Here is a 121,896-nt window from a genome sequence, read left to right as displayed (position 1 = left end):
CAGTGTGCAGGCTCCCTTGCTGCACCATGCTGCAGGCTCCTTCAGTACCATGGACTGTGCCATGTTGGGCCATGCCATGTTGACCCTTGAGGCAGGTGCAGGAAGCCAAAGTCAGAAGGAAAGCCTAGAGAACCCACCTGCTGCTGCAACTGGAGCAACCGGGGGAGCAACAGAGTAACCCCTCACAGGCTGCATTAAACCCAAAGGCTGCCAGTTGGACAGCCCTACTTTATTATTTTTCACAGGATTTCAAGCCTAGGCAACTCACCTGAGAAACCCTCTTGCACCTGACTGGCACCAGCCCTTGGAGAGACAGGAAGTAACTCCCAGAATAGATTCTGCTCTTGACAACAGATTGATAACTTTATCTAAGCCAGGCAAGTCCTCAGCCCTTATAAGAAGAAAATACCAAGAGGATATTCCTACGGAAAGTTGAATTCACCAGGAATAAATGTCCCCAAAACCTAAATATGCACCTTATTGCTCTCTGACCTGATTCATTGCTCAAGTAGTATGTTGCCAGACCTCTCCTGTGCAGAGCATGAGCCAACCCCTTGCTTCGTTCACTGCTGCTTGTGTGTTCTGTGAGCTCAGTAGAGGGCTGGGATCTGAGTCCTGTTGCTTGCACATTGATCTGTTGAGTCTCTAGCTGATTATACCTACTCTTTAGATCAAACCCCTCTATTACTCTCCTTGTTCAGTCCAACCATTTGTTTTCTGTCTCTCTCAACATCCAAACCACATTTCCCAAAGTACAACCACTTGTTTTCCACCCTGTCTCCTGGGGCCAGCTCCTGGTCTAGCATCTCCTATATGACTGCCAGTCAATGTCTCCTTTTGTTTTTGAAGGAAAAGCTGCTGCTTACAATGAAGTTTAAGTTAACAGGAAATCTACCTGAAGTCTTTGTTTAGGAGTGCCACTTCTCCCCAGTAGAAATCTGTTGGCCAGCCTCCTGTGGCTGTGCTGGCAGTGCTGAGAGGACCTCTGGAAGGTGGCGACTTCTCATTTCTAGCTGATTACAGTTCTTGAGAACCATTCTGTGCCATTCACAGGGTCACTATGGGAAAGGCCAAAAGACCAATATGAAGAGGGTTTCCACAAAGATGAGTCAGTCCTGTCCTCTCCACTGCCCATTTCCCCTTTCTTTTTTTCTCTTTCCCTCTCTGTCTCCTCTTTCCTGTCCTGTCATGATCTGACATGACCTACCTTTTCCATTCCTTTCATGATCTATCCTTCTCTGACCTTCCCTCCTCTCTTTTCTCTGTGGTTAAGGAGATTAGGAAAATAGGCCAGCCAACAAGAACCTTTACTGCAGAAAATGCCATGTCTGGGGAGACGGGGGCAGTGTATGGGGAAAGGGTCTCTGTAAGGGAGAGCACAGAAGGAATCCTCACCTGTAGGAGCTAGAGAAAATGTGGGAAATATAAGTACAATTGAGTAGAGAAGCACTGCAAGTCCAGCATTTGAAAGGAAAAGCCAGCAAAGCCTGTTAGCATTATCCATGCCTATATAAATGGAAGTAATAAAAGAACCTTGTGTAACCTAGCACCTGTTGCTAGGAAGATGGTGACATGCAGAGAATGTTACTGGAGGAGGTGATTCTGTTGTTGATTGTGACCCATCCCAGGTGATGAAGCTGTCATGTGCTTATCACAAGAGGGAGCATAGTTGAATCATGGTCATTGCTGGTTAAGTTCTAGTTGCCTTTGTTTATAGTTGCAAATGATCTCCTATTGAAATATCTGACTGTGCCACAGCATAATGTGCAGTAAATTTCAGTCATGAATTTACTGGAAAGAAGAAAATCAAGTGCAACTTCCACAATTGGAAAAGTAGCAGCTCACATCCCTGATCTCATTGTGTATGGCGATTTCTCCCAGGATGTGCCCTTCATTGAGAATTTTGATGGAGTACTGCTGTTTGCAGACATATCAGGTGGGTAGATTTGGTGCTACCAGTAGATTTTCAAAAGAAGTCAAGGGAATTAGGTGCCTGGTTCCCTCTGAATGGGATTTATGTGCCTGAGTCCTTTATTATGCATTTTAGAAAATACCACCCTTAATACATGAAGCTATTAGAAGAGAGGTTTTCTACCATGAAGCTTTACCTCGGGAAACTGGGGATTAAGTGGAGCTGAGATCACAGCTGAAATGGCTTCATCCTTACTGCTACACTTCAGAATGTTTTGTAGAAATGATTTTCTTCATGTTCAGAAGAACTTGAAGTGAACCAGAAGAGCTTGAAGTGGGAGTAGCAGAGAATGCTGTACAGGTCAGGAATAAGGAGCTTAGGTGAGATATTCTGGGTTCAAGCAGTGAGTTCTTGGAAGACAGGATTGAGAACTTGAATATGACTGGCTGTCTATAAGAGGGGAATGCTTGAATGTGTCTGCGGCTGCTTGCATGCTGAGGAGATACATAGCTGTATTTTTATTTGTTTCCCCGAGAATGGTTGCCTTTGTGCCTTGCTATATTACACTGGTGTGGTTCAATGGAGAGGTGTGTAAAGATATATAACAGAGGTGGATCATTATCCCCTTTGGAAGGATGGACTCTTCCAGTTGGCTGGAGTTAGTGGTAACATTCTCTGCTATGTGAGAGCTTCACATCATCCAGAATTCTTAAATGAATGGATTGAACTGACCAGTGGTGGGTGCATACTTTCAACCAATGAAGACTGAAGGGTCATTGTAAAGTCCTCTGGTCATTAGTATCACCTCTGTCTTGCTTGGGTTCAGAATTAATCAACTATTCTTCATCCATGAGCTAATTTTGCCCAAGTAATGGGCCATCTTGGTTGTAGTGATGTGATATTTTGTGGTGGAGGAGAAGCAGAACTATGTGTCATCTGCATATTGTTGGCACCCTCACTGCATGTCACCAGATCAATTCCTCTGATAGTTGTTTGTTGAATAGGACCAGAGAGAGAATTGATCTCATTGGAACTGTGCAGGTGAGGATTTTAGAGCATTCCCCTGGATGTCTGCCCCCTCTTTCAGGAGGCATACATCATCTTGTAGCCAGCCTCCCTGAATGGAATGGAAAAAGGATCAGAACTGGAAATCAGGGAGGTTTCAAAAGGAGAAGCAAAGAGCACTGAAAGAAGTGAGGGACAGAAAAGTAGGGAGCACTGGAAGTCAAGACGGGATGAGCAGTGCATCAAGAGTAGTAACAGGAGCAAGCAAGCAAACATTACAGCGACAATTGACTTAAACTGAATGATTGAGTGTAAGATACGCAGGCCTGGAAAGCAAGGCCAAGTACTGTACAATAGGTCTGAGGATTGTTTGACCAATGCTATACACTCCTCTTTTTTTCCTCAAACACAGCATTCATCATTAGTGAGTGAAGGGACAATGTATGATGGAAATACCAGGGGTCTGCTGCCATTTCTTTGGCCCATTCAGATGTTGCCTGATTGCTTTGTGTGTGTGCATGCCCATGTTACAGGTTTCACTGCCCTGACAGAGAAATTTAGCATGGATACCAGCATGGAACATGGTGCTGACCAGCTAACACAGACTCTCAATCATTACGTAGGTGACATTGTGGAGGGTAAGTATCATACTTCATGATCCTTTGGTCTGCACACTTTCTTGGGTCAGGTCTGGGGAACTGAAGCACTGGAAGTGTTCTGTTAAACCAGTGGTCACCAACCAGTGGATCTTGGAGCCTCTTGGACTCAATCCAAGGCTGGGATGGGGGGCTGAGTGCCCATGTGCAGCCCAGCAGCTCAGTCCATGGGGGGAAGGAAGGGGAGGGGGCTAGATCAAGGCCCCTACAGTGAGGGGCAGTGTCACAGAGGCAGGAGCAGGGGTAAGTTGAGTGGGGCCCTGGCTGGGAGGGACTTACCTGCTGGGGAGGTGTGCCCCAAATAATTTTTTCTGCCAAAGGTGATCGCCTACTTAAAAAGATTGGAGACCACTGTGTTAAACAGTCACATTCTTCTTTTTTTTGAGGATGGAGACCTTCTGTGTCAACTAGGGGAATGGTGAGGATTCTTAAAGGGCAGCTGCAAATCTTCTGACAGATTGGGAGTGCTACCTTAAATTACCAATTGTTCAAATCACGAGCGAGACCTTATAAAGGGGGATAAGGCAAAATGCCACGTTTATTGATTACATGAAGCAGATACATAAGCTTGGACACACCGGTCATATAGACAGACAGATACAAGCATACAGACAAAATGACTCCAGTAAGATTATAGTTACCACCAGAAGTTACTCAATGTTAGCACTGGATGGCCAGTCCAGGCTCATTCAGGATGATGAGCTGGGGGTGAACAGATACGCTTGTGCTCGAGGAGGTTGCAGAGAGTGGATTCCCCATCTTGGCTTTGGATTCTGCATCTCACCTTTATAGGGATTTCAAGTCTTTGTTCAGCATTGGGGTTTTTCCATGCTCAGTTTTTAATTAGAGGTGGTTTATTCCGGTTATCTAAATTTGAGGTCATTCCAGTAAAGTTGGTATCTCCGAGTTGAGGTCATTCATGGGTTCTTCAGAGGCAGGTCCTGTCAGACCAACCTGGTGGACTTCTATGACAAGGTCACAAAATCCTTGGATGCAGGTGTCACAGTGGACTTAGTCTTCCTGGACTTTAGGAAGGCCTTCGACACTGTCTCTCACCCTGTTCTGATTTAAAAATTAGGCGACTGTGGTGTCAATGCCTACACAGTCAGATGGGCCGCAAATTGGCTGGAGGGTCACACCCAGAGAGTGGTGGTGGATGGGTCATTTTCAACCTGGAGAGATGTGGGCAGTGGGGTCCCCCAGGGCTTGGTCCTCGGGCCTGCACTATTCAACATCTTCATCAGTGACTTGGACAAGGGGGTGAAAAGCAACTTGTTCAAATTTGTGGATGACGCTAAGATGTGGGGAAAAGTGGGCATGTTAGAGGAGAGGGACAGGCTACATCTAGATCTAGACAGCTTACAGGGGTGGGCAGATGAGAATAGGATGGGATTCAACACTGACAAGTGCAAGGTACTGCACCTGGGGGGGAAGAACCAGCAGTATACCTACAGACTGGGGAAATCCCTTCGCGTCAGCACAGAGGCAGAAAAGGATCTTGGAGTCACTATTGATTACAAGATGAACATGGGCCACCAATGTGGGGACGTGGTCAGAAGGGCTAACCGCACCTTGTCATGCATCCACAGATACATCACGAGCAGGTCCAAGGAGGTGATCCTCCCCCTCTATGCGACACTGGTCAGGCTGCAGAGTACTGTGTCCAGTTCTGGGCACTGCACTTCAGGAGGGATGTGGCCAGGATCAAGAGGGTCCAGAAGAGGGCCACTTGCATGATCAAGGGGCAGCAGGGCAGGCCCTGAGGAGAGGCTACGGGACCTGAACCTGTTCAGCCTCCACGAGAAGGCTGAGAGGGGATCTGGTGGCCATCTATAAACTGGTCAAGGGAGACCAGCAGGCGCTGGGAGAGTCCCTGTTTTCCCAAGCACTACTGGGACTAACAAGGAACAACAGCCATAAGTTGACTGAGAGTAGATTCAGGCTAGACATCAGGAAGCACTACTTCACAGTCAGGGTGGCTAGGATCTGGAACCAACTTCCAAGGGAAGTAGTGCTCACTCCTACCTTGGGGTTTTTCAAAAGGAGGCTAGACAATCACCTAGCTGGGGTCATCTGACCCCAGCATCCTTTCCTGCCCATGGCAGGTGGTTGGACTTGATGACCTGCTCAGGTCCCTCTCAATCCTACCAACTATGAAACTATTCCATTAAAGTCGGTATCTCTGCCTTGAAGCATTGTGTAGTTCAAATGGCAGGATATGCAAAATTCCTTCTTCTCAATATCTTCTTTGCACATGATCACAGATGAGTTCTTCTGCCATCCATTAATTAGCTTAATTAGGTTACTGTCTGGTAACTCATACATTGGCACCTTGTTGCTTACACAGTCAGTTATATCTTTTTCTGTTTTCATGCAAATAGTTACTATCCTTTCACCATTCACCCTCTCACACAGACACTCACGTACACAGGGCATACAAAGTTAATTTACTCATGTCAAGCAGGGAACAAGCACAAAATGGAGTTTTAATTGTTCATAAAATTGTTCATAAAAGACAAAAAATAAAGCTAATACAATCATAGAGGTTTATCAATTCAATAATATTATCGTCCTAACTAATATGCAAAAAATCATAGTACAGGAGGACTGTGTGGAACTAGTCATTGCTGTTCCTGGCTGGGATGGAGAAACATCCAGCTCTGAAGAAGCCACAGTCCTTGTGGATCTCTCCTTGGCTAGGGACGGACATTATACATAAACTAGTTTAAGTGATAAGAAACTGGCTTAAACCTGTAGGAGAACAGATGTTCAGTGCACATAAACCAGTCTGGAAATGGCTGAACCCAGTTTGAGATAATCCTGGTTGAATGTAGCAACAGACTTAACTGATTTGGGTCAAACTGATTTATTCAATGTCTGCCCCAGACCCCTTGCTGGTTTAAGATAAATCAGACTATCCCAGCATGCTCTCTGGGCTGGGCAGGGCAGGGAACTCTGGTCCACAGCAGGGTTGGCCCCTTCCCTCTGCTCCCTGGCTGTAGCTCTGGCAGAGACTTGCAGGCTGCTTTCCCTCCCCACCCCCTTCCCCCAGCACTCTGTGCTAAGCAGGAATTTCCCCTCCCCTCTGCTTTGTTGAGGTGTCTGTGTATTAGCCAGCAGACCACATACTGTCTACGGTCTGTGCTGTGACAAAGGCAGAATCAACCCATAGCTGGTATTGTCCTGCTGTTGTTTTCTTAATGGAGTGATAAATACCGAGTTGGGAGTGATAAACACTGTTATCAGTTCCCTGCTGGGAGCACCCTGTGGGGCAGGGGTCTGTCCATACCCCCCACCCCCAGCTCAGTACTATAGAAGGGAAGGGAGGGCTGCTCTAGTGCCCCCCAGCTTCTAGCCTGAGCCACTGCAGACATATGCCTGCATGTCTGGGATGTCTTATCAGTTACAAAGTGATTTAGCCTAGTCAGGTTAGACTAACTTACACAGATTAAATCAATTCAGGCTCAGGCTTTTTGAATGTCTGTCCTTAGCCCTTACGTACTTCTCAGCCTCATTTCACTGTAAAGCCAACATCTCACTGTTCTTAGCACCAAGAAATAGGGTACCCTATGACACCAGAATGCTGGTGATTTGGAATGGTGCTCTGACAAAAGTTATCAGTCCAACATGGAAAGTGCTGCTCCCATCCAAGGGCACACATTCATTTTTATCTTAGATACTTGTGGTCTTCATTACTACAGAATCCTCAAAGCCCTGCTGTGAAGCAGGGGTGAGCTAGTCTTTATTTGATGGATGGGGACCTAAGAAACAAAGTGACTTGTCCAAGATGACAGGCATAGTTATAGTAGAATAGGGATTTGAACCAGAATCAACAGAGCCCTAGGCTGGTGTCCAAACCAGCAGGCTTCCCTTACTTTATCCTGTTAGTACTTTTGAACATTTGTTTCAGAACTGTCCTTGGAGGCATGCTCTTAAACTGTGCTCCATGGACATTTCTGTTGGTCTTCAGAGAAATGAGTAGTACAGGATTTGAAAAGTGGGGAGAAGAAGCAAGTCTAAGGATGGTATCTTTCTCGTTCTTATGGGAAATGCTGCACTCTGCTCAAGTGGTGAGTTTGGAGAAAGAATTTAACTGCTTGGTTTTTGTTTCTGAGCCATCAGCATCTAGGAGTTTTGTAGAGAAGACATGATCCAATGTATGTCTTTCTGTCCACTCAAGGGATGTCTGCACTGCATGAAAACTCAAAACTAGTTTTAGCTTTGCTAGTTTGAGTACTGTTAGTACTATAGCCAGGGTAGCATGGAGCTCAGGATGGGATGTAAAACCTGCCCAAGAAACAGCATAGGTGCTCTGTCAGCTAGCTCACTCTGAGCACTATGGTGCTGTGGCTACGTTTCTGTTGGTAACCCAGCTAGCTGGTTTAAAGTTTAATTATGTCTACAGTGAACCACAGTCAGAGCTGTACTCAATCAAAAATATGATCCCAAAGCCTGCACGCTTGCATACACCCATGTACAGTGCTCTTCTGCCCCTCCCTAACATCACTTTTTTTCTTTATTTTTTTTTTTACAAAGGTCTACATGTAACTTTTTTTTCTTTTTCTCTTGCTTTCAGAAGTGCTGATACATGGAGGGGATATCTTGAACTTTGCAGGTACTTGTGAATTTGTAGTCTATAATGGGGAAGCCCTGGGTTGGAGAAAAGTAGCTTGCTCTCCTGTTTGATTCTCCTGTTTGATTTACAAGGCACTGGGGCCTGTTAGTCAAGCCTCTTGGCCAGGCAAGTGCTGGGTAATCAAGGATCTTCCTCTGTTCGTTTATACTCCTGATTCCAACAGGGTTTGCTTACGTCACTACAAAAACTCATGCTATATCCTTCAGTGAGAAAAAAGCCCTGGTTCTCTTTCCTTTGTGTCTGGCTGAGGAGTCCTAGTTGGCACTTCCTTTTGGATGGAGTGGTTGTGGTATCAGACACCTATAGAAGGTGAAAACAGGGTTGCCGTAGTTACCAGAAATCAGCCAGAAGTGTGTATAGGAGTGTGTGGAAGGAACATGGAGCATGCTACTTCAGGGAAGGGGGGTGGGGGGGAGGAGAGGGGGAGTCATTGAAAGAAACAGGGAGCATGCAGTTAGTGGCTGCCTTTAAAGGATTACTAAGAAAAAGGGTTTACTTGTAAGAAGCAGCTGTAAGGAGTTGCTGAGGGGAAAAGGGCAGTCTTAACACCTGTGAGGCCATGGTCCGCTCACAGTCAGAAGCAGTGAAAGGGTAGGGTATCTGTGGCCAGCACTTACAGGAATGCCTTGCTGTTCTGTGGTAGCACATAAAAAAGCTGAATGGATTTGTTAATGCTTTTGAAACAAAGAGAAAAGACCATCCCTAAGTTTCAATCTCTGTCATACTGCCTTCCTAGGGGATGCATTGCTGGCACTGTGGAGGGTGGAACGATCCCATCTGAGTCATATCATCACGTTGGCACTGCAGTGTAGTCTGAGTATCCAGGAGGCGTACGGGGTTCGTGAGACAGAAGTGGGCCAGGAGCTCCGAGTGAAGATAGGTACTGTGATTGCTAGTGGAATAATGGTACTTTGCATAGTTACAGTGTGCTTCCCAAAACACTTTGTACAGGTGAGTAGGTATGATTCTCCCTGTAGTCCAGGTGGAGAAATAGAGGCATGGGGACATACCCATGGTCACCCAGTGAGTAAACACTTTTCAATCCCAAAATGTGCCAATGAGAAGTAGTGCCCAGTCTTTTCTTTCTTTAGCAGGCCATGAGTTGGTAGAGAATGTGAACAGTTCACTGCTCTGACCTTGCATCCTTTTTTGGCAGAATCTCATGATAAAGTTGCTTCTGCAATTGAGGAAAATGTAATTTCCATCAGAAGAGAGCTTCTCTTCTGTGACTTGAATACAGAGTATTTCGCCTTTAAGTTGATGACTATGAAATGTTCCCTTATGATGGCTGCTTGGTGACTTTTGAAAAATGTGCTGCTGATATCACTTGCATTCCCAGCAGACAGATGTCTGTAATACATTAACCATCACTGCATTCATTAACAGCCTCTTTAGAGAGGCCAAGGTCTGAATTGACTGAATTGGGATTGAAACACATTAGCATGGAAGGTTGAAGGAGGCTGAATTGCAGCTATATATCCTGCGTATAAGTACCTACATTTTCCATGATGCCAGTTTCACTTCATTCATCAAGCTAACTGTACCACTGTCTCCTGACTAGGACTGCTGGAGGAAAAAAATATTCAAAAGTGTTTTTTTGATGGAAGATTGAGTTTTTGATTATATTTTTTTGTGTGCTAAATGTCTGCTTTCCATGAAAATTTGAATTAAACCAAGGTACTAAAAACAAAGCAGCCAAAAATAGAAATATTTAAATTGAGAAATGCTGCTGCCTGTGCTTCCTGGGAACTGTAGCCTGACTATTGCATGTCTCCATTTTCTTCTACAGTATAGGTTCCCTGGTCAGGCCTGATCTCCCTAAAGCAGTGGTTCTTGACCTCTTTAGCCTCAAAGCACTCATCTGGAAATGTTCAGAAGTTAGTGGCGCCACATTTAAAAAAATAATATATATTGTGAATATTACTATATAAATACTCCATTAATTAATGTACTGTTAATTACATGTCATAGTATATAAAATACTAGATCACAGTATAATATAAAATGTAATTCAGTATAACATTCACTTGTTCAGGCTGCTTCCCTGACGCCCTTGTTTCCTCCCAGTGAGGTACTTGGGCTCCTTACACACGGACCCAGGTGATATGGGTCTGGGCTTGGTTATCCCAGGATGATCCCCCAATAACTCTAGCCCTGGGGCCAAACAGGCAGAGTCCAGGGACACTCAGCCAGTGGGTCAAGGTGCTGTGCTGCACATGTAACCTGGGTGGGGCCGTCCTCAGTTGGAAGGGATAGACGAGGCAGGTGAAAGTGTTGTGAGAGGGACACCGGCGATTTAAGCGCAGGTCCTTCTTTCTTCTATAGAGTCAACTCCATGCCAGTATTCTTAACTATTTACAGTTTATTGAATTATAATATACATATTATTTCTTATTTAAAAAAAATAAAATATATATCTATATCTATCTATCTATATATATCTCATATGTAAATATTCTAATAAGTAACAAAAGAAAACTTTCCAAAAATATTTTTAGAAATATCTTTTAACATCACCAAAGGTATACAGATAAATATTTACAATATTTACAATATGATAAGCCTTAAGGCTTATCATATTGTAAATATATTATAAGGCTTATCATATTGTAAATTTACAATATTTACAATATTGAAACATTTCTACCAATCAGGTAACAGCTGGGAGGGGCTTGCCCTGCCCCTACTGGAGGTATAATGGGTTTTTGGCTTATCATTAAGGCTGCACAGGTTAGCCCCGGCATAAGCCGGATAACCAGAGCCCTGCAGTGTGGCTCGGCCAAAGAACTAAAAGAGCCCTGGAGCCTAGAGCAGGGCCTGGGAAAGGGGAGGCCTAGGCATAAGGCTAGGTAAACCCAGCCAGCAGCGACTAGATTCCCCCCTGACAAGAGCTGGAAGAACCCTTGGTGCCCAAAGTGGGGCACGGGGCCAGGAGGGGAGGTCTTGGAGTGACTCAGACAACGCTGGTGGTGCCTCTAATTGAGCGCAGACTCCTTGAAGAAAACTCTAAGTTGCTGTGGAGTTGGGTCCCGCAGGGGGAGGCATTCCTGAAATAAGGCAACCTCTGCCCTCCCAGAGGGAAGCCCTGGGTAGAAGTTTCCCTCTCAGCTAGATCCATAGAAGGGGAAGCACCCCTTGCTAGCTGGGACCGAGGGGTAAATGCGCTTTATATCATGTAAAACTGTGCCTTATATTTTGTATAATTGTAATCATAATTATGAATATGTTGTATAAAATGTTATGGAACTGGATTAGTTTGGTATACTGGAGGTGGGGGGAGTGAGGAGACCCTGGACCTGATTGAAGACTGCACTTTGCAGGTCGGGCAGACTTCAGATTTGGGGTCTTCGGTGTAGATAAGATTAATGGGAGATGGTTTGCAACTCTACAACAAATGACACAAGGTGACAATTATATATATTATGAGTATATAATGTCTCTCCCATACTGTTTAAATATTTGTAAAGCCACGTGCTAGAAAGACACGTATCCTGCAATAAATATCATATACTATCAAGAACTGATTTAAGTTTTCCAGCCTGAGAGACACATTTTGGATGTCTAATTTGGCTTCCAAAACTAAATAGAGATGCCTATATTGCAAATCGTAAAGTAAAAACATTTTACTTTACTCCCCAACAACCTTGTTTCTCTCTTAACAGGACTCTCTGCAGGTCATATCTCCAAAGTTGTTGTTGGAGACAACAAGCACCAGTATTTTCTGGTAATTGGCCGGGCAGTGGATGAAGTTCGTTTGGCTCAAAGTCTAGCGAATGCGAGTGAAGTTATTCTATCGCCAAATTGCTGGGAGCTCTGTGACCGGAACATGATTGAAATTGAAAGAATTAAAGATCAAAGAGCTGTTAAGGTGGGCACTAGGGACTACAGAATGATGATTCTCATCCAGTAGGGTTATATAATACTGTTCTGTAGATTGTCATGTGTGTATTGGAGGACAACATTTCTGCTTCTGTGCATATCTGGTATTAATGTGTGTCTGATGCTTAAAGCGGTTTGTTTCTCTGGAGGCCACCAAAATCACAGACACACACTCATTAGATGGCACAAAAGGTGTATTTGCAAATAGGGTCAGAGCAGAGTCAAAAACTCAAATTACGCTGAACCCACCAAGGAATTTGCAGGCTGTATTTATCTTTTTCCTCCTGGGCACGTGTGCAGAAACAGGAACTCTTACAGCTCACTTCCGTTTCATACAAGCATACATGTGGTTACATCACTACATACATTGCATGTATAGTATAATTAACTACTTAAGTATGCAGGGCGGAGAGGTAAATATGCATCAGCTAATTAAGCATGCTCAGAGACTACTATAGGTCACCAAGAGTTCAACCCCCCCCCCTTTCAAGGACACAGTCAGTTGAATTCCAGCTTCTGTAATCTGCATGAGAAAGGCTAGGGAGAAGCTGGGGGAGAGTCTGCGATTTAGTATAAGAAAAGCTGTGGCAAGGCTGGGCAAGGAAAAAAGTCCTTGGCAGTGTTTCTTTCTTATCAGGTGCAAGATGCAAGCTGTACATTTCTAACAATACTCCATTTCTAACAATATTCCATTTCTAACAGGTCTGAGAGAGCAGCTGGGAATACTCAGTTGCACAGCCACTGTACTGCAGAGGATAAGACAGTCTACTGCTATTCAGGGATTTGCAGTGGAGCAGCCAATGGGAAACTTTTGGCCTTGCTGCACAAAGATTCTAGGCAGGGAGGAAGCACAGAACAAGAAATTCAAGTTTTTGCAGTGTTAGCCATAAAGAAGGAGGCTCTGGGACTACCCAGGTGTATTCCTTGCAATCTCTAGGCTCTGGAACCTTGCAAGAGGTGGGAAAACAGCAGAGGAAGGAGGCACAGGGCAAGGGAAGCGGGAATTTTCCAAGCAAGGTACAGAGAAGAGTTCTGACCCGAGGGATTTGCTAGCAGGTGGCAAGCGAGGGGGAAAGATTTTGTAGTCTAGGGTGGGTTTTCTAAATCTGGGGTATGTGTAGGGGTATACTGAGCCCGAGATGGTTTGATGGGTGAGGGTTTAGAATTGAGGGTATGGTTTTGAACTGTGGAGGGTTAGTTGAGATGAAGGGTCTCAGTCTAGGGCCTGGGCACATGTGTGGGATGTGTTTCTGATCAGAAAGAGAGCTGAGTGTTCAGTGAGCATCTTAGCCAGGCTAGGGAGGAGCTGTGTTGGGAAGGCTGAAAAGTTGGTAAGTGAATGAGGGTGTGGGTGAATCAGGGTGGTGCACATTAGGACTGTGCGAAATTTTGCTGGCCATTTCATTTCAACACTGTTTCAACTCATTTTGAGGTTGCAACAGCAAAATCGAAGTGAAACATAGGGCGTCGAAATAGCCTTGAAACAAAATGAGGCTAGTCGAAATGTTTTGAAAGTGGAAACATTTTGACCCTAGCACTGGAAACGTCCAGCTGGGCTGACTTCCCATCCCCCGCACTAGATCACTCTGGCTGGGCTGACTTCCTGCCCCCAGCCCCATGGTGAGGTGAAACAGTGTCAAAACAGCCTTGTTGTTTTGACTTGAAATGAAATTTGATACAAAACACTGTTCCATCCAGACCTCAAAACTGAAGTAGGAATGGAACAGTGCCATTTTGCACAGCCCTAGTACACGGATCTATGAAGGGAGACAAGAGATTTGGATTTGAGACAGGGGCTTGGAGAGAGCACTAAAAGGGGTCACACAAAGGGATAAAAATGCTGTTGTATCTCATGTTGCTTCTTTTCTGCACTACATCCCAGGCAGTAGCATAACTGAGGAGGTGGAATCAGGGCATTAGCTCCAGGTGCTAAATAGCCATCAGTGCAACTGATGACTGTGTGCACAGCAGCCAGCACTGCCCTGTGCACCATTATTGCCCAGGGGTTTGAAAGGATAATTAACTTCCTCCACAAAACTCTTCCCTTTGACCTTCAGCCCTTGCTAAAAACAACATCCCAGTTCTTCTATTTGAAGCCCAGGGTGAAGAGCCATTTTGTTGTATTTGCTGTGTATATGATCACTTGCTTTGCTCCAGCCAAAAACTCCTTGCTGAGTACCACTCCCTTATTTTGCTGTATCACCACAAACTTGACAGGGAAGCTAAGGATGGAGATAACAGTGAAGGGTGGGAGTATTTTCTTAACTAACTCTAGTCGCATGTAAACTGACTTATCCTTTTAATTTTGCATATATTCAGGTTAGATACTTAAAGAACATTTTTCCAGTGGATTCGCTTGCCTTTAAGGAATATACACAGTACCTAAAGCACTATCCTGATGCTAGAAATTTAGGTGAGTCCCTCTGTACTACTCCTGTGACCCCCAGGAAGATGGGATTTGTAAAAGATCACTTTGTATGACTTGCATGAAGGAGTTAGCAAGCTACTGTCCCTCTTATTCTGGCCTCCTGTACTTCCTGCCAGCAAAGCTCTGAGGCAGCAAGCTGCTTCTCACCTCCAGCTCTTCCTCCTTTCTGGTGGTTTCAAGCTGGCTTTGTAGTGGCAAAAGGGAATTTTGACAAGGGATGAGAAAAAATATTTTCCCCACCTTTTCTGGTAGCTGCTTGGAGACCCCTGTTTTCCAAGAAGAGACACTTCAGGGAAGCCCTTTGCAGGGCTTATGGGTATTCTGTGAGGGTGAGAAATGTTAGTGGAGCTGGAAGGAGGAGTTCGCTAGAATATCTCAGGCAGTGATTTTGCATTTTCAAGATTATAATAAAGTAGACAAGAATCCCAAGCCCCACCCTGACACTGTGCAGGTCCACTAAATTTCTATGCAAAAGCCTGCCTTATGGGACTAGCCAAAAGTCACATGACAGAGTCTAGGAAGAAGCACTGATTTCTACACACCTTGGCTTGTGCTTCAGCCACAAGCTGTTCCTTCTCCAATTCAAAATCGTGAATTTTCTTCCATAGGAATCCTTAGAAAATTCTCTATGGTGGAGGGTAACAATGAACTGGAAAAATGCCTACGGAAATTCGTGATGAGGAACATCCTGAAGAAGGTACTGTTGTAAATTAGAGGTGTACTGATACATTGGTTCCATATTGGATCGGCACCGATATAAGAAAAATTGAGAGTATTGGCAATTAGCTTTTTTTGGTTGATGTGGCTGATAAATGCCCCATGCATGCATGCAGCTGCAGTGCAGCATGCAGGTGGCCAGAAGGACACCCCAGCAGCATGGAATAGCATTTGGATCTGGCTGATAAGTCTGTTGTGGGGGGAGGGGCAAAGGGGGGGCAGATTGAGGACCCCACAGTGAGGGAGGGAGTGGAGCAGGTGCAGATGCTGCACAGCCAGAGTGGGGCAAGGGACTGAGACATGAGTGGCTTGTCCGGGGCATATGGGGGGGATACGGCTCCCGCTGCTGTGCATACCTTGGGAAGGCATAGGGAGCATGTGGCCCTGGATCTGCGTATGGGGTGAGGGCAGGCTGCTGCTGCAGGCTGGGGTCGGGGGCAGTGCTGGGCTCTTCCCAGTGGAGGGGTTAGACTGGGTTATGCTCAGGCCAGGCAGTGGTGGTACTGAGATGGGGGTGCTGCAGCCTCCCCAGAATTTGCCATAGCCCCACCAACCCCCTCCCCCAGCACCACTGCCTGCCCCAAGTGCAGCCCGGCCCAGCCCCCCACTGGGAAGAACCTGGTGCAGCCCCCAGCAGCAGCCCTTCTTCATCCTGTGCACAGATCCAGGGACGCTTGCCCCCATGCTCTCACGGGGTGTGCACAGCGGTGGAAGCTGGTCCTCCCCCACACCCTGGACGAGCTGCTCATGGGTCTGTCCCATGCTCCACCCCAGCTGGGCAGTGCCTGTCCCTCCCCCAGCCCCACTCCAGTGTTAGCACCCAAAGCTGAGCTCAGTCAGCCCATCTGGGTTAGGGGTTATGGACTAACGAACACTCTCTGCCCAGTGGGAGCATAGATTGTTGAGTACTTCCTGTTTCTGTCTTCCAGATTGATGATAATCAGCCACTGGAATACTTATCTGAGCTTCGACCGGTCACGATTGTCTTTGTAAACCTTCAATTTGATGAAAGTGCCAACACACTGCATCTAAGCAAGGCCATCCAGGATGCCAATTTACATATTGCAGAGCTCATACACTCCCACAGAGGCAAAATCAATAAAGTCTTCATGTTTGACAAAGTGCGTAGGAGCATCCAGGACTTTCCAATCTTTCGGGCACAGAATGGCAAACATCAAGCTGGGACATGGAGGCAGGGCAGGGAGTGGAACTGTCAAGACAGTTGGAGAAAGGAAATGGAGGGGAGGCACCAGGAGGACTAAGAAGCAGCTGAATCCTGGAGAAACTGAGTGTGAGGAGATGGTGGGAGAAGCAAGGATTTTTTTGGGTGCTATCTTCTATTGGTTCAACTGCATAGATGGTATAAAGTTAGACAAGTTTTCAAATGCAAAGCATTGGGGCTGTGTGAAGCTTCAGTCCCTGATTCAATTTGCTAGAGATTCTGCCCGATTCAGTGGACGAATCTCCACATCCGAATCTAATCAGGGGACCCTTTAATTTCTCCAAGTTGAATCAGAACCCTCTGAATCGATTCAGAAAGATTCAGACATAGAGACAGCTTTTAATGTTTTTTCTATATACCTCTAGGTAGCAGGGGCTCGTAAATGCTGCGGTGCTGGGGCGCATGGAGTGTCCCACAGGAGCATGGGGGGCTCCCCAGCACGCAGAGCAGCAGACCCAGAAGTGGATCAGAATCACTTCTGGTCCACTTCCAGGTTCGTCGGGGAGTGCTCAAGGCCCTCCCCACCCTGGCTCAGTGACTGGTGCCTCCTGGGTCTGGGGAGGTCCCCCAGTATGTTCCCTGGTAGACCCAAAAGTGGACTGGAAGCACTTCCGGTCCACTTCCGGGTTCACCGCTGAGCACATAGAGGGCCCCTGCAAGCTCCTGTGGGATGTTTCATGTGCCCCAGCATTCACAAGCTGCACTTGCTACTTCAAGGTATATAGAAAAGAAGTTTAAAGCTGTGTCTATGTCTGAATCACTGATTCTGTGAATCAGCATTGTATCTTCAGATTTGGATTCGGTCGAATCGAATCGGGGACAGTGATCCGAATCAACTAATTGAATCACTGTCCCTGATTCAGGCCAAATCTGAATCTAATAGGGCCTGCTTCACACACCCCTACAAAGCATTCTTCTTTAGGAGATGGTGGGCCATCCTGGAGCAGTTTGAAGGAAGCTGTGTGATGTTCCTGTTGGTTTTAGGATGAAAAAGAGAAGTCAATGGAGTCTGTTTTGTGTAAGCTGGATCCCAGTGAAGCAAACTAATTGTCACAAATATTATTACTCATTTGCTACTCGGAATAAAAATACTCTCACCCTTTTCCCTCCCCAATAGGGTTGCACATTCCTGTGTGTGTTTGGACTTCCTGGAGACAAGCAGCCAGATGAGACCACCCATGCCTTGGACAGCGCATTTAAAAATTACAAGTACTGTTCTGCAATGCTTATGAAAATTAAGTAAGTAGGGGGGCATAGTTAGTTATCCAGGTGGCTTAGAGGGGTGCTATTGGGTTATAAGGAGAAGGGTACCCTTTGCCCCCCAAACTCCTTTATCCATACAGTTGGTTGTCAATGGGAAGGGGGCAGTGACAAGACCACTGGGATTAGTCCAGCACACCCCAGGACTTTCACATGCTACATGATTCTGGCCATCTACCATAGCTACATGCTGCTTTGCACAATGTAACTCTAGGGTGATGCTTTTATGTACACAGAAGACAGAGCCTGCTTGATGGCTGTTTTTTCTTCCTGTGAGCTTTACCTACTACTCAGTGGAAAGAACTGATCGACTTCTAGGTGGCCATACATTACAGCCAGAGGCCATCCTGTGCCCTGTCCAGTTACCAGATACTCCCTTTTACAGGTCAGAAGTCTGTTAAAAGCTAGGGAATTTCAACCAGTCTTATGCAAAAGGAATTAAATGCCAGGAATAGGCATCTTGTGGCTTATGCTCCCAGAGAAGCAACTTGCTGTGATGTGCATACTTGAAATGCCTTGTGATTCATTCATTCATTTAATTATCAAAGTCATGGGCACAGCATAAATACAGATAGATAGACAAAGCAAGGCAGAAAACTAGAACACTGCCCATCTCACCACTTCTCCACCTGAGGAGGGGTGGTGAATATTTAGAATTTTTACTGTGGACAGATGACCATGTCTAGCCAAAGTGAATATTTCCTGAATTTTCAGCCAGAGCTTTACTCCCTGCTCCATAAAAGGCAACGAAGGTCAGCTGCTGCCTTGAAATGGTGGCATTACAAGAAAAGGAGCCATCAAAGAGACACTGTGCCTTGGGCAATTCCAAAATCCTGCAGTCATTCCTGTAGAAGATGGACACAGGTGTCCTTTGGGCTGGAATGAGCTGGTGGGTGCATGGGCCTGGCTGTGGTGCCATTCACTTTGGTTCCTTTCAGCACTTGGCAATCTCTGTGTTTGGGAAAGTACAAGAAGTTCTTTGTTTTCTCTCCCTATTTCTTTTGAAGCACCATGCAGAGCTGTCTAGGCCCCAGTGGGTCCTACTGGCTGGTAAAGGGGTAGTCTGTACAATTAACACTAGCAGAGTGGGAGTGAGGACAGAGCAGAAGGGATAGGACACTAGAAATGGTTGAATCCACCTTGCTCTCATTGTATACCAGGCTAGTTTCCATTGGCGTTACCAGCGGGCCCGTGTTCTGTGGTGTGGTTGGCCATCGTGTCAGACATGAATACACAGGTACAATATGTTTATCTGGTGCTTTATCTGCTCACCATCCTCCCTGTTTGCATGTAAGGATGCATGCCTGCCAGTGGCACCACAGATATCTGTGTGTGTGCACATGTGTATATGAAACTTGTGGCATAGGGAAGTGAGGTGGGGCTCCTGATTTTACCTGACTTGTTTTTGTGCACCTTTTCTTGCTTTTCCCACAACATAGTCATTGGCCAGAAGGTGAATCTTGCTGCCCGGATGATGATGCATTATCCGGGGGTAGTATCCTGTGATGCAACTACCTATACCAGCTCCCGGCTGCCCAATTACTTCTTCAAGGAGCTCCCTCAGACCGAGATGAAAGGAGTTGCAAATCCTGGTGTGGTCTACCATTATCTTGGCATCAGTGAGAAGACGTAAGTGTCACCTTTACCTAAGTGGGGCAGGGCTGATGAAAAGGGCAAATTCTTTCAATCAGTACAAAGGGGATATTAGATGCTGTCTGGGCTGATCAAATACTCAGCCTGCCCTGTTTCTCTCTGAATCTAGAATATCACCACTCAGCCAAGCCAGGGTATTTCCTCTCCAAAATTCTTTATTCCCCATAGAAAATCAGCTGAAGGCAGCTGTCAGTCATTGAATCAGCCAGTTCCTTCTTCAGCAAAGCACAGGAAATTGTTAAGACACTGAACAGATTTTCATATCTTTGTGTCTAGAATGTCTAACAGTACATGTAGTGTCCCACTTATCAAGAGACATGGTGAAGCTTTGCATGTCTCTCCATAGGCAGAGAATAGACCATTAGTCTTGGCCCAAATGATTTTCAGGGGAAATTAAGAAAAAGAAAATAAAGAACAAAAGTAAAGTCTCCAGAAGGTTATGATAGGTTACAGATAAGATGTATATGTGCGTGGGAATCCAGCAAGAGTTTTAAAAATTAGGGAGAGCAGTATGTGAAAAGGCCCAAATTCCTAAACTTATACCTATGTATACCACTCTTCCAAAAATCAAATTCCAGTTGTTAACTGAGGTCAGAAAGTGCTAGGACACTGTTGAATGGTCATTTCTGTCTTACCCTGGCTGGATAGCATCTACATTTAAACTTCAGTAGTGACTCAAAACTCCAGTCCATGATTTGGTTTTGGTTTTTAGCACTACTGCATTACCTGGTCGTGAAGGTTACTCCCGGTTCTTGTTGGTCCAGGTCGCTACTGAAGGTGTGGGAAGCTTGGGACTATTACTGACTTGTTCCTGGAAAACTTCAGTAATTTTACTGGGTTGGTGTTTTCAGTCTTTACGATAACTTTAAGTGTTACTATGGAGCCTTTTTTAAAGTGCTGCTATTGTTTATGTTTAAATTAAAACAACACCATTAATAATAGTAATCTACTTTACCCATGGCATCTTGACCTTTTAATTTGCCCCAGTTCAATATTTCCATATATCCTGGTCCCTAATTATCCCTGTTTTTTGTGTTGTTTTTTTATACAACCTCTTTCCAACCTTCTCACTGTCCATACCCAAGGCTCCATTACTGGAAGTCTGTCCATGTGGACAGAGCCTCACTTATCTCAAAAGTGTGTGGACCAGTTTGCAGGGTGCTGGTTAGTGCATTTATTGCCAAATAATTATTTTAAAGAGTTGTTCAGTAGTTAAGAATCATCACTGATTTTTTTTCCGATATTCCTGCTTAATAATGTCTTTACTTTCTTTTCCTTTATGTTTTTATAAGAATTCTTATTTTGCTTATACCCTCTGGCTAAAATTAAATGATTCTCTAGTTTTTGTTTTCCTTATCTTTTCCTTTGCAAGCTTTAAGGAAGTCTGCCTGTCCTTACATGTTTCTTTTCTCTTTCCCATATCCAGTTCAGAATTATTTTTCACCTTTTTGAACTACTGGGTGCTATGGTGTTTATAGCAAAGGGATATGTATACTGTTGTACCTCATTTCTTTTTCATGCCTCCAGTTTCCCTGCTTTCTTTTTTACTGTCACAGTTTTTAGACCCTCTCATTACACCAAGGTCATTAGGCTTCTTGAGGTTTCTCTAATGCTCTTCTGAAGGGAATTTCCATGACACTCTCTCACCTGTCTCAACTTGAGTTCCAGTTGCAGAAAAGAAAGAAAAACAAAAACTTTTATGGAAGTGAAGTGTGGAGCATGGATTCACGGAGAAGGCATCTGCCAGCATCTCAGTCATGTTGATTCTGACCATGAATATTTTATCTCTTTACTGATTCTATCCTTTCTCTTTTTTGTTGCAGGACAATTGGGAAAGCATCTCTCACCACGGAGCGGTCTGAGTATTATCCCTTGTTGGGTAGGTGAACCTAACTTTTCTGAAACACTTTTTTATCATCATTAACCATTAAAGTACTTGCTAGCACTGAGAAGAGCATACCAGAGGCTTATGGGAGTAGTGAAGAGATAGATACAGGAAAACTGCTCCCTGATAATTAGGTGACCCTGATGGGGCCATTCAGGAACGAAAGAACCTCCAAGATGTATATAGAACATCCATAGATGCAAATCCTATTACTGGAGCGAAACTGCAGGATAATGAAGAATATGTAACACACGCACTTTTTACTTTTCAGATCCGCTCCCTTTGTATTAGCATCTTTTCACTTTACTGCAAAGCCCCAGATCCTTGACAGGGGCAAGCCCTGTCACATCTCTAGATTTTAATCTCATTGCCCTGAAAAAGAGATGCAGATGTAGAGTACCTTCCTACCACCTCACTCACTCTCTTTCAGGTGAAGCTGGAAGGAATGTGTATTATACTTCCTTATACTAAGTTTGATGAGTGTAGCTAAGAATCTGTGAAACAGGCTGGATAAAAAATGTAAAGAAGGATACTTTGTACTGGTATCTGGGCTGAACAAGTTGTCTAAGAAGGGGAGGAGGGTCACTCTTTGTGTGTAGGGGAGAGGGAGGAACAGCATTCTGCTCAAATGCTGGCTTGTGGTGGAGGGGAAAGGACCTGCACTATTTTTTACTTTTTTAAAGCCACTCCCTCTGTTTACTTACTTTCTTTTGCAGGTCGGGAAGAAGAGATTAATCTCTTTCAAACTTCATTGAAAAAGTTCATGGGTTCTACAGAAGGCCGTGTTATAATGTTTGAGGGCCTTATGGGCTATGGAAAGAGCCAGCTGCTTACTGAAATTGCCTATTTAGGCATGGAAGCTGGACATAAGTAAGTGACTTTAGCTTCACTTCCATATACTTTCCCCACATACCTTGCCTCTTCACCTTGCTCAAAAGCTGTGGTATTTCTGCAAAAGCTGCAGTAATGCCAAAGATGTGAACTGTCTTGGGTTCTGGCATAGACTGAAGTTCCCAGACACTTTTCTCTTTGGACCAAAGTTTATGTCTGTTATGCTCCAGGGCATGGTTGTGTGGCGAAATGCCGGGCTAGCGGTTCCGGCACTGCTTAGGGGAGCCGCGGGCTTTGCGGAGTTGTGCGAGCGCGCAGCTTGTGGGGCAGAATTGAGGTAGCTTTCTAGCTGCCCTCGAGGTTCGCCGAGTTGGCACAAGTAGACGACTTAGAGTTAGTTAGTGTCTCTTAATCTATAGGGTGTCCGTTGGTTCACGAGGTTCCAGAGCCAGCCCTTGCGTTCCAACAGTGGAGCTAGTCCAAAGCTAGGTGCGGCTGCCGGCTCCTTAAGTCCCAGAACTGGTCAACGGCTCATGAATGGGAAATACAATGCAATACTGTAACACGGTGAATCGTTGTCAGTTGTCGGATTTCTGAGGCCTTTGTCTTTGCTGGGATATGCCCAGGCGGGGAGGCTGAGAACCGGTCTGTGGGGTGATCGGGCCCACAGAGTTTTCCAATTGTCGTCTCTGCTGCTTCCTGCTTTTTTGCCTCTTTTATAGATGTTTGTTGGACTGCCTCTATGACACTAACTAGATAGGATAATTTTCTTTTACATAATTATTGCTAGGCAGATTTTCTACATAAGTTTCATTTCTGCAGAAATGACACTTCTAGATAAGAAATTAAATTTACAGAATGCGCACGTGTAGCTTAATGCCAGTGGAGAAAAGTACAAAGCGTTCATTTTGATTAACAGTCAAGACTTCAAGGTTACATAAATGTGAGAGTGCCACGCGGCAGTTATACAGAAAAGGGAAAATAATATAAAGTCTTTGCTAAAAACTATAAGATAGTTACAGGTTGGTCTAGCCTAGGTTAGTTATCCAAACTGCAGGTATAGTCTAAGTGGGCTCCTTAGGGAACTGGGATCCAGAGTGGTTGGATGTCCAGACTGTATTCTGAAGCTGTAGCTAAAGTCAGGATGAGCCAGGGTTGGAAGGGAGACAAGTTAAATTGAGTGTTAACCAGAATCAAAAACCAAAAGCCAGGGCCAAATGTCAACCAGAATTATGAGCAAAGAACTGGAATTAAGTTCAAAGTATTTTTCCTGAGTCAAAAGCTGGAATAAAAACCAAAAAGCTGGCAAGGAAACATACAGAAGGTCAGGAGCTAAAACTTTCACCTTCACCCAGACAAGGACGCTGTGGTCTAGGCTTGGCTTTTAAGGGCTGGAGCAGGTGTGGCCTGCTGCTTGTGGCTTCAGCGGGGATTGGCTGCTGTGACTGTCTCACTCAGCCCAGCTGAGACCAGGGCACTGCTCTGGTCTTGAAGCAGGTTGTGCTTGTTTTGGGGATGGCTTGCCTTGATCTTTTGATAGAGACTGTCTGGGTCCAGGGTCCTGACCTGGCCTCATTACAACCCCAGCTTCTGTTGACTTCAACATACCTTTTACAAAGGTAAGGAAGATGCTGTAATTTTTTTTTTTAGTTCAAGTATTTCACATACCAGAATTGTCAATGCAGTCAAAGGGAAGATTAAACAAATAGTCTCACTATGCACTCCAATACCCAATAACTGCATTCATTTCAATAAATAAGGCAATCTGAGAAGTTTGGAAAGGCACCTTTTGTGGTTGTTATGGTTGGGCAGGCACTTCTGTGTTTCAAAGAATTAACCTATCTTGCTTTTTGACTACCTGGCTTTTTCTTCAGCTGATTTACTTGATCAAGTCTTTTCTGTGTTTAGAGATCACTTTAGGGCTGTTAATCTTGCATCTCTCATATGAGAGCAAAAGGTAATAAGTTAGGGACTGAGCTCTGGTTATTTTAACCAGATATGGAGGAAATCAATCTCTCGTCTTTTATCTATGAAGAAAATCAGATGGGGAAAAGCTTTTTGCAGTTGGAGATGAATCATAAAGGGTTGAAGAAACCTACTTCTATTATTCCTTCTTCAGTCTGAAGGTTGCTTTGTGAGCAAACAGTGACACCTACTCAGTGGAGCTCTGTCTGCAGACTCAGAAGACCTAGGTGCTTTTCCCAGCTCTTCTACTTTCTTGTGGGTAATCCTTGAGCATATCACTTCATTTTGCCATACCTTTATTTCCCCACTAACTTCTTTTGTGATGTGCCCAGGAGAAGTGTTATTATTGCTATGTGTGTCTAGATGTTTTTGTAATAAGCAATAGTTTCTATATCTACAGTTCTCTCTCAGAATGCTCTGACTTTTCTTGATAGAGATTTCTTAGTCCTTTTCATTTTTACTCTACAGAATTGTTGCTATGGAACTGACAAAGATAAATGTAAATCAGAACTTCTTTGGCATCCGGGCACTCATGGCCATGTTCTTGGGGATTGATGCCTGTAAATCTTATGATGCAAGACAGCGCACCCTCCAAAGCAAACTCCGAGATGTGGCAGATGAGACCTGCTATTGCCTCCTGAATAACTTCTTTCTTGTTAAGGTAATAGTGGAAATCTTAACTTGGAAGAAAAAGCCTGCCTGTGGAATTGATTGTCATTCTTTACCCAGGTTCACATTGATTCTATATTACACCTTTTTTTTTTTTGCCTTGAAATTGCACACTGGACCACAGTGTGATTGTTCATGAAATATATCATGGCAGCTGTCGTGCCCTCCTGGCTGGAGCCTAACTAGGTTCACCCTTCCCAGGCTGGGGGTCTGGCCTTCCCAGCCTCAGACTCTCCTCTCTAACCTCTCCCTGGTTCAGGCAATTTGCCCTTCTCCATCTTGGGTTTCTCTTCCTGGCAGGGCTCACTACCATGCCTCTATAGCACTCCGTGGCTGCCTCATCTCTTTCTAGCCACACCTGCTCCACTGGTTCAAACGAGAATGTGAAAAGGAAGCTACAATTTTAACACAAGCCCACTATGCTTGGGGTAAACCCATAATGGGGGAAAAAAAAGAATGCAATCATTAACAAAACCCTCCCCTTCTCAGGGTAAACAAACCTGGGTCAACTCAGCCCTTGCTTCCTGGGGCTCTCACTGCTCTCTGTTTCAGGCATTCAGTGCTGGTTGGGGTCTCCCAGGTAACTTCCCTGCCTCTGGGGAGTTCAGCTCCCTCTCAAGTCTCTCTTTACCCCTTGGAGAGATGGGGCTTTTAAGTGCCTCAAAGTGCAGCCCCTTCTAATCAGCTGACCCTCTCTCTACAGCACAGCTGCATCTAGCTCAGGGGCAGGTAATTATTTTGGGTGGAGGGCTGCTTACCAAGTTGTGGCAAGCTGTTGAGGGCTGCATGGGTAGCCCTGCCCCATGACAGATGCCCCGCCCCCTTGAGACGAATCTTGAGACCAATGTCCCATGACCAGCATTGGTGGGGCCCAGAGCGGGGTGCAGGCTGGCAGGGGTCTGTAGAGCCAAGCTGGGCTGCACTAGCAGGGAGAGGAGGGAGCTGGTCAGGCTCCATAGAGTTCCTGCCAGCCGGGACCCTGTACCCCTGCCACCCTGCTCTGGGCCCTGCTGGCGCTGACCCTGGGACCCAGGTGCGGGTCCTGCTCCCACACCTGCTCACTCCCAGTGCCCCCCAACCCCATGGTACAGGCGGGGGGCAGCACACAGCCCTGACCCCCTGTTCACTGGCTGGTGCTGAGCACGGTGGGGAAAGGTGGCCCCTCACCTGCCCTGTGGCTGCTGCAGACACTTGCAGCCCATGTGGGGCTGTCTGGAGCAGCCACAGACAGCCATAAGTGGGCTGCATATGGCTACAGTGTGGGGCACTGGCCACAGAGCAGGCGAGGGCCGCTTTTCCCCTGCACTCAGCACCAGCTTGTAACCTGCCCCAGTGCCAGCCTGGGCCCCACACTGGCTCTGGGCTTGCCCATTGGGGCTGTGCTGTGGCAGCAGCAGCTGTGGCCCCACACTTGCCGCACCAGGCAGCATTGGCTGCTGCTGTCTGCCCAGAGTTTGCATGCTGGGCAGCAGCAGCAAACTGCCTGGCTCAGCAAGCAGGGGGGTTGCAGCTGATGTCTGTCAGGGCTACTCATGGCAACAAGCCCAGAGCCAGCATGGGGCCCAGGCTGGCAGTGGGGCAGGTTAAAAGCTGGTGCTGAGCACAGGAAAAGTGGCCCCTCACCCACCCTGTGCCCAGCGTCCCACGCTGCAGCCACTCGCAATCTGCATGGGGCTGTCTGTGCCTGCTCCAGATAGCCCCATCCGGGCTGCAAGTGGCTGCAGCAGGGAGCTCTGGACATGGGGCGGGGGAGGGGCCACTTTTCCCTGCGCTCAGCAGCAGCTCGTCTCCTGCCCCACCCCCCACTTACCTGAGTTTCCCATGGGGGGGCAGCCACATGGTCCCAGGCAAGAAGCCCCTACTGGGGCTTCTAGCTGCAGGGGTGGGGTCAGGGCCAGGCAGGCCCTGCTGTTGAAGAAGCCATCCAGGGCTTCCCCTTGGTCCTACTGCCCTTGGTTCCTATTATCTTTGACAGGAACCAAGGACAGATGCATTTTAATTTTCTAAATATTTTTAGGGGCCCCACAGGCCAGATAGAATGGCCTTGTGGGCTGGATGTGGCCTGTGGGCCATATTTTGCCAACCCTGATCTAGCCACTTCTAACATTTGGCTTTCCATGCTCCCTGGCTGTTGCTGGACTTTGCTGCTGGCAATCTCCTCTTTACTTACCTGACAGTGGAAATACCATGACCAAGTTAATTCAATTAAAATGGCACTGTGTAGTGGAGGGTTGTACCTTTGTCTGCTTGTGGAGAAGACTCCCTACGAAAGCCTCATAGTTAGCTTCCCAATCTAGCTTCCAGTGGGAGAATCTCAGCTACACCCACACTTTATGGAAATGGGAGACTTCTCCCTATCTTACTCCTGCAGCCATACAGTCGAGGGCAAGTGAAACTTGGAGGCCTCTGAGCCCCAAGTCTCTGGGTTAGGGCCTGCATGCAGGATGCCTGCCAAAGGATTTGGAAGTATCTGAAGCCCCAGGCTGGGGTGGAGGGTACTTGCTGTCAGCAGGGCCACATATGGTTCTTGGATGATTCACACAGATTTGGAATTGATTTGGCTGATTTGACTTGGGAGGTGAAAAATTTTCTTTCAATTAAAAAATCTCCTCTTTAGTAACAGCAGCCTTTGGCTTCCTTTTATAATCCCCCAGTTGAGGGCAGGACTATTGGTAGCTTCACTGTTCAGCTGTGTTGATTTTAGACTGATGGTGGAACCCACAGCACCTCATACTCTATACTGTGTAGTTTCTGTGTAAAAGGGTAGACACTGGGAATAACACTTGGACCTCCATAAGCTGAGGGACTTTTCCCTAAAGCCTCTTCTGCTGAATGTATGTATGACTGGCAGGAATACCATGTCTGTAACTAACTGTTCTGATGTTCTGATTAGTTTCCCATCTCAGAGGAGGTTTCTAAAATGGACAGTGAAGAAAGAAAAATAAAAATGGAAAAATTTCTTATGGAAATATTACAGACAGTGAGTAATCTGCTCCATCATGAAACAGCAAAGTAACATCCTGACCCTGCATCTAGGAATTTTAGATTCTGCTAGTGAACAGTGTGTCAGCAGGCTAGAAATATGGTTGTACCTGAGACTCTTTGTTTAAGCATTTCCTCCTTATGGCCCCTACTTTAATTCCCATTACAAATCTTCACTCAAGCATATATAAAATTAGAGGCCATGTTCTCTGGAGCTGGACAGATCTCTTCTTGTAGAGTGGCACTTGACCTCTTTTCCAACATAGTTTACTGCATGGATAGTCTATTAAATTGGCTCTAGCCTTTGTCTGAGAGTTTGGTTCTCCTCTCTCTTCTATACAACCCACATCCCAAAGTAGCAATTAAAGTATAATTAGGGGAGGTGACATTGCCCCTGACATGAGGGCTGGTACGTTACCCACTTAAGCCTCACATATGGGGCTGCATGAGTGGGGAAGGGCCAGTGGGCTACATGGCTGAAGTGAGGCATACACTATGAAACATTCACTTTGAGGGTGGTTTAGGAATAGAACAAAGGAGGGACCATAGATTCATGTTTATGAAGATCCCAGTACTTGATTTAACCAACAAAAGGGTGTTACAGCTGCTCTTCCACCCAATAGTTGAAGTAGCAGTCACAAGAGTTGGGGTGGTCTTTATGACAGCCTTATATCCCAGTCTAGGCCTGAATACAAACACCTCAGCATTGAAGCAACACCTTATTCGGGGATTCTTTGGGTTTTTTTTTTCAGGCAGTAAAGAAAGACCTTCTCATTTTTGTCATTGATGAAGCCCAGTTCATTGACTCTGCCTCCTGGGAATATTTGGAAAACCTGCTCTCCAAGGTCCCAATCTTTATGATCATGGCATTATCACCTTTCCACTACAGAGCACGGCAGCCTTGCCCCTCTGCAGTAAACATCATAAAGAGCCCCCAAACCACTTATGTTCAGCTGAGAGAGCTGAAGCCTTCTGTGATCCTGCAGAAAGCTTGCCAGGACCTTGGAGTAGTTAGTATCCCTAGGGAACTAGAAACGTAAGTAACAAAATACTTGCTCTGTGTTCTCAGTAGTAAGCCACATTGTCTTATTTGTAAGACAACGTAGGGACTAGATCAGGGCAGACAAAGTCTGGCCCATGGTCCAGATTGGGTCTGCAGTGGACTCCATTTCCCAGAAGCCTTGCCTGCATTGCTGTGGTTGGTTTCCATGGAGACCCCAGGAGTGGTGGGGCTGTGACAGTGTGAGGCCAGGGTTTCCATGGAGACTGGCCCTAGCAGTGCTGGCAGAGCAGTGGCTGAGCTGGGGAGCTGCTTTGCGGCAGGGATCTTGCAGCAGTGATAGTGTGGTCTGGAGCCAGGTCAGAGCTGTGATCTGCTGCCCACATACCTGGACAGGGGCAGCATTCAGGCAATGAATCATAGCTCTGCCCTGGCAGGGCATGCAGGCAGATCACAGCTCTGCTCTGGCTCTGGACCATGCTGTCATTGCTGCAAGATCCTGGCCCTGGCCCTGGCCCTGGCCCTGGCCCCATCCCCGCAGCAGCTCCTTGTCCAGCCACATGCCCTGCCAGGGCTGCTGGGGCCAGTCTCCCTGGACACTCTGGCCCCATTCTGTCATGGCCACGCTGCTCCTGGGGTTTCCAAGGAAACGGCTGCAGTGACTTGGGCAGGGACTACTGGGAAATGGAGTCTGAGTGCTAGCTGGATCTGCCATTTTGCCCATCCCTGGACTGGATGCAATTTATTGGGAAATGTTTTCCTGCCAATAGGGCAGTACAGTGGGAGAAGGAAGAAAAGCATTTAAAGGAAAATATTAGAGGAGAGTAATGAAGGCTTAGAACTTTGTGGGGCCAAATGTAGTATTCAGTAAGTGATGAGGTAGTAGAGCTCATCTAAGCTTTCAGGACATTTATTCACATACATTTGTCTGCTCCAATGTGCTGGATCTCCGGCATGTTGGAGCAGACTCAATTAATGGAGTCTGTTCTGCACACAATCTGACATGCCTGGCATTGTGTTGCATGCATTTCTACAAATGACCAAATGCACGTTAGTACTGAGAAAATGGCAGTGGTGTGCTTTTGAACTAAAACACTTTTGATGTGTTTTAGTTAAAAAAATGTGCTGCTGCCATTTTCTTAATGCTAATGTGCATTTCACTTTTTATACAAATGCACACACCACAGCGCTGGGCACTTTTAAAAGTGCCCAGCACTGCGGGCAAGCATGTGTACAAATGCCATCAGTACTTTCATTTGTGGTAAGCTGAGGTGTAAAATTTTTAATGATACATAGGTTTATATGCTTAAAAAAAATAGGAGCCTAATCATAAGGTGATGTAGGCTGGCCTGTTTCCATTAACTTTACACCAGCAAAAGATATGGCTCATTGTATTTAAACTAATTATCTCATTAATATGAAGTTGTTTTCCTAAGAGGCTAATTCCCTGCCCTAATGCTGCTGCTTATTTAGTCTAGGAAACATTCTGTGTCTTCAGGACTGCTTAGATTTCCTAGGAACATGAGGGGAGTGGACTGCCTGGGTCACCAAGTTCAATACCCTCCAATAATAGACAACTTTGCAATGGAGGTTTAATCCAAAAGGTGCACACTTGGAGCAACATTTTCAAAGTGGCTTCTATCACCTGAAATGTGTTTCATTCCTTTATTGTACTGGATCAGTAAAGGACCATTTCACCGCTCTGTAGGTTCTTGATACAAAGGAGCCATGGAATCCCATATTATTGTGAAGAGCTGCTACGGAACCTCTATTTACACAACGCCCTCATGTTCCATGTGCTGGATGAAGAGGAAGAAATAGAGGATGAGTGGGAGAAACTTTTTAGTAAGCTCCTCTTCATTTACTTTTTCACATGCTGTGAACCATTTTATACTGTAGTCAAGAGCATAACTCATCCTCTATAGTATTTCTCACTCCTTCTTTGGACATTTGTTAACCACTGATTGGTGGGGTTCAGGGAAAGCAGGAAACCAAATGAGGGTGCTTGGGACAAGGAGGAGACATATTGAGGGATAATGTAAGAAGGAAGGAGAGAGAGAGAGATGGAGGTGGGGGTGGGGGCCAAGGGCAAGGGCACCAGTGTAAGCAAGGGAAATGGATACTGAAAAATCCACGATGTGCAACAGCTTTCTGGCAACAGTAGAATGCTATCAGGTGTCCTGACTTCTGTTCCTGGTTATGGCGGGGTGTGGACACAAGTAAGAAGTGAAATTTTTCAAATGCCTTTGAAATAATTCAAAGGGCCAGTTATACAAATGTACATGTCCTTTGAAATGTTCCAAAACTGGCTGAAGTGCTCCAAAATAGAACCTCTTGGAATGAGATATTATTTTTGAACAGTTCACTTCTTGTTATGTATGCACAGGGACAGGGCACGTATAAATCCTCCAGAATCCCACAGTGCTCTGTTTTCCTCTCACCTCCTTCCACATGACTTGGCTCCTATTCTCTGCTGTACTGGAAATGACCTTGTGCAGCCTCTCTTGGCTTTAGTTTTTTCACATTAGATATGGGGGGGATATGCCTCCTTCTAGGGTAAGGGTATCGCTCCTTAATCAGGATTAATACTAAACAATGGGGAGAAACCTCATTGTTTCTCATTTCCCAGCCTAGTGTTTTTTTCTGTTAGCCAAGGAATAGTTTGAGAAATACTAACAGGAAGAGGAGAACTCATTTCTGTTACTTCTGTGCGGTTGATTTGGAAAAAAAAATTACCAGATGCTTATATGAGCCTGGAAACAGTGTAATATAGCCATAAACTGAACTTGGAGATCCTGTGGTTAGGAAACAAAGTGACTAACCATGGAATAAATCCTACTGCATAGATGAACAAGACAGTCTGTTTGTTTATTTTTTACTATGACTTCAACAAATGTAGATGGATTTTAATTGATTCACTGAAAAACAATTGTTTGACTTCAGGTGAATTTCCCTGATCAAATTTCTTTTTCTACTTCAAATTCTTTAGCTGCTAAAGCTATTCTAAAGAGATGGGAGCATGTATTTTTTTTGTTTTACAATGGGAAAAATCCACTGACAAAACACCTGTACCACTTTAAACCAAATATTTCAAAAGTACCCAGTGTAAAGCAAAAGCCAAACCTGGAAAATTACAACCCCAGAGCTTAAATCCTGACAAAACTAGGATTTTGTTATAAACCACTGAAAAGAAGGGTTATAATGCTATATGGTAACAACTTTAGTAATAGATGTCAGCTCTGTGCTATGCCTTTTTCAATGCATTGTTACAGCTTCTCATAATAATAAAACATGGGACTCAATGGCATGCTAAAACAACTGTTGACATGCAAGTTGCTTACATACATTACAGACAACAAGACTGTACATAAATTGCATGCTGTAGGCTCAGTTCAGTATATTGTTGATGGTTATTGAATTATGCACTTTGATTGCATGCTTATGCCAAGGGTTGTTTTCTTAGACTTCTCTGACAGTTGCTAAAAAAAACAATGTGTTAATGAGCTTTAATTTAGCTAGTGTGGAACACATAAGTGTGTTAGTTGAGCAATTTATGAGCTAGTACCAATTAGTTGTCCAAATGAAGAGGCAAACATCCTAAGAGTTGGATTTTCCTAGGATGTTCAGCTTTGTTTAACTGAAGAACTGGCTTTGTCTGGTTCTGTGGGGTCTTCAGGAGAGAGATTCCTTGGATGTTTCCACCCTTACTCCCTAGACTATATAAGTTAGACTTCAAAATACTCACGTGGGGAATAGAGGTGTAAAATCAGCAGGATTACTCTCCACCTCAGAGAGAAGGTAGATGAAGGAAACTTGGTAAGAAAATTATTACTTTGTATTCTTATATTTTTTCTTTTTGGTTTATACTGATTTGTTAGTTATATACTAACTTTGTTAGTTTTGGATTATCTGAATATTTTTGTTTGTTACTGAATGGCAAAAGATTGAATTTGGCAGATAAGACTCAGTTGGTTAACTGGCTGTTAATCATTGATTTCCTACTATCAGTAACATTCAGATTTAAAACATTAAAGGAAACATTTCTCTGTACATCACATCATTAATCTGTGGGTCTGACATATCACTGAGAAAAAAAATCTTTCAAAGAGCTAGATATTTATAATAGCATTTGCAGTTACACTAGCTATAAAAATATAGAGCAATAGTCCATTCACTTTTTGTGTGGGTTGGCTGGAAACGGAAGCAGATCCAGGGGGGTGCACTTTCATCTTCTTCCCCTTAGATTCCTGCTCTGTCCAAAGTTTAAAACCAATTTCCTGGCAGTGGCAGCAGCATTTCTAGTTAGGAAGTACTGATGAAGTCATTTGACTTCATGGCTCATTGTAATCTACCTAATCCCTTCTAAATTCTTCATTCCACAGGTGTTAATGACCCTCTCTTCTTTTTAATGGCCTTGATATTCCACTAGTCAAACTACCCTTTGTTCTGAAATTCTGCTGTCTGTTACCTGCACTTAGTAATGAATATTGTATTTCACAGCAGTGCAAATCATTTTTAGATTATTCCAATAGTTTTTTGCTTCAATCTTAAACTGAGTAGTACAGCCATAGGCCCCTAACATATTAATAAAACTTTTTAACTGGAGAAAAATATGTGTTGTTTTATATGTGATGATGCACCTCTTCATCTGCAACCCCCTTTTCAAAATTCTAGATCCTCCCATGGCTGGAATGATCCTGCCACTGCCATTGCCACTGCCACTGCTTCCCTCTGCCACTCAACAAATAAACACCACTGAAGCCCCTTGTCACTGAATGTTGCCAAAGCCACATAGGCTCACATGCAAGATCCAATGGTTCTGCAGTCTGGATCTGGCCCATGGGCCATAGCTTGCCAACCCCTGACATAAAGGACGGAACCTCTTCAGGTTCTGTTTCTGTCCTCCTTCAGGACATGAACCGGGTGTTCACTGCTTGGAATTCAAGATGATACTCCCTCCACAGGCCTTTTGTCCATTTTCCATAAAGGAGTGTTCATTCTTTCCTTGAAAGCATTTTATGAAGATAAAATATGAAATGAGATGGACTACTTGCTTGATCTAGTCTGTGACTTTTGGAAATTACCTGTGAGCAAGGACCAAACATGGAAAGCTTGGGCCAAACAATCAAATGACTTGGAAAATGGTGGAAATAAGGGGCTGCACTAAGAAACATGTTGTATTCTTACTCGTAGTGTTTGTTACAGGCAATGGGTATAATAAAATGGCTGTATGATGTCCTTGCAGATCTTGCCCAGTCTTGCTTTTTCTGTTTTTCTCTTCATGCAGCCAATCCAGTCAAAGGCATGCCCTTCAAAACGTCATCATCCACCAGTTTAGAGAGCACAGAGAAAGAGTTATACATTTGTACCATCTGTCAGAATGTGAAGTTGCAGAATATAACACTTCCCCCTTCATTAAAAGGTGAGGGTCTGAGCCTGGCTTCTTTGATCTGGGGGCTGTATAATGCTCCTCCCTGCCCCCTCAAGGATAGCAGCTTAAAAAGTATGGAAACCTGAAAGCTGCAGACAGTGCAGGTATGAAACACTGCAGAGAAGGGTGATTCTGAGTTTTAAAGACAGACTGACCTTTCCTGTCAGGGAATAAGTTTGGATCTTGAGATCCAGCCCTGTAAAGTCCTGTGTGTTCTGGATATCACTCCATGGCTCCAGTCCAATAATCCATATAAACTGTGCAGGGAATTAATTTTCTAGTTTGATGTAGAGCAAAATTCTGCTTTGGGTTGACCAGATAGTTAAATGTTTTGCCTTTCTTGTTGAAACACACACTCACACACTCTCTTACTTTGAAGTTAAATAAACATTTATTGTTTTACTTCTAATTTAAAAAAAAAGAAACTGTGCCGAATTTGGCCTCAAATCATAGAATCGATGAGTGGGAAGGGACCTAGACAGATCATCGAGTCCGACCCCCTGCCATGGGCAGGAAGGAGCACTGGGGGTGGCAGGGGTCATAAGACCCCAGCCAGGTACCTGTCCAGTCTCCTCTTGAAGATCTCCAGGGAAGGTGAGAGCAGCACCTCTCTGGGAAGCCTATTCCAGGCTCTGGCCACCTTACAGTGAACTAGTTCTTCCTAATATCTAACCTAAACCTGTCCTCCCTCAGCTTGTGGCCATTGTTCCTGGTGACTCCAAGGGGGGCCCTGGTGAACAGACTTTCTCCGAGTCCCTGCTGCTGGTATATTGAATCAAGATATTTATACATCTTGAACACAATTTTTCAAGTCTTGTAAAATTTTCCAACACTTCTTGTCCAAACCATTCACCAAAGTCAATACTTGAATTCAAAACTATTTTTGATTGACTTGAAACAAATTAAGTGTTTATCCAAGGCATTTTTTTCCTCATACTGGTCACACTGATTGAGGGTACTTTGGAGCCACAGAATTGTGCTACTAGTCTGGGAAGCTGCTTTTTTGACACATGAAGAACAAATAATTACATGCATTAATATAACATGGTCTGCTTAATAAACCCGCAGTCAAATCAACTGACTGACCATTTATAGTGGGTTCTGAATCAAGGGCAGGAAAAAAGTAAAAAGGATAGTTTCCCTATAACCAGTGAAGGCAGCTTCCACAGTTGACAAATGAGGAGGGAGCTTTCACAGCCCTGTTTAGTTGTCAAGAATAAAGAGGACAAGGATCCAGTCAGGATTTCCATGCCCTCACCACCATAACCATCCTCTCACAGGAGCAAGCAAAATGGAAATGGGTGACTTGCTTTTGCAGGAATTGCACTGGCTGAGATAGACAACATGAGTCCTTCGGAGCAGATGATTGTGAAGTGTGCAGCAGTCATTGGGCAAAATTTCACTACAGAGCTGCTGTTCCATATCCTCCCAGAATGGACTAAGAATAAGATGATCCAGACCCTGGCAGCCTTGGTTGAGGCCAACATCTTTAAGTGTTTCCAGCAAGGAAGGGAATTCCAGATTGCAGCGGTACATGATTTATCCTTGTTAGATGTTTACGATCCTGTAAAGAAAATGAATTTAACAGGGAAAGAAATAGGTAAGTGGAGCTAGTAAAGGAGCAAAGATGCTGAGTGGCTATCAAAAGCGCGTTGAAATCTCACTTGCTTCTGGGTTGTGTCCTCAGGGGACTATTCCTAGTGCTGTGTGAATCCTTCCTGCTAACATGCAGGCCAGTGCCTAGGATGGGTAGATTGTAAAGATCATCGAATATTTTTGCCTGTAGGTTTTGTATTTGCTGTTTACAAATGCACCGTCAGTGGACCCTATTCTATGGTCACAGCTGACACAACCAAATCTCAGATCACACTGCACAATAAAGTCACAAGGGACGTTCATTTCAGTGTAACTATTGACTCTCTTCCCTTTTAAAATATAAAATATAAAACAAAATCCCAAGAATATTTTAAACAAACCTTATTTTATTGCAGCATTACAAGTGATATTGTCAATACACTAACCTCAGAAACCTCAATTCCTATGCAACTAGAGGCAGGAAGTGTGACCTTAGGCAAGTCTCTTTGGGTGCCTAGAGACACTAAGGAGCTGCACTCTAACTCATGGCATTTTATACAAAGCACCATGAGTTAAGAGACCCCATCCCTACCCCCGACCCAACAGATGTATGCCTGATGAGTTGCCGGGGATTGAGCCTGCCTACGCCAGCCTTGGTCAGCAGGTAGAGCTGTGTAAAACAGCATCGTTCCGATTCGACTTCCATTTCAACGATTTGACAGAACAGTGTTTCGTTTTGAGTTTTGTTTCATTTCGAAAGTAGTTTTCTGTTTTGTTTCGTCAAACCTGTTTTGCTGTTTCGATGCCGTTTCAATTTTTCACCCATAGGTTATTATGGGGAAACATAAACGCAGCAGGCAGGCAGATCGGGGGCTCACCTGCACCCCTGGGAGGGCTTCTGGGGCTGTGCTGGAGTCCTCCCAGGGGTGTGAGCCCCTGATCTGTCTGTCAGATGAGAGAAGCTGGATGCTGCCACCTGGGACCAGCACCAGGAAGATCGTTGCTGCTGGTCCCCTGTACCAGAGCCAAATCCGGGTGGGGTTCCAGGGCAGGTCATCTGGTGCAGGGACCCTCCCCTGCCCCGGGATCGGGGCGGTGGGTCCCCGCACCATCTGATATGCCCCGGACCCACTAGCCCCAGGCGACAGGACCTGGCTCCTGTCAGCCAGCAGGCATGTCGCGGGCCTGCTGGCAGCCCTGCGAGGGCTGTGGGGGCTGTTGCCTGAGTCCTTGTGGGGGTGCATGACCCCGATCTGCTTGCTGGGTGACAGGAGCCATGTGCTGCTGCCTGGGGCCAGCAGCAGCACCGATCTTCCCGGCACTGGGTGCGGGCTGCACTGTCATCTGGCACACCCCCAGGAGGACTCCGGCACAGCTCCTACAGCCCAATCTGCCTGCCGGATGAGAAGAGGCAGATGCTGCTGGCTAGGACCGGCACTGAAGCCAGTAAGCCTGGCTTCGAAACTCAAAATGTTTTGAATGTTTCCTTTTGAAGCTGTTTCAAAGGCTTTTGTTTCATTTTGATTTCACTGTTTCAAGCTTGAAACGCATTAAAACAGCTTTGAAACAAAATGCTGGGCAACATTTCACATAGCCCTACCAGCAGGCAGGGGTGCTTTAGCAGCCTCCTTAGAAGCTGACAAACTGCCCTTCTCTCCAGCCATGTCCCCCCACCAGCTCTGTGGCTGTTCAGAGGGGGAGGGAGCAGCATGGAGCTGCTAGCTGGGCTTTGCCTGGCCAGAGCTGGAGGGGGGCGGGCAGGGTAGAATAGAGCCCCCTTGCTTTGTGGGCTTCCTCCAGCTGCCCTGGCTGGGGTACTGTGGGGAGACAAGTTGGGCCGGCATAAGGGGCTTCATTCCACCCCTTCAGCTCTGGCCACTGCAAAGCTGAACCAGCAGCTTTTGCTACCTACCGCTATCAAAAGGTCTGGGTGGGGGAAGGGATTCCCCCCCACATTTTGCAGGCCCAGCCTGGCTCCCTGCCAGTACCCTAGCAAACCAAAAAAACCAAGCCAGGGATAGGATACATCTCTGTATTGACATCACTATATGGAAATAAACATGCCAGAGTGGGAAAATGACTATTTAAATTTAGGACAATATGGGCAGAAGAACAAATGGGCATAAATTGTTTGTGGAGAAATTGAAGCTGGAAATAAGGAGGTGGCTTCTAACAATCAGGAGTACAGTTCTGGGACACCTTTCTCATAGTGTTAGTGGACACAAAAAAGAGCTAACTATTTTTAATATGGAACTTGATCAGTCCACAAAAGCAATTACATGACATGGTTGCCTGTGATCAGTGGACTGGATTTAATGTCCCAGGATGTTCCTTCCAGTTCTTTGTTCCTAAATCACTTAAGTAAACCCTTTAGTCCATCAAACACCAGTATACTTTATGGCTGAATAGAGATCAAAGTGAGGTGTGGTGAGCTAAATTATTATGCTTGATTTTTTTAAAATTTTGATTTATTGTCCAGGTACGTTATATACCTGTATCCCACTAAACTACTTCTGTGTTGTATAATGGCCTATCAGCTCAGGGATTGAGGTTTATACCTTTAAAATCTAGAGGTCCTGGGTTCAATCACAGCTACTAACAACCCAACAAGGGTGCAGCTTTAAACCTTCAGTGTAAACAGTTTCATCTATGGCTACAGTGGAAGCATAGCACCCTCAGTGACTGAGCTAATTTAGAAATCTGTGTTTTTTTGAAGGTGTCCAAATATCTGTGGCTAACAGAATCAGACTGGAGCAGGCAGTGATGCAGTGCAGCGGCATGGGGTTCTGCATGGCCTTGATGCAGGAAGCAGCCTACGAGCTCTGGCTGAAGAGCCAGAAAGAAGCGTTACATCACAAATGTGCTGCTTACCTACAGAAGCAGGCCCACAAATGCAAGCGTTGTGGTGAAGGGGACTTCATTTCATTCCACCGCTATGCAATTGAGATGTCGCTAGAGATACCAGAGGACCAGGAATTTGTTTTTGAGCAACCTGAGGAATATCCATTCAGTGAAGCAGCCTCATTGGTCACTGCCATAGCTCTAGGAAAAATTGAGTCTCCCTCATTTGAAGGTTATTGAACATCCTAGTTTATAAAACAATCTTGAGTCTGGGCTCTCCAAGGGACTGTGATACCATGTGGCAGGAAACGTAGCAGGGCTGTTTTGCAGTATTCAAGAGAACAGGGCTGTGTTGGCAATTACTCCATACCACATTTCTCAAGTTCTCGCTGTTTGTGGCATATTCTGAGGTGTTGGGACTGATGGATAGAGGCATCTTCTAGTCTCAGGAAACATCAGACAGTTTTGCTACCCCTCACCCCTCTTTCCTCCCATTTCACATATTCCTGTTTCTTCCTTATTCCATCACACAATCCATCACAGGGGCACTTCTTTGTTCTTTTTCTATACTTTCCCACTTCAACCCTATATCCTTCAAATCCTTCTGTACCCCATCAGCTCCTGGGCCTTTCCCATGGATTTCCTTGCATTGCTTTCTAGTGTTTAGTGCAGAGAGAGAGGAGACTGAGGTTGTGGAAGAATGTGGCAACACGCAGACTTGTAGAGGCAGGTTTTGGGGAGCCATCAGTTTACCAAGGGATTCCTGCCTGTGCCAAAATCTGATTTCATGACTATAGAATTTGTCTGGAAATTCACTCCTTGCCACAACATTATGCTCCAGAGTTAAGTCTCATTTTTCTTTAAAAATGCTTATGCTTCTAGGTATTAGGCAGATGAATAAGGCATGAAATGAGCACTAAAAGTTGTAAAGTCATTTGCTTGGGTCTTCAGAGAGCCTTAACAATAGTTCTGAGGAAATGTTGCTAGCTGAAACAATGATTTCTAGTCATCTTATTTAGGGGCCTGTGAATTGTATATGGAATTTGGCATTTTTCCTTGATGCTATGGAGTTCATAGTATCTTTTTGTGTGTCTCTGATGGAAATCTGCCTAGAGAAGTCAGTTCTTGCATGATTTTCCCTATAAAGCTAGGCTTGATCTTATTATTAAGAACATGCTTCATGGAGCGAAAGCAGCAGAGGTAGGAAAGAACCACAGTTAGCTCAACAGAATGAGGTAGGCTGGTAAGCTGAGGTAGAATTGGGGGTAGGCTAAGGAATAGTAGAGCATCTGAGATGCCTGAGAAGCCTCACAGTTAGTAGCTGTGATTGAAAGCTGAGAAGAGAAGCTACTAAAACTAATGTTTGCTCTCCATGTCTTTGGTATCTGTTAAATTAAAGAAGTTCTGAACTAGCCTGGACAACACTGCAGAAGCCAAGACCTAGAGGGAGGGAGGGTGAAATAAATCCACCCTTCAAAACAAACAAGGCAGTATACATTAATAAGTCCTGCAGTTGAATTTAGTTCTGATGCAGAATTGGCTCCTTGTAGGTTCTTTGGAGCTGGCCAACTTTTTTATTATACCTATCTTACATCTAGTGCAATGGCACTCTGGTCTCCAGACTCCACCGACAGACAAATGATAAAGAGCCATGACACATTTTGTTGTTATATGTCACAATCTGTTTCTGTCTTCCATTTGTCAGGTTTAGACCGAAAAGTTGAGCCTGCTGTGATGTGTTTGCAAGAAAATAACACAGAGTTAAATGAAGGTAAAATGTCCAGTCAGATAAAGAACCCACAATAACCTTAAAGGGAACAAGAAGAGACTACAAGAGAAATCCCCAGAGTGCTGCAGGAAGCAGGGGATGAAAGAAGTGGTTGATTTATTGGATTAATGGGATAAGAGACTGAAAAAAAAATTAATGAGAGAGAGGTGAAATACTGAGATATTGAGATGGGCAAAGAGAGAATGATATAGCCTTAGAGGGGAAGACATTTATTATTTCCCTGGGTCATTAGTGAACCAATGTGCTAACCTAGCATGGGAGTGCTATACAATTGGATGCTTCCATGTTTTGGATGAAAACAATTTCTGCCAAACCCTGTGATAAGCCTTGCAGGAAGAATAGAAGCAGGGCAGATACTCTGATTCAGTTTCAGTCTTAGTAATTCCTGAGAAAACATATCCTGACAAAACGTATGTGAAAACATTATTTTTCTCTTTATAGATATATATCACAGAGGTTTCCAGATTTTAAAAAACCCCAAGAAAATATAGGCAATGTATAATAAGACAATTGCAAAATAATTAGCGATAATAGTAAAGGTATTTTGGTGCTGTTAGACCAGGGTGAATTTTGTCTATTATGTTGAAATATCCAAATAACTTTTGCACACATTCTTTAGAAGAACTGGCTTTTATGTCCTTGATTAACGAAGAGAAGTTGTTAGTTGTGTTAGTCTGAAGTCTGGCAGAAGACAGACTCACATACGTTAGAGTTCTGTATGGTATTGTTTTAAGTTAATAATTAGAACTCTTGATAGATCTCCCATACTTTATGCTGCCCAGACCTGCTGGATACGAGAATGTGATAAACAGTTGGGTTGTTACCAGAGATGTAAGAAGCAGAGCTTGCATCGTGGGCAAACTGTTGTAAGAGGCCAGGTTGTGGGGGGGGGCTTTTTTTGAGAACAGGGGTGGTGGGAAGGCACAGCTTTGAGTGGGGTAAGGACAGGTAGCACAGGAGTCTTATTCATGCTAGGAACACCAAACAGTCCCTGGTTGTGCTGCTCCTGCTGCTACCATATGCTTTGCCTTCCCACCTCTTGCTCTTAAAGCAGCAGTGCAGTGTCCATTGATGGGCTGCTTCTGCTTCAAGAGCTATGCCATGGGGTTGCTCTCGCTGCCAGGGAAGGGACTCTGTGGGGGTGGGGGGCAATTCTGGTGCCCTTCCTAAGTTGGTGCCCCTTTCCCCACCTCCTAGTTATACTACTGGTTGTGACATTACTTCTGGTCATAGTTTCGTAGTTATTAGGGGCTAGAAGGGACCTCACAGATTGTCAGGTCCAGCCCCACTGCACTTGGGCAGGAAAGACTTCTGAAAATAGTTCCCTCCAGTAGAGGTGAAATTACAATAAGACTTTTTACAGTATTCACAGGATGCCTTTCATTTTGAAGAAGACTAATAGCTTACGCTTTGTATACTTAGAAATCCATGAACCACGAAATAAGCTCAGTAGTATCTTTTCTGGAGTGCAGTCGTATTTAGACACCGCAGCCATGGTTATGCGCACCATCTCTAGACACTCGCCTTCTAGAATGTTCAGGCCTCTTGGTGAAGGTAAGAGCTCGTCACTAGGAAGGCAGGGTGTTTCTTTGTCTTAAATAAACCATATACTGCCTGCACACTTAGATCACTTTGTTCTCTTACTTTCAGATATCCATATGCCTAATTATTCCAGGAGACATGGGTCAGTGGCACAAAGTGCTACAGAAGGTAACCTTGACTGTAATAGACCAGCTGGAGCTGGTCCTGACTGTAATGCATCATGCTTAAAACAGCTGTTAACTTGAACAGAGCTGTATTAGGAAGATAGTGAGGCACAAGTCCAAGTCCAGCTTTATTGGACATGGGGCTTCCATTGATATAAATGGGAGCTGCCTCTTGGTAGCTGAGATGGTGTTTGGTCCTCAGCCTCCTGTATTAACTTTAAAAATTCAAGGTTGAAAATGAAATTTAAGAAAAGGGGGAAATAAAAATGGGCAGCTGGGAAAAGCTGAATACTTCCCCTGCCCTTCCCTCTAACTAATCAAATGCACTTTCTGAAGGAGTTGGCCAGAAGCATAGTGAAATCATTCAGCACCTGGGTTGAGGGGAGGGGTTTCGGCACAAAATGCTTTGGATTAGATGTCATGCTAGTGTATATAAGCATGGCCCCATAGATAGCCATAGAGCTATGCTGTTCTATACCAGCTGTGGATAGCCAATATTAGCCCTTTTGGGGTAGTTTCCGGAAAGGAGTCTTGTGTAAGATAAGGCAATTTTGGCTGGGGTACAGCCATATTTAGGACCTTCATCCTTGATGGTGCACTTCTTCTCCAGACAACCATCTCCTGGAAGTTTCCTGGCCACCACTGGGGGTAAAGATTCTTTACCAGGAATGCAGTATGGTCCTTTGTCTTATATAGGGCACGAACTGCTTGAACACGTACATAAACATGATCTTTGCTCTCTTACTTTCAGATCACCGTTCTTCTGCTTTCTCCAGGGGATTAGGGTCAATTATTCCACAAATTGCAGAAGGTAATTTTCCATTTACCTTCCCTGGCTGTAATAGACTAGCTGAAGACTATCAGTGTGGCAGAGAGAAATTTGTGCTTAACAGACTTTGGTCCTCAGCAGTAGACCAGCAGTGCTGTGTTCCAGGAGCATGTGGCTGAGTACATCAGTAGATTTACTGTGGTGGGTGGAGTATGTTCATCAGGATGCAGCACTACTATGGTACAGACAAGCCTTAGTGCCATGTGAGTGACAGTGGCACCAGTGTGGACAAAGGAACTTGAGGGCAGTTTAATGGTGTGGTTGCTTTCATTTAAGTGATGCTAATTCAGGAGGAGTAAGTTGATTGTAGATAACTCAAGCCTACTCAGGTAGGCTCTGGAGCGGTGAGAGACGCGCGGGTGAAGCCCGCTGCGCCCCCACTTCCCCGAAGCCCCCCAGACACCCCCTCAGCAGCCGCCGAGCCCCCTGCCGACCCCCAGCACAGCCGGAGGTAAGCGGGCTCGTGGTGGGAAGGGGTTAACTCCTCGCTTGCTGGGAGGATGCCGCTGCCTGGTGCCGGCCGGGTCAAACCCCCGCCCAGGTCCCTACTTGGCCCAGCCCCCCAGGGAGCCCCGCAACCGGAGCCGCGCGAACAGGCTGCGTAAACAGGCACTTGAGTTAGCGCGGAGTTCGCGCAGGGGAGGGCGTGGGAGGGCACGAGACCCTGCCTGCGACCCCCCCCAGCCATAGCCAGCCCCAGCCGTAGCCAGCCTACCAGAGGCATGACACGGATGGGCACGCGCCGCACCCCGAGGGTCCCCTCGGGCTCTGCGGCCCCCCCATCGGGCACCTCAGAGATGGCCACCCAGACGGAGCCCATAGTTCCGGGCTCCACGCAGACGGAGCCCCTGGCTCTTGGCTGCGGGGGCTGCCTGTCCCTTTTTCAGGCTCTGGGGCCCAGGAGCATGGCCCCCTCCCCTTGCGGGGTCTGCTCCCTACTGGGGTCTCTGGCGCACCAGCTGGAGGAGCTCCAGGCCACAGTCCAGAGACTGCGTGCCATCAGGGACTGTGAGCAGGAGATAGACTCCTACTGCCAGACCCTTCTCCCCCAGGAGCCGCAGGGGAGAGCTCCATCTCCCTCCGCGACTAAGGAGGACTCTGGGACCTCCCGCTCTGCCCAGTCAGGGGCATGGACCAAGGTGGTCAAGGGCCCCAAGGCCCGCCGCACGAAGGCCACTGCCCCGCCGGAGCTTAGCAACAGGTTCGCACCTCTTGCAGCCCCAGCAGAGCCCACGCAGTTGCCAGCTCCCGCAGGCAACCCAGGCTCGACCGCAGCTACTGGCCTCGCTCTCCCCAAGACAAAGCGTAAGGTGTTTGTTGTGGGAGACTCCATCCTGCGGGGCACTGAGGGGGCAATCTGCCGCCCCAACCCCTTAGCCCGGGAAGTCTGCTGCTTCCCGGGGGCCCGCATCCGAGACATTGCGGAGAGGATCCCGCAGCTCCTCCGGCCCACAGACCACTACCCCATGCTCCTTATTCATGTGGGCACCAATGACACGGCTCGGAGCACCCCCAGCCAGGTCATGAGGCGCTACAGGGGGTTGGGAGTGGGGCTTAGGGGTCTGGGAGCTCAGGTGGTGTTTTCCTCGATCCTCCCAGTCTCGGGCTATGGGCTGAGGAGGGAGAGGAGGATCCACGCGGTGAACCAAAGACTGCGGCGCTGGTGTTATCAGGAAGGCTTTGGCTTCCATGACCACAGCCCGTTCTTTGGAGAGAGAGGCAGCAAGCTGCTGGGAAGAGATGGCCTCCACCTCTCTCCCCTGGGGAGGAGGCTCTTCTCAGCCAGGTTGGCTGACCTGCTCCACCGGGCTTTAAACTAAGCCCGCTGGGGGATGGGGGGACTACTGCCCCTGCTGGCCCGCTGAATGGCCCTTGCAAAGCCAGCGGACCAAGGCACTTAAGGGGGCACTTAAGGGAGCTCACCCCTGCCCCAGCCCTGGCACAATCTGTGGGCAAGGCAAGAGCCCCCAAGGGCACACTTGCCTGCCTGTACACTAATGCCAGGAGCCTGGGCAACAAGCAGGACGAGCTCGTCCTCCTGCTCAGTGCAAAGAATTATGACGTCATTGGGATAACGGAGACCTGGTGGGACTCCACCCATGACTGGACCACGGGGATAGAGGGCTATACCCTGTACAGGAGGGATCGTGTTGACAAAAGGGGCGGGGGTGTAGCTCTCTATGTGAAGGAAAGCTACATGTCCCTGCAAGCTGATGTTGGCGACCGGCATGGACAGCTAGAGACCCTCTGGGTAAAAATTCGTGGGGAATTCGGCACAGGGGACACAACGGTGGGAGTCTACTACAGACCTCCCACTCAAAGTCCCGAGCTTGACCAGGAGTTTGCCCGGGAACTGACTGAGGCCGCTTGCTCCGGGACCTTGGTTGTCATGGGTGACTTCAATTACCCGGACATCTCGTGGGAAGATCACTCAGCTAAATCTGAGCAGGCGCAAAGCTTTCTCTCATGCGTGGATGACCTCTACCTGACCCAAGAGGTCTATGGGCCAACGAGAGGCAAAGTGCTGCTTGACCTGGTACTGGCTACGGGGGATGACCTAATCGGCGACCTAGTGATCGATGGGAAGTTGGGTGACAGTGACCACGAGCTGATCACCTTCACCATCCGCCGTAAAGCTGGCAAGTCAGTCAGCAACACAGAAGTCCTTGACTTCAGAAAAGCCGACTTTGACAAGTTCAAGAGGCTAGTCGGTCAGGCCCTCAGGGACCATGACCCCAGGGAGATGGGAGTTCAAGAAGAGTGGTTGCTTCTCAAGGAAGCGATCCTCAGTGCACAAGCTAAATCTATTCCAACACGGAGGAAAGGCAGCAAGAAGGCACAGCAGCCCCCCTGGCTCTACAGAGACCTAGCGGACCTACTGTGGCTAAAAAGGAAAGCCTACAAAGGATGGAGGACGGGATTCACCTCCAAGGAGGATTACTCCGCGCTGGTCCGGTCCTGCAGGGAGCAAACCAGGAAAGCCAAGGCTGCAGCTGAACTCCAACTAGCTTCAGGCATCAAGGACAACAAAAAGTCCTTTTTCAGGTATGTGGGGAGCCAGAGGAAAAGCAAGGGCAATGTTGGACCCCTGCTAAACCAGATGGGGCAACTGACAACTGACACCCAGGAAAAAGCCAACCTATTAAATAGGTACTTTGCGTCAGTCTTTCATCAGTCACACGGGATGCCCATGCCCGCTATGGGACAGGGAAATCTGGGTGAGGGGGATCCCCTACCCTCCATCAATGCTGACCTCGTGAAGGAACACCTTGAGAAGCTGGATACCTTCAAGTCAGCTGGCCCTGACAACCTGCACCCCAGGGTACTCAAGGAGCTGGCGAGCGTCATAGCCCAGCCCCTGGCACGGGTCTTTGAAAACTCCTGGCGCTCTGGTGTAGTGCCCGAAGACTGGAAGAAGGCCAATGTGGTGCCGATCTTCAAGAAAGGGAGGAGAGTGGATCCGGCTAACTACAGGCCCATTAGCCTGACTTCTATCCTGGGGAAGATCTTAGAAAAGTTTATTAAGGAGGCCATCCTTGAGGGACTGGCCCAGGCTAACATTCTAAGGGACAGCCAGCACGGGTTTGTTGCGGGTAGGTCTTGTTTGACCAATCTCATTTCCTTCTATGACCAGGTGACCTATCACCTGGACAAGGGAGAAGAGATTGATGTCATATATCTTGACTTCAAAAAAGCTTTTGATCTGGTATCCCATGATCACCTCTTGGCCAAACTGCCCAGTTGTGGCCTTGGCTCCACCACGATCCGCTGGCTGGGAAATTGGCTTCGTGGTCGGACCCAGAGGGTTGTGATTGATGGCAGTCACTCATCATGGTGCCCTGTAACCAGTGGGGTCCCTCAAGGCTCTGTCCTGGGACCCATACTGTTCAACATCTTCATTAATGATGTGGACATTGGAGTCAGGAGTGGACTGGCCAAGTTCACCAATGACACCAAACTTTGGGGCAAAGCATCCACGCCAGAAGATAGGCGGGTGATCCAGGCTGACCTGGACAAGCTCAGCAAATGGGCAGACGAGAACCTGATGGTGTTTAACACCGAAAAATGCAAGGTTCTCCACCTTGGGAGGAAAAACCTGCAGCACCCTTACAGGCTCGGCAGTGCTACGTTGGTTAGCACTACAGAAGAAAAAGACTTGGGGGTCACCATTGACCACAAGATGAACATGAGCCTCCAATGCGATGCTGCGGCTAGTAAAGCGACCAAAATGCTGGCGTGCATCCATAGATGCTTCTCGAGCAAATCCCGGGACGTCATTCTCCCCTTGTACTTGGCCTTGGTGAGGCCGCAGCTGGAGTACTGCATCCAGTTTTGGGCTCCACAATTCAAAAAGGATGTGGAGAAGCTTGAAAGAGTCCAGAGGAGAGCCACGCGCATGATCAGAGGTCAGGAAAACAGATCTTACGATGACAGGCTGAGAGCCACGGGACTCTTTAGCCTGGAAAAGCGCAGGCTCAGGGGTGATCTGATGGCCACCTATAAGTTTATCAGGGGTGACCACCAGGATCTGGGGGAACGTCTGTTCACCAGAGCGCCCCATGGGATGACGAGGTCGAACGGTCACAAACTCCTGCAAGACCGTTTCAGGCTGGACATAAGGAAGAATTTCTTTACTGTCCGAGCCCCCAAGGTCTGGAACAGTCTGCCATTGGAGGTGGTTCAAGCACCTACATTGAACACCTTCAAGAGTAAATTGGATGCTTATCTTGCTGGGATCCTATGACCCCAGCTGACTTCCTGCCCTTTGGGCAGGGGGCTGGACTCGATGATCTCCCGAGGTCCCTTCCAGCCCTAATGTCTATGAAATCTATGAAATCTATGAAACTCAGCAATGAACTTCTGGGATGATCAAGTATAACTTCCCTCATTTGAATTTCATCTCTTTAACATAATGCTGGAAAAATAGTAGGAAATAGCTTGTTCTCTGTGACATATGATGAGATATTTAACTGTTTTTTATTTTTCTTTCTAGACATTGGAAGGTTTTTAAAGAAAGATGGTACTTTGCTAGAGGAAAACCTCAGGTAGTGTAGTGTAATTTACAATTTGACTGATTTATGCCAGTCACAGTTGGTTAATAACTGGACTTCAGCACATCATGGGCATAGGCGCATGACACATTAACATATATATAATTTACTTTAGTTTCATATATCCATATAAATTATACTGGGATCCAGAGCAGACAAATGATGACTTACGTAGCATGAATGCTATAGGCAATATTATACCTCCTCACCATTAGGTAATTCTGGGATAAGTATAGGCACACAGCATCTACACTGATGTAACTTAGGATATTGTCTTAGTGGGTTTGATCTTTGGCCTAGTTTGTTATAGTAGTGAGGCTATCAATAGACAGAGCCTTTACAGTGCAGTAGTAACTCATTTATTTAACAAGCCCAAAAAAACAACACAACTATGATTGTACAAGGGAGATAAAAGCAATATAGAAGGACTAGCATTCATGTTACTTACACAACTGTTTGTGGGGGAGACCCAAAGTAGGTGAAACAGGTTGCTGCTTCTCAGACTAATTAGTCACTGATCTGGTGTTTTCTCTCCCCATTTAGTGCTATGCTGGGAAGCTTTATTTATACTATGTTATGGTAATACCTTTTTATTTATGCATATTCATATTGGAACATTACCCCATAGACTGCTGTACACCACTTGTCTTGGGATTCCTAATTCTGGGTGGCTAATTATTAATCTTGTCAAACAGTCATTAGTATCTATATCCATTAGCTGCTATGCTATTGTTCCTGGTCTGTACTGGGAGAATGACAATATTTGCATCAGGGAAATCAACTCCTAATTGTTAATTGTGATCTTGTCTTTTGACCAGAGCTGAAGCTGCACAAAAGGAGTTTCTGGATAGGATGGATGAGATCATTCGTCTTTTTGGCCAGGGTAGAGGGAAGACCACATACATGGCATCATGTGAATGTGAACAGATTGTGGCATCCGTGTTTATGCCCCTTGCCCGGCACTGCATGGCAATAGGAGATGAGGCCAGAGCCTTGTATTACTTGTTGGAATGTGCAGCCGCATACTTAAACCTTTCAAACAATTATATGGTGAGCTGCTTGTCTCCCTTGAACCCAACTTCCAAATGAATTATTGTCAGCTCCCTTGATCTTTCTCTTTATTGCTTCTCCTCATTTTGGCAGAATCTCACATGCATCTGGGAACATACATTTCTTTGTATTTTGAAAATGGTGGGATCAAGTCTTAAACTTGCCTTCTCTCCTTCCTCTATTACCAAAACTGCTTGCTGTGAAGTAGGATTTTAATATCCCAAATGTAGCATGTGGGAGATTAAGTTCCATCTGATTTGTGTTTGACAGTTGGAATGCTTTGCGAGCACAGGGGATGCTGAGGGCAAGAGATGCCATGCAAGAAAACACCTAGGAACATGGGTGATGGTTAGAAAATGGTATTTAAAGATTTTCTTTTTGGGCTTGGCTTATAGGTAAAGTAGATATGCATTAGATTAGAACAATGGCCCAGGGCAATGGCAAGGCGTAATTGATTTCTAAAAGCCTGTTTATGATAAAGTTTCCTTCAAGGCCCACTGTGTCTGACACAGGCAAGAAGACACACAGGCTGGGAAACTAAAGACATGTACTACAGTGTTCCATAACATGAACAGTGTACCCAGATACAGATCAGGGACCCTCCAGATCACAGTGCCAAACTGCAGAGCCCTTGGGATTTCTGGTTCTGGTAGATGGACCAAATTAGGAGAAACCAGTAAATAACCAAAGTAGAATGTGTGCATGTGATGGCTTTTTGAAACAAAAGAATATGCTGAAAGGATAGAAAGTGGACAATATGATGAACACAGGAAAACTAGTCAATGATACCCAGAGATGAAGAGTCATCAGAGGGGAGAAAGAATGCAAAAGGAGGAATTTAAGACCAGCAAAAGGACTCCAAGAAGGGAACCTGAGGCTACCATTGCTACACACCACCAGCCTGTCTCATCCTTCCCACTGGATGGAGGGAGGGACGCAGGGGAAGATGGGCTTCAGCCTCTCACCTCCAGGCTGCTGATATCTGACATTCAAGAAAGAATCTCAGGGTAAAGCTTGTATACTAGTCAGACACACCTTCCTCTGTGGCAGCTCTAGGACTGGTAGATACAGAATTGTTTGCATTATGTTTATCTTTTATTGCTGTGTATCAGTAAAATTTGCCTGTTATTGAATGGAGAGATCGTGCTCAGTCTGAGGGTTTTGAGTCCACCCAGAACAAGGTATCTGGGTTATAAATCCAGTGCCAACAAAGGGCTCAAAGGGTCATGACCTTAACACCAAAGAGGTTTGTGAAATGATAAATAATGTGATTCTAGGAGTCTTTTGGTGACATTTTATCATGTAATATGTATCAATATTTTAAAGAGCAGTCTCTGCTCCAGAGTGATCTTGACAGACCAGTCAGGATTGTCAGACATTAACAGGTCTATTTAGGAGCTCACAACTAAGGTAGCAGAGAGCTAATTTAGATCAGAAGCATCTACAGAGCTATGTGCGGGAGTGGAATTTGAAAGGGAAAAGGGGCTGTTATAGTGGGGCATGCTGCAGCTCTTCAGTGAGATTTCTTGGCAGAACTGTGCAAAGGAGGCTTCCATTGTGGCTTGTTTATACAATGACAGGCTACAGTCAGTACCATTAGTCACTCAACACTTAGACTGATTGTGTGGACCCACGTCCCAACTCTACATGTGGTTCCCCTAGTTCCTGGATTATTCCAAATAGAAGGAAAGTTCCTTTACTGTCCTGGATTTGGCATAGGAGTTCTCTTTGGGTTTATAGGCTAGATCAACCTTTTTTAATAGGAGTACTCCCCAGCAGCCAGACATGAGGTGTGGTGGGGAGGAAATGGTGCACAGCCGGATGCGGAGAGCAGCAGCAGCATGGGGTAGTGGGTAGCGGCAGTGGCCACTGCATGCAAGCTTCCCCGCTCCCCCGGTTGACAACCCCTGGGGTAGATTCTCCAATATGTTTGAGCTCAGCCTGGATGGGGAAGAGTGGGCATCCCCTGCTGCATCTCTCTGATTCAGGCTGCGCTGCACCATGGTTGGAACAGTTTTAACAGTGAATCATCAGGTATAATGCTTTGCGGTGGCCCTATTCTATTTATAACCTGACCTGGGAACGCTTTCTTCTTCTCTTACAACACACTTGGGATGTGAAGAGTAGGAATCAGAGAGCTCTCTCCACTTACATTGAACCTTTCCACCAACAGGATTCGTTACTGACTCTCTCTAGTCATCTGTACTGGCCACAGGTGACCATAGAATTAATCTGTCTTCAGTGAGTGATGGGGCTGGATGTGTGATTTTCACAGACAGTCATTTGCTCTCTTTGTGATTTGCTTTGTTTTAGGCCTTTATGAATCTGAATATAGCCGAGAGCCTGATCAAGTCACTGGATCCTAGAAGCCATGTAATTAGCCTATTTGAGGAAGCCACTTTCTACAGCCTTAAGGGTGAGGTAAGGAGACAGGGAGGAATCCTTTCATGTATATCTGAGGTGGCTTTCAGAAGATGACAGCAAATGTCCTGGAATTCCTAGCCCTTGATTCTCATTGGGCCCATCAGTCTACACTTCTGTGTCCACTTCACCTTTCAATCAAAACAATTTCAGGCTTCTTGGCTCTCAGTCAGAGCCAGGTACTCAAATTTATTAGCTACCTGTTGAAGCAGGAGCCTAATATTCCTCCTTTGCCTCTCTCCACAACAGCACCACCAACACGTTTACCAAGAGGGGGTGATATATCACGTTTTATGTATGTGCTTTAGATCTTTTGATTGCAGAGCAGTGATTTTCAGCACAAAACCAGATGGTCTTAAACTCAGTTGATACAGAATAATAACTAAATGGCTGCAGTTATTAGGGTGGGGCTTTAGCTTCCTAGTTGTTCTTATAAAGGAAATAGGAATATATTCAACATATATTATGGTCAGGGAATGTACCATATTTACTCAAATACAAGATGACCCTGATTATATGACAACACCCTGAATAATTAGATTCTATATATGGAAAATTTATAAATAGAACAGAATTTGTTACAATTTTCCTGATATAGAATCTAATTATTGGAGGTTTGCCTTGATTTTTTCCCCCACCCACTGCTACAGCAGGGAAAATAAATTTGAGGGTTCAGGTGGCTCCCTTGCCCTCTGCCTCCCCAACTTCATTTCCCTGCAGGCCTTTCTCCCCTCTTGCTGTCACACCCTTCCTGAAGCATATGGAAGTAAGGCACAAATTTGAAAACACTGACTTTGAAATAAGCATGCTTATAGTAATCTTCAAATAGGCAAATTACTACAGGCACTCAGAGACTTAATTCATCCAGGTTTGATGCATTTTACCTCTTTTTTAAACTGCTGCAAGTTTTAGCACAGGTACTCCATAAACACACTTTTAAGCAGCACTTTGGTACCTACTTTATCTATAGTACAAATTATGCATGATATTAATCCAAAGCCAAAAAGCTCATCACTTACCATACAGTTCACTGGGCTGGGCTGCTGTAGAGTCAACAGTATTTAAAACCATCGTGATTCTATAGCTCAGCACTGCTCAGTATGTTTGTGTACGCCAACCACTCCCCACAAAGGATCCATGTGCTAATTAGACCCCTCCACTCATGATTGGAACCAGGTGTCATTACAAGTCTTGGGATCCTCCAAAAATGTATATACATATGAGGCAAAGGGAACTTGGTCTGGTGACATCTCATGGAGGACAGGGTCACACTAATCATATGTGACAGGCTAAGACAGGAGTTAACAGAGGAGATCTAGGTAAACTGTTTGGGGCCCTATTTAGTGATGTTTGTCAGATGCTTAAGGATGGTGAAGAAACAGGAACCATTGGAAATGGAAGAGAAATGCACAGCTCAGCTGTGGGAGTGAAGAGAGTGTTGAAATATATGCAGTATGGTGGCTCACCATGGCTTTAAAAGGAATCAGTGCTTAGGGAGACTGTATGCAATGGACACTACCATGTATCTTATTCAGATGAGTTGTACTAATGCTTCTTGGCCTTTTGTCTCAAATCAAATGTAGATCAAGTGGGGCCGTCTGAATCCCAAGTCCTCTGGTGTAGGATGCCTGCTAATGGATTTGGGAATATCTGAAGTCCCAGGTTGAGAACATGGGACAAAGGATGCTTGTTGGTTATAGCACCATACATGGTGTTTAGAACGAGTGAGTTCTGCCTGCTCAATCAATACAGTTTTTGGAATGATTGAGTTCTATTCAATCAATATGTTCTGGAATTGATTTGGCTGATTTGACCTGGAGCATGAAACATATTTTTTTAAAACTTTCTTGTGGGTGCCCTGTTATTGTAACAGGAATAAGAACAGTGTAATGTGTGTATATATTGCAAAGCTTGCAAAGAACCTTTTTCCAACTACTCAGTTGGTCCAATAAAATATATCACATCTACCAAAAGAACCTGGCCTGCCTATGTCCTTAGACCAATACGGCTACAGTAAAAAACCCAGCATATGTAGATGTACATGTATATGCATACACACACATATATGTACACATACATACATACATATACACACAAATATTTTTGTAAAAAAAATTGTCTAATACAGGTTGTATGTTTTACAGTCATAGTCAGTGTTGGCTGCATTTAATCAACTGCATAATTTGTTTCCATTATGAGCACATGCTGCAGATGGTGCATTTAATGAGGTTTCCTTGTATGCAAATGTAAGATGAGGAGCTTTCCCCCCATGCTGATGGGGGGGCGGGGGAAACTCATTTTATACTTGAGTAAATATGGTATTTGGTGTCTGCTTTTTTTTGTCCCAGTGCTAGGTATAGAAAATGATATCTGACGGCCAACAGCTTCTGTTAGTGCAGTTGAAAGACAGCGTTACAGTCCTTGTTTTATTGTTTGTACCTTTCTACAGGTGTGCTATAATATGGGCCAAATGAAACTGGCAAAGAAAATGTTCAAGAAGGCTTTGAGTTTACTTGGCAGGAAGTTCCCACTTACTTCAATTGGAGTCTTTTTTAAGACTGTGACTGAAATGTCAAAGCATGCATCTCAACAGAAGAACCAGCCTTGTCCGCATCCTAGCAATACTGGGTAGGAAGCAGAATTGGAGTAAAATTGGGTTGGGTAGAGTTTACCCTGGGACACTATTTAGGTCCTAATACTGCAAATACTTATGCATGTGCTTAACATGAAGTATTTGAACAATTCTCATACTTCATGGTAAGATTGTACTTAAGCCTTTGCAGGAATGAAACTTTAAACACAAATGCTTAGATACAATGACAAAGGGAGAATTATGAATAGCTACACTCTTCAGTGGTACAGTATGCAAGAGCGAGGCAATTGTTTTGAAAAACAGGGCTAGACTATTGAGGATATTTTATACAAACTGCTACAGTTTAAAGGCAGATTAAAACTGACTCTTCTTGCTAACCAGTCATTCAAAGGGAACGCTCATATATCAATATGGGAAACATACTTTAACTTACCCAGTCCTGATAAGTGCTAGTACAACCCATACAGGACAGTAGTTCTCAGCCTTTGTGATCCTGGGCCAACTGTAACAGCTTCAAAGTAAGTCATACAACCACTGGAACCAAGTAGCACAGCCAGAACAGATAATAGTGGAGGGACAAAGGGGATGCTTTTGCCTCAATTACAGCTGCCCCTTTGTGCCCTGGCTAAGGCCTTCATTGCTATGCTAACATGAACCTACAGGCTTGGGGCCTAGATAAGGAAGATGCTCATCAGGCTGCAGCCTGGGGTCATAGCTGCAGGGGGCAACATCTATCTGGAACTGAAGTGCTGCTCTGTTGTGGCCTGGGTCCATACAGCAGCCTCATCTTCTCTTCCGCCTCTTGTCAGCCACGCCAAGGTGTGGGAAGGGGGGCACTGTTGTCTTTCTCTGAGCTGGACGTTGTGGGGCAAAATTGTCTCCTGCCTTCTCCTCATGGTTACACGTACATTGGTACCCCAGCCTCTGAGTCATCACCCTTTTTGCTTCTAGCACCACTGATAGCATACAGCCTTCCAAAGATTCAACTTTCCTCCTCCTGCTTTGCTCCTTTTCCCTCACCTGCCCCTGACAGTCTCCCGGCTGCCTCCCCTCTCAGGAGGATGTAGAATAGCCCAGATGAGCTTTCTGACTGCTTTCTTTGTTCTGTTTTGATAAGCTACAATAGTTAGATTTTGGGGCTGCTAATACCTTCTCTGCCTAAAAATGTCTGTGGTGCAACAGGGAGAAGAAACTAGCTTGTCTGTATCAGCAGAACCACTGCCTTTCCTTACTGTGGCAGATCTTCAGCCAGGACTCTGCTAACACCAGCAGGAAGTTTTCTCAGCTAGCAGCACTCATGAGTGTGAACTCAGCAGAGGAATCAGAGGATGAGCACCAGGTGAGCCCTAAAGAGAAGAAAATAACTAGTATGCCCTGGCTTCTAACTGCTAGGGCACACTCTTTTGTAAAGGGACTGAGGAGCTGAGACCTAATTTACATTGGCTCTGGACCAACATGTAATGTCTAAAGGGCTTTGCCTGGGGTAAAATCCCAATGAATCCAGTTTTTTCTGTGAATGCTATTCAAGTCATCCAAGCTTCTAGGGCTAAAAATGTCATGGAAAACCAGCCTGCTTGTGATTTTTGTGGCATGTTTTGCTTCTTTCTCTGCCAGTAATTAAGATGGCTGTAAACTCTCTTATGATGTTTCAACACTTTTATCTTTGGCAAGAACAGAGATAACAGAGATATGATAATGTGACAATGAAAATTCACTGACATTTTTGAACTTCCCAAAAGATTTGGCCTGAAATTCAGGTAGTTCTGTATGTCCGTCCATCTGTTTTTGTTGCCTTCAATTTTTAAGCTATTAATTTTTTATACAAATATATATTTTGTGCCTGTATGGTACCAAGCATAATAGTAGGACAATCCTGACTGCTGCCTTTAGATGTGACCCTAATAAACTTTGGTAAAAATGACCCTAATAAACTTTGGTAGCAGTTATAAACTTTTTAATGGTGAGCAACTGTAAGGGAAATTGAAAAAAGGGATCTGGAGATTTTATCCAGTCCCCTTTAGGCTGGTGTCAGGTAATACTTGACAGAATGTTCTAATCTACAGGTCCAAGCTCACAGGCTTTCTTGTTTGGAATATTTCAGATCATTTCATCTTACATAGAATATGCACTTTGCTGCCAGACAATTGGTTGCCAAGATGACTGGATGAAATATGAGTTGATGGCGATCCAACGTAGCTCTCACCTAAAGCTGGTTGGAGGAGGGCTATTAACCACCATTAAATTAGCACAGTCTTTGGCCTATATAAAGCACTGTTTAGGTAGCCTGCCATTTTCAATTGAATTAGGTAAGTCTTCTGACATCATTTTTTGTTTGAGAACTTGTCACAGTTAAGAGTGAAACATTTAATTATGCGTGTTTTCTCCTCAGGCTATCGAGCCCATGAAATCTGTTTGCATCTGAAGAAACACAACCAGGACTATATGATTCTTAGCGTACTTTTCCAATCCCTCTTTCTGAGCATGAGGTATTAGATAAATCTTATTTTCCTATATGGACAAGCTGATGTTTGGCTTTTGTTTGGCTTGGCTGGCATTTTCCTTCTCAGGGAAATCTTTTCCTCCTGCAAAGAGAAGTATATATCTCTACTCTTGGGGTTTATGAGTCTTGGTCATGTAGACTGGGACGGATCATGTGTCACCTTTTGTTTTCTTCCTTCTCCAGCAGGTAAAAGGGTTATTCCATATTCTTAATCTCATCAACTACTACATTCTGTGGGCTACAGTGGCTTCCTGATCACATATTTGTTTGCTCTACAGCACATTTGTCTGCAGGGATAGATTGGTCACTCTGGTCCTCGCAGATAAAAGCATACTTGGAGACTTTGAATGTTGGGGAAGACTTTGAAAGCTGGTAGACAATCACTGGCAATTCCAAGTCTTGCATTTTGGGCTGGTATACTGAAACTCTTCTTGATACGCTTGTTGTTCAAAGAACCTTGGATTAGGGCTGTGCAAAGATTCAGTCCCTGATTCAATTTGGCTCAGTTCAGTGGCCAAATCTCCAAATCTGAAGTGAATCAGGAGACCCTTTAATCTCTCCAAATTGAATTGGAACCTTCCAAATCAATTCGAAGAGATTTGGCGATTCAGACATAGATGTAGCTTTAAATGTTTTTTCTACATACTTCAAGGTACCAAGTGGCTCATGCACACTGAGATGTTGGGGCAGATGGAGCGTCCCACATGAGTGTGGGGTGCTCCCCAGTGCGTTCACCAGCAGACCCGGAAGTGGACCAGAATCACTTCTGGTCCACTTCCAGGTCTGTCAGGCAGCACGCAGGGGGTCCTCCTGCAACCCCTATCTCAGTGACTGGTGCCTCCTGGGTCTGGGAGGGGTGCATTCAGGGTCACTGAGTTGGGGAGATGCGGGGGGGCCCCCCGGTGTGCTCTCTGGCGGACCCAGAAGTGGACTGGAAGTACTTCTGGTTTACTTCTGGGTTTGCTGGCAAGCATGCGGGGGACCACCCCATTTTCCTGTGGGACACTCGACCTAACCCAGCATCACAGCGATCACAAGCTGCTCCTGTTATCTCAAGGTATGTAGAAAAAACATTTAAAGCTGTGTCTATGGCTGAATTGCTTATTCTTCGAATCAGTGTCAAATCTGCAGATTTAGATTCGTTGACTCAAATCCAAATCCAGATTGAATACAGCCTGTTTCGCACACCCCTACCTTGGATGGAAAAGTAGGATAGATTGATGAATAGAGAAGTATATGGGAAAACAGAGGATAAGGCATGAATAAAGGAAGAGAAATGGTGGAATAAAGACACAAGGAGGAAATAGCACTTCTGATTCTGCTTGGGTTGTGCAGTAACCCTCCACAATGGCTCCTTGTTGTGCTTCTCCCTAGAAGCCAGGAATGTAAGCAAGTACTGCAGTGGCTGGAGAAGTTGGCCTTTCGAGAGGAGAAGATCCTTGCACGGGCTTGTTTTTTTTCAAGCTGTCTAGATCTCTTGCTTTATGCTGGTAAGTACTGATGATGAGGAAGATCACAGTGAGCAACATGCTTTGCAAAGTTCTTCTGTCTCCTTGTCAGGGATGGTCACCAAAAATGGGGGCTTCAGTCTGGCATTTTTCACTTTTATTTCAATTGAAATGGTTAGTTTTTGAAGTAAGGGGCTAAACGGTTTCAGAAAAAAGGTGTTCTAGCTTAAATGAAGGGATATTCATCTCTGTGTGAAGTTTGACATGGTTGAATGCTATCGCACACTATTTGGAGTCTAATTGTGGGAGATGGGAGGATGTAAAGTTGGCCAGAAAGCCTCCTTTAACTTGGCTCTCCAGTCAGAATGGAAGAATGCCTCCTGGTGCCTGTCCCAATTACCCTGCTTTCCAGCCCCAAGAAAGTGCCAATTTTCTAACGGGGTGTGTGTGTGTGCATCTTTGCCAACATAGCTATAAGGGTGTCCCTAAACTGGCAAAATCCTCATGGTATGCAAGTGCTTTTACCAGTATAACCTGCATCAGTTAACAAGTAAAGATAGCCATGTTGGCTAATGCATATTTTTCTTGGTATAATGGTGTCTCCAGTTAGGTCCTGAACAGTCCTACTTGCTAGACCAGACTATCCAGAGCTGGTGTTCCCAGTAGTACTGAGTAGAATTGTACAATAACCTTTTACCACAGTAAAAAGTTGTTGGCACAATACTTTTTTGCCCAGCACTGGGTCTATCTTTCTGCTCTAGGTTATGTTTGCAGAACCTCTGACAGTCAGAAGTGCCAAGTAAGCCCTCAGCTTTGCAATTTTTCTGTTAGATTTTGATTGATCTCTGAATTAATCATCTAGTAGGAAAGTCAGCTACTCTTTTTGACTACCAGTGTCCAATCTGGCAGCATCAGAGCAAGGAGACATGCAACTGTTTCAGGGAAAGATTACTTCTCTAATGCAAATTTCTTTTACAGGGTGGTCATATAAGCCATTTAAAGAGTGCCTGGAATTTGTACAGCAAAATGAAACAAACTGTATCCTTATGTCTCAGAGTGGCATAATGCTTGGACTGTACTCATCCTTGGCCATTTGGTAATGTACAAAGTCTCCTCAAAATTGCTTTTCCCTGCTATGGGTTTAGTTTCTATTTTGCCCAGTAGTAGCTTGGAACTTGGAAACTTTGGGCTGAGTGCCATCAACAGCATTCCTGTTGAGTAGGCCCTTTGTCCAGAAATGACTTCATTGAAATCAGATGGTTGATCCGGTATTTTGATAAGATTCAGAGTGGTTAAGTTAGATCGTGTGGGATTCTGCTCACCTATAATTATGGAAGGACCATTGTGGTGGCTGTTTATTGGTTATGCTTCTTTTTTCTTTACCACTGTGGAAGTCTTCTGTGGAGTCTTCGGGAATGCACGCATCACACATTTATTAACTGCCAAAGCACTTGGCTCAGACTGAATCCATGCAGACTTCCTGAAATTTCTCGCTTACCTTCAGCTTTCTCGGAAGCTGAACACAGCTATTAGCACAGTATCTCCCAGACTAACAGGGCATGATTTCCTGAGCAGTGTCTTCCTGTTAGTAGCTGAATTTCTATCTTAATATCCACCATAAAACCTAGCCCAGCAATAGCCGAGTCATTCTTATTTTGCTTTTAGTTTTTTGTATTTTTTTTCTGGTCTACAATTGTAGGGATATCACTTTTTCACACCTTGTTCCATCCATCTTCCCTATATTACCTTCTGGTTTGGAAGCAGCATTGCTGCCCCATTAGCACAATAAAGGGAGTATTTTAGCTAAGTCTCTTCTACTATATTTTGGGTGACTCAGGAGAGGTTCTATCAATGGGCTACTTCTTCATGACATTGCCTCCACAGAGCCCTTATTCAGGTGTAAGTGGCATTTTTGGCCACCAAGGTAACCAAAAATGTGATGTAGACCACCAAATCTGGATACACAGATGACCAGGCCTGAAAGCCTTCTTAACAAGAAAATTCAAGTCATCATGTTAGACACCTTGTACAGCTCTGGCATGAAAAGACATACTGGCTTTACACTACTTCGTTGGTAATCAAGTCTCATACTTCATTGCAAGGGTTAGGATGAAATTTCTTTTCCCAATATACAGCATTTCACAGCATGGGCTTTTTATCTTTTTCTGAAAAAAAAAGTATTGATTAAGGCTGAAAGCTGTTCCTGAGGTGATGGTCTAATAATCTGATCTCTGATCTGACAGATTTCTCTCTTGTTGATATAGGTTTGCCAGACTTCAGCAGTGGGACAACTTCCGAGAGCCTTTTGAAAAGGCCAGACGGTTAATGAGGAGAACTAGTGCCTCGCTCTTTGCTGCTCATGGATGTTGCAGTTTCTTGGAGTGTCACATCCTTCAGCTACATAACCATGCTGAGATTAAACCTCAAAAGGTCCGAGAGACACGTACCAGGGTGCTAAAGGTGAGAGAGAGAGAAGGGGCAGTTCATGTTGTGGGGAAATCCTATAAAATGTAATATTCTAACAGTGGTAGACTAACATCATCTTGTATTGGGGCTAGATACAGTAAACCTCATCCAAAGATCAGGGATGTCAGACATGGGGGTCAATGGAGAGCAACTTATAAAACAATATAAAAACTTTCAATTTTTGGCATAGTTAGTGGAAATTGGTCAAACATATATAATATTTGACTAACACACACTCTCTCTCTCTCTCTCTCTCTCTCTCTCTCTCTCTAAAAGCTTTGTTCTCCAGCAAGAGTGAGGTAAGGGGGTGGTGCTGGTTATCTAAAAATTGCGGTTACCCGAGGCAGGGTGTTTTGGCCACACGTGGCATGGGGGGTGGCGGCGGCTGCATGAGGAGCAGCAGCAGTGCAGGGTGGTGGGTGGCGGGGGCCACTGAGAGAGAGCTCCCCCACCCCCTTCCCTGTGTTTGGCTGGCCAGCCAGCCAGAAATTCTGGTTAGTGGAGCATTCCGGTTACTTAAATGCCGGTTAACACAGCTTTTATTGTATAATGTTTTACCAATGTTTCTATATATATATATATATATATATATATGTATGTGTATATACACATACAGATGCACACACACCAGCATATGTGTGCATGTGTATTTACGGTTTTATATAGCTACATATAACATATACAATATATAAACATAAATATACACATATGTGCGTGTGTATATTTATGTTTTTGCAAAGATTTGTATATTTCTAGGGGGGTGAGGAGGATCACAATTTTTGTACTCCATGGTTAAATTATATCAGGGGCGTCAAACTCACTATGGGCCCTTGGCTAAATCCGGACCACAGGGCTTCTCCTGGGCCAAATCTGTGGAGTCAGCAGCAGCTGTAGTGGATCTGGGTCCAGAGACTGCAGCCTTGGTCCAGGGATGGGAGAGCAGGCAGTGATGCTGGTTGGGGATTGGGTAGCAGTGGTGGTGGGGGAGCAGGCAGTAGTGCGGATCCAGATGTAGGCAGCAGCCTGAGTGGGTTCAGGAGTGGGCAGCAGTGTGCACCTGGGGTCAAGCAACGACATGCGTGGGGGATTGGGTGGCACTATGGGGTCAGGAAAGGGCAGAGGCATGGATCTAGTGGCAGGCAGCAGTGTGGGTCCAGGAATGGGTGGCAGTATGGTCCAGGGGCAGGCAGCAGCAGGGTAAGTGAGGGCTGTGTCTGTACAGCCCTTGGTTGCCCCCTGACATTGATGGCAATGTCCATCAGGGTCCAGGGCCCCCAATTTTTGTGGCAGGACATGCTCCAGTTGCCATGCCCCGCCAACTTCTGGTAGCCTGCTGCATTACCGTTGGTTGAGATGGAAAAGTTCTGGCCCACAGGCCGTATGCTTGATGCCCCTGTTCTATACTGTTGATCTTTATAGGGAAGACAGAAACTTGAGTTTGATGATGTTAGAACCCAGAAATCAATGGGGGACTCAACAAATGGGGTTTATCTCTTATATAACAGCAATAGTTTGTTAATATTGCACTTGGGTTGTATATTTTGAGAGTCAGTAATTATTGCATATCGTTTGGGTGAACAAACCACAATGGAATATTTTGAAGTTGCAAGGAAACAGAAAAACGTGCTATTAAGATCACAGTGGCTCCCCACCACATTCATCTTATGCTTCTAGATTCTCCCTGCAAGCAGGAGTTGGGACACAGGGAGCCTGCAATCAACTGAATGGAGTGCAGGTTCCTATGCTCATGAATATTCCCAAAAGGGAATTGTCTTGAAGATGGGAAGAAAGACTTTTGGGTAGCCGAGTTGCAGAGTTCTGCTTAGGAGCATGACAGAGATGAATCCAAGCAATCTGAATCCTTTTTGGACTATATTTCATTCCTGCTTCCATTGGTTTGTCTCCTCAGGGAGATACCTGTGCTGTAATATGGTATGTCTCAAAGCTCTTGGGCTTTCTTCTGACATGACTTTAAAATGTTTTCTTGTTAGACCTTGGAAGAAGTTTTCTCTCGATGCTGTACAAGCCCTATCTATTATGCTAGGATTTACCACCTGAAAGCCTATGTTTTTCTGATGTTGGGTGATGAAGAGCAGAGTCAGTTCTACCTGGAGAAAGGGCTGGAAGTCAGCGACATGTATGGTAACATCTTGGAGAAGTCCTGGCTGGAGATAAGCGATGTAAGTTCCAAAAATGGGTAATCTATAAACTCTTTTCTTAGGGTGTGTGTGGATGACATGGGGACCCTATAATGAAGTGGTGGGTTTTTAAAAATACCACTTCAATTTAGAGCCCTTTAAACCCCCATGTCATGCAGGGGAGGGGAGGGCAAGCTGCCGGCAGGCAGAGTGGTCCCTGAGCTGCAGGGTGGGGCTGGTGCTTCCCTCTGTGGCAGTGGTGGCCCCTTGCAGGCAGCACTCGCCTACAGGCACCTGGCTCAAGGGTCCTGGGGGGCACTGCAGCTGCAGAGGCAAGCACTGGGCCCCCCTGCAGCTCAGGCAAGCAGGCTCGGTGGGGGATGGGGAAATTCAGGCTCACCGCTTCTTGGGGGTGTGGGGGGAGAGGGGCAGAGCCTACCTTCCTGGGCTGCTGCCAGGCTGCCTGCACGGGCTTCCTGCAGAGCCCCTGAGCTGCACAGAGCCCGGTGCTTCACTCCGCAGCTGTAGGTCAGCAAGTTTTAGTTTGCTGCACCCCAAGTCATTTAAGGCACATTATGCCACCGAATTTGCTACTGTGGCTGGAATTAATGTGTAATACACCACTGACACATGCAAACGCCAACACCATTAAAGCAGTGCAAAAGTGTTTAACCTGCTTTAAAGTGTCATGCATACATGCCCCTTGTTTTATCTACACACAGCCCTAGAATTTAGCTGACATGTTCTCTTGAAAGTGGTTTGTGAATCCTTGAAAGAAAGTAGAGTTGGGAGCATTTCAGTAACTGCTATGTAGAGAAGCAAAGGGAAGGATCGTGAATTCTGGACTCGATGATCTCCCGAGGTCCCTTCCAGCCCTGATATCTATGAAATCTATGAAAGCAGATGATCCAAATCCTGGATGAACTGATGCACGTTCTAAGCCCATGTAGGTACTAACTTCCACTGACATTTGTGATATATTTCAAACATCCTGGGATAGTGTGGCATTTAGGATAGGGCACAGAGGAAGAAATGGAAGTGGCACTTGATCCTTCACCCACCACTGTATATACTTATTGACCCACATCGCTTGGATTTCCTTCCCACAGTGTGAAATACAACCCCTTCAGAATTCCATGAACTGTGTTACTGATTACCTTATGGGGCAGCTACATTTAAAAACAAACAAACAAAAAAAACCCCCTTCAAGTCCCCAGTTACATTAAAAAACAAACAAGCCCATACTTGACAAGTACTGCTATTGAGCATATCTAAATGTGCCATTAGCATGTAGCAGTAAACATGCTATGGAGGGGCTGGCTGGGGCATGAAGGTGATACAGTGTGGGGCTATCTGGCACATTGTAGCACCCTTGTGCCCCAGCCATCCCTGGTCACTGTCTACACAGGTGTTTTGGTGCACATAACTACTCTGCTGTCCGGAGCAAGTACAGTACTATTTTACATACACACTTTCACAGAAACTTAGAGCTGGAAGGGATCTTGTGAGATCATTGGGTCCAGCTCCCCTGCTCTGGGCAGGAAAGACTGCTGGGGTCAAATAACCCAGCGGAGTTAATTAGTTTACTGTGCCCTAATACAGATATATGTGTAGATGGTAATGCTTTACTGCAGAGCTAATTAGTCAGCTCTACAGTAAAGCGTAGGTATAAATGCACCCCAATATCTCCCAGCCTGGGAAGTGAGACACAGCCTAAGACCCTCAGATATCTTAGTAGTACTGCATACTTAGGACTTACCTGGATATAACTGGGCTGCCTCTAAGGGTTGTAGATGTAAACAATACTATATCCAATATTGTTAATAATTTAGTACCATTCGTTGTATAGAACACATTATTCCCGAGAAACATGGCTTTGTGATTGGTTGTTCTCTGAACACAGGCTACAGTTTGCTCCTTGATGGTAGCAATTTTGAATGAAGCTGTATACAGGCATCACAGTTAGTGGTTAGTTTGTTGCCAGTGCAAATTGCAGGGCTTGAATATGTGCCAGTTACACTTACGTAATTTACATGATTTTTGTACACCAGTGTAAATTATACTTGGATCTGGAGTAGACAGATGAGCAGCTATCTCAGGGCAGTAGCTGCAACCTACTACTTGCAACTAGGCTGAGTGGGAGCAGGTAATAGCTTGAAAAACAGCACTATTGGGAGAACTGTGGAAAGAAGGGGCTGCCCGTGGATGTTAACATCCCCTTATCCCCCACAAAAGCACTTTACCAGAAGAAGCAGTGCGTTGTTTCAGCCTGACTCCACAGCATCTGTATAAATCAGGTGCTTCAGTGGGGCTTTTTGGTGCTGTTATCTAATAGCTGATTCAAAGCTATTAGATACTCCAAAGCATTTGGAATATGTTTCCAACTGGCAACTTGCAGTGCAAGTAAACCAGTAGAAAACCAGTGCATGGTACCAGGTGCTTGACCACAACAATCTGTGCAGACAAAGCACATGGGCCATGTGATGATAGCCAAGGGAGCTGTAGAATAAATGAGATACAGTAGTCACCACTGGCTCTGGAAGCAAAAGTACCACTGTCAGGTCAAGCAGGTTGATAATCCCTGCTCTAATTTTAATCTGTTCTTGTGAGGCAATATCAGAATATTTTTCATGTACTATAAACCTCCTCACTTTTCTTGGTAGATCTTATTTTCTTTTCCATTGAGGCAGATTATAACTGTAGGCTATACAGGCAGTCCTCAACTTAAGATGTTTCGAGTTGCAACAAACGGCACTTACATTTATAAATTGACACCTTGTTATGACTTTCTGATGTAGTGCTATGCCAGTGGACAAGTTTATTGCATCACCCATCTCCCTGGAGAACATCTGTCTATGTATCCTCAGATGTTTTCTTTAAGAAAGCAGGCAAGACTCTAGAAAAACCTGCAGCCAAAACTCCTGAGAAGACTCCAGGCAAGAACCCTTCAAAAGTCCAACCAAGAGCCCTTCAAAAAGTCCAGAAAGTCACCTCAAAGATTTCATAGACATTAGGGCTGGAAAGGATCTCGGAAGATCTTCAAGTCCAGCCCTCTGCCCCAGGAGCCTGAAGTCAGCAGGGTTCATAGGATCCCAGCAAGATAAACGTCTAAATGTGTCTTGAAGGTGTTCAAAGTAGGTGCTTGAACCACCTCTGGCAGCAGCCTATTGCAGACCTTAGGAGTGTGGACAGTAAAGAAGTTCTTCCTTATGTCTAGCCTGAAATGGTCTAGTCTGTGACCGTTTGACCTTGTCATCCCTTGGGGCACTCTGGTGAACAGACGTTCCTCCAGATCCTGGTGAGCATGCTTTATAAACTTATACGCAGCCACCAGCTCGTGCCTGAGCCTGCACTTTTCCAGGATGAAGAGTCCTATAGCTCTCAGCCTCTCACCAAGGTCTGTTTTCCTGACCTCTGATCATGCGTGTGACTCTTCTCTGGACTCTCTCAAGCTTCTCCACATCCTTTTTGAATTGTGGAGCCCAAAACTGGACGCAGTACTCCAGCTGCGGCCTCACCAAGGCCAAGTACAACCAGAGAATGACATCCTGGGATTGGCTTGAGAAGCATGTATGGATGCAAGCCAGTATTTTGCTCACTTGACTAGCTGCAGCATCACATTGATGGCTCATGTTCATCTTGTGGTCAATGATAACCACCAAGTCCCTTTCGTCTGTAGTGTTAGCCAGCGTAGCACTGCTGAGCCTATAAGGTTGCTGCAGGTTTTTCTTCCCAGCATCGAGAACCTTGCATTTTTCAGTATTAAACACCATCAGGTTCTCACCTGCACATTTTCTGAGCCTGTCCAGCTCAGCCTGGATTGCCCTCCAGTCCTCAGGTTATGTACGCTTTACTCCAAAGTTTGGTGTCATCAGCGAACTTGGCCAGTTCGCTTCTGATACCAACGTCCACATCATTAATGAAGATGTTGACTAGTATAGGCCCAAGGACAGAGCCTTGAGGGACCCCACTGGTCACAGCATACCATGACGATGGACTTCCATCAACTACCACCTTCTGGGTCTGACTATGGAGTCAATTCCCCAGCCAGTGGATTGTGGTGAAGCTGAGGCTGCAGTTGGCCAGTTTTGCTAAGAGGCGATCATGGGATACCAGGTTGAAAGCTTTTTTAGAGTCAAGTTATATGACATCAACCTCTTCTCCTGTGTCCAGGTGATAGGTCACCTGGTCGTAAAAGGAAATGAGATTGGTCAAGCAAGACCTACTGTAAGAAACCTGTGCTGGCTATCCCTCAGGATGTTGCCATCAGCCAGTCTGTTAAGAATGGCCTCTTTGATCTTATCTAAGACCTTCCCTGGGATAGAGGTCAGGCTGATGGGCCTATAGTTAGCTGGATCTACTTTCCTCCCTTTCTTGAAGATAAGCATCACATTGGCTTTCTTCCAATCTTCAGGCACTTCACCAGAACACCAGGAGTTTTCAAAGACCCGTGCCAGGGGCTGGGCTATGATGCTCGCCAGCTCCTTGAGCACCCTGGGGTGTAAACTGTCAGGGCCAGCTGACTTGAAGGTATCCAGCCTCTCAAGGTGTTCCTTCACAAGGTCAGCATTAATGAAGGGTAAAGAATCTCCCTCACCCGGGCCTTCCTGCCCCATAATGGGCAGGGGCATGCCTTGGTACTGGTGAAAAACTGATGCGTAGTACCCATTTAGCAAGTCGGCTTTTTGCTAGGCGTTGGTTGTCAGTTGTCCCATCTGGTTAAGCAGGGGTTCAATGTTGGCCTTGCTTTTTCTCCGGCTCCCAACATATCTAAAAAAGGACTTTTTATTGTCCTTGATACTTGTAGCTAGTTGGAGTTCAGTCACAGCTTTGGCTTTCCTGGTTCACTCCCTGCAGATCTGGAGCAGTGCAGAATATTCCTCCATGCAGGTGGATCCAGTCCTCCATCCTTTGTAGGTCTTTCTGTTTAGACACAGGAGGTCCGCCAGTTCCCTGCAGAGCCAAGGGGGCTGCCGTGTCCTTTTGCTGCCTTTCCTCCATGATAGGATAGACTTTGCTTGTGCATGCAGGATAGCTCCCTTGAGAAGCAACCACTCATCTTGAACTGCCCTCCACTTTGGGTCATGTTTCCTTAGGATCTTACTGACAAGCCTCCTGAGCTTGTCAAAGTCAGCTTTCTTGAAGTCAAGGACTTCTGTATTGCTGACTGACTTGCCAGCTTTGTGGCAGATGGTGAAAATGATCAGCTTGTGGTCACTGTCACCCAGCTTCCCTTCAATTGTTAGGTTGCTGATTTGGGTTGTCCCCTATTGCCAGCACCAGGTCGAGCAGTGCTTTACCTCTCGTCAGCCGGTAGACTTCTTGAGTCAGATAGAGTTCATCCACGCACAACAGAAAGCTTTCTGACTGTTTGGATTTGGCTGAGCGCTCTTCCCATAAGAAAGAAGTCCTTCCAAATCAATATGATTGCTATTTACAATACAAATACATTAATGTAGCTATGTTACTCATCTATAATTGATTTAATGCAAAATTCTGGGTTATTTTTGGTGAAAATAGGGTATTGGGCCTTGGTTCAGGAATCAATCCCCCATTTATAACATTGTTCCTATGGGAAAATCAGTTATGAGTTACGACATTTCGACTTAAGGCATGGTTTTCAGGAACTAATTGTGTCGTACATCCAAGGACTGCCTGTAGTTTAGAATTTAGAAGCTAAGCAAAATTGATATGTTTGTCTCTCATAGTGAAAAACCTGACCTAAAAATTGCACTATGGAGTTAGTATGGAGACAGACTTAAATCTAGTTTGTTTTACCAGGACCTTCTGTCGCCACCCCTCTTCCCCCTGCCCCCCATATGCAGTTCTGTCTCGTACTGAGACAAGAAGGAACTGTATCAGTGCAGAACAAGCAGGCAGCATTAAGGTCAAGGGAGACCTAATCCTGGCTTTTCAGAATGAAGCCAGCCAGAAATACACCTTGTCTCTTCACCACTGGAAGAAGGGAAAAAAATAGATAGCTGGGAAAGCAAACAACTAACTGCTTGCTTTACAAGGACATGTGAGAAGGATAAGGAAGGGATTTGAAATATGTTTTTTGGAGAGGTTTTCCAGATTCCCATGGACATAGCCTCTGTCCTGACTACCCTGGCAAGATCCTGTTCAAGCTCTCTGTACCTTCCCCCACAAACTTTGGAAGACAAGTTTGGGGCCAGCCCTTACAATCAGGAGCAGTATCACCCTCACACTAGCAATTCCATTTCTGCTGCGAACAAGGAGAACAGTTTACCATGGGATAGTATACAACAGTAACTGGCAACTGGCTCCTCCATTTCTTTACTTATTTCTGTATAAAGTATTCGGTGCTAGGGTAACTACTAGAGATGCCCCCCGCACTGTGCCCTGGCTGCTTGCAGTCAGCTGTTGGAGTAGGAGGAGGGAGGGATGGTCAGGAGCTGAAAACAAAAAAAAAATAATAGCAGCAATAATAGGGTACCTATTGGCAGAAGGCCTGAACTACAGAAATAGGGAATCACCACCTGGTGGCAAAAGAAAGCAATTACAAGTCTGAGTCCCAGGTGTTTACATGCCCCAAATCCATAGGTATGATGACGTATGTGGTGGTGACATAAACTAAACTATGTCCTAGCAGCTTTAGTTTAACATGCGAAAAAGACTTTTAAAGCAGCGAGAAATCCTGCTTGTGCAAACACAAATGCAGTTGCAGTGGCGTAAATAAGAAGTCCTGTGTCGTGTACAAATGTCCCTGGAGATGCAGTTTTACCACCTCTGAGGATTTTGTATTCTGAGATAAATACCTTGCCATAAACTTTGCTGTACAAAGATACATCTCTGATACATGCATTTCCATTATACTGTCTCTGTAGTGTTAGTAAGAGTAAATCTTCAAGCCAAAGCCACTCATCTAAAGGGTCCCTTTACTCCCTCTTAGCCATCCTCCTAGTGGGTTAGAAGAAGCAGAACAGAGTGGTTGGCAAGGGAGGGTTGCTTTCCCTCTGACAAACAGGAAGACAGGCAGGAAAAGGAGGTGGTAGTCCTTGGTTGCACTTCCCAACAACACAACCAGCATTCAGGGGGAAGTTATTTGTGCTTGCTTGACTAGTAGTACCAAATACTTTCTTAAGCCAAGTCATACCCAAGGATTAAATTGGTGCTTTCCTAATCCCTCTTCATTCCTGTGCAGTGCAGATCATGCAGGCACACAAAAAGAAAAACTAGCATGACTTTTACCAACCTTCTTGAACACCATAGAAAAACAACCCCTGGAGATCCATTTTCCTTCTTGTGTCTTACTTTCCTTTTGTTCTTTGTAGGAGTGGTGGTTTACTGCAAGAGAGCCGATGGAAGACTTATGGCTGAAGACAGCTCCGGACTTTCCCACATGGGAAGGAGACCTGTCAGATGCAGAAATTAGAAAGATCCATAGGACCAAATACCTCATGAGGGCACCTGCTTTGGATGTAGACAATCCTTTCCCAGAAGATAAGTAACATGAAGTGGCCTCTTCAAATAGCCTGCACTGCCCAAACCAGTAAGCACATACACTGTTTCTCTACCACTCATGGAAATGCATGTTCTCTGCAAAGTCCTGTTTTTGCCCATCTTTTCCTTTGGCAAATTTAGGCAGTATGGTCTAGCTGTTGTGTTCTTAAGAGCATTTATCAGCACTGTTTAATAAACTCAGCAGGATCTCAGTCTTTTATAGTAATTTATTTCTTGAACAGAATCTAGGGGCATAGGCAGTAAGTCTAATTCATTTTGAAATAGAAATTAAAAATAATTTTATATATCTTCTAATTTTAGTTCACTTAGGACCAATGTTCAAATTCTCTAAATAGCTAATGGAAATGCCCACCCAACACAAAACTTTAGGATATCTCCAGGATATCCCCAGATGGTGCTGTTTGTATAATTGTAAATTAATAAAATAGATGTAGTTTCTTATACATACTACTTTGGATGAAGAGCTAGCCTGTCGGTGAAGATTCCAATTCACCTGCTTTCAGCTCTGCTTCAGGGATGTAGCTGCTGCTGCTGTCTCCACCTTTAGTTTCTGAATGGAAACAAAGGAAAAGAAGAGGGGAAGTTGAAGGCAAATATTGAAATCCCTGCATGTGATTTACTGAGAAACTGACGTGATGGGAAAACTTGTCATTGAAATTTTGAATCTCTAAAGATGCCAACAGAACAGCAATGATCAAAACTGATCCCCAAAGAGCTCTGCAAGGGCAGCAAAGCAGAGTTAATTTTTTGGGGCCTCAGGATGGTTTTTTTAAGCTATCACTGTTCTAAAAATAAATGTAAAAAAGTAGAAAATGGGTTTTTTAGGTTTTTTTAAAGTCCTTTAGAAGGCCAAAAAGGGGTCAAAGCAGTATACCTGTGGTGTTTCTTCATCATAAATTAAGGATAGCCTTTGCTGAAGGGGCACAAAGAATTTGAGAAAGCAGCAGAGCCACCTTGTGGCCAATCTGTAAACTGAATGTAAGGGTAGCTCATGCTCAGAAATTCACAAATGAGGTGACAGGGTGCCATCCTACCCTGTTTTCTGCCTACCTTGGGTGCTTGTCCACATTATGATTTGACTACGTACATGTGACGAAGAGTGATGAAAAATTGTCATGGCGTCACCATGTAAACGTGCATGTGTTTTTCATGGCAGATTTTGTCTGATCGTGGCGTTAGACAACCTCCGATGTATTTTAATTTGATCATGGCAAATTGTTCCAGGAAGCTTAGTTTTATCATGACAATTCTGTCACATGTACATATCGTATACAGGTAAATTCACCACTTTGTGTTCTGACAGCCCTTGGCCACCAAGTGCCTCTTGAATTCACTGGTAATTTCATGGGTGTACTTGGTAGCCGTGTTGGTCTGAGACAAAAAAACATACAAAAAGCTAGAACTCTTGGTTCCAAAATGATACCTTTTATTAGACCAACTGGAAAATGGCAAGAAAATTGATCCCGAACGCTTGCAGAAAAGGATAAAGTCCCTTCGTCAGGCTCTGGAAAAAGTGTAGATGGTACAAGATAGTAAAAAATCCCCATTAGTAGGAAATAAACTTCATTTTTGCACAGAGGGAGCTGAAGATGGAAGGCTGTCCCTTTGGGTCCATGAGAGTGTCTTTGTGAGCTGTGTTGAATAGCTCTTTGTGTTGATCAGGTAGAATTCCTTCCCTGGAGGTGTCAGATGGCAGGCAGGGAGGTGAAGAAACTTCCTTGTTGTTCTGCGATGAAGTTTAAAATCCAAAATTGGCTAAAATTTGGGATCTTCCATGTTTCAGGGGTGTACTTGTATGTCCTTTTGTCTCAGACCAACACGGCTACCAAGTACACCCCAGAAACATGGAAGATGCTGAATGCTGAACCTGACGAAGGGACTTTGATCCCGAAAGCTTGCAGAAAAGGACAATTTTCTTGCCATTTTCCAGTTGATCTAATAAAAGGTATCATTTCGGAACCAAGAGTTCTAGCTTTTTGTATGTCTGGTAATTTCATGTATTTTGTAATTTAGTTGTCAGCTGTCTTGTGTAACGTATGCCTTTTCAGAGCAGGTGTTGCTGCAGAGCCCGACATGGGAGCCTGACACAGATCAATGTTATTCTGCCTACGGATCATTCCTTGCTCCTTAATAAGTGCTTTTAATTTAATTAAAAGCATTTTTTGGACTGAATCCTGTTTCTGTTAGTAGACTTGAAATGTCCTCTACCTCAAGCTACAAAGCGTGTTGGTGTCTTGAAGAGTGCGCAGCTTGAACTATGCCAGGCACCCTTGAGCACAAGCCCCACATTTTTTAACGGGAAATCCTCTTGCGGGAAAACAACAAGCATTCCTTACTGAAACGCATTGACAATAGTGTCCTCTGTGTACTGCTGGTGTCCAGTTTGACACTGCTGACCCTGTGTCTTAATCGTTGCTCTTGATACTGACAGACCCTGTTTTGCCTCTTAATGTTTCCTGATCTAAACTACCACACACAACCGTTTTTATGGATCCATTTCCCTCAGTGCTGGTAAATGCGCTTTTCAGCTATACATATTCAAAAATGGTCCCTGACATTGCGTTCTGCTAGGTACTGCTGGTGTCAAGTTCAGTGTTGCGGACCCCTGTCTTTCTTGGTCTTCCTGACACTTTTAGACCTAGGTGTCCCTCTCGCTGTTTCCTGATTTTGCCCGCCCAGCCATATCTTGAGATTAAAAATTCCCTATACTAGATTTTCAATGTCTTGCAGCACCCCCTGCTTTTTAGAGACACTGTCAGTGGTAATATATATTGTCATGGATGACACTAAGATGTGGGAAGAAGTGGGCAGGCTAGAGAAGAGGTACAGGCTGCAATTAGATCTGGACAGGTTACAAGGGTGGGCAGATAAGAGCAGTATGGGTTTCGATAGTGACAAATGCAAGGTATTGCACCTGGGGAGGAAGAACCAGCAGTATACCTAAAGGCTGGGGTACTCCCTTCTCATCAGCACAGAAGTAGAAAAGGAGTCATTATCGACTCCAAGATGAACACGGGCCAACAATGTGAGGACGTAGTCAGGAAGGCTAACCGCACCTTGTCAAGTATCCACAGATTCATCATGAGCAGGTCCAAGAAGGTGATCCTTTCCCTCTGTGTGACACTGGTCAGGCCACAGTTGGAGTACTTCGTCCAGTTCTGGGCCCCCCACTTCAGGAGGGATGTGGACAACGTGGAGAGGGTCCAGAGGAGGGCCACTCACATGATTAGGGGGCAGCAGGGCAGGCCCTACGAGGAGAGGCTACGGGACCTGAACCTGTTCAGTCTCCACATGAGAAGGCTGAGGGGGGATCTAGTGGCCTGTTACAAACTAGTCAGAGGGGACCAGCAGGCACTGGGGGAGTTCCTGTTCCCCCAAGCGCTACCAGGCGTGACTAGGAATAATGGTCACAAGCTGGCAGTGGGTAGATTTAGGCTAGATATCAGGAGGTGCTACTTCACGGTCAGGGTGGCTAGGATCTGGAACCAACTTCCAAGAGAAGTGGTGCTAGCTCCTACCCTGGGGGTCTTTAAGACAAGACTAGACAATCACTTTGCTGGGGTTGTTTGACCCTAGTACTCTTTCCTACCATGGCAGGGGGTTGGACTCGATGATAAGAGGAGGTTAGATGCACATCTTGCTGGGGTCGTTTGACCCCAGTATTCTTTCCTGCCATGGCACGGGGTCGGACTAGATGATCTGCTCAGGTCCCTTCCGACCCTAGAAACTATGAAACTATCTGCTCAGGTCTCTTCTGACCCTAGAAACTATGAAAAAAGGTTGAAAACTCCTGTCCTACAGCATATTTTATAAGGGACATTTTCCCCATGCTTTTGTAAAAATTCCCATTTGTTGTCGCAATCCATAGCCTTGTGTTGGGGTCTGGGTCAAAGCACTGGACATTGAAAGGCGAGGCACAGCTAGAAGGGGAACTGAGAGTCAGCAGTTAGCTTTGATGTACAAATGTACCCTAAACAGTGGTTTACAAGGTTCCATGCCCCAAAGCACCCCACAAATGAGAAACTTACCAATGTTTGACAGTCTGACTCTCAGTCTTGGTCCCAAAGCAGTGGCTGGTGGTAGGGGTGTGTGAAATTGATGCAGTGATGGCAGGGGGGGTGGGGCTAAGCATGACCACAGTGGGTAGATGAACAATGACCACTGTGGGTGGTGGGAGCATCACCACACTGTGAATGAGTACAAGAGTGAATAATGATGTATGAGAAAGTGGGACAAGAATGGGGGTGGGGAGATGGTATTGGAAAGTGTTGAGATGGCGGAAGTCAGGCCTAGTGGTCAAACCAGCGCTCCTACCCCTGCAGGAATCTATGGCTGTTGTAGGTGGGTGGTTGGGTGGGATGGATTTATAGGGACAATGCGTGTCTGTCTCAACTGTTCCCTAACTGCATGGAAGAATTAGCACGCACATTCCAGTCTAGTCATCATCCCAGAAGAGCCGGTCATTCATCAACAGAAAGAGATTTCATCTGGTGATTTTTCCAAACTGTAGTGGATCACTGCGGAAGATTTCCTAGCATTTATACTAGCTGGGCTGGAAGTGTTCATGATGCACATGTCTTTTGAAACTTGCTGCTGCCTGGGAAGATGGAGAAAGGCCAATATGCCCCAGGACTGGAGGATGTTGTGATCCAGGATGTTTCCACGCCACCGCCCATCATTGCACACATGGCTTACCAACTCCTGCCCTGGCTTATGAAGCCATATGGGAGGGCAGGTGACTGACTGGCAAAAGCAGACTGTTAACTATTACCTATGCAAATACCGCATCTGTGTTGAATGTGCCTTTGGCTGCCTAAAAGTCCAGTGGAGGTCACTGAACTACAGGCTGGAGGTAGAGCCAGAGAACATCACCACTTTCATAGTGGCAGCCTGCATGCGCCACAATATTTGTGAAACAGTGGGTGAAATTTTCAGTGATTCTTGGGCTCAAGAACTGAAAGAAGTGAGAGCAGCTACTAGATCTAGACAGGGGCAAGCAGGGCATGGTGCGGGGTTAGACATTTAAGCAACCAGTGGTAGGGGAGCTATTGTGAGAAGTTGCCTGGTAGCACGCATTATGGCTACTGCAGGTGGAGAATGTGTTCTGTAGGACAAAGTAAAACCTTCTAAAGTTCGCTGTTAAAGTTGAGTGAAGCTGTGTTGCTGAGTTTTTGTGGAAATTCAATAAAATGTTTGGTTCAAGCAAATGTATCAGATCGGTGCATTGACTATACTGGAATTGGGCATGGGGAGGTGAGGGGGTGTAGGAGGAGGCAAGTGGGTTTGCTCATGGCAGACATTGCTGAATTCTTTGCTTTGATGGGGTTATGGGGGAAGAGAGTGGAAGGAAAAGGACATCTGGCCACTTTGGAGACTGGCCATTTTCCATCTGGAGTGTGGGGGGTGGGAGACTGGTGTGCCACTGCATGGAGGGGTGGGGTAGAGCCAGGGCCTGGGGGTGACTCTGGGGTGGCAGTGTCATCAGAATCCAGGGTACACTGCAGAAGTTTGCCTGGTCAGTGAACCCAAAGTTTGGATGATGAGGGCATCCTGGGGCCAGAGGTGCAAACCCCCAAAGTGAACCCAGGGGAATGAATGATGCAGAATGCTAGCTTGGCCAATGAGACATTGTACAGTGGAGTTAAAGGTAGGGGCTGGGGCTGACCCCAGGGTGTCAGCACCATTAGAATTCAGGTTGCTGCAGAAAGTTGCCTGCTTAACAAACCCAAAGTTTGGACTGTGATGGCATGCCAGGGCCAGAGGTGGGAACCCCAAAAGTGAGACAAGGGCAATAAAGTGGAATGCAGACTGTGAGCCAGTCAAGCTGTGGTTGAAGGGGTGTGCTCTACCCCCTCCCCCCAATACAGTGTCTCATTAACCAAGCCAGCATTCTTCATCATTCAGTCCCCAGGGCCTGCAGGGGGTACAACCCCAGCTAACTTCCTGTCCCTTGGGCAGGGGGCTGAACCCCATGATCTTGTGAGGTCCCTCCCAGCCCTACTGTCTACAAAATCTATGAAATATATGAACACATATATAGCCTAGTGTGATTTCGGGGCTTGCACACACAGTATGTGTTGTTAGCAAGATCTGAGTTGGGTCGATGAGGGGATGGAAAAGAGGGTGATGCTGTAGCCAGGTAATCAAAGCAGGTCTTAGAGTAACATGACCTTTGATGGGCAGGAATTGGCACATAAATAGCATGACTGTTATAATGCTAATAGGCCTATACTACAGCCCTGTGTAACCTGGGCCCCGCTTAGCAGACCAAACTGTCTGCGTCTGTTCTCTGGTTCCAAATAACATGGCTTTGTCCACTCCTAGCTGACTGAGCAAAGACAACCAGCTGATTTTGGAGGCCCTGAAAAGGTCGGAGTGAACAACTCAGCTGCTTGAGGAGGAAATGCTCATGATGGTACATGCAGCATATGGTATGATGAACCTGTTAATAGAATACTGCCACAGTATTTCATCTTCGAGGCACACCATGATGATGGAACTTTTCAATCTGCTGGACTCATTTGAAGAAGATGAATTGCTGCATCTGGAGACTGAGGCCATTGCCCATCTGACTGGGCAGGGACTGCGGAATCTCTGGTGACTGGAAGGCAGGTGGGGAGGCAGGACATCATTTGGGTGACTTCCCATGGTTTATATAAATATGAAAACGGGAGGCTTGGAGAGGTGGTGTTTAGTCCCAGTTCAGGGTTAGCAGCACAAAGGTGTCTGCTCAGCAACTCAAAAGTTTTGTGGGTGAAGGCATGAATGAATGGATTGGAAAGTCAATAAACGTAAGTAGCCATAATAATAAAGGGCTTGTAATAAGGGGATTCCACAATAAAAATAATGAATTCTGGGATATGAATTGGAAAGAGCATGAGTGTTATCCTGCTAATGAGCGTAATCACCATCCCTATCTAAACAGCAACCCACATAATCGGAGGAAAATACTCTCTCACTTGTCCACTTGCAAAAAAAAAAGGGGAACTCCCCCAATACGTTTTCTGGGGCTGCTGTGTAATCATCTGCCACAAACAGGGGCTGGATCAGCTTGGACCTGCAAAAAAACTCACCCCCAAACTGGCTGCTGTACAAGGGCAGAGTTAAAGCAGCAACAATAGCAAAACAGCACCCCACAAACTTGATCAAGCCAGATGTCTGGCTGAGCATCTTGTTCAAGGAAGAACATAATGAGAAGCACACACAGCAGATTTGAACAATAAACAAACTTTACTTCATTGATAATAATACTTTAAATAATAAACCTGTTAATAATAATAATCATCATAATAAAAATAATAAAAACTGGATATTGATTAAAATATGAATTATACAACTTTACTCAACTTTACACAGAAGATATTGCAATACACATTCCAATTATGGGATTTATAGTATTTAATTATGTACCTTATGTAAAAATTATCACATAAAGTAGATGGTACATTTGGCATGTCACAAGTGCCCCCTGCTGTAATTTAGTAGTAAGAGGTTGGGAGGATAGAATTGTTATGAGGTGCCCTCTAGCATCTTGTATTTGTAATAGCCAGGGATCCTGGTTTTCTCTGATAAACCCTCCCCAATTTTTGGATTTAAAAAAGTAACCCAACATCCATATATATAATACATTAATTAGTGGTGTTTCATTTTGATTATAGAAAATGTGGATGTTGGGTTACTTTTTTAAATCTGAAGAAAATCAGAGAAAACCAGAATCTCTGGTAGTAGCCCATTGAGCAATTGTGAGTTTTAGACATGTAATGTGCAAAATAGTTAGGGGAATGACCATGTTGCATTGCAGGATGCAAAACGAAGCAAAGAATAGATTGATCTAAAGAGACCCATGACCACATTCAAGCACCCTAAGGCTAGTGTTTGCTGAAGGGGCACAAAGAATTTGAGAAAGCAGCAGAGCCATCTTGTGGCCAAACTGTAAAATGAATACAGGCACACCTCGGAGATATTGTGGGTCCGGTTCCAGACCACCGCAATAAAGCGAATATCGCAATAAAGTGAGTCACACGAATTTTTTGGTTTCCCAGTGCATATAAAAGTTATGTTTACACTATACTGTAGTCTATTAAGTGTGCAATAGCATTATGTCTAAAAAAAAATGTACATACCTTAATTAAAAAATACTTTATTGCTAAAAAATGCTAACCGATGGAAAAATGGTGCCGATAGACTTGCTCGACGCAGGGTTGCCACAAACCTTCAATTTGTAAAAAACGCATATCTGTAAAGCGCAATAAAGCGAAGCGCAGTAAAATGAGGTATGCCTGTATAAGGGTAGTTCATGCTCAGAAATACTCAATTTTAAGGTGCCAGGATGCCATCCTACCCTGTTTTCTGCCTACCTTCTGACCGACACCCCTAACTACCTCTCTCCACCCAGTTAGGTATTCACTTCAGCAACTTATTCCATTTTTCTGGTTTCTGCTTAAATCCTTTTGTACAGGGCAACCATGGCAGCCAAAAATACCCCTGAAATTACACTCAGAAGACTTCCTCCCAGTCCCCAAAGCTCAGAGTGCCAGTGAGAGCTGATTTCTTTAAGGGGGGCAGCTGTATAGGACATACAGAGGTCCACACCCATCCGGTATTCCTTGCGTGCGACAAACATGACTGACTGGTGTTGGGCTGATTTGTTGAGTTAAGCTTCACAGACTACTTGTTACTGTAACAGACATGGAAGGGTTGCCTACCTGGCTGGTAGCTGTCCCACTGTACTAAGCCACAGGAAGTTTGTCCCAACAGAGACGCTGTACTGAGGGCAAAATGAAGGTGTCCCGGACAGGGTCATCTTGAAAAAAGGAAAAGCATGGAAACCCCCCTGCCAGGGGTTTTAGGGAGAGCTTGAGAAAATCGCAGCCTCTGGATTGGTGGGGAGGCCTTCTTTAAAAGAAGGGAGTTTTCTCTGTCTGCCCAGGGAGAGGGAGCTGGGGAGAAAAGGGCACGTGCGGTGGGGAAAGGGTTGCATGGGCCTGGCTGCAGTGACTTGCCCCCAGAGCTGTGGTGAGCTGATGACATGTCAGAGGAGCACGTGTTTGCTTGTGGGGAAGCAAGCCCCAGTGAGTGGGTGCAACATTCAAGGGAGGGGTGCATGGCTGCGCAAGCCCAGCCCAGCGTGTCCCAGCACTCAAAGGGAGGTGAGACTCGGGGAACCAGTTTGTAAGTGTAAAAGGGGTCCTCACTGCTGGAAAGCCCTGTTTCGGCTCATAAAAGAGCCAAGTGAGGCTTATGCTACTGGGCACCCCAGGATTGCAACACTTGGACATAGCACATGGTAGCACTGTGTGTCAGAGTTACATCTGGGGGCTCTTCCAGGATCCTGGTAATGCTTAAAAGCAGTTTGTTTCTCTGGAGGCCACTAAAATCACAGACACACACTCATTAGATGGCACAAAAGGTGTATTTGCAAATAGGGTCAGAGCAGAGTCAAAAACTCAGATTACTCTGAACCCACCAAGGAATTTTTGCAGGCTGTATTTATCTTTTTCCTCCTGGGCACGTGTGCAGAAACAGGAACTCTTACAGCTCACTTCCGTTTCATACAAGCATACATGTGGTTACATCACTACATATATCGCATGTATATTATAATTAACTACTTAAGTATACAGGGCGGAGAGGCAAATATGCATCAGCTAACTAAGCATGCTCAGAGACTACTATAGGTCACCAAGAGTTTAAACCCCGCCCCTTTCAAGGACACAGTCAGTTGAATTCCAGCTTCTGTAATCTGCATGAGAAAGGCTAGGGAGAAGCTGGGGGAGAGTCTGCGATTTAGTATAAGAAAAGCTGTGGCAAGGCTGGGCAAGGAAAAAAGTCCTTGGCAGTGTTTCTTTCTTATCAGGTGCAAGATGCAAGCTGTGCATTTCTAACAATACTCCATTTCTAACACTGGCATGTACCCCGCTTGGCAGGTACCATGTGCCTGTAGCACAGTGTCACTTTACACTGCAGCCAGCTCTGGGGTTTTCCTATTGTTATCCTGGTGCTGTGGAGAATGTCCACTATGATCTCTGCCAAGATTACCTGCTGGTACGTGGAATTTCAGGTGGCACCTGAGAGGGCTCTGACCATAACCGATATCCCCAGGGACCTTTCGGTAGGGGAAATCCAGGAATTGATCAGGAGATCATCCCACAGCCTGCGTATCTTGTTCTTGGTCCATGCCTACAATGCTACTAGAAATGAGGCCACCGGAGTCCGCCCCTACCAACTCATGTTTGGGCGGGAACCACATCTACCCATCGATCTCTGTTTCATTGTTGCTAAGACTCAGATAAGCCTGTGACGTATGGGCAATATGCTCGAAATTGAGGGAGAGACTCCAATGGGCCTATTAACTAGCTATGGAGGCTGCCTACAGAAATGTGACCCAGCACAAGCAATGGTACGACCAGCACATATGAGCACAGTGCCTGCAGCCTGGCGACCATATGCTGCTATGTAACCTTGGGGTCATAGCGAAACATAAGTTTGTGGGCTGGTGGTAGGTCGCCCCTTATGTCATACAAAAGCAGTTAGGGAACCTCCCCATCTATAGGGTATGACTAGAAGATGGGTCAGGTCCTGAGAAGACAGTCCAGTGGAACTTGCTTTTATTGGTGGGAGACCTTGTGAATTCCCCAGTGCTGGCTTAAGAAATCAACCCAAAGCTGGGGACTGGCATTGCAGCAATATACCCAAGATGCATGGACGAGCAAATCGCCCTTAGTATGGCAGTGAGAGATGGATAGTGAGTCTGATGAGGACTTTTCTGGAGGGTTAGACGTAATCGCTGGAGTATGTCACTTGCTGCTAAGGACCAGAAAGACCAATGATTCTGTGTTGGTGTCACTTTGGTTGCTGCCCCAAGCACTATAGGAGATGAAACCTGTCCCTCTGCCTCATATTCCTGAGGTGCCACCGGGCACTTGGGAGAGACAGTCCAACAATGAGGTCCCAATACTGATAGTCAAAATTGGAGCCCGGTGCAAGAAGACCCTGGTAATGAAGATCCAAGCTTTGGTAATTTGGCATGGGACTGCAATGCATCTGCGTCTGGAGGTACTGAGGAGCTGGTACCCACTATGCCCTAGCTGGCCAGAAGTTGACAGGGAGTGTTGCACTGGACCTATGATGCTTTAGGGGTCAGTGGAGAAGTCTCCATATCATCACCCTGGAAATATTAAGCTGTGAGACAGTGTCCAGCATGATTCGCCAGAACAGCAAATTTTAACATGGGGGGAGGATGTAACCAGCCACTCACCAGCCTTCTTGAACACCTTGGAAAAACAGCCCATGGAGATCCATTTTCCTTCTTGCATCTCATTTTCCTTTTTTTTTTGTAGGAGTAGTGGTTTACTGCAAGAGAGCCTATGGGAGGTTTATGGCTGAAGACAGCTTTGGACTTTCCCACATGGGGAGGAGACCTGTCAGAGGCAGAGATAGCAAAAATCCATAGGACCAAATACCTCATGAGGACACCTGCTTTGGACATAGACAAACCTTTCCCAGAAGAGAAGTAACATGAGGTGGCCTCTCCAAATATCCTGCACTGCCCAGACCAGTAAGCACATACGTTATTTCTGTACCATTTATGGAAATACATGGTCTCTGCAAAGTCCTCTGTTTTTGCCCATCTCCTCCTTTGGCAAGTTTAGGCAGTAATGTCTAGCTGTTGTATGCTTAGAGCATTCATCACCACTGTTAATAAACTCAGCAGGATCTCAGTCTTATAGTAACCTATTCCTTGGACAGTGTCTAGAGGTATAGGCAGTAAGTCTAATTAATTTTGAAATAGAAATTAAAAATAATTTTATATATCTTCTAATTTTGGTTCACTCAGGACCAATGTTAAGTTTCTCCAAATAACCCATGCAAACATCCACCCAGCACAAAACTGTAGGATATCCCCAGGTTGTGCTGTTTGTAATAGCTTTGTGTATTTTAATAAAATAGATGAAATTCCTTATGCATCCTCCTTTGGACGGAGAGCTAGTCTGTCTATGAAGATTCTAATTCACCTGCCTTCAGCTTTGCTTCAGGGAGGTAGCTGCTGCTGCTGTCTCCATCTTTATTCTCTGGATGGAAACAAAGGAAAAGAAGAGGGGAAGTTGAAGGCAAGTATTGGAATCCTCTTGCGTGTGGTTTACTGAGAAAATTGAAGTGATGGGAAAATTTGTCACTGAAATTTTGAATCTCTAAGAATGGCAACAGAACAGCAATGATCAAAACTGATCCCCAAAGGGCTCTGCAAGGGCAGCAAAGTGGAGTTAATTGTTTGGGGCCTCAAGATTTTTTTTAGGTATCACTGTTCTAAAAAGAAATGTGAAAAGGTAGAAAATGGTTACAAAAAACAAAACAACCCTGTTCCTTCAGAAGGCCAAAAAGGGGTCAAATCAGTGTACCGGTGGTACTTCTCCATCATAAATTAAGGATAGCGTTTGCTGAAGGGGCACAAAAAGAATTTGAGAAACCACTTTATGGTCTATCTGTAAACTGAATATAAGAGCAGTTTATGCTCAGAAATACTAAATTAAGGTGCCAGGGTGCCATCCTACCCTGTTTTCTGCCTACCTTCTGACTAACACAGCTAACTACCTCTCTCTGCCCAGTTAGCTGTTCAGTTCAGCAACTTACTCCATTTTTCTGGTTTCTGCCTAAATACTTTTGTACAGGGCAACTATGGCAGCAAAAATGCCCCTGAAATTACATTCAAAAGACTTCCTCCCACTCCCCGAAGCTCAGAGTGCCAGTGAGAGTTGATTTCTTTAAGGGGGGCAGCTGCATAGGACGTACAAAGGTCCACACCCATCCGCTATTCCTTGCGTGTGACAAACATCTCATATTATAGAAGTCTTAGTCTGCCTGCCCATAAAGCTTTATTCACACTCTGATTGGTTGTCTGAAGAAACCAATCAGAGTGCGAGTGTTCGTACAGGAGCTGGCGGCCACGTGATGGATGGGGGGGTCCTGGCTCTGGCCCAAAGCGGCAGGGGGAAAGGCAGGCGGAGAGCAGGCGTGGCCCTGGCCCGGCCTGAAGTAGCAGAGGGGAAAAGAGAGGAGCGGGGACTGGTCTCAGCCCCACCTTGGCCCTGGCCTGGAGCAGAGGAGGGAAGGGGGGAAATGGCCCCCTCCCCTCCTCTGTCATTTAATCAACTGGTGTAATACACAACAAAAGTTGACCTGTAGTATTTGTTCTTTGTGGCCCTGACCAAAGCTCATTGGAATCAATGAAAGTTTAATTAATTTCAACAGTCATTGGATTAGTGTCTTTGTTTTTTCAGCCATACTCTGAGTTTTCATATTTCATATATGTGACATTTTCTACCTTAGCTTTTCCACCTATATTAGCAACCAAAGAAAAAGTAGATGAATAGACATTACTGCATGAGTTTTCTATCACTTGCCTGGACCAGTTCCTTTGTAACCAACATTAGCTGGACCTCAGTTTATTCTGCCATTAGCTAATTCTCAGTTAACAAGTGCAGTGACACATGTAATCTACTTGGGCCAGGTTGAGACCACATGACTTATGAGGCAAGGCTGAGGGAACTGATCTTATTTAGCATAATAGTTGCACGGTTTGCTTCTGGGTTTGCTGCCGACCACGTGGAGGCCCCCTGCACTCCTGTGGGACGCTCCATGTGCCCCAGCATCGTCACGTTCACCAGCTGTGCCTGCTACCTCAAGGTACCTAGACAAAACTTTTAAAGCTGTGTCTATGTCCAAATCGCTGATTTTCCAAATCATCATTGAATCTTCAGATTTGGATTCGACCAAATCAAATCAGGGAGAGTAATCTGAATCAATGAATCAAATCACTGTCCCTGATTTGGTCCGAATCCAAATCAAATAGGGCACTCTTCGCACACCCCTAGTGATCATCTCTTTTTTTTGTGTTTGCAGCACTACTACAGTGCTTCTGATCCATGACTGGGATTTCCTGATACTATGATAATACAAATAAGTAATAATAGTGTTAAGTCCACTTGTGAGAGGTCTCACTGAAGTCAATGAGACTCTGCATGTGCTTAAAGGTATGCACATTGTAAGTACTTCGCAAAATAAAGGTTTAAAGGTGTGAAGCTAAACAGCGTTTATGTGGTTACTTGATCACTGGTCTTTAGCAAGGGATCTAGCACATTAGGGATCTAGTACTAAAGCATGTCTCTAATTCTTCGTGTATTGGACAGAGATGCAAAATGAGGGACATGAACATTATTTATGCAGGAACTTTCAGTTCTCCCAGATTCCTTCCTACAGTGAAAAATGGCTGTTAAACAATTTTTTATTTTTCAGCAATTAAAGAAAGGGAACTACAGTTTCATACAGAATATGTCGCCTTGTCTAGATTCCAAGTCTGTCAGCATCTCTGTAGTACTTGAGTGCCTTCCAGGAGTAGCTAAAAAGATGTGGCTATCATCTTGCACATGGGATTTATTCTTTCTCATCTTCTGTTGCCCCAGGTGGGCAGGAATTTGTTTTGGTTATTTTTCCAGGATCCCTTCAGGCATGTGCAGGACTGGATCTGTGGGGGAAGTGCAGTTGTACCCTCCTCTTTGTTTCCAGGTTCACCCAAGATTTAAAACCAACTGCCTAACAGTGGCAGCAGCATTTGTATTTGGGTAGCAATGAGTCCCTTGACTTCATGGCTAATTATCATATGGCCGAAGGCAAACCAAACTCAGGGGCATCTGAACCCCAAGCTTCTGGGCTTGGGCCTGCACATGGGATGCCCACCAAAGGATCTGGGAGCATCTGAAGCTCCAGGTGGAGTGGAGGATGTTTGCCGGCAGTAGGGCCACATTTGGTTCTTGAATGACTGATGGATTTGGGATTGACTTGGATGATTTGATTTGGAACATGAAAAGCTTTCCTTAACTGCCCCCCCAATTTCTTAAACTTTTCTTGGTCCTATCGCGTGTATAAGGTGGTTTGAATAGGGGCGATCCTGCCTCAGGCAAAGGGTTGGATTAGATGACCCCTGGAAGTCCCTTCTAGCCCAACTTCTCTGATCCTAGGATCCATTCCATAGGTGTTAATAACTCTCTCTCCTTTTCAATGGTCTTAATGTTCCACTAATTGGGCTATCCTTTCTTCTGCCATTTTGCTGTCCCTTAGCTGCTCCTAGAGTAGTCATCTACCTATTTCACCCCCTGCTTTTAATGCTAGGGAAAAAACTTGGAAGGTATGGAAACCTTAACTCAGGGGAACATTAACTGAAACGTGAAAATAACTTCCACTAAAGTGCTGGACCCACTCCCAAAAGGGCTAGATGCTGTTGGGTGAATCTGAAAAAAAACATACATTGAGTTCTAATGACTGTAGGATGAAGGGAACAACATCTTTTGATTTTTTTGCCTGTTGTGTTGTTTCCTATATGGCAAACTAATATGCATAGAAACTAATACTAAATAATACTAAAACTTCTATACGGAAGGTCCCATAACATCATATTTGTTCTGAAAAGGAATGCTAGAGCCTCAGGCTCCTGGCATATTAGTAAAGCTTCTGGTTTCCTTTTTTGATGGTAGGGAAGAAAAATATGCCTTGTTTTATATGTGAAGAGGCGCCGAAGTATTTGCCTCCCTCCCAAAATCCTAGCTCCGCCCACGAGCAGGTGGGAGAAATGTAACTTATACTCAAAGGAGCACAGGGGGAGGTTTGTTTGGCTCTATGCGCACGGACTGGACCTTTCTTAACCCTTTCCGGTTAAGAAAGGTGCTGCAGGGGCAATGGCCTGTGAAGAAATCTCGCCGCGCACCAAGCCAGGCTGCAACCCCCGCCCGGAAGCGCGAATCTGCCGAGCCTCGATTTGGCTTCTAGTTCCTCCAAAGAGGAGCGGGGAGGATGGAGTTTCGCCCGCGCTCTTCATTTCCCGCCCGCTCAGACAGATCCGGAACTAGTACTGGGGCTGAAGGGGGGGGGAGGGGTAACGGATGGCGGAGGTGACGTCGGCGGGGCGGAGCGTCTGGCAGATTTGAAAAAGAAACGTCAGGCGTCGCGCGAGCCCCCGCGGGGCAGGAGGTGAGCGGGGTGGGCAGATAGGGAGGGTGGCCAGGCGGGGGAGAAGGGGTACAGTCCCCGCTGACCGGTTCCCCTCGGCTGCTTGTCCCGCCCGCAGAGCGGCAGGATGGACCTGACCTTTCCCCGCTACGGCCCCAACGACCTCCTCACACATCTGCGCAACCAGGTGCTGGCCGGCGCCGAGGCCAAGAACCTTGTCAAGAGCGACTTGTTCCCCAACCCCAAGGTGAGGTGAGGTGGGGTGGGGAAGCCCTGCCTGGGACGCGCCAGGGTCTGTGCCGTGGCGGCGCGGGCTGGTGTTTACAAAGGGGCTCGGCAGGATGTGCCGGGCTGGGGGGCGAGGAGCAGTCTTTGCTGGGGTGCTGGAGGACTGCCCATTGCTGGAGGAGTCTGCTGAAGCTGCCATGCCAGGCGCTGGGGAGTAGGGCTCAGAGGGCAACTTTCATGGCTAAGCAACATCAAAGCCTGCAAAACACTGGTCATGCTGAGAAGGAAGGGGAGGTTCGGTGGTCTGCTCTGACAGGTGGTGGGGAGCAAGGCAGAGGCTGTATACAGCTGGGGAGACGCTATTGAGCACTGGAATGAGGGGCACAGCCTCTGTATCAGGATTTGCTACACCTTAAATGCTGGAGGCTGCACAGGAGAGAGGAGCAGTGGTGGGGAGAAAAACCCTGGTCAGGCAGGGTTCCCTCTCCCTTTCAGCATCCCCTCTCTGCTCTGCCCCTGTGTGACATGGGGCTAGTGGGAATACACCAGTTGATTTTGGGGAGGTGACTAAAGAGAAAATGGGGATGGGAGTGATGTCATAGGTTCAAAACAAGTGCACCACAGGGAGACACTGAGAAGAGTACTCTGCAAGGTGGACCTATGACCTGACCCAGTAAATGGCAATTCTTATGTTTTTATGAGTTAATCCTCATCTGAAATGGTCTAACTTTGAGATGGTCAGAGGGTATTTAGCACAAGTTAATGAGCTTTAGTGTGTGGACACTCCCATTTTAAGTGCCCTTAGTGTGGTCTAAGTGTAATGCCTGCCTTCACTCTAAATGAATGATATGATGTTTTGGTTAGGGTTGGAGCGTTGTAGCTGTGGTGGTCCAGGAGACACGTAAGAAGTGAGGGGTTTTTTCGGTATCTTTTATTGGACCAAGTATGTGTCTGGGATTGCTGAGGCAGCTTTAAGGTATTGAGGAACCTGAGTAAGAGCATCTGATGCCCCAAAACTTGTCCAGCAACTCCCTCGGCTCTACAGTTGGCCCAGTCAAAAAATCCTTGCCTCTCAGTGGCTTTATATAGGGCTCCTTGTCAGAGCAGGCTGCCAAATCATCACTTAAATTCTCGGCATGACAAGTGTTTTGCAGATTTTGATGTCACTCGGACTTGAAAATTCCATTAGTAACATTGCCTTAGTTATAACTGAACAATTACAAACATGATTGGGCTGTAGGTGTGTAGATTAAGATTACACTTGGCTGGTCTGGCTATTGCTTGTTGCAGTTACATGAGAGAGGTTTCAGTGCAAGTATGTGGGTATTCTTCATGCAGTGAAATGAATCTAGTGCTAAAGGCAGAACATCACTAGTTAACAATGTATTCGGGGTTCTATAAATAACTGGGAAGGCTAGGTACTGATGGTCTACCCTTTCTTAAATTAGTGAGTCACTTGGTGTTAGTCAAACTTCTAATTACCAGGAGTAAATGTTCTTTCTTCAACATGTAGCCTGAAGTATTGCACATGATTTTCATGAGAGTCCTGCAGAACGTATATGGAATTCGTCTTGAGCACTTCTACATGGTAAGTGTATGGTGGTGCATGCACCTGAGTGCAAAAAAAAAAAAGTGAAAAGGAGCTTGTTTCTTGAATTATGGTGAATGACAGTGATTAAAATGTTGGCATCTGTAGTTTAACTGAGGTAATTCAGTTAGCTTAGCTACAATGAAGCTGATGCTCTGTTATATTTGAATGAAAGAATGTAATGCAGGTGCTTAAAAATACTCTAATATCCCTCGCAAATGTTGAGGATGCGTGACATTCGTTTGAAGTAAGCTTCAATTTGCTTATTAATTACAGGTTTGTACTTCTGTTTAGGCCCTGTTCTAATCTGAAATGTTTGTACGCTCTAATCTATTACTTCATTTGAGTACTCTCACTTTTCCTAACCTCTGTTCTTAGTCTACCATAGTTAATTGCATTTCTTTCAATCCTCCTAAAGCAGAGGTGGGCAGAATATGGCTTGTGGGCCAGACCTGGCCTGCCAAGGGATTTTGTCCAGCCTGTAGTGGGTCCCTTGGTACCGCTTGGCCCAGGCTCGGGGTGTGCAGTAGGGTCAGGGTGGCACAGCACCTGGACTCACTTCCTGGCATCCTTGGCCAGGCCCAGGGCAGAGCCATGATCTGCTCCCTGCATGCATGTGCCTGCGGAACCAGCATCCATCATAGGCGCGTGTGGGGAGTGCATCGTGGCTCTGGCCTGGGTCTTGGCCCTGCACTGCCACAGACGCGTGATCCCACCCTGCCTGCCTGTCCTGTTTGCGGATGCTGCTTCCTGCTCACCTGTGGCCCCATCCCAGCCACTCTGCTGAGCATGCAGCAGAGCTCTGGAGTTTTGTTGGGGTGGGGGGTGCTGACCTGGCCTGTAACAGCTCACAAAAACTCTCTAAGTGGCCCTCAGCCCCAAATAATTGCCCACCCCTGTTCTAAAGCATTCAGGAGGTGATGTAGTTTTTTTTTCTTTTGTGAAATTTTAAATTGTGTGTAAATAGTTCTTGCTTCCAATACATTAACTAGGCAAGCTTTCATTCATTGTTTTAATTTTGCAACTCTGGAGAGATGGTATCATAGACCCATGATACTGGACCCCCTCCAGTCTCACTGCTTGATTTTCACCATTTTGCTGCAGGAGGCACAAGGGAAAGAGAACCACAGTTATTGATTCTTAAAGTTGTCTCTTTGGGGATACAGATCGCTAATTGATATGCCCATCACATGTGAATGATCTCCATAGGAAAAAGAAATGCCTGTATGTTCCACTCCTTGTTTTATTTTTTATTTTTTATTGCCTCTTTTTTTTTTTTTTAGATGCCAGTCACTGTTGAAATAATATATCCACAGATTTTGGAAGGCTTCCTACCTGTTTGTAATCTGTACATTCATATGTAAGTGTAATAAATTGATTCTGCATGCTGTATACCAGGGGTGATAAATTCAGGACATGTGAAGTAATGTCTTCTGGTGTCTGCAACTGATAGAGGGGGCAGGGCAAGTGGGGATGGGGCTTGGTGTCTGCTGCTTAAATTTGGGGGACAGAACCCCATTGGGCATGTGTGTCAATGACCAGGGATGAGCCATGGCTGTGTTAAGCACTGCCACTTGCCCTAGCAGATGAACCAAAGGCAGTCTAATGCAGTAAGCACTTCAGTAGATTAGGAACCTCTTCAGCCATAGCATTTATGTAAATTTGTGATGGTTTAGCTGTATGTAATTGTGATGCAGGAGGTTTGGATTAACATTGTACTGTGGTGCCATACAAATGAACTGAGAATTGCATTAGGCTTATTAGATACATAGGTGGTTTTAGAGTGCCGGTCACGTAAGCCTGATGCCCCAACCCTGATGCCTGGTGGAGCCACTGCAATTTCAGATGCTGTGCTCTGTTCTAGTTGCAGTGGAAGAGCTGACTTTATGTAAAGCATTCCAATTTCTCTGTTTTAGTGGCTTAGGGCTAATGCACTGAACAGTATTAAACCTTTTGGAAGGCTGCTGGCGAAAAAATGTAAGGGTACAGAATGGCAAGAAGACGGCCCACAACTGATCTTATGAATTCACTCTTTACTGTGAGGGGTGTTTCAGAGGAAATGCAATAAATGACCAGTTGAAACCTACAATTTAGTAAAGATTTATTCATCCAAAAAGTTACTTTGAAAACGATGAGAAATTTACTTTGCAGCCTTAATAGTATCTGCTTCCTTATGTGAACTCGTTACCAGATGGTAGTGGTGTTCAAGCTTTTGGCTGCATGGGCCAGATGTGTGGGATTAGTTTTTAGGCTGGATTGAGTCCCACGCACAAAGATTGGGCCATGGGGCCTGGCACCCCCCTCTCTTGGCCCCCCACAGTGGGATTGGGTCTTGAGGCCCAGTGCTGTTCCTGCATGCTGGGATTGGGACCTGATACTGCCCCTTCTGGGCCCTCTGCCCTGGGATTTGTTGCCTGATTCAGTGCATGGGGCTTGGGACTCCACATGGGTCTGGAAATTTGGCAGCAGAGGGATGATCCCCTGCTGTCAAATTTCTGGATCTATGGGAGCCCCATGAGCCAAATGGTGCAGCACTGCGGGTTGGGTGTTAAGTATCCCTGCCATATGGCATTTGGTAGAATAAGTGGATGAGATGTCTTGTATACCAGTCTTTGAAGGCAATTTTGGCATAAAACAGAATTTAGAAATAATTGCAGAAAAATTAAAGATTAGCAAAGTTCAGTGGAATGCGAAGTCCGTTAATCCTATCTGGTAGGCTAGTACAGGTGTGGCCAACCTGTGGCATGTGTGCCACAAATGCCATAGGCAGCATCTGTGTGTGGCATCCTGCAGACCAGGGAGGGAGCTGGGAATACAGGGACAGACAGGGAAGGGGCAGAAAGCAGAGCAAGAGATTAGGCAGGGGAAAGGGATTGGAGTGGCACTCAAGGAAGGTGCAAGGCTTACTTAGTTTCATGCCTGCCAAAAAAATTGACCCCCACTGAGCTAATACAAAATGCTTTCCAGATCTGTTGATTACTGAAGCTGATGTGCATCAGTTCATGGAGCTTGTACTGGAAAACCCTTTTCATGTTTTGCTTCATTAATAAGCAATAAATCCAGGGGCATAAAGGCTGCATAAAACTGCATATTTTGTGTATGTACAGCATGTTGCCAGAGGAAAAACTTAACTGAAAGCTTGCCCACAACAGAAGATGTAGAACACTTAAATTAACATTGCTGAAACTTACTATTTTTAATGAGGTTTTTCTTCGATCTGAAATTATTCAGTGTACGAATTCTACCAACTAAAATGGGGATGGTACCATAATTCTTTGTTTTGTTCAAGTATCTACTTAACCAAAACTAATGCCTTACAGGAAGGAAGTTAATAGCACTGATTTAAAAAAGTGTTGGTAATTGGATGGTTTTGTGTGTGTGGGGGGGAAAAAACAATTAAAAAAAAATCCATAAGCAGGATATTGTAACAGTTCAAGATCCATAATATTAGTTTGTCTTTGCTATACAGTTTAAACATCAGCTTATTTGGTCAGTATTGTACTTGCTTCAAGATTTAGGCCTGTGCCTATATGTTCTGGTTCTGGCACTGTGGCACAAAACAGAAGTTGAATACCTCTGAATATATATAGGGCAAAGATACTGTAATTGTCTTTTGAATTAAGCTTGTTCACAGAACCAGTACATTTCTCTCCACAGGGGGCGTTTTCTTCCCATCTGTCGTGTTAATGACTTTCAGATCGCTGATATCATAAATCCAAGTAAGCAAGCATCTCTTAACCCACCCATGGCTTTACATACTCATGTGATGTCTAAACCAATTTTGTAAAATACCTTCAAAGACTCTTGGGATTTTTCTTCTGTTAGGAAATGTCAAATTGTGTTTGTGAAGTTTTGTGGTGAAGCCATCAAATGCCCTCTCTTGACTTGTCACCAGGGTTTGCTAACCCCAGTGAGCAGTTATCTATCCTTGGGATACCTCAGCCAGTCCAGTTAATATTCATTTATCTCGGATGCTTTCTGAAACTGGCCTGCTACTGGCCTGATAATAAACTGTGATAATTTTTGCAGTTGTCTTTTAATGTTTATTATTACCCTAAAATGAAAAGAAATTATAAAAATAATAATGATTAGTAGGTGACAATGTTTTTAGATAATTTCTGAATGTTTCTATTTTCTCCCAGACATTGAGGAGTGTCTTGCCCTTTATTCTCTTTACTCAGTTCAAATGGAACTTTAGAAAGGTTCATGCACTTGAGGACTGATCTTTGGATGTTCTTGAATAGTCTGCTGGAATCCCCTTTATGGCTGGTACAGGATATTTGTATGGTTAAGAGACCCTTTTTGACTCCATTCTTCCTCTTTACCAGTTCTTCTGTACCAACTTGTACATAGCTTTTTAAGCAAATGGCTGTTTTCTAGTTATTATATCCAGTTTATACTTCTTGTTAAACTGTATGAGGTCCTTGAGACTGCATGTAGTCGCATGAAACTCAAAGCTTTATGTGGCTTCCTCTAAGATCAAGTGTAGGTTGCAGGGATGGGTTTTTCCCCCCCCCCCTCTAGTTACTGATAAGGTAACAACTACAAGGTTTGGCATAGGTTTGTTTAATTTTTTGAGAAATGTGGCTTAATCACATCACTTTTAATGCCATTTCACCTGTAGAAATTTATTTTTTATAAATGCGTTTCAGTAATACATATTTGTAAAATAACAGAAAAATGTTATTGGAGTTCTACAAGACATTCTCCTCTTGGACAATGTGGGTAGGCAGTCTCAGAACTTCCTTTGAAGTAATAGTACATTTTTAACAAAAACCCAGTGGTATCTTTAACTTGGTACTTTTTTTATCTTCCATCTTTGCTCTTATTTAGCTGTCTGAATTATGCTGTGTTCAGTTTTTTTCAATTAATCATTGTGCAAATGGAAATTAAAACACTTGCTATTCTTTGCTGTTTCTTTTTAGAAGCAAAGCGGACAGCTCGCTTCCTCAGTGCTATTCTCAACTTCATTCACTTCCAAGGATCGTGTCGTAATGCCTACCTGGAATTACAATGGACATACGTAAGATTTAGTATGGTTTAAGGCAGTGGTTCTCATCCTCTTTCCTACCAGGACCCATTTGCAAAGGTTCATTGCCTGTCCCAATCCATACTCCCCAGCCAGGCTGGTGCACGACCCACATTTCCCAGACCCTCTCTCCCCACTCCCAGTCATGCTGGTGTCCCTCATTCCAAGCCTGCAGCCAGCTGCCCCCTTCCTGCTCAGGCTCCAACTTGTGTGGGTGGCATTAGAGCGAGTCCAGCCCCAGCACGGGCCGGTAGGAAGTAGGAGGGGAGGCCTGTGGCAGCCCGTACCCTGGGCTGGGGCAGCCACGCTGCACCAGACGGCCTGATCACAGCCCCTTCCACCCCCAGATCAGTGTTTCTTGGCTGTCCCACCCCTGCAAGTACCCAGCCTGACCTCGCAGCTCTCCCCTGCTCCCTACCCCTGCTGGAAGGGGCAGGTGCCTTCCCACTGCCCCTCTGCCTTTCTGCAGTCTTGGTGCTTTCCTGGGATCAGTGTTTCTCAAACCATGGCTTGTAACCCTCTGAAATCTTGTGACCCACTTTTGGGTCAGGACCCATGGGTTGAGAAATGGTGGTTTATGGTACAGCTCGGATATGTCCTTCAAAAATATATTGGTTTATGTCTGGAAGTAGGAAGGATTAGAGATTCTGTTGTAGAAGTGTAGTAGTCTCATCTATGTATCTTACAGAATTTTGTGCTTCTATATAATAGTTCTTGGAATAAATTCCAGGTGACTTATCTACATTAAGAGTGTACACAAGAGTGTAAGGCAGTGTATAAGGAGTTAATTGAATAATGGTAAGTTCTATTGTGCCAATGAGCTGTAGGTATCAAGCAAGTGTATGAATAAGTGGCATCGAAGACATTGCTGGAATTCTCTTGAGGAACCTTGTCCATTAGAATTTTTATCCATTTTCAGCCCAGTTAAGCATGTCATGGTGTCTGGAATTAGTGGTTGTATAAAGAGCAGTTTGATCATGGCTTTTGAGGTCTTGTCATTATGGTGCTGTCTTTTCTACGTGCGGATGCAGACTGCTTAAAGTAGCAAGGTATGCTTTTGACTTGTAGAAAGTGAAAAGCTATTGCAGAACTGTCCAGCTTATAAGTAGGTGGGGGCTAAACAACGCTTGGAAACAGCAAGGCAAGCTATAGGCCTCCTAGGCTGTACACCATGCCCCCCTCTCCACCATTACACACCCACATGAGCACCCCCTCAACCACCCCTTGTTGCCCTGCCCTCTATAGGGTAGGATGTGGAAATCAAAGGAGAGAGTGGAGATCCCAGGAGTATCCCACAAACTCTGGCATGGGGGTGGGGGGGAGCATTTGTCAGGCAGGAACCTGGGAGCTGCAAATTAACCATATGGGCCTCATTTGGTCTGTGGGCTACCAATTAAACAGCCCTGAGCTATTATATCCTTCCATCTTAATTGAGGTCCTAGTTTTTGTGATGCATTTGGTTACTTTCTGATTAGAATACTCTAGTTTTGTTGAATATATCCAGTACGTAGAAAATAGATTGTTGATGCACATAAGTGAATACACACCCAACAGCCAACGCTGATGTAGTTGTATCACACTGGTGCTCCACAAACTCTCTTTTTTTTTCTTTTTTTTTTTCCCATTTTCACTTCCAATCTGAATTCAAAGCCCTAATACTAATATATGAGGCTATGGCTAGAGAGGGTTGGCTGCAGTGGAAACTATTTCAACATTTTCTGCATTTTGAGGTAGATTCAATCTACAGAGATGATGTAACTAATGAGACCTAGGCTAAGACTTTGGGGCAAGGCACTTAGCTCCAGGAACTTGTGTATGGCTCCTTGTGCCAGAGAATGAGAATGAGGCTGAACCTATCGCAATAGGAGGAGGGGACTTTTTGCTTATCCTCTATTCAAGGCTTGGTTATTTCTAAGGTTCCTTCTGTTTAAGTTGAAGAACATAACCTGGGTATGGCTGCTTCTGATTCTTGGGTACATATTGGTTCTGTATCTTATATACAGAGTCTTTTGACTTGAAAGGCTTGGCATAGAAGCTGTCTTTGTAATGAACAGTATGTAAATAAGTGAAGTATTAACTTGATCAGTCTTTTTTTTTTTCTTTTTTACAATGCAGGATATGGGTTTCTGAAGGAGCTTGAGCCTGTATGGAGTTGGTAGCATCTTAAAGAACACAGTTTGCCACAAACTGCAGTTTTTAAAAATATGCATTTGAATATATCTATATTTAACTTAAGCTCAGTGCGAATCAGATTGGCTATCAATATGTCATACTTTTTATGCTACATGTTTTGGATATATTTGGAAAAAATTGTGTACTGACATTTTTAAGGTAAAGCTTTAGTATAGACTTTAATACCTTCAGAAATATTCAAGCTCTGGGTGTGAAGACTTGGATATTTGAAAAACTTCTGCTTTGAGGGAATGTTGGAGGTATCAATCATCTGTCAGAAAAGTGAAGCTAGTGTACTGTAGACTAGTCTAATTCTTTCACTAATTATCTCAGCTGTCTTAACAGCACAGGCAAATTGACATGCACGTGGATTTTGGGACCAACCTGGCTCTGAGACAACATACCATAAGCTAATTAAAATCTACTTCTGACATCTGCTGTAAATTGTATCACTGAAAGTCTTAAATTTTACTTTACAGAAATCAACTATGGAAAAAATACAGCAGTTGCAAACAGCAAATCAGCAGGCAGCAATGAAGCTGGAGAAACTTGAGTGAGTACAAGATCTAATAATTAATTGACTTCAGTGGACTTTTCTAGTTATAACAAATGTGTGACATTTACCTGGGAGTAAAATATTTGGTGAGATGTATATCTCTTAAAAAAACAAAAACAAAAAGACCAACACCAAACTGTGGTTGGTTACTGATTTCCTTAAATCAATCTGGGCACTGTATGACATCTTTAACAGTTTGAGAATATTCCATCTGCTAAAAGAAAAAAATGAATATTATCTTCTTTCCAGGTTGTAGGAGTGATAGCTTGCTTTTTCTGTAAAGAAATGAGTGAGGAATCAAAAGTGAGTTTGCAGTTAATCCTGAAATTTGGTACAGTAAGAGATGAAGCAGGACTTCAAAGATATGTTACCACTTTGAATGAATGAAGTCTATGTTCTAGGGCAGTGGTGCCCAACCTTCTGGCCCCATGGGCCAAATGAGTGGGCAGGATTGATCTGTTGGCCAGATCCTGTATGGGGTCAGTTCACAGGGGCAATCCTGTGTACCTGGGTCTCGCTATACGTTGGCTCAACCCTGCCTGCCTGGATCTGGCTGCACGCTGGCCTGTGACATTGAAATTTTGGCAGCAGGGAAGTATCAATGCTGCCACCACTCCACTGCTACCAAATTTTCAGACCTTTGGGGAGTGGTGCAGGCCAGATCTGACCCATGGACTGGAGGTTGAGCACCACTTCTAAAGTATGTAATTTAAGGTCTGATCTGAGAACACTTGGCTGCTTTGGGACTTGAGATTCATAGAATCATAGAATCAATGAGTCGGAAAGCACCTAGACAGATCATCTAGTCTGACCCCCTGCCATGGGCGGGAAGGAGCACTGGGGGGTGGGAGGGGTCATAAGACCCCAGCCAGGTGCCTATCCAGTCTCTTCATGAAGATTTCCAGGGAAGGTGAGAGCACCACGCCTCTGGGAAGCCTGTTCCAGGCTTACAGTGGCCACCCTTACAGTGAAGTAGTTCTTCCTAATATCTAACCAAAACCTATCCTCCCTCAGCTTGTGGCCATTGTTCTTGGTGACTCCAAGGGGGACCCTGGTGAACAGACTTTCCCAGAGTCCCTGCTGGTGGCCCCTGATAAGGTTGTAGGCTGCCACAAGATGCCCCCTGAGTCTCCTTTTGCGGAGACTGAAGAGATTCAGGTCCCTCAGCCTCTTCTCATAGGGCTGGCCACAGAGGCCCCCAATCATACGAGTGGCCCTCCTCTGGACCCTCTTCAGGTTCTCCACGTTCTTCTTGAAGTGCGGCACCCAGAACTGGACACAGTACTCCAGCTGCGGCCTGACCAGCGCCGCATAGAGGGGGAGCAAGACCTGTCTGGACCTGTTAGTGATGCCCCTGTTGATGCAGGACAGGGTGCGGTTGGCTCTGCCTATTGCTTTGTCGCATTGGCGACTCGTATTCATCCTGGAATCAGTCCTGACTCCAAGATCCCTCTCTGCCTCTGTGCTGCCGAGAGGGGCAGCCCCTAACCTATAACCATAATGCTGGTTCCCTCTCCCCAGGTGCACCACTCTGCACTTGTCCTTGTTGAACTGCATCCTGTTCAGATCCACCCACTTCTCTAACCTATCCAGGTCTGCCTGGATGCGGTCCCTGCCTGCCAGTGTATTCACTTTACCCCACAGCTTGGTGTCATCAGCGAACTTGAACAGGGTGCTCGCCACACCCTCATCCAGGTCGTTAATGAAGATATTGAACAGCACTGGCCCAAGGACCAAGCCCTGGGGGACTCTGCTGCCCACACCCTCCCAGGTTGACATCAACCTGTCCACCACCACCCTCTGGGTGTTCCCCTGAAGCCAGTTTGCCACCCATGTGACTATGCATTTGTCAATGCTGCAGTCCCTCAGCTTGCCCACCAGAATTGGGTGGGACACTCTGTCAGAGGCCTTTTGGAAGTCCAAGAAGATGACATTGACTTCCTCCTTCCCATCTAAGCTCTTTGTTACCTGGTCATAGAAAGAGACCAGGTTAGTCAGGCAGGATCGGCCTGGCACGAACCCATGTTGGTTACCCCTCAACATCACTTCCCCTGCAGGGCTCTCACAAATGTGGCCCTTGATAATTTTTTCAAAGACCTTCCCCAGCATAGAAGTGAGGCTGACTGGCCTGTAGTTGTCATGCTCTTCCTTCCTCCCCTTCTTGAAAATAGGGACCGCATTGGCCCTTTTCCAGTCCTCAGGGACTTGGCCCGAGCACCAGGAGTCCTCAAACAGCCATGCCAATGGCTCTGCAATGACACCAGCCAATTCCCTCAGCACCTGTGGATGAAGGTCATCTGGACCTGCTGACTTGGACACATCTAAGCCCTCCAGGTAATCCTTAACTAGGTCTGAACTAACAGTTGGGGGACTCGCATCCTTCCTGGGCCTCTCTGCGTTATCACCCGAGAGCACCCCATTGTCAGCAGACAGGAACACTGAGGCAAAGAACTTGTTGAAGAATTCTGCCTTTTCTCGCGCGTCCGTCACCAACAGCCCTGCCCCGCCCCGCCCCGTAGGGGTCCAATGTTACCCTGAGACTTCTTGCTACCTATATACTTGAAGAAGGACTTTTTGTTATCCTTAATCCCAGAAGCTAATCTGAGCTCCAGTGCTGCTTTAGCCTTCCTTACCAAATCCCTACAAGCTCAGGTCAGGGAGGTATACTCCTCCTTTGTCCCTGCCCCCTGCTTCCACCGCCAGTATGTTTTTTTCTTTGCCCTCAGGCCAGCCTGGATATCTGCACTCAGCCATGAAGGTTTCTTGGACCCTTTTCCCGCCTTCCTGCGCAGAGGAATTGCATCCTGCTGCGCCAAGGGTAGCCTCCTTGAGGAAGGACCACCTTTCCTGGACCCCCATACTAGCTACACCCTGGGCTCCGAGTGCCTCCCTGACTACTGCCCTGAGTTAGTTATCTATTTATAATAGATAACTAACTGACTATGTTATCCCCTGTGATTTTGACTGATCACCAATGTAATCCATGTATATAAGTGCAGGAATACTGAGTAGGAGTGGCATTACCTCTGATATTTGCATTGCAATAATGTTTTCAATAGTATGTCCAACTGGTGCCTACACTTCCAAAGAAATGTTGCAGAGTTCAGAAAATTGCTGCAAGAATGTTTCACAGTCTGCAAAGCCTACCTTATTAATGGCAAACTTCAGCTCAATCTATTTATCTAATAGGTGACTTAGTCATGGGCTAAAGATATTTAGATAGGAAGAAGATTTGAAAGTAAAGAACTCTCTAGCCTGTCAGGGAAAGGCAAAAAGAGATCAATAGCTGGAATGTGAAGCTGAACACATGCAGACTAGAAACAAGGTATACAACTTTATCAGTGAGCATGATTTGCTGTGGAGGCATCATGACAGGAGAGGTTTTTTTTTAAGGAGGGACTTGAAAGAGAAAATGAGATAATTTATTGATGTTAAGGGATATCTCCTAAGCATAAGTGATAGCATGGGGGCAAACTGAAGGTGCTTATTTGAAAATCCAGCAAGTGTGTGCTGGAGTTTGATATTATGGGGTGATTTGAAGGGAGGACTTGGCTTCCTGACATGAATGAAAGATGTTGGTAGAGTTGGGTACAGGCTTTAAAGGGTTTGAAAATGAAGGCAAGCATCTAACACTGTGATAGAGCAGGGGAGACACTGGAAGGATATATAAGGAAGGTTATTGTAATTAAAGCCATGGTGAAGGAAAATATATTTTGCAGTCATTGTTCTTTGGGTAAATGTGATATATTGGATTAGACCAACTAAACAGTTGGAAAAATCTGTTCTTTGCAAGCTTTTGGGCACAAATGCCCTTCTTCAGGTATATAGACAGTCTGTTGGTGAATTATGTGCTCTCCTGAGTAGTATAGAAGTCAAAATGCATGTCTGAAAATACAAATGTGACCGTGAGGATCAGAGGGATGGAAGACAATAGGTGTGAGATAAGAAAAGGTGGGGGGGAAGGGGCAATGTTGAACTAGCAATAGAAGAATGTAGCTGGTAAAATGCAGACGAGTTACCTGGGGTTATTAAATGGCAGGCAGGTCATAATGTGCCATAAATCCAATGTCTATATTTAGTCCATAAACCTACTGGATACAAAAAATCATGACGTGAAGTTCGTAGGCTTATCTACGAACGGTGTTTTGTAAATTCCCTTTGAGGATTAGAACTGAAAAATAGAGGGAAAGTGGTTATCTTGTGATGCTGAATCCACCCCAAACTTTGCCGCTGCTGCCAGCCACTCAGCACAGTCCTGGCTCAATGCCCCACCTCCACCCATGCTCTGGAAAGAGCTGGGGCTGTGCTGGGCGGCTGGTGGCAGCAGCGCTGGGAGCGGAGCGGCATCAAAATTTGGGGTGGATGCAGCATCCTTCCAGTGCCGCTGGTGTCTGCTCTGAACCCAGCCCCTGCCAAGAAGAGCCCTGTGCAACCCTGGCTGCAGCCTGCCCCACCCTGCCCTGCACAGATCTTGGGAGCACATGCCTCCCCTGTGCCCTCCTGGGGTGTAAGTAGCAGTGGGAGCCACCCTCCCCACGAGCTGCAGCTCTGGCCTCCCCCCGCCTCGCTTGGGCAGCACCTGCCCCTGTCCCCCCCTCACCACAGGGGGGTTTTGATCTGCCCCCCAAGCCCTTTCCCTCCCCACTCTCCTTCCACCCCACCTGACTTACCAGCTGGAGGCAGCTTTCCACGCTGCCGGCTGTGCTTCTTGCTGCCTGAGTGATGCACTGTGGCTATGCACAATGTGGGCATTTATTGGCCAAATAGTTAGCCCTATCTGGCCAATATCTGATACAGCCAGTTTACATTGGAACCGATCCAATGTTGGACTGATGTATCAGTGCACCTCTACTAGATATTGATCACAGTGTCTAAAATGGAATTGTTGGTAGTGGAGTATTAGAGAGTCTGATGGATGGGTGATGGTTATTAAATTTGTGATGAAAGCAATCTGATATTGCAGGTTTTTGGTCCAGATGATAAAGATATCATCTATATATCTTGCATATGGTATGGGTTTGATGGTGCAGTTCTTGAAGAATTCTTCTTCCAGGTGGGCTGGATAGGACTGAAGCAAGATTTCGTCTGTGAAAGCTGGAGAAAATGTTGGTGCAGTAGCTGAGAGACAGATAAGAGCTTAGACAACATGTTCAGCTGTGTAAATGGTAGGAAAGGCAACATCTCATGTATTATGCAGAAAAACCTCTGCAAGACATGTGAGTCTGGATCTGAGGACCTCAAGAAATCGGGGTCAGTCAGAACTGATATGGAATCTATTAGTATATACTGTGTTTTGCTATCTTGACCACAGTGACAGAAATGAACTGGGTATGTAATGGTATGAACACTAAAGAAATTCCCCTGCATTTATTTTGACTATTTATAGGTAATAGTGGGAAAACAGTGTCCCCAAATTAGAGAAGGGAAAACTCTCATTTTAAACATGTCTCAGACAAATATTTCTATTAGGTCCTTTACAGTCTAACTCCTGTAATACATGGTTCTTCCAGCATGAGTGGCATAAGATACCCTGGATGGACAAAGCCACCTCCCTCTATTACTACTCAAGTTGTCAGTCCCCTTCTCACTTGCAGCTAGAATTCTTTCAGGCATATTCCCCACCTCTCTGCTATTGTCCTTTTTAAATCTGTAGCCATCTTTTGTTCTTACTGGCTATTTTCCAACGGCTTTGTTGTTGTTGTTTTTAAACAAACAAACAAAACCTTTTAGCAGTTATGTTCAGTACAGACCTGCAGAGCCTCTTATCTGACAAGTGTAAGTCTTGGGTCTTAAGTCTTCAGTAATGTTGTGCACATTTTATACATTAAATATCTAGACTGTTTTGCCACAGTATCAGTTTTACTCCTGTCTTTGTACTTTTTCATGTTATATCTGAAACATACAATTCCCTTTCCTTAGTGCTCCCAACATCCTCCCTCTTTACTTAAGTAATTGTTTGGATTATACGTTGACTGTGGAATCTTTCAACAACATCCTGCCAAAGCAGAATTTGAATTACTGTCTTGAGTTTGAGTCTCTATCTGGTCACAAGGGTGTCTTTCTGGTTGTAAGTTCTTTTAAGGTGGGGAAAAGTGTTTTCTTTTCTGTGCTATTGAGTCCAGGGCTGTAGTGACACTTTAGTATGCACTAAAAATGTCCAACTCCATTTTTTTGTATATAGCACCATTCCTGCAGAGCAGCAGGTAGAGTTCAAGCAACTGTCTGATGCCATTCAGGAACTGCGGCAACTTCTAAATACTGAGTATTGTCGAAAAACGGTATGACATTTATATTTCTCTCTAGTGCTTAGTGTTTTTGATTATGGATATTATTCTTTTGGTTTGTCAGAAAACATTAGAGTGTTACTTCTGACTAAAACAGAAGATACAAAATCAAAATATGAAGGTATTTATTAGAGGTGCACCGATACATTGGTCCTAAATTGGATCGGCACAGATATGAGGAAAATTGAGAGCATCAGTAATAGGCTTTTTTTGACTGATACGGCCTATAAATGCTGTGGCGCTGGGGAGGGGGGTGTGGGCTGCAGTCACCCCAAAATTTGCCCCTGCCCACCCCGAGCATAGTCTCGCCTAGTCCCACTGGGAAGAGCCTGGCACAGCCCTGGCCCCAGCTTGCTGCAGTAGCCTGTCCTTGCCCATGCGCAGATCTGGGGGCACATGCCTTCCCCCCTGCCTCCCCAGGCCCAGTTGCCGTGGGCCCCAGCTGCCCCCCATCCCGGTTGGGCTGGAGTGTGGTGGCTGCAGTGGCTCCGGCTCACCTGGGTAACAGCAGAGCGAGTCCAGCCCCAGCATGGGCTGTAGGGAGCAGGAGGAGAGGCCTGTGACACCTCCCCTCCCCTGGGCCTGGGCTGCTGTGCTGCAGCAGGCACCATGGTCATGGTCCCTCCTGCCCCTCAAGCAGCATCTCCCAGCTGCCCTGTTCCTGCAAGCATGAGCACCAGCCCCAGTGCTGTCAGCCTGGCCACACAGCTCTCCCCTGCCCTCTTACCCCCCACTAGAAGGGGCAGGTGCCTTTCTGCCACCCCTCTGCCCTGCCACAGCTCGCAACCCTTTGAAATATTCTTGTGACCCACTTTTGGGTCATGACTCGCGGGTTGAGAAATGCTGTTCTAAGCAGCTAAGAGAATACTGTGGCTATCATTGGGTGATGGTGAAATTTGAAAGGCTTGCTCTTAAAAGATCAAAAGACCCTGACCACTTTAAAGGTGACCCTGGTAGAAGGGAAGGGGAGGAGGTGGTCAGTATGACATGAGGCTGACAAACTGACGGGGAAATGGCCAGAAGTTGCAGGCCAACTGGCTCAAGCAGGGGCAGCTAACAAACTATGAAAGGGCCATGTGGTTAGACTTCTTTCTGTGGTTCTTACCTTATGTATCTTCTGTATTCCTACTGTTTTCAAAATTGAGAAGTACTCTCTTGGTGCATCTACATGTGTGCTTTACTGCAGACTAATTAACTTCTCAGTAAAGCATCACAGTCTACACGTGTGTTGGTATTAAGGGGCAGTAAACTAATTAACTCCACCATAGGATAGTACTGTCGAGGACGGTACTACAGTGGAATACTTTACTCTGCTGAAATGGACATGTAGATGTCAACCAGGGGCATAAATTGCACCTGGTCAGCCCAGCCAACCAGGGTCTTGACTCAAATTGCTGCTATTTTGGGCACACATGTAGAACCAATCATCCAAGAACAGTTGACACTGGCATGGGCTGCACCAGAGTTTATTGCGTCTTGACTCAAATTGCTGCTATTTTGGGCACACGTGTAGAACCAGTCATCCAAGAACAGTTGACACTGGCATGGACTGCACCAGAGTTTATTGCATCACCTTAATTTCACATGCAGATGCACCCATTGAGATAATTGTCCCTATATATAACCACAGCTTCTGGAGAGAAGTCTATAGCAGGGTCTCTGACCCCAGTGAGACCTTCTGTAGTATTCATGGTTGATGGTAAGGGGGTTGTAATCCAAACTAATGTTGCATCTCAGGTGAGAGGTAAGGGCCTCGACACCTGTGGAAGGGTACTTGGTGTCAGAAGTGCAGAAGCTATATAGTAAATACTCAGGTCACACATGTAATTGGCTCCTTTCTTAACTGTTGAACTGTTTTCTTCATTAGACAGCTTTGCAAGAAGTAACCTCACAAAAAAAATCAGAAGTTTCGGAGAGAACCCGAAGTCTTGTAAGTATAATACAATTTAACTGGTGTATGAATGGTAGCCTGCAGTAAGTGATGGACCTTGTCTTTTGAGAGTTTCATATTTAGCTAGAGTTTTTTTTCACGAGAAGCACAATGTGAGCAGTTTAGAAGATGAGATTTAGAATTACATTATAGAAGCCACTTTGTGCGATGATTAATCTACACAAGAATTGAGTCTTTTTTTTCTTGTCACATTTGAAATGCCATTTTCTGTAACAGAAGTTCCTTTAGGCCTTCTCTAAGGCTAGAGTAGGTATATCTATTTTGTTTAGGGAGCACTGTGTCTACATAGTTGCTATTTGGGGTTAAAATGTTCAACCATTTAAAAGTGAAGAGCAGCAGGGAGAACACACAATATTATTTTAAGAACTGCTCAAATGCTGAAGCAGTCTGAGAAGGGTAGCTGAAATTTAACAGGGGAGAAATGCTCATAGAAGATAGACTTAAGCATTTCAAAATCTTTTTAACTTAACCAATTTACAGGGCTTTGCAAATGTTGCCATTGGCATACTGGGCATTTTGTATGCCATGGGTCAAATAAGGCTTGGATCTATGGCACGAGTTCAAGTTCCTTTCCAGACTGTGTAAGGTCCCATAGGATTGATAATTCTAGAGGTGCACTGATGCATTGGTCCGATTACTGGATTGGCACCAATTGTAAAGAAAATTGACTGTACTGGAAATCACTCTGATGTGGCCGATTTTTAATTTGGCCGATTTTAAATGTCCTGTGCATGAGCACAGCCTCAGCGTAGCATGTAGGTGGCAAGGAGCACAGCCTGGCAGCTTGGAGAGCTGGGTGCAGCTGATAAGTCTTGTGGTGGGAAGGAAGAGGTGGGGGGGGGGCACAGATCAAGGCCCCTGTGGTGAGTGGGGAGCAGGGCAGGGGCAGGGGCTGAGGCAGGCACTGCCCAGCCAGGGTGAGGTGGGCACAGGACGGAGCTGAGGTATGTCCGGCAGGTGCAGGGAGGGGACTACTGGGGGTGAATTCTGCAGCCCTGCCTCCTATAGCCCCCACCCAGCACTGTTGCTGCCCTCCCCAAGCACAGCCTGGCCCAGCCCCTGCAGGAAAGACCCCAGTGCAGCCCCAGCCTGCAGTGGCAGCTGCCCCACCCTGCTCTGCTCACAGATCTGTGGGCAAGCATCCCCCATACCCTCCTGGGGTGTGCACTGCAGTAGGAACTGCAGCTCGTCCAGGGGGCTCAGCTTCCTCCCGTGCCTGTTCCACCTGGGCTGGGCAGCCCTGGCCCCACTCCTCCCTCACTGCAGGGGCTTTGATCTGCCACACCTCTTCCCTCCCTGCTCCCCTTCAACCACAGATTTACCAGCTGGACGCAACTCTTCAAGCTGCAGGGCTGCATATTGGAAATCAGATCGGTACCAGCCAATATGTCTCCTTAAAAATTGGCTATCGGTATTGGCCCCCAAAATCTTTATCAGTGCACCCCTAGATAATTCTAATGTTACTTACCTTCCATTTCAGTTTGAAATTAAAATCCTTTGTGGAGGTGGTGAATTTCTCTTTCTTTTTGGCCTTAAATCAGAAAAAGTGATTGAGTCAGTGGTGTTGCTCAAGACACAGCCTTATCACTGACCTGCAGTGCTGCCTTGTGGGTCTTGGATTGGCCCCATGTGCTGCATGCAGCAATGTATAGTAGAACTCATCTGGTGTGCTCTGCACTTGGGGCTGTGGCTGAACCTGATGTGTGTTGCACACAGGTGTGGGGCTGATCCAAGGTACACAATGAATACGGCATTAATACTGGACTGGCCCTGAATTCTGCATCCTGATCTGGTCTATTTTGGGTCCACAGACTGGCTCCTTACGCTGCAGTTGGCATGCACAGGTTGTCCAGTGCAAGTGCCACATGCAGTGCACACCCTATATGGACTCTTCATACCACATACAGCGTGTAGTTCTGGGATCAGTGCATGCTGCATACAGTGACCATACCAGGCTGGCTCTGCATGCTGACTCTGTGCTGGTCTGGTTTGTGGGTGTGATTTGGCCTGCAGGCTGGCTTCATTCCTGTCATTAGGCTCATGGGGCCTGATGTGTTAGATACTGCTGGACCTAGATCATTATGATAACATACGAGTACCCAAATGAATTAGGTAGGTTAAAAGGGGATGGGATTGTATTGTGCATCAGCTGCTTTGTTGCAATTGCACATGTGCATGCTCTTACTCTGCAGTGAGTAGAAGCTAAAGAGCTTATGTACAAGCAGTTACCACAAGTAACTGGTGTACAATAAAGCTCTGCCTCCTTAACACCTGGTACGTTACCCATATGTCCATACTCACAGTTTGAGATAGTATAATATACAAGGAGAAGAATATTGTTGAGATTGGGGATTGAAGAAAAACTTCATACTGCATTATATTAGAAGGTGTCTAATTATGTAATTCAAGATTATTTCATTCCATGAAAACAGGAGTATAATGCAGAGGTAGGCAACATTTTTTGGCTGGAGTGCCAAAAAAGCCACATTGTCTATCTTGGAAGGTGCCGGCGTGCCAGCATGCCAGAAAAATGAAATGTGGGGGGGTGTACATAGTAGGACACACTGTGTATTGGTATATTTAATGATCATAAATGTTGCCTTTTTTGTTGTGTATTCCTTTTTTGTTGAGCATGTTGCAATGAGAAAGACAGAAAGAGAAAGAAAAAGGAGAGCTCAGAGAGAACCAGGCACACGCACCCAGAGAACCATGTGCGCAAACGCAGAGAACCAAAACACACCCAGAACAGACAAATGCACACAAACATCCAGAACCAGACATGTCTGTGCACACACAGAACTAGACAGAGGTAGACAAACGCACAGAACTAGATGTGCGGGTGCATGGAGCCGGGTTCTTGGGCCACTGGACAAAGTCTGACCCAACAATGCCCTGGTCCCGGCAGAGCCCCTGTGCTTCCTTAGGGAGCCAGTCCCTGGGCTGCAGTGCAGCTGGCCAAGGCCACGGCCCAGAGCCTGTCTATCAGCCCGCCCACCCACCCACCCACCCAGCGCAGCTAAGCTCGCCAAAGGTGCAGTGCTCCTGGCAAGGGGCAGCACCAGCTTTATCCTTTGCGGGGCTGGGCCAGAGCTGGGCTTGGAATGGGTGGGAGTCAGGCAGACTCAGCTGCAAGCCTTGCTGCAAGCAGTTTGGGCTCTGTGGTTGGCAGCAGCTACCAGAGCCTGGGCCAGCTGCAAACAACTGCTCCGGGTTCCGGCATCAGCTCCATACCGGCAGGTGCACATGTACCTTGGAGCGGATGGTGGGGGTAGGGCGTGAGGTAGCACAGCCCTTCCACTGTCTACTCTGAGGTGCGCATGCAGTCGCTGCCAGCATGGAGCTGATGCTGGGGCTGTGGAGCCTGGTGAGGCTGTTTGCAGCCTGCCTGCTGCAGCTGCCTGGAGCTCAGGCTGGCTACAAACAGCTGCACTGGGCTCCAGAGCCCAGCCATCAGCTCTGTGCCGGCAGCAGGGAAGAGGCCAGGGTTGCACTGATCGGGCCGTTCCCCCACCATCTGCTCTGAGGTGTGCGTGCACCTGTCAGTATGGAGCTAATGCCAGAGCCCAGAGCAGATATTTGCAGCCTCCTGGCTGCATCCAGCCCAGACTCTGGGTAGCTGCTGCCAACCACGGTCTGCTTACAGCAGGGCTTGCAGCTGTCCAGCCATCTGCTGGGAGCAGCCCCGGGGTTCGTGGCTGGCAGCAGCTGTCTAGAGCCCAGGCTGGTGGTGGTGTGCTGAGCAAAATGCCGTGCTTGACACATGTGCTGGGGGTTGTTGACCCCTGGTATAGTGTTAAGGTTGCATGTGCTTGCTACCTTTTGTAAATTTCTGGCTTGAATACTTAGCTGTACAACTGTAACATTGTTAAAAACAGTTTAGTATTTGATAGAAAAATTACATCATCTTTTTAAGTTTTTGAAGGATTTGAAAACACTCCATGGTAATGGGTGGGTAAATAGGACAGTACCTACATTTCTGGCAATAGCTTTTGCTGCCTTAGATATATTGTAACGTGTCCTGACCAATATTCTCTTTTCATAGTATAAGTACTGGGCAACAGAAACAAACACAAATCACAAATATTCTTATGAATAAAGCTGGCTTTTGAGTTCTGTTGATACTTGTGCCCTTTTATTCATGAGCATTTGGGTATATTAATTCTGATTGCTGAGAATCTTTGTAGCTAGCAGGAATGTGGCAAACAGTCTGTAATCATGTTACTTAAAACTGTATAATGATGGGAGCTGAATGTAAGCCTTATGGTCGTAACTCAGGTATTTCCTTACCTGAGTGCTTTGCATGGCAATTACAATATGCTTTTGGATAACTTAATAATTTTGGTGGTTTTTAAACAAAAATGCTAAAATGATTTTCCTGATGTGGAACTACATAGTCTGTAGACCAGTGAGCGTCTTGTGTTAATATGAATTGTGCCTCTCTGAACATTTTTCCTCACTTAAATCAGAAAACAAGTGCTCACTTGACTTGAAATTAAAATATATATTAAAGTATTAAATATGAAAATTAAGTATTAAAATGGTTGGTAGAGATAAAGTATATATTTTAATTTTCTTGTTAATTAGAATGAGCTAAAAGTGATGATAGCTACATTAAAAGAAGAACAAGAGCAGCTGAAATCGCAAATTGTAGAGTCTCCAGAGGAACTGAAGAATTACAAAGAACATATGAAAGAGACTGTTCAGAAACTAAAGAAAGCTAAGGTGAGACTTGATTGATTAGTGTACTTTTGGTTAATTTTGTTCTGTCATAGGGAAAAGACCAGTAATATGAGCCTTTTTCTTCTGGAAAGATATGGAGAGCTGTTTGTGATTTATTTTTCTAAGTCAATTGGTGATTTAGTTTGGAAATGTTTTCTAAAGAATTTAAAAAACAAAAGAAATAAGCAAACCCTGCATCTTTGACCTTTTCCTACGCTGCAGGGTGCAGAGTTGCTAGACCTAGCTTTAAACGGAAACAAGTTGTTAGGCTGGCAATGTGCAGCCTAACAAAGGCTAATTTATCCTTTTGGCACACCATAAACTAGCTCCACTCCTTCTCCAAATGCCATTTTGATCCCCTTCCCTCTATCTGATCTCCTGTTGTGCTTCCTACTTCCTGCCCTATGCTCCCTGCGAGATCTCCTGCTCTGCCTTAGGCTCCCTGCCCTGTCTCCCACTGTTCTGCCTGTCCCCTCCCTGATCTGCAGTGTGTCACTCACAGAGGCTGCCTGTACCATTTGTGGCATTTGTGCCACAGGTTGGTCACCCCTGGATTAGTTCACATAGAACTGTGTGGCTGCAGTTAGAAGACCTTGTCTACTGTGCAAGCTATCTGTGTTATCTACTTGCAGGTTGAAGCCTGCACTGTAGATCTATTCTCTGTGGATGTGTAGTAAGATTTCCTCTAAGCATGCTGGGACCACTCATGCTTTGGTAACTCCCATCCAAAACTGCTCTGCTTTATTACTAAACTTGGAGACCTTAAATTTCTTGTTCCTTGTCCCTGTCTCTGGTGTCCTGGCATTTCAACATGGGAATGGCAGTTGTCTTACAGCTCTTGATCAGGTGCTCCAGAATTATCTCTGTTCTCACTTAATATTTCTGAAGCTGGAGTTTTCTCTCTGTTAGTTTTGGATAAAATGGTCCCAGCTTAATTTCAAAATGATCATAGATTCATTCAAGTTCAAAATAATTCTAAAGGAAAAAGTTTATTTAGGGAATCCAATCCACTTAAAATCCTAGCTACAAAAAGCTAAAAGTAGCTTCAGGAACTAGACATATCCCCGAGTCCCCCTTCTAATTTATGGTTTTTACAATCCTTTCTTCCAATTAAATGTTTCACTACTGTTGAGGTGTGAAAAGGCCTATAGCAAATGAGAGGAAACTAAATGGCTATGTAGGGAGAGAATTGGTATTGGCTAAGCCTATGTCTGTCAAATGCACAAAATAAGCAGGGGAATATAGAAGAAAATGTCTCTAACTTCAGTTACATGCCCACCTTTTTATTTAACTTAAAAACAGTAGGTAGACACAAGAGGCACACAAAAACATACCATTCATAAAGTTTGTGTTTGTCTTTTATAGCTTGTGATCAAGACTGGATCATTTATACATTTAGTGAAGTGTGCATAATTCACACTCCTTCAGATTTCTCTCTGTGATTATGTAGCTTTTGTTTTTGCGGGGTTATGGTGGTGGTTATTACTATTTGACTGCTGTCAGACATCCTGGCTTTTGCTGCTTTTATTTTAATTATACTTTTCCACTGTATCACTTGCATTTCCACCCCCCCATAAGAGTTTGTAACACACTGAATTAATTGGTTTATTTCCTCCTATCTAAATATTTGGTTAGATATCATACTTATAAATCCTCCATTGCCTTCCAAAAGCAATGATTCCTTTCCTGCTGCCTAGGGTTGTTATAGTCCAAATGTATAACCTTTTTGTAAAGCTAAAATTTGAATTACTGTATTTTTTAAATTTTTGTTTCCTTCAGAGTGCAGCAACAAGGGTAAGAGTAAATGTGTGTTGCTGTATTAAAGAAGAATGAATATATTTCTATTAATAGCCCTTCCTTAATTTTTAAAGCAAGATATCATTGAGAAGTATGAAAGTTATCGAGACTTAGTTGAGATTCTGCCATCATGTCAGTTGGAGGTGCAGTTATACCAGAAGAGAATGCAAAGCCAAGGAGAAAATGTGGACAGAATGGCCAGCATCTTATCAGAGGTTTGTATCAGATGTGCGATATCTTCTAACGTGGAACTTATTTCAAAGCAAAACAGTATCTTTCAGCTCCCAGACATAAGTCTGTTAAGTCCTTCATCTACTTTGCCAGTCATCTTTCATTTCAATAATTCCTTTTATCCCAAAGAATGTCAAGCCACATCAAAAGCTGTGAAATGCAGCTATTGGTTAGCTGGAGAATAGGAACCACTCTACATCACTGAAGAGGAAAGGGAATCTCTTTAACCACCTTTATTAGTGTCTGAGTCCCAATAGTGGAAACTGTTAACCTTATAGCCATTTTGTATTGTTGGGGATGTGGGAGGGAAGAGTTGTATGAAGGAAGGTGGAAAAGGAACACATGAATTTGACTTTGTTCTGTTTATAGATAGATTAGAAACTTAAAGCCTGAAGTATCATTGTACTTGAACTATTTATTTTAATGACAACTAGAAATGTTGTTATCATTACTATAAGACCAGCATTTATTAATTAAACTTTAGCAAGGACCAACTTCATAACAAATGTTGCACCTTGCAACAGTTCCTATAAGTTTTAGTAAACAATGCCAACACTGACCGTTAATTAATCTTAAGGTTGCCCTCAAGCCAATATCTGCTGATTCTCTATTCAGGAAACCAATGGTACTCAACTTCTGATCCATTTCTGTAATGTGTTTGGAACTTACCTGTATGCTTCAGGTCTTGAGTGTGTGTAGTTAGTCAGCAACAGTTGCACAAATCCCTGGTCCCTTGTTTTGGCACTTTTGTACTGCCTGGGTGCAGAGACAAGCCAGAAGGAAAGATCTAGCAATTTGCAGAATGATTTCCAATTCCTGCTGTGAATGGTACAAAGGAATCTGGGCTATATCTTTTGCCACACTTTCAAAATAAGAAGCACAATGGGAATATGTTTTGGTGCAGGATATATAAGGTATGTTGTTAAGATATGGCTTGGTTTGGTTGAAGATGACCTCAAGCTTGATCTGAAATATCGATGTTAGATATGTCCTAAATGATGTGACCTCATCAAGCCATATTTATTAAATATTTGCTAAAAGCTGAGATTAATGCTTGGATTTACAGTAAAAGTCAACTGATTTCATAGTCGTAGATGCTAGGTCAGAAGGGACCTCAACAGATCATAGAGTCTGATCCCTTGCCTAGGTAAGAAAGAGTGCTGGGGTCAGATGACCCCAGCCAAATGCCTATCCAGCCTTCTCTTAAAGACCCCCAAGGTAGGGGAGAGCACCACCTCCCTTGGAAACCCATTTCAAATTTTGGCCACCCTTACCGTGAAGAAGTTTTTCCTGATATCTAGCCTGATATTTGCCAGCTATCAAAATAAGAATGAGTAATTTTTTTATTTTAGTAAATATCTAGTAGAGAAACACAATGTCTTTAGTCTTTCAGAATTGCTTTTCAGTATTTTTTCTAAAATTCTACAGGTCAGAAATCTGGAGGACCAGATTGAGAGTGCTCAGAGAGAGCTGAAGAATGCCAAGACAGATGAAATGTCCTTAAAGAGACTAGTTACTGCTAAACATGAGAAGTTGTCTACAACTGGAATAAGGATAAAGAAGAAACATGAAGATGTTGAGCAATATAAGCACACAGTATTTGAGTATGGATGAGTTGGCATTTCTGCTTCTGCTACTTTATCTCTAATATACACTTCCAAAATTCATGTCCCTGGTACAAACATGTGGCTAATACTGTAGAGGGAAATGGGAGTGATGAGGAGGGATAGTTCTCTTAAGAACAGTAATGCTGTAGGCAGGGACTTGGGGTCTCAAATCAATAATTGCAATGTGACTGGATAGCAGTTCTTTTATTGGATTACTAATTTAATTTATAATGCGTATTCTTGGTTCTTTTATCTTTTTAAAGAAAATGTCACATTGGGATAATTTTCCAACTTATCAGATTTCAACAAATCCCCATTTGCCTTTCATGAATTGTTCCTAATTTCCCTTGCTACTTTTGCTCATTATCAAAGATGTTCGTGACCCATAGAGAAATGGGGGTTTGCATCTCAGAGGAGTTTTAACCTGATGTGACTCTTCTAAAAAAAACAAAAGGAAAAGTATAATTTGACCAAAGCTTCTCAGCCCATCTTCTTTTCTACTTGATACTATAGGGAAGTCCTAAGGTTCTGTTTATAACAAGATTATTTCCATGACGGAAGTCAATAATATTGCAAACACAGGACTAGTGGCCTCATTGTGAGATCAAGGGGTTGCTGGCCTGCAGTCGAGAGAGATCTGGGACATCAAGCTTTAATAACATCAGAAAGAACACACAAAATTATTGGCCAATTGAATTTTGTGGCATACTGCGGCATCTCAAATTCTGGTCGTTCTTAGTATTTGTGTATACTACAGAAACCCGAATCTAGACTTCATGGCAGAACTCCCTGGTTTCCTACTCTTTTTGAATTTTAAAGCAGCTTAAAATACGTCTAAAATGGAGGTGTTTCATAGTTGGTAGGGTTGGAAGGGACTTGAGCAGATCATCAAGTCTGACCCCCTGCCATGGCAGGAAAAAGTACTGGGGTCAAACGACCCCAGCAAGGTGTTCATCTAGCCTCCTCTTACAGATCCTCAGGGTAGGAGCCAGCTGTTGGTTCAGTTTGAAACAAAAAACAGTTTGAAATGAACACTGTAGCATAATGTTCCCTGCTAGTAAAGACTGCTGTCAGTTTCTTTCTTTTCAGCATACTGTAGATTTTACATTGAATGTACGTAACTTGTAGATGTGACCCCTATGTTCAGTGCTGGGGACAGAGCTTCTTATGTGGTTTTCATGTCACATCCTGGCTTGAACCCGATTGTGTTTTGGTCTAGACCAAGGGTTGGCAACTTTTCGCTAACAGCAGACCATATTCAGTCTTAAGGTGTGATGGAGTGTGTATATAATTTACACTTGGCAAATACACACAGCTGATGTTCCACCAAGTGAATCGAGTGGGAGGGGGATGAGAGGATTCTGTTTCTGTGAATGGCTATTTTAGTCAGGATCAGGCATTAGCTGTAGACTTTCACCAGCCAGGAAGGCCATGGCTTGAAGTCAAAAGTCTTAAATCATATCTTCTGGGAAGTGCTTAATCTGGTGGTCTTTAGATGGCTCTCTCTGTTGTCATGTGAAATAATTCAAGTTAAGTTCTTCCCTGAGATGCGTCATGAGCTTGCTTGAGAAGATGAAGGTTGTCACCTGCTGTCACAGTCTTGCTTGTATGTTAATGGGATGAGGTGGGCTAACAAAGGCTGTGGTGTCATTGTGGTGCTCATTAGGTGGGCCATATGGGATGCCTCATTACTGAGTTCATACATGGGTTGGAACTGACAGCAGATCATTTAATTCATGTCACTGTTATCAATGTCAAGCCCATGCCTAAGTATATTGGGTCTGTGTGGTAGGTAGATGTCTGGAATCTGGCCTCCTAGGTTCTACTTTTTTCCTTTGTCAAAGTTCCTGACAGGAAGTTGTTTATACCAATGGGATGGGCTGAGTGGGGGCTTTTTGGGGTTTTTTTGGTTTGCTAGATGCCATGGAAAAGGCTAAAGTACTTTTTTGCAACGTAAGCTGCTTGACTCCTGAGTGATTGCAGTTGAAGTTGGAGTGGGTTTGCTAGAAACATGGTGGCATAGCAACAAAGGAACTGACAACAGCAATAATAATGGGGCTGATAAATCCCCTGATTTCTTTTTTGCAGTCATTAAGTTTTTACTGATTTACACCTGTTTATCAGTTCAAATCTCTGCTAACTGGCACAAGTGGGGAATGACCCATTCCCCACTCGTGCCGGTTAACGGGGATATGAACTGAAAAACAGGCGGTGCTGGTAAGCTAAAAGTGCTGCTTTGCCCGTTATCTGAGGCAGAGGTTTCTGCCCAGATGTGGGGGACGGGGGCAGAGGTGGTGACCACACACAGAGCAGTGCATGGGGGGGGGGGGTGGCCGTGGGCATGCGGGGGTTGGGGAGGGTGGCTGGCGCTGCTGCCTGGGGGCACGGGGCTCCTGACTCTGACCTCAGGTGAGGCAGGCCAGGCTGTGGGAATCTTTCCTGGGGCAGATGGGTCCGAGCTGCACCCCAGCGGCTCTGGCTTCAGCTCTGCCCTGGGTGCTGGGATCTGTGAGCTCCTGCAGTGGGCACTGTACCCAGCCGCTCTGCATGGGCCTGTGGGGCTGGAGCTGCTGCCTGGGGACATGGGGCTCTGACCCCAGCTGGGGCAGGAGGTGCTGGTGCTGGGGTCAGGGTTGGGTCCCCCCCTCCTCCCACCCCACATCTGGCCACAAGCCACTCCTCCTTCCCCACAAATGCCAGGGCAGCCTGGAGGGGTGTGAGCACAGCCAGGAAAGAAAGGTAGGGTGCAGCACCATGTGCTTCCTACCACTAATCTGTGTGTGAAGATCCCAGCACAGGCCCTCCAGCACACAGCCCTCCTGGGGGATGCATAGCAGCAAGAGCCATGCCCCCCTGCCCTGTACCAATTTACAGCTCCCCCCTGATTTGCTCCCTACTGCAGCCCTGAGAACAGCTGATGGGCTGTGCCACGCCCTCCCCTCACCCCTTCCCTAGTCCCAGCTTTACTCCCTCCCTCCCCAATTTAAACTGATTTTTTTTTTCCCTTTTCTTCCTTTTATCCTGATTTCATCCTGGTTGTTGTTTCAAAGATAAACCCTGAAAAATTCCTGGATTTATTTATTTTTTAATAAACTGAGAATTTGGAACGTTAATTTTGAAGCATGTTCCACAGGGGCAGGGCTGTCGAACATGTAAGGTCTGGTCATAATAGCTATTGATAACAGTGCAAAACTTAGTTGTTGCTTTTCCTGAATTGTTTTGAAAACAGGCCACCCAGATCCTTCTTAAACCCTGGAGTTTCCAAAAACTAATCTGTAAGCAATTTTCAAAGCACAGTGCAAATTAATTACGCCGTCTCAGTGATAGGAGTATTGTCTCATTTTAAAGATGAAATGACAGAAGTTCAGGTCCTACTTGGTGTTTTAGCTGGCCTTCACACCATACTGCCTACTAGAGCATGATGAATGCATTGTTCAAAGGTAGAAAACTACTGAAGACCCACACTTCAGCTGTTTTTATGTTGGTATGTCTCTAGTGAAGTCAGTTTTGACAGCAGATGAGAAACTTAATCTGTGATTATTAATGTAATGTACATTTTATAATGTTAATTATTAATACCTTTTGGATTTTGTTTTCTTGATGCTAAATGGCTTGAGGATTTAAGAGTAAAGTAACTTTCCTGATGCCAGTATGATAGAGATAATTGTGCCTGTAGAAAGATAAGTATTACTAATCCTGCAAGTGCAGCTCTGTATTATGATTTAGAAAATCACTTTCATTGACATACATCTGTGGTGCAAAATCCATCTTTGTGCTTGTGTTTGATTTGGGGTTAATGTCATGGTTTAGCACTCACTATTTCATTACTTATTGCTTTAGGCATTGTAACAGAGTGCAGGAAAAGAGAGGGGCTGTTTATGAGAAGGTGACAGCAATTCACAAGGAAATCAAGCAAATAAGATCCAAAGTTCAGCAGCTGAATGAGAACACTGAAAAAGAAAAAATGAAAGCTCAGGTGAGCATGAGCTCTTTTTTTAATTGTCTGGACTTGTGGTTGCTATTGAGGTGTCTTTATTATGAGTTCTGTAGCCATTATAATAAACCAAGAAGACTGTTCCATGTCGAAGCTTTTAAGAGTTGTAATCGCTGCTGCCTAATTAAATCTGAAAATGAGTTTCTAGGATCAGCATGATCTCACTTTCCTCCTTATCCACAAAAGAAAATCTGCCACAAAATCAGTACATGAGGCCGGTGGCAAAGAAATTAATGTTACATTAAGTATGTCAGTCAAGAGAGATCAAGAGTTCCATATAGCCCCTTTTATATGTTTGATATTCTTGAGTCCAAAAAGCCACTTCCCGTTTCTCTGCCAGTAGCAAGAACACTGGAAGTAGTGAGACTAAAAATTAACTCATTGGAATTATGTAGTCCACAGGGTTTTAAATGTCATTGATTTTTAAGTTGTTTTCAAAATGTGTTAGCACATTAATTAGCAGCCACAGTTTGGCATGTTAACTGTAGTAAACTACTTGTGGTTATAGACCGCTATACTCCAAGGCAGAGCCAGCACCTGTGAGGTGTGGGAAGTGAGTTGTAACTTCTGGGCTATCCTACTTGGAGCGGGGGATTGTGGAGATGTTCCTGTGCTCTGATGTCCTGTCCACCTTCTCTGCTAGCACTAGCCCTTACTGATCCTGTACATTGATCCCTCTGGCAGCAGATGTAAGAAATACCTTGTCCCCATGCATTATCTACAGTCCACATGAGCTGTGTTCTCCTGAGAAACTTGGGTGTGCTGCAGGAGGGAGGAAAGAGGGACTGGGATGTGGCACAGTTGGCCTTCTGAAAACTGTGAGATCCCATGCCTAACAGGCTGTCTCATAACTTGAGGCTCTTAAAGGCCCTTATTCAGGGATCTGTGGGTTTGGGGAAAAATAGCAGCATACCAAGGAGGCATTTTCTTCCGGAGTATTTTGGATATTCAGGGCTGGTGTTCTATGACCCTTGAGATGGCTCATAGGAGAGTAGAGGGCTTTGCAGGTCTGGGAGTCAATTCCTGTGGACTTTAGGGGATGGCAAATACTCTTGCCCTCATTCCCCCTTTGTTCTAGCTTTTTGTCTTGCTCGGGGGTGCTTCCTCCTGAGTGGGACTGAGCATAGACTTGGAATCGATCAAGTTCATGCATAGTTTCTTAAATTGTCTGTTATTGCTGATACTTGATATTATTGTGCATATGCAAGAAATTAATTTCATCCTAATTATCTCATCTTAGGAGATCTACTTGAACCTGCGGGCTGGCTTGGAGAAGTACCATGAATCTTTGGCAAAGATAGCAGAGAACTATGCAACCTCAAGAGATGCAAAAATTGCTGAACTAAAGAGAGGACTGCTTAGTGTTCAGACTTCTTGAACTAGCTCTTAAACTTGCTTTCCTTTGTTCTGCTTTTATTATATTTATCCTCAGGTCCCAATTTGAAAGATTGCATTTTGTGTGGGAGGGATAATTACTCAAGGCAAAAAATCTGTTTCTCACAAAATCCATCAGTACACATTTAGTGTTACAGGTAAACCCTCAGTGTCAGCTGATTATTGTGGGTGCAAGAGGGCTTAGCCAGCCTGCTGACACTTATTTTTTTGTCAATTCTGATTCTTCTGATGGCAGAACTTGCCTGTGGCTTGCTGTTGGCTCTTAGAATAACTGTTTTTTCCCAGATGTTGATGCATCTCAACATGAAGTGCATCCTCAGATCTCGGTTTTGCTACATTTGAGCTATATTGAACAGAATCCGAATGACCCCATATTCTGTCTGATCCAGTGATCATAATCATAGTGGGACAATAATTTTTTCTTGGATGACCTCTGGTTTGCCTGGCCTCTGAAAAGCCCTCAGAGGAAAGCTTCTGACTTGGGGAACCATACAATTTTATTTAGTGGTGTCCCTCCGGAACCTTGAATTCAAGGTCCTTGCTTTGTGTGGTATTGAACATTCATTTGTTTCTACAGGATGAGTCCATATTTTGGTGAACACTGTTTAAAAAAGTGTGGACTGATATCCTGTACATTGCATAGAAATCACTATTTGACCAAATTGGGTATGAATTGTTATAGTACATATGTAATGCACTGTATTTACACAGATATTGTAAAGACTTGTATAGTCTCACTTTTCTACTGTTTTCTTCCCCCTGTTCAGTGTGATCATTATCTCTTTGATATAACATTTAGTTTTTCAATCTAGAATACTGCCAGACACATTTTATTAGATTTTTCTTCTTTGCCCAAGACTGCTTCCTGCAATTATCACTCAGTTGAGAACTTCAGGATTTAGCTTTTAAATCTGTCTATTCATGTCCATTCTTCTGTTTCTCCCTTTTCTTTTTTATCTGGCTTTTCAGTATCTCCTGATTCTTTGTTTTTTCCTCCCCACTTTGTTAAAGTCTGTTAGGGTAACATTTTTAAAAGGTATGTCATGTAAATGTTTTTTGAAAATAAGATTTCAGCATTTTTTACAGCTGCATTTAATCTATTTCTTAGTTGATGCAGGTTTTGTTTTAATTATTTCAACCCATCTCTCCAGGCACCAACATAAATAAAATATGATTACTAACATTAAACATTTTAATTTAATTAATTTGAGTATATTTCTAAGAATGTGTAATTTAAAAAAGTAGGAGAAATGCAAGTCATTTCATAGTAAAGGGGTAAACCTATATTCTAGAATCATAGAAAATTAGGGTTGGAAGGAACCTTAGGAGGACATCTAGTCCAACCCCCTGCTCAGAGCAGGACCATCTCCAGCTAGATCATTCCAGCCAGGGCTTTAAGCAGGACTTAAAAACCTCCAAGGCTGGAGATTGCATCACCTCTCTAGGTAAATTCCAATGCTTCACCACCTTCCTAGTGAGAAAGCTTTTCCTAATATCCAATCTAAACCTCCCTTGCTGCAAAATATATATTCAAACCCATTTCAGAATAATGGAATGCAGAGATTGTGCCCACTTTTAAACTGCTTTCTGCAGATGCTAACGACCTGCAAGTCGGGTTTTAAGTTGTCCTACAACCAAAATGTTTAAGAAAGTGTTAAATTGCAACTATTCAGTAAGAAGTTGCAGGAGCAATACAGTATATTTAAATGTATATAAAAATCTATGCTTATAACAGATGGATAGTTAATATGTAATGACCAAAGCATCAAACATGAATATCAGTGAATGAAAATAATTTACCATAATTTTCAGTCTAATTATATGTAGTCTTATAACTGCAGTTAATTCAGAGACCATCAAGGATTTGAACGTTATCTATTGTATACAGGGTCTCCATAAAGTCCTTGTGCACTTTTAAATTTTAATAACTTAGGTTGTACACAAGGACTTTATGAAGACCCTGCATTTACTCAGAAACCCAAAATGCAAGGTGCGTGAGGACATTGAAACATGGTCCTTATGGCCCTTCCTTCTTTTAAATGCAGAGAGAGGTACTTAGCTGTGTTAGTCTGAAGTCAAAGTAGAGGTAGGTGCACCTTATCATAGAATCAATGGACCAGAAGGGACCTGGAAGATCATCAAGTCCGGTCCCTTGCCATAGGCAGGAGGTTAAAGAGCTCAAACAAGCTCAACAAGGTGCTTATGCAGCCTTCTCTTGAACACGTCCAAAGATGGCAACCGCACCACCTCTGCTGGGAGCGTGTTGCAGGTTCTAGTTGCCCTTACAGAGAACAAGTCACGTCTCGGCCTCATCTTACTCAGACTGAACAAGCCTAGTTCCTGGAGTCTCTCCTCATATGGCCTATCCTCTGGTCATGTGGGTGGCCTTTCTCTGCACTCTCTTGAGCTTAATCGCATCCTCCTTGAAGTGCAGGGCCCAAAATCAGGCACAGTACTCCAGCTGCGGCCTCACCAACACTGAGTAGAGAGGGAGAAGCACACCTCTAGATCTGTTGGCAGCACATTGGCTGATGCACGCCAGAGTTCTGTATACCCTGCTGGTGACTTCATCACACTGGTGGCTCATATCCATCTTCTGGTTGATTATGACCCCTAGGTCCTGTTCAGATGCTGTGCCACCAAGTGGGCTACCGCCTATCCTATAATTACGGTGAAACTTCTTCCTACACGGATGAAGGACCTGGCGGTTTTCCATGTTGAGCCTCATCTGTTTCTGATCAGCCCATTGAACCAGTCTGTCTAGGTCATCCTGGATCCTTACCCTACCCTCTGGTGTGCCTGCATTTCTTCATAGCTTCGTATCAAATGTAATCATAGAGCATTCCACCCCTTCATCCAAGTCATTATAGACAAACTGAATCAGAGCTTCATGAGATGAAATATATAGTAGCTGTGATTCATGAAAGCTTATGCCCCTTTGATTCAGTTGTTGTATGAAGTGCACCTCTATCTTGCGTCTTGTGTTCATTTACATATCTGTCTTACAATATCGGAGATAAATTAGCACTTCATCTGGTTCTTAGAAGGAGACCTATTGGCCAAGCAGGTATGTCAGACCAACTGAATTAGATGTAGAAACAGAAACTGTCTACATGGCATATTTGAGTCTGGCATAGATGTTCTGGGACATCCTTTTTGGTTCCATGTGTGCTGCTGTCCCTTCAACCAGAAGCAGTTGTAGCTGTGTCTGTGTGGTCCTGGGAGCAAGCTAATTGAGCTGTAGCTCAAATGATTTGTGAAAGTCAGAGCATAAGCTGGTGTTCTGGAATTTGTTCCTAGCTATGTTTTATCTAAAAGATGTTGCTGCTTCTCATTGTCATCTATTCGTGATTTAATTTGGGGCTACATACAAAAGTAAGACTTAAGCACTTAAATCCAGAAGTGTGATCCTTAAAAATCCTGCTTGCTTTTGCTGAGCCCAGGATTTGCCCAAATTCTACAAACTTCGGGCAACCAGGGGACTTAGGAGTTGTACCTCTTTGCGGGTTTAGAACTACCCCACCACAGCTGACCAGCTCAGTGCCTTGCTCATGCTTAAGCAAGATTAGGATCCAGAAACTAAGTGTTCCTTTTTCAAAATCCCCCTGGAAGTTCAATCTGGTTAGGTATGTTCTGAGATGTGAAAGGAGTTTTGGTAAAACTTACTGTATCATTCTTGCAGGGAAGTGGTGAGTACTCTGCAGATGATCAGCTTGTCTGTATGTGTATACATGTGCTGGCTGTGGGTGTATCTTCTGTAGCTGAGAAAATACCTCTGCTATCTTATGGTCTCATCAGAACTTTCATCATTACCTTTTGCAGCTGCTAGTGTAGGTTGCAAGAGTGATATGTGGGCTACCTGCTCAGCCTCCAAAAGAGAAGGCTGAGGTGGGATCTTGTGGCCTGTTATAAACTAGTCAGGGGGGATCAGCAGGCATTGGGGAAGTCACCGTTTCCCCGAGCATTGCCAGGAGTGACCAGAAATAACGGTCACAGGCTGGCAGAGGGTAGATTTAGGTTAGATATCAGGAGGCGCTACTTCACAGTCAGGGCGGCTAGGGTCTGGAACCAGCTTCCAAGAGAAGTGGTGCAGGCTCCTACCCTGGGGTTGTTTAAGAGGAGGTTAGATGAACATCTTGCTGGGGTCATTTGACCCCAGTATTCTTTCCTGCCATGGCAGGGGGCCGGACTAGATGATCTGCTCAGGTCCCTTCCGACCCTACAAACTATGAAACTATGAAACTAAGTAGTACCCTGGTAAATCAGTCTCATTGCCAGGACTGCGTAGCCATTTGTTTTATGAAAGTGGACCAAAGGGTAACT

The 121,896-nt window shown here is 45.0% G+C and overlaps 2 protein-coding genes across 2 annotated transcripts; both read left to right on the top strand.

The window, feature by feature from the left end:
- The first annotated feature begins 1,782 nt into the window (after positions 1-1,782).
- Positions 1,783-75,123, top strand: ADCY10 (adenylate cyclase 10). The gene is made up of 37 exons (XM_090049747.1): positions 1,783-1,936; positions 3,451-3,555; positions 8,150-8,188; positions 8,946-9,089; positions 11,872-12,077; positions 14,408-14,501; positions 15,125-15,213; positions 16,163-16,354; positions 17,573-17,694; positions 18,876-18,952; positions 19,155-19,344; positions 21,192-21,247; positions 21,970-22,123; positions 24,518-24,710; positions 27,612-27,702; positions 28,457-28,736; positions 30,409-30,545; positions 33,988-34,122; positions 35,450-35,731; positions 38,423-38,779; positions 40,253-40,318; positions 41,759-41,890; positions 41,987-42,046; positions 42,794-42,853; positions 47,865-47,916; positions 48,741-48,972; positions 51,286-51,393; positions 53,843-54,021; positions 55,169-55,325; positions 56,088-56,292; positions 56,376-56,472; positions 57,861-57,976; positions 58,913-59,030; positions 60,199-60,394; positions 62,392-62,580; positions 69,834-70,051; positions 74,534-75,123. The coding sequence occupies exons 1-36, from the start codon at positions 1,783-1,785 to the stop codon at positions 70,008-70,010; spliced, it is 5,241 nt and encodes a 1,746-aa protein (XP_089905873.1). The 3' UTR covers positions 70,011-70,051; positions 74,534-75,123.
- A 10,799-nt stretch (positions 75,124-85,922) lies between these two features.
- On the top strand, positions 85,923-118,761 carry NUF2 (NUF2 component of NDC80 kinetochore complex). Its single transcript, XM_090048539.1, has 14 exons — positions 85,923-86,043; positions 86,141-86,269; positions 87,764-87,838; positions 89,122-89,198; positions 91,496-91,557; positions 92,764-92,861; positions 95,519-95,592; positions 101,777-101,873; positions 103,747-103,809; positions 108,415-108,552; positions 110,421-110,561; positions 112,006-112,181; positions 116,025-116,160; positions 117,419-118,761. The coding sequence occupies exons 2-14, from the start codon at positions 86,150-86,152 to the stop codon at positions 117,554-117,556; spliced, it is 1,395 nt and encodes a 464-aa protein (XP_089904665.1). The 5' UTR covers positions 85,923-86,043; positions 86,141-86,149; the 3' UTR covers positions 117,557-118,761.
- The last annotated feature ends 3,135 nt before the right edge of the window (positions 118,762-121,896 follow it).

The sequence above is a fragment of the Crocodylus siamensis genome, chromosome 5 (assembly GCF_052110815.1).
Source record: "Crocodylus siamensis isolate JL-2025a chromosome 5, ASM5211081v1, whole genome shotgun sequence".
NCBI lineage: Eukaryota > Metazoa > Chordata > Crocodylia > Crocodylidae > Crocodylus > Crocodylus siamensis.
Note: the sequence above shows the minus strand (reverse complement) of the source record. Positions and strands in the feature narration are given on the sequence as shown.

Coding starts and splice junctions, on each gene's coding strand:
- NUF2 (XM_090048539.1), top strand. CDS start 86,150: ATGGACCTGACCTTTCCCCGCTACGGCCCCAACGACCTCCTCACACAT. Junction 87,839..89,121: donor GTCTTGAGCACTTCTACATG/GTAAGTGTATGG, acceptor TTTTTTTTTTAG/ATGCCAGTCACTGTTGAAAT. Junction 95,593..101,776: donor ATGAAGCTGGAGAAACTTGA/GTGAGTACAAGA, acceptor TTTTGTATATAG/CACCATTCCTGCAGAGCAGC.
- ADCY10 (XM_090049747.1), top strand. CDS start 1,783: ATGAATTTACTGGAAAGAAGAAAATCAAGTGCAACTTCCACAATTGGA. Junction 1,937..3,450: donor GCTGTTTGCAGACATATCAG/GTGGGTAGATTT, acceptor CCCATGTTACAG/GTTTCACTGCCCTGACAGAG. Junction 34,123..35,449: donor ACTTCCCCCTTCATTAAAAG/GTGAGGGTCTGA, acceptor TTGCTTTTGCAG/GAATTGCACTGGCTGAGATA.